The sequence below is a fragment of the Onychostoma macrolepis genome, chromosome 14, assembly GCF_012432095.1.
Source record: "Onychostoma macrolepis isolate SWU-2019 chromosome 14, ASM1243209v1, whole genome shotgun sequence".
In the NCBI taxonomy this organism is placed as follows: Eukaryota; Metazoa; Chordata; class Actinopteri; order Cypriniformes; family Cyprinidae; genus Onychostoma; species Onychostoma macrolepis.
The window spans coordinates 21,365,323-21,487,218 of NC_081168.1; the positions used below are offsets into that span (position 1 = coordinate 21,365,323).

The following is a 121,896-nucleotide window of genomic DNA, read 5'->3' on the forward strand; positions in this document are numbered from 1 at the left end:
TAGTTCTGGAAGGGGCTATATACGTCTTTCTGCATTGCATATATACAGCAATAAACAGCTGGCAGACGCAACATAACAGAGCGAGAGAACTGTTGTTTAGCCATACATATGGGAAGTCAAATGCACTGAAAGTGGGACGAAACAGCGTGATGTTACAGAGCTCGCACCGCGCTGACCTGTCATCAGCGTGGATCAATGGACCGAGCCACACAACCGTGCTACCGAACGAATCTCTCACTATGAACGGCACAAACTAATCTCACAAGTGCGGTGCTGATCAGTTAAAAATACTTAAAGTACGCACACAAACACGGTTAAAACTTTAAGCACTATAACATGACATTCACAAAGGAGTTTTGGAGTGATACATGCATTTAGGTAGATTTTGAGGCGCATTACCATGAAAAATTAAAGTAATCCACAGCGTCCTCAGCAGCTCAGATGCTGGGAGAAAATTAAGACTCTTATGTTCAGTCTTATATCCAAAAACAAAGCATCGGGACGAGACATTGTTGACGTACAGCTGCTCGAACGCAGAGAAAATGGAGGACAGCCTACAACTGCTGAGGACAGAAACTATAGCAATGCAGGGCTGTCAATCAACCCCAATGGCCCGGCCCTCCGAAATATGACGTCACACTGCGGTGAGAATCAAAATGGCAGGCTTAGTGAGAATAACTTGGTTTAAAGGGGATTAAAAAATGAGGAATGGGTGGATTTTTATTATTGTAGGGTGGTTGTGTTCACACACTGCCAACACACATTTATGTCCAAACACCATGTAAAAGTGGATTTTGTATAATAGGTGCCCTTTAAATGAGCCTTGGCCCACAGGACACGATGGCGCTTCTGGACCATGTTCACATATGGCTTCCTTTTTGCATGATAGAGCTTTAGTTGGCATCTGCAGATGGCACGGCGGATTGTGTTTACCGACAGTGGTTTCTGGAAGTATTCCTGGGCCCATTTAGTAATGTCAATGACAGAATCATGCCGATGAGTGATGCAGTGTCGTCTGTGGGCCCGAAGACCACAGGCATCCAACAAAGGTCTTCGGCCTTGACCCTTACGCACAGGGATTTCTCCAGTTTCTCTGAATCTTTTGATGATGTTGTAGTGGACAACACATTCCAGGGCCCAGTTCATGGCAGGGCCCCTCTCTGACCACTATAGTGGACAAAGGTTTGCTACATTTTAATTGGATCTTGGTGGACTAACATAGCAAACTCTCCAACGCCATCAGATAAAGATGACAGGACAACAGCCAGACACATCTTAGAGGGCAAGAAGAAGACCTTTGGAACAAAGCACGGGGAGGACAGGACTTCTCATTGGTCAAAATGCAGTTTCTGCCCTTCACCCACCAACAGACTGATTCCTAAGGTGTTGGCCTGTGACCACCATAAAAATTACTTAGGACCTCTGAATGCAGCAGCAGTGGGTGAAACAAAAAGAGATCACAAAGTTCTATACAAATCCATTTATAACTATGTTCTCAAACCTTAAACTGATGCAAACTACAACACACACATCTTATGCTTTTTCAGAGAAATAAGTATTATCAGTGACAGTGATGTGAAGTGCAACATCAGCTGTTGATGGACAAATGAATGCATGCATGGCAGTTTAGTCTTCTTCCATTATGTTTGGACTTAATGTGTTCGTAACGTTGCCAAAAGGTATTATGGTTGTGGTTTGGTAAGTGAATGATGCATTGGTAAAACTTTAGTGACACTTTTCTAAATGTGTGTTTGGACTATGCAAATAAGTTCCACAGGAGGAAAGAAGGGTGGACCACACCGGGAAGGCAGCAACAGAAACAACACCGGAGTTTCTAAGTCTCTGGCATGTCCAGAGAGACACTAACAGAAACATCTCCGTTCTGAGTCTGAGCCCTGCAAGGGTGAGACAACAGCAGATCAGCCTCCGTTCTGAGTCAGAGTCCTGTCAAGGAAAGGACTGCAACAGATCACCAATGTTCTGAGCCTCGGGCCCGTGAAGGAAGAGGCAATAACATATACCAAGTCCTGAGTCTCCAGCTTCAAGGCAGCCACAGATATGACCACGTTCTGAGCCTTCAGCCTGTGAGGAAAGAGATAATCTACGTTCAGACTTCAGAGTCTTCGTCCAGCAAGACAACATCACATGCAGCACGTCCTGAGTCTCCATAGAGAGACAAAGCAGATCGACCAAATTCTGGGTCTCTAGCCCAGAGAGGCAGAAGACACACAGACATTTGCTTCGGCGAGCAAACCTTCTTTCCAAGGTACCTTTGCTTGCATGTTCCAGGCTAAGGACCTTCTGCACCTACTCCTGGGCCACATCTGCGTGTTCCAGATTATAGGATCCTTTGGTGCTCCAGGAGATCAGCATCCTCCAACGCTTTGTGTTCAAGGCTGTCAAAATGGATTCCTGCTCCTTTCCCCACTGCATTGTTACCAGCACAACCAGTGGATGAAGTCACCGCCACCGCCACCGGACTGCTCACTCAACCACAGAGAATGTAACTATCACCTATCCAAACCTCTTCCAGAGACCTTGGCATTGTTGTGTATCAGTATATGATTTTTCTAATTGATATTAGATGTCATATAGCTGATTGCAGTTTATAGCAAATCTCTCATGTATTTGTTTAATGCATAATAAGGTTCTTCACCTTATTTCTTTCAGAGTAGCAATAGTTTATCTTTCCAGATAACGTAGCTCTGACATAGCAACACCCAACATAATCACTTGCATTTTATGCATCTTATGCACTTTATTCCTTTTCCATTCATGGTATTCATTTAGTAGTTGTTGATTACTCTTGTCTATCTTTGTTAATAAAATGTAGTTTATTACACTTGTAGTATTCCACAATCTTTTTACGCACTCTTTCACAGATTGTAGCACCTCTGCTCATCTTTACTTCTGAGACACTCTGCCTCTCTAAGACATTCCTTTTATAGCTAATCATGTTACAGACCTGATGTCAATTAACTTAAATTAGTTGCTAGATGTTCTCCCAGCTGAATCTTTTCAAAATGTCTTGCTTTTTCAGCCCTTTTCTGCACCCGTGCCAACTTTTTTTTAGACCTGTAGCAGGCATCAAATTTGAAATGAGCTCATTTAGTAGATAAGAGTGTAAAATGTCTCAGTTTAAACATTTATGTTCTCTATGTTCTATTGTGAATAAAACATTGGCTCATGTGATTTGAAGGTTACACTTTAAATATCTTGCATTTAAAGGCCGTTTATTATTCAAAGATCATACAGTAATCATCAACAGTGACACTAAAACTGTCACGGTTCACGGGAATCAGGAACAAGGAGACGGGGAATGCACAAAACGAGAGTCTTTAATCCAAATAACACACACACAGGCAGGGAAGACATTCAAGGACCAAAAAACACTAACTGAAAGGACAGGCTTTTAAACTCAGGATAACGAGGGAACTAAGGAGGCACACCTGGAATCAAATTAACAATTAGACTGGGAGACAGAAACTGGGGCACACGGAACACATGGGGAGCAAAACACAACAAAACAGTCCAGGGGCGTGACATTACTCCCCCCTCCCGAACACCGTGGAACAACAGAGGGGGGACGGTGGGAACAATGGCGGAGGCTCAGGTGGAGGACGGACAACCGGGAGGGGGCCGGCAGACAGAGACCAGGGAGGCGACGAAGGAGGGTGGAGCCAGGAAAGTTCAGACATATTCAAAATTGGGCAAACACATTAGTTGAGACTAGACGGACAGACAGTTCACAATCAGCCACCAAGGCTGGTTCAGAGCAGGACAAAACTTCATAAATGACCTCCGTAGCTGTGACAGAACAGGCAAAGAGTTCACAGACAGCTTCCATAGCCGTGACAGGACAAACAGGGAGTTTACAGACGGCCTCCATACGTGACTGGACAGGCAGAGAGTTCACAGACAACCTCCATAGCCGTGACAGGACAGGCAGAGAGTTCACAGACGGCTTCCATAGCCGTGACAGGACAGGCAGAGGGTTCAAAGATGGCTTCCATAGCCATAACGGGACAAGACAAGAGTTCATAAGTGGGCGCCACTACCGTGACCAGAGCTGAAGTGAACGGCGCCGCCTCAGGAGGTTCTGCAGCCTCAGCCGCCACCTCTGGAGGACCTGGAACGGGCACCGCAATCTCTGGAGTTTCGGCGGTAGTGGAAGCAGCCCAAACACATAAAGCAATCCCCTATACGGGAAATGCTGCAGACAGGGGAATCTGTTCAAGAAATAGATGGCTAAAGTGAGTAGGTTTGGGGATACCAGCTGAGCGTGCAGACACCAGCGGTGCATCCCTTACACGGGATACCAGACTGGGATACCAAAGGACTGACCTCGAAGATCTGGGTGCAACAGACGTGACTTGACTCTGGAAGATCAGCTGAAACATGACAACACTCTGGAAGATCAGCTGCGACGTGACAAGACTCTGGAAGAACAGCTGAGACGTGACGAGACTCTGGAAGATCAGCTGAAACATGACGACACTCTGGAAGATCAGCTGTGATGTGACAAGACTGGAAGAACAGCTGAGACGTGACGAGACTCTGGAAGATCAGCTGATTCATGGCATGATTCTGGACATGACTCCGAACGAACAGATGCAACTTGGCTTGACTCATGAAGAGCAGATGTGACTTGACTCAGGAAGAGCAGCTGGGGGGGGGGTGTATATAGTTGCCACTCGTAGTACACTTGAACCATCTTTCATACACTAGAACACTCAAGTGTACTACAAGTGGTAACAATTTATTTATTTTTTTAATACAGAGATAGTATGTTAAACATGCATTTTAGTTCATATTCATGGTGTCTCAAAATAGCACATTTGAGTACACTTAGATGATCTTAAGTTTATCTTAAAAAGTACTAAGGAATAATTATTTGTATATCAAGTACAAAATTAGAGCACGAAAATAGAGCACTTTAAGTACATTATGTAAGTGCACTTCACCTGGGATATGTCATGCCATAGCGTCATTAAACTAACATCTAACAATGGACAAAAGTGTTATGTTGTTGTTGTTGTCGTTTTCAATCTCTGACTCCATAAAGGCTGCTGTGCAATTTGTCCCCTGACTAAGCATATAAAGAATTTATGGGAAGCATTTAAATAATCATGAATGCACTTAAAGAATGCAGAATTGAATTGTTAATCGTTAATCGAATCACATCGCATTTAATTGTGAATCGTCTTGAATCGAATCATTCTGAATTTGCAAAAATCACTCTTGAATTGAATCAATATCCTATGAATTGTGAATCAAATTGATTTGCTGTTTACCCAAAGATTCATAGCCTTTGCCTGAGTCCCAATGTGCATACTATCCATCCTAAATTCTATGTGATATTAGTAATTTTCAATACTATTTAGGGCAGATAAGGTGGATAGTATGCACACAGGGACGCAGGGCAAGTCAGCCGTTAAGCGAGTGAACACCAGTCTATTGTTCAGTTGCTGTACAAGTAGGATGATTGGTCGATGTGGTATTTGTCCCGCCCCTCCTCCATTGATTGGACGGCTGGCTAAAAAGTGACAATGACAAGTGCTGCATTCTACCCAAAGCTAAACAGTTTATCAACTCTCAGCTACAAAAAAAACAAAATAATAAAAAAAAATAAAACTCCAGAGCATTGTAAAATATTATAATGGAATTGCATCAAAATTCAGTGTCATCAGTTTGCCAAAAAGAACACAGAACGTTTTACGCACCATTTACACATGGTAGGGAGCAGGTGTATATTTCTTTCATAACAAATAACATTTTGAAAATACAAACATCTTCATGAATCCGAAAATTTACGTCAGAACAGCTTTACGAACGATTTACACAAAAATTTGTTCTGCTCGTGTTTCATGAATGAGGCCCATTGAACTGAACTGATGAGCTGAATAATGACACTATTGTCTTATTACAGCAGTATTTGAATTTCTCATATTTTATATATTTGGTCTCATATTTGATCATGTGTGCATCCTTGATTCTCTAATTTTCATGTTTATTATTGTGAAACTGCTATGAAACAATCTGTATTGAAAAAAAGGTCAAAAAATATTATTTATTTATTCTTTTATATACTCTATTATTTATTTATTACTCATATTTACCTCTAAAGAGTGCATAGTACCTTAAAAGTACACATCGGTACCTAAATGCTACAATTTAGTACCTTTTGAATACCACCCCATTGACAACTTTTATGACAACTTTTTTTTTTTATTATTATTAAATCACTATATATGTTGACAGCATCCAGTAGGAACAATAGCATCAAACTTTAAAGTATGAATAATAATAATGATAGTGATGTTTGCTACAACAAGTACTAATAATGAATAAGTTGCTTAAGGACAGCAGATGGACTTACTTCTATATTTTGTGTCCATAGAGGTCATCCTGTGAGCGTTTGGGGAAGGTAGCAGACTGATTCATTGGCTCTGGTTTGTCCTCTCTGCTCTTTGCGGCCTGTTCGGGGATCATGGGAGAGTTATGATGTCACCTCCAGCACAGTTTAATGGGGGGTCTCAGGGGCGTCGCCACCAAATTGAGCTGTCAGACTGTCGCCCTCCTCAAAAGAACAACCTCAGGAAATCCGTGAGGGAGGGGGAGCAGATTCAAACTTCAAAATTCATAATAATCATAATTATGAGATAGTGTCACACACCTGCACAGTGGTGGGGAGAATTCTGACTACGACCTTTTCTTGTGAACCTGAGCACTTAGTAAAGAACTGGTAAACCTGATTCAGTCTGTCAGAGTATTCCATTCTGTTTCTCAAAAATATTAGTAATGATTTAAATATTTGATTATGCATTTGGTTCTGAGCATAAAGACGGCAGCCAAAACACCCGGATCACTTTGAAATGAAAGAGATAATATTTTTCTGTAGTCAGACTTTGAAGATATTAAACACAAACTAATTCTTTCCTTCTTGGCAAACAAATGAGTATTACGCCATCCCAGTGTCCCTCAACTCTACATCAAATGAGTTTTTCATGAGCAGTACATTTCAAATTCTAGCAAATGTTTTAAACATACAAAACCCAATGTTTGAAACTCTGATAATGGCCTGTTACAAATTTGAGAATGAATAGACTTATAGGTGAATCTCATAAACCTGTCAAACATTTTCTCAGAAGCATAATAAGCCTAAGGAGATCACAGAAACCAATGACACCATAGAGAAATGAAGCCTAGGACATAATTAAGCACAAAATCAAAAGAAAGAAACAAGAAATGTTATTTTGATTAAGAAAATGAAGCCTTTTTAAGGAATATTACAATTTCTTGCATCATGACATTATTTTTATGCAATTATATTATTGCAATTAATTTATGCAATAATAAATTACACTGCCCAAATGTCATGACCTTATTTCCATAGTCATAATTGCAATTAAAAATATAAAATAAATGTTTATTAATGTTTTGCAATTCATAATTATTGTAATAAAATATAACAAATGCATAAGAAAATAAATAAATAAATAAATATATTTTTTTAAATTTATTTATTTTTCTAGTAATTACATTTGAAAATCACTGCCTAAAATGACTGCATTTTAGTAATGGACATTTAATGCGAATCACCATTGAGGTGATTTTTGACTATATATTGTCTTTATTGTAGCACACAGTAGAGAACCAACAGTAAAGGGAGACAGAGGGGGAACTGGACTGGGACATGACAGAACTCAAACTTATATGTCAGGTTTAACGCACTACTATCCATGCCACAGCTCCGGCCTGGCCATTTTTCAAGAGATTCACCTTAATATGTCAGCATTTCTTTCAATTTTACCACGCTAAATGTTTTACAGACTGCAATAACTGCATCACCATGAAGTGAATCTGTGTCTTAAAATGACACACATCCATCATAGTTCAATATCAGAGAAATGAGGTTCCCTCTGGTGAAATATTCCGACCTGCACTGTTTGAGGATTTTCCAGTGGCAACCTAAATTGCACAGTTTAATTTTACCGCCTTGTGTCTATGTAAAGATATGAAAGGCCCCCTGGTGCAGTGTGAAGTTCAATTTTAGCTGCGCACGTAAGCGGAGCCGCGCAGAGACATCTGAGACAGACACCGTTTTACTGAGTATATAGGTCATTTAGCACGGGAACTAATGTTCGTGGGGAACCTCCATCCCTTCAAGGTGCTCTTGAACCCTTAACATGCCTCTAAACCATCTCTTAGATGATGGGAATTAGCTATGCAGTGTTGCTGTTTTATTTATCGTTTGCATTCTGGTCATTTTATGGGTAAATAAGCTGCAAAAGTGAATTCCAAGGGAATGTTCTCAATCTTGGGATTTCTCAAGATGCATCGAAGACCTCTAGTCAAAAAATGCCAACTTTAGAAAAACAACATCTTCTCTGCTTCATTGTGGTTTCCATGGATACAATCAATGGTCTGAGGTAAAAAAATAAAAAATGTGGAGCATGAGATCTCTTCGTTTTTTTTTTTTCCTTTTCTCTCCTCAGTCCTGCCCAGTCTTTATGGCAGATGATGAGATGGGGCGGCAGTGAAAGCCCCTCTGACGCAGACTGGAGATCGTTACCCAGGTTCCCCAGCGGTGCTGGTAGCCTACTTTGCGCAATACAGGTCAATGCGAGTCGTTCTCTCTGTGGTGAAGCAATACGCCCTCACATTCAGGGTTTTATAACTCACACAGAGCACACTTCTACTGTACTGCCCTTACTGATCACTAAACGTTTAGTATATATACATGCAAGCAGCCAGGGTGAATCTTTGCTTATCGCTCTGACACTAATGACACTAAACATCCTACAGCTAAACTAATGAACTGCATTACTCAATGTAAGAATTGTTCATTCCAATTATTAATGAATTCAACTATTTAATGAACATCTGTGACTTTCATCATCTTTACAGAAGCAATAAACCACCCGAGGCCTTGCATTACTGTAATTTTAGGTACGTGCTTCATGTGTAAAAACACCATTTACTTTTGGTGAAATCATAGTAATGCAACATCTCTCATTGGTTTATTGCTTTATTTCCATCTGGACGTTGTAAAGGGGTGAGTGGGGTAAGAAGAGCTAGTTTTAACTTACATTGTTTTGCTCCAGGCGAGGAGGAGAAAGGAGACTGAGGTAAAACTAATTCACCTAATTATATTTCAGAATGTCTCCTATCAAATTAAATGATAAGGATCTAAATGACAGGTCCAAAGAAATGTGACTTCTCAAAATAGTCCAGCGCCTCAACTTGCCCCGAAGCATCTGGCTCACTTGCCAACACAATTCTGTAACAAAACGAATATAATCAGTATCAGAAAGTTTTATTTATAATGTATATAATATTTAAATAATGAAAAATATATAGGCTACTTTAAAGCTGCAGTCCGTAAGTTTCGCCTCTTTGTCGCCATCTCTGTTTGAAAACCTGGAATTGCAAGCTGCTTGTGGAATTATCTCCCTTGCATGGGGTTGTGCTCTGGCGTGGCTCCAGCGCGGATGAATTTAATGTTTTGAGGTGAATGTGTTGCTGTCAGTCACCGCGCCGGTGTGGATATTTACTGTACTTCACAATCACAGATTTTAGCCTACGTCTTGGAATATATGACCCAAATAAGAATTTTCACCGCATATTGTAAGTAACAAGTCTGCCACATTTGTTCTGACCAACTGAGGAAAAAGGCATTACAATAATTCGCGCTACCAATGGTGATTTAATCTAACGATCAGTTAGCTCATATCACAAACTGTGCAAATCATTATTATCGTTATACTTTATTCTCAGATTATTAATGTTAACAACATCAGCATTGCGTGACAATGATTATAGTGTGTATTAGCGTGTAGATTTCAATTTCTGTACAGTCTTGTCATACCATTCGAATTTCACATTCAAAAATTATTTTAACCCAAAAAGCTAATTATGCTCCCTTCGAACTGGTTTTCTTTAAATACAAATATTGTGTAATCACAGACTGTAATCAGAAGCACATTTAAAACTGGAATATAATTTAATTTCATTCACATGTGTTTCATAAACACATAATACTTTCTGGATTACAATCCGCCATCAAAAAGATATATTTAATTATTCTAGCTGCTGTGAGAAAAGGCTATAAACGATCCACCACCTGCAGGATCCTCACATGCGATAGCCTAGTAGCCAGGACAACTTCTTTATGTTTACAGACGTGATGTAATGACGCAGTGCCATGCTCGAATTTCCCGCGAAAACCTACCTATACCACTCAAATTAGAAAACATTATTATAAGCTAACCCTTGCTAAAGGCAGGCGATAGTTTTGAACACTGGCTGGTTATGTACTTGCTCAAATATTGAATTTGGATCATTTTTAACCAAAAAAATAAAATAAAAGTTAAGGACTGCAGCTTTAAATTAAATATAATATATATAAAAATGAAATATAATATTATGTATGTATAGGTCTATGTCCTATAAAATGGCATAAATGTATTTTTTCCTTGTACAACAGTTGCTTACTTGCAGATAGTTCCTAAATAAACTTGAGCAAATATTGTCCCATACACACACACACACACACACACACACACATACATATACATATATATATATATATATATATATATATATATATAGTTATCAAGAATGCTTAAATTGACCAAAAGTTATAATAATGACATTTATACGATAACATTGTATTTCCAATAAATTATGTTGCTTAACTTCCTATTCTACAAATAATAAAAAAAAAAAAGGTATCACAGTTTCTACAAAATATGAATCAACACTAGTGTTTTCAACATTGATAATAATATGAAATGCTTCTTGTGCAGCAAATCAGCATATTAAATGATTTCTGAAGGGTCATGTGACACTGAAAACTGGATGATGATGAAAATTCATCTTTGAACACAGGAATAAATTGCATTTTAAGATATATTCAACTAGAAAACAGCTATGTTAAGGTATAATAATATTTCACAATGTCACTGTTTTTACTGTATTTTTAGAGCTTTGGTGAGCACAAGATACTCGTTTCAAAATTATTTTAAAAAAGTTCTAATGATTTCAAACTTTTTAATGGTAGCGTATATTCACTGTCACTGTCAGAAAATAATAATGTTTGTGAGATTAAATTATATAGCCATTTTTTAGCCAGGCTTAACAACTGAATTACATCATCCTATCCCTTTAAACACACGGCCTCTATCCAAAACCCGACCCTAAAAAAAGACAAATAAATGACAAGAATGTGTCAGCCAACCTGATGTCAACAACGTGCTAAATGATTAACAGACTGTAAGCGTTGATTGGCTAAAAAAGGATGTGCTGTTCCTATATGCTTTTTTAGCTGTTTACAGAGCCAGCGACAGGTGTGATTTCTCAAGACACCTATTTCAGTGATATCTGTCATGTAGTTCGGACATTTTATACTCGGTATCTCAAAAAATCACTTATAGCATCTTAAAATGATTTAAATTGAATGGCCTTCTATTTTTGGTCAAATCAGTCTCTCTCTGTCTTCTTGTCTAAGCTGGACAATGATCCTTGCAAACACACTCTATTCTCTGGCCACATGCTCTTTTGACCCTGAGCGAAAGCTAAATTTCTTTATAGACTATCCATAATATTATATAAGTCCAGGTTTTATTAAGAACCAAGAATCTCCTTCAGTCGTAATTCTGTGCGGTTATGAGTGCCATTTATGAAAAAATATTTTAGAACCATCAACCACCCACTTGCTCTGTTCAACTCCATTAGCCACATCCTCAATATGCTGCTGCTGAAGTCTCATAGATCTGCGTTCCCATGCTAGCACGCTCACGGCATACATTTTAAAGGAATAGTGCACTCAAAAATGAACATTCTGCCAGCTTTTACTCACTGTCATGTTGTTTCAGATCTTTATGATGTTATTGTTTCTGTGGAAAATGAAGGGAGGATTTTTGAACAATCTTCATGTGGCTCTTTTCCAGATAATGAAAGTTCTTGGATATTTTGTGTTCTACAGAGGGAAAAAAAGACAGTTTTAGGGTCTGTTCATACCAAGGAGGATAACTGTAACTATAACATTTTAAAGGGGTCATCGGATGTAAAATTCACTTTTCAAGTTGTTTGAACATAAATATGTGTTGGAAGTGTGTGTAGACATCCATCCTATAATTATAAAAATCCACCCAGTGTTTTATTTTTTATTTTTTCAATCCCTATTTTAAAATCCCCTTTCTCAAATCAGGCTGTTCTGCGAGCCCTGTCAGAATGACATAGTTCCCACAATAGTTGATTGACAAGGCCATTTTACCTTAGACCCGCCCTGAGTGAGCTGAGAGATGTCTGCCATTGTGTCTACTCTAGTACAGGGGAAGACAAGATGTCTCCGATTAAGCGATTGAGGTGCTTTGTTGTTGGATGTAATAATGAATATAGCAGTCGTCATTTACTCTTGACATCTGAGCCGCTGAAGACACAGAGGATTAACGCTACTTTCGATTTGAAGTGAATGCGCCCATGCCCATGTTCGCGCGAATCATTTGTGATCCAGCTTCATCTACAGAAGTAGTGAGTATAAGGGTTTTTTAATGAATCTTTGCAAGTCGCCTTTCCTAATAACGTGCTAGTTAGCCAGTTTCACGGCTAAAGTGAACAGTACTGCTCGTCACCCCACAGAAGAGAGGGGCGGGGTCAGCATAGCTCATTAGCATTTAAAGCAACATGGCCTAAAAATCGGCTTGCTGAAAACAGAGCTGATTTTGACAGGGGAAAAAAATGTGTTTTTTACACTACCATTGAGAAATTTTAACCAAAGTATGTTATAGACCAGTGCTTCCCAAACCTATCCTGGAGGGTGTGTTAGATAAGGGAGACTGACAAAAGGTGCAGGGCAGGGGGGCAGCCAATGTGCTGCAGAGTTTAGCTCCAACCCTGATTAAACTCACCTATGTGTGATTTTCTTATGATCCTGAAGACGTTGATTGGCATGCTCAGGTGTGTTTGATTAGAGTTAGAGCTAAAATCCGCAGGAAAGTGGATCTCGTGGGCCAGATTTGAGGATCCCTGCCCTAAAGAATCATATCAAATTGCGCATCCAATGACCCCTTTAATAATTATTCTTCTTTAATATGGAGGCATTTTCCTGCCACAGGAAAGAAAAAATAATAATTATCTCGCAGTACAGACTTTTTTCCCAAAAACTTTTGAGTTTGTATTTCACAATTCTGTCTTGTTCTTGTAATTCTGTCCCTTATGAAAATTAACCATAGTTTATTATAAGTGCGTGATGCAGTTATGTAGTTTCCCCCTGTTTTCACTAGTTGTTAAGCCTGTTTCTGCCATGAAATAAATGGGGGAAAAAAAAAAAAAGTTTTGAAAACCGAAAATTCTGACTTTTTTACCTGAAAAATCTGATTTTAAATCTTGCAATTCTTATTTAAAAAATCAAGATTCTGAGTTTACATATTGCAATTGTTTTTTTGTTTTGGTTTGCTTGTTTTTTTCACCACAGATTTAAAAATAAATAAATTACAAAAATATTTGTCACGGCTCTGTTGGTTTCTGTTAGTTTTTAATTTTGCACTTTTTCCCCGTTTATTATTTCATCATTATGTTCAAGTGTGTGTTGTTAGTGTCCTTGTTTGCTTGTGTATATAAGTTGCTCTCTCATTATTTTCCAGTCATATACATCGATTGTGTGGATGTGTTGCTGTTCTCTCTCTTTGTGGGTTATTGCCCTTTGGATGTATTAAAGATTACCTTCTACCTTTATTTTTGTGCACTCGTGTGTTGTACAGCAGCAGCTCGTGACAGTTTTATCTTTTAATTATCAGTTTATATCTCAGTTTTGACACCCTTACGAAAATTAACCATAGTTTTATTGTGGTAAAAGTGTAGTAACCATGTTTATTTGTTTGTTTGTTTTTTGGTGTATTGATTACCATTTGTATAACCACAGTTTTACTACCAATACCATGGTTAAATTAGGGATAGTGTAGCAAACCCATGGTTAATTGTGGTTAACTGTGAGATGTTTTTGAAATAAAGTCACAATTACCTTTTTTATTTTTCTATTCTGTGGCAGAAACAAGCCTCCGTATTAAAGTCAAGTGGATTCTGATTAGCTGCTGATTTTTCATAGAATGAGAATGATTATTAAAATTTTATAGTTACAATTATCCTCCTTGCTATGAACAGACCTTACAACCTTATATATATATATATATATATACAGTGGGTACGGAAAGTATTCAGACCCCCTTAACTTTTTCACTCTTAGTTATATTGCAGCCATTTGCTAAAATCATTTAAGTTCATTTTTTTTTTTTCTCATTAATGTACACACAGCACCCCATATTGACAGAAAAACACAGAATTGTTGACATTTTTGCAGATTTATAAAAATAAAAAATAAAAAAACTGAAATATCACATGGTCCTAAGTATTCAGACCCTTTGCTCAGTATTTAGTAGAAGCACCCTTTTGATCTAATACAGCCATGAGTCTTTTTGGGAAAGATGCAACAAGTTTTTCACACCTGGATTTAGGGATCCACTGCCATTCCTCCTTGCAGATCCTCTCCAGTTATGTCAGGTTGAATGGTAAATGTTGGTGGACAGCCATGTTTAGGTCTCTCCAGAGATGCTCAATTGGGTTTAAGTCAGGGCTCTGGCTGGGCCATTCAAGAACAGTCACGGAGTTGTTGTGAAGCCACTCCTTCGTTATTTTAGCTGTGTACTTAGGGTCATTGTCTTGTTGGAAGGTAAACCTTCGGCCCAGTCTGAGGTCCTGAGCACTCTGGAGAAGGTTTTCGTCCAGGATATCCCTGTACTTGGCCGCATTCATCTTTCCCTCGATTGCAACCAGTCGTCCTGTCCCTGCAGCTGAAAAACACCCCCACAGCATGATGCTGCCACCACCATGCTTCACTGTTGGGACAGTATTGGACAGGTGATGAGCAGTGCCTGGTTTTCTCCACACATACCGCTTAGAATTAAGGCCAAAAAGTTCTATCTTGGTCTCATCAGACCAGAGAATCTTATTCAGGTGTTTTTTAGCAAACTCCATGCGGGCTTTCATGTGTCTTGCACTGAGGAGAGGCTTCCGTCGGGCCACTCTGCCATAAAGCCCCGACTGGTGGAGGGCTGCAGTGATGGTTGACTTTCTACAACTTTCTCCCATCTCCCGACTGCATCTCTGGAGCTCAGCCACAGTGATCTTTGGGTTCTTCTTTACCTCTCTCACCAAGGCTCTTCTCCCCCGATAGCTCGGTTTGGCTGGACGGCCAGCTCTAGGAAGGGTTCTGATAGTCCCTTCCATTTAAGGATTATGGAGGCCACTGTGCTCTTAGGAACCTTAAGTGCAGCAGAAATTTTTTTGTAACCTTGGCCAGATCTGTGCCTTGCCACAATTCTGTCTCTGAGCTCTTCAGGCAGTTCCTTTGACCTCATGATTCTCATTTGCTCTGACATGCACTGTGAGCTGTAAGGTCTTATATAGACAGGTGTGTGGCTTTCCTAATCAAGTCCAATCAGTATAATCAAACACAGCTGGATTCAAATGAAGGTGTAGAACCATCTCAAGGATGATCAGAAGAAATGGACAGCACCTGAGTTAAATATATGAGTGTCACAGCAAAGGGTCTGAATACTTAGGACCATGTGATATTTCAGTTTTTCTTTTTTAATAAATCTGCAAAAATGTCAACAATTCTGTGTTTTTCTGTCAATATGGGGTGCTGTGTGTACATTAATGAGGGAAAAAAAATGAACTTAAATGATTTTAGCAAATGGCTGCAATATAACAAAGAGTGAAAAATTGAAGGGGGTCTGAATACTTTCCGTACCCACTATATATATATATATATATATATAAATATATATATTATTCAGATTCTGAGTTTAAATATTGCAGTTTTGTTTTTTCTACCACAGAATAAAAAAAAAAACTTTTTACCTTATAATTATCAGTTTATATCTCACATGTTTTGACACCCCTTATGAAAATTGCATATGTTTATTGTAGTAAAAGGTTCAAAACCACGTTTTTTTTTTTTTTTTTTTTTTACATATTGATTGCCGTTTGTATAGCCACAGTTTAACTACAAATACCATGTTTAAACTATGGTTAGTGTAACAAAGCCGTGGTTAATTTTTGGTAAACTAAAGTAAAGCTGTTTTTTTTTTTGTTTTTTTTTAAATGATAAAACAGAATGTTATCCTCAGCTGGTGTGGATGCTAATATAGTTATAATTATGATTATCCTTATAGTAATTTTTTTTTTTTTTTTTTTTTAACAACATGAGGCTGAGTAAATGACAGAACATTAATTTCTGATGTGCTTTTCCTTTAAAGAAACGTTTTAAACATCTAGAGTTAATCCTGTTTAAAGCAGTGCATGGGCTCACGGTCTGTCAGATGTTTTTTTTTTTTTTCCCCATTTCATTTATGTTCACCTGTGAGCTCACCTGAGGATCTCAGCTTAGTCTGAGTGACATCCGATAAACTTACAAATTTACATTAGTTGTATTCCTCAGCGGTTGTCATTCTCATGGCCCAATGTCATGCTGTCAGGCAACTGTTAGCTGGCAAAACTGTGTTGCTCACACGTTTATGGGAGTGTGGTGTAAAGGAATATTTGCAGTAAAATAAATGGACTTTAAAAGTCTAAATAAAGTCTTGTTAATCACCTGTACACACTCATCATATGTCTAGCTCTCATCTGATGGTAAAAGAGCGTTTAATTTAGTACAGCTCATTAGCAATGCACAACAGACAACCCTCAAATGCCTCCTTCCTACACACGGCTCTCGCATTGTCTTTTTTTTCTTTTTTAATTGGTGCTAAGTGAAATCTCAGTTGACATGCATTGTGTTTTCAGAATCCTGTCAGAGAAATTAAGCACTTTCTTTTCCATTTGCAGAAAGACAGATTGGCCCAAAGATTTCATGATGGAAACGGGCCCTGAGATTTTAAAATGTGTTAGGAAACCTCTTCCTGTCAGCTGATGGCATGATGCTTATGAACAGATGGAGCTATCAACAAAACCAACAAAAATATGTATGTGCAATTAATTTGGGGTACAATATTGTTTTAAATGAGGTTTGCCATTCAAATGTGATAACTAGAATACTTCATTTGGACATTTTCTTAGGATTTTGCCTATGCAAAATTGACCTACATGATGCCAGGTTGTTCTGGCTAGTTGCTAGGTGATCCAAGTGAAAAGAAACAACCTCACATGATTTTCTGGTAGACTGGAAAGGTAAATTATTAGGGCTGCACGATATTTTGCATGCGATAGTCATGCGCATCTAGTCAGTAAAGCCGGTTCCGTGATTAGCGCTAAATCTCCATCACCTGTTTTCAAATGGAGCAGCATTTAATACACAGAGCCGTAGTTCACTGACAAACTACGCAATTCGCGCTCAGAATCGCAGATGAATCGCCTGCGATATTGAACGTGATGTTGCGTAGCTTGTCAGTGAACTACGGCTCTGTGTATTAAATGCCGCTCCATTTGAAAACAGGTGATGGAGATTTAGCGCTAATCACGGAACCGGCTTTACTGACTGACTATCGCATGCAATATAGCATGCAGCCCTAATGTCTTGTGAAGTGAATGTTTCTAAGAAACAAATCCGTCATTAAGAAGTTTTTTTTTTTTTTTTAAATCGTTGCTTAAGGCTAATATATGAGTCCTCTATCCATAATTTCACTTTTTCCAATGAAAAAGTAATCTGAATTTGGAGAGAAATATCCACAGATCAGGCAGTGTTTACAAGCGAAAATAGTCCAAAACAGATCTAAACAAATATGTCTGTGGATTTTGAGAGGACAACAGGGGATGGACTTTTTACAGAGGAAGCGTTATTATTATTATGTATTGGTATTTTGCTCAGAAGCGATGATTTAAAGTTAAAACGCCTTAATGATGGATTTTTTTCTTACAAACATGCAGATTTTCCACTTCACAAGATATTAATTGATGGACTGGAGTCTTGTGGATCGCTTGTGCATGTTTTTATCAGCTGTTTCTAGTACATTTTCCAAAAAAAAAAAAAAAGTGTATATATATATATTGATCTTTAAGTTTTATTGCGTTAGGTGTTTTCCAATCTCTAGCCCCAAGAATAGTACATGTTCATCATATTCTTCTAACACTGTATCTAAAAACGCACATCAGTCATCAGAAATATGTGTAAATCTGTAAGGAAATGTACGCTGTGTATTCATAGAGTCGAGAGCCAGCTCTCTGCGGCAGTTATCAGAGCAATTGTCCTCCTGTCCAAGTCTCCAGCAGCGCCTTCAGGCATCTGGCCGTGTCGTCCCCGTGTCCTCAAAAATACCCTTCTACAGCACCAGATGTTTCTACACGCGTCGCCGTCCAATCGGAATGCGAGATTTTCCCTCCTTGAATCGAGTCCACCAGGTGGCATTGGCAGATATTTGAGTGCGCTCACCACATTACGTAAGTCTCCTCATTTTCTCAAACAGGTTCTAAAAAAGTAATTTCCATGTCAATAGAGAGTCATTACTACTGATGCTTTAAATAACACAAATTATTTATTGATATGCTCATGCATATACGAGTATTTTTAAGGAAAAATAAGAAGATTCATCATAAATGCATCTACTGTCTCTCTCTCTCTTGCATAGCGAGTACAGTGCGGTAGGCAGAAACAGAGAGAGACAGATATATGCCACCACCCACACATGCATGTATGACCCTGTGCATCTCACAGCAGCGAGTCGGCCCCCACATCCGTGCACACACCAGCGATTTTAACATCCAAGGGGTCAGAGTCGCTCCCAGAAACACATGCATGGGCTGGCGGAGGGAGTCACGCTGCTGTTTATCACATGGATGGAGGGCCGCTCCACAATCACGGAGATCAAAGTGGGAAAAAAAGGGTTCATGCTCACAAAAACATGGCTATATGTAGGTTGGGAGAGGAGAAAAAAACTCTTGTGTGCCGTATTTAGCACACTGCCTGTTGATGAGGTCTTTAAAGAGTCTTGTATAGTGCGCTGTCAGTTGTGTTTAGAGAGCGCTGCTGCGTAGCTCTGCCTGGGATTATAACAAATCTGTCATGAATTTTAGATGCTACTAAACGCAGGGATTCAGCAGCCCAAGAGACGGCAGTTGGCTGTGAATTGTCATTAGCGGCTCCCTCCGAGGCTGCGAGTGGTGAAGCCGTACTGGCATTGAATGTTCTCTGGTGAGAATACTCACTTCCCCCTGCTGATCTGGGTCCATATGGATATCTAGAGTTTCAGATGTCTGTTTCAGGATCACTTCTGTTCTAGATAAGGCAAAACTGACCCTAGATTAGCCCTCAGCGGATTTAGAGATGTGATGCAATTTACCCTAAAGAAAAAAAAGAAAATTAGATATGCATAAGTACATTTCCATATTTTATAAACAAAATGTGAGTAGTGTTTACCTGTCAGGATGTCACTATGCAGTTGCTAAGAGGTTCTGAGTTGTTGCTAAGATGATATACAGTAGTTGATTGCCAGCAGGGTTATAACTATAACTAAAATGAAACTAAATTTAAAACTAAACTTAAAAAAAAAAACTTTTCAACTCTAGTTGCCAAAGCAACAGTTCTCATTTTAATTTAGTTTAACTTGATGTACTAAAATAGCTAAGAAAAAAAAATTGATTAAAAAAATAATAATAATAAAAATGACAAATTACACAACAAAATTACTAAAACTTTTAACTAAAATTTAAATGAAAAAAAGGAAATATGAAAAAAAAAAAAAAACGTTACACTAAATTATACTAAAAGAACACTGATTGCTAGGTCAGGATCATTTTTTTTTTCTAAAACTACTAAAACAACAAACTACTTTTGTTAACTGAGATAAAGATGAAAAATAAAATAAAATTTTAGATGAAAATTAGAAATGTTCCTTGGCAACTGCAATATGTTTAAATTAAACCACTAAAATTACTATCTAAACTGAAACTGAACAAAAACTAAAACTGAATTTAAAATAGTTACACATAAATACAAAATAGTAAGAAATAGCACATAATACAAAACTACAACAAAAACAAAATAATAATAGAAAAATAAAAACATAATAATATATAAATAATAGCATAAGGTCCTTTATTTAATACAAATCAATGTTTTTTTTGTTTGTTTGTTTGTTTTTCTTGTTGTTGTTTTCCCATTTCATCGTCATCAAGCCACATAATTGATGTATTGTTCATGTCTACACAAACATTGCAGGATGAGTTATGCTTAAGAAAAATCTCTAACAGAAAGAAAGAATAATTGTAATACTGATTCTTGCCTCAGCAACACCACTAAAAAGCAAGCAAAAAGAACTTGTTGTAAACCAGTAAAATCTTTCTGTGAGCAGATGCTCTAATGGGCCTATTAACACAGAACAGGCCTGTAAGGATTCCTGGAGTTTCTTCTCAATAACTTTAATTTGGTTTTTACTTTCACTTTTTCTCTCTCTCTCTCTCTATGCAGAGGGTCGAGAAAAAGCTTTGAGAAAATCCTTGTGAGGGTGTCTTCATTTATAGATAGAAAGCTCAGATATATTTATTGATCTCCCAGGAGAAACGTAGTAATTATTGGCGGATTAGCTGAGAGTCTGGAGATTTGGAAGTCTGTTCTCTTAGAAACCTCATGGTCATTCCAGTTACTCCTTTTATCGCATCAAGAGACAAAGCAACTTTTATGAGCATTTTTTAAACAAATGCTAGATCAATAACTCATTAGCTGGGTCATTTAGTTACAACTGCTATAGTTTAACACTATTGGATAAAGACACGGTCAGTATTGATAAAAGAATCAGTACGTCACCTGGTCAAAGTGTAAATGAACCGGTGTGTGTGTGTTCACATTGATTCTGCTATCATTATCCGCATGTACTGTTCTGTCTCATTGAATGTGTCCTATATATTGTTATAGTGGTCAAAATTATTACAATTACAGTGTAATCTCATCCTCTTACAAAGCTTCTTATAAGCATCTCCAGTTAGAAAATCACGACATAATGTGTGCCATTGTACAAGCTTGACTTACTTTCCAAAGCCCTTTAGCTGACAATCTGAGCATAAGACACTTCTATTTAATTTTATTTTCCATAATGCTCACATCGTCTGCTCATTGGGTCTTGGCTGTCTGATTGTCCTTCTGCCTTACTGTCTAGAGACTAAGAGTAAGATTCATAGTAGTGCAGGATATCAACAATCTGGTCTCAAAAATGGTTATCCTCCAGTCTTGTTTCTTCATTGGATCAGATTTGGAGAATTTTTTTAGCATTGCATCACTTGCTCACCAATGGATCCAATGCAGTGAATGGGTGCTGTCAGAATGAGAGTCCAAACCGCTGATAAAAACATTACAATAATCCACAAGTAATTCGACTCTACTCCACCAATTTATCTCTTGGAAGCAAAAAGCTGTGTGTTTAAAAAAACCGAATTCACCAGTAATTTGTTTTGCTTCTGGCCAAAATATTAGTCCATAATCCATATTAACGCTTCCTCCAGTAAACGTTTTTCACCTATTGTCCAGTTTTAGACTGTTTTAGCTTGTTTGCTTGATTCAGATGAGATGAGTTTTTCACTGGAGAAAATACTATTATGGATTATGGTCTCGTATTTTAGCTGGTAGCAGCAGTATGAAGTTAAAAAAATGTATTGATGAATTTCTATTTACAAATATGCAGCTTTTCACTTCACAAGATTTTAATTGATGTTGTTTGGATTACTTGTGGATTATTGTGATGTTTTTATCAGTTGTTTGGACTCTCATTCTGATGGGACCCATTCACTGCAGAGGATTAGTGAGCAAGTGACGTAATGCTAAATTTATCCAAGTCTGTTCCAGTAAAAAAAAAAAAAAAAAGAAATTCATATTGGTTGAAATATTGCTTTAAACTATGATTACAAAGTGTTTTAAATAATGTGCTCTGAAGAATCATTCACAATAAAACCAGGAATGGGTCATTTGGATTTCATGTCGACTTGAATCGTGGTGCACTTAGCTATACAAATTCTGCAAAAAGATCCAGACTCCACCTGTACTGGGTGTTTGGTCTCCAACCTTCAAATTTATGCCAGTGCCAGTCCACAGTATCCCACCTGACTGACTGTACTTCCAACCCGTGCCAGATCCTGGTCATGCAACCTGTCTCTCCAGCTCAAATCCCGATCATTCCAACTACTCACTGCAGCCCGCCTGATGCCTCGCGATGCCACGGCCACTACCCCACAGTCCCTGCAACCACAAATGCACTGCATATTCGGATAAACACACATTATATATTTGTAATAAAACATCCCCATTAGGCTGTCAGATATGAATGCTCATTTTTACGTAGATCAAATCCCATAGGAAAGAATTACAAATCTTAATATAAAATAATGTCTTGTTTCTCCTACACTCTAAACCCGGATTTTGTTTTAAATAAACGTTTTTAGCTGTCTTTAATTATTCTTTCTTGTTTTTGTAAAACACGTAGCCATTACTAAATATAATTAGTTATTTGAAGTAATCAGACGAAATATTGCATGCAATAATAATGTTTAGTAGAGATAGCTTAATGTGTTAAGTTTCTCTAAGGGGGAGGAGCCCCATTCGAACACGTCTGCGTGAGCGCGCGATGTTTGAAGAGACCTGAGAGAGACCGGTTGATGGTGCACGCGATGGATTTGGAAAACATCATGAAACGGTGAGTGTGTAAATTAGCTTCTTTCTCTTTCTGGGAAAATTGATTATCCAAAAGACCGGTCCGATGACAGCGTTACTGTAGTTAAAGCTAAAGTAGTCTTATAGGCCTAACTTACTGATCGACGGTTTTTCCCCTGTCGGTTCACAGAAGCTATAATGCTAATATTAAAATCCGTGTTTCTTTTGGTTCACAGTCAAGATAAGTTCAGCAAGTGTGTTTTTGCATGTTCGGTTTAGCTGTAATGTTAGCATTTCATTACCCTTAGCTTCAGTCGTTTAATATCAGCAGGTGTGCATAAATTAGCTTTTTGTTAATGTTAGTTTGTCTCTTAGATATATTTCGTAACTATTAACGTTATTTATAATAACTGCAACTGAGTTGTTGAGCTTAAAGTGATGTGCATATGCTAAACATTTATTCTGAAAGTTACAGTTAGTCTTGAAATGTAACACTTTTTTCTCTGTTTTAGGTGTTCATGGGGTTCTACAGGATTGTGGGCAAGAATCTCAAGCAATCATCTAATTGAGATATTTCAGTCTAAAGAGGGAATGTTGGGCAGCTGTTGACAGCTTTCACAACAAATCAAGGTTAGTCCATATCCATTATAGACTTGCATTGTTTTTCACAGCTTAAGTAATGAAAATGTATCAAACGTTTACAATATTGGTTGTATAATATAATAATTGTGCCTGACTGGTTCTGCTTTCTTGTGATTATTTCTTTCATTTTACAGGGTTCGTACGGTCATGAAAAACCTGGAAAAGTCATGGAATTTTAAAACGGCAATTTCCAGGCCTGGAAAAGTTTTGGAAAAATAAATAAACCCAGAAAGTTTTGTAAAAGTCATGGAAATCTGTTTCATAAATCTTTGTATAACAGAATTGTGTTTAATCAGGTGCTGAATTTCAGCGCGGGATCGCGCAGATATCACATTACTCATTCCTGCAGCTTCCGCTTTTCAAATGAGGGAAATTTCTGCAAACATTCCTTCAATATAGCTTGTAGGGTAGATGCGTAAATTAATCCACACAGATCAAATCAATCACTTGATAACCGTGTGAGTGATTCAGCTGTACCGCGTCTTTCTCTTAAAGCAGCTTCTCATCTGCGCATCTCGAGCAGCACGCTGCGATAAAAGACTTTCGCTCGCGTCTCGGTGCAGTTGACAGAATTGTCACTTGCCTAATCGGGTCATTGTTGCATCGTCACAAAAATGTATTATTTGCACGTATTTTTAAGCCATTCGGTACCCAGATAGCAAAAATAATTTGGGCCAGATCTGGTCCAGACCCATCTGACGTTCTCGACCAGATCCGCATAACGGACTTGGGCCGGTGTCTTTTGGCACAACGGGCCAAAACCGGCATGGATCCGTTTTTTCCGGATCTGGACCAGAACTGGGCCAGCTCCAGACCAGATGCGGATTCCTTTATGGTGATTTGGCCCAAATGTGGGCAGGATCTGGTCCAGTACCATGCCGGATCTGGGCCAGCTCATTTTGTGTATTATTTATATTTATATATATATATATAGACCTTCATACACACACACACACAAATAAGTTGTATACATATCTATAATTCAAACACAATTTGTTTATTTGTACAGTGCTTTTCACAATACATATTCCAATGCAGCTTTACAGAAAATGCATTTAAAAAGAGTATTGCATTTAAAAGTTACAAATAAAAAGAGTAATGTCCATATGCCACAGTATTTGTACAGTTCCCAGATAATACAAATCATACAAGTAGATAATGACTATTTAAGTAGAAATGATAAATACCTTTAAAAGCAATGATTACAAGCATCTTACCCAGACAGCAAGGAGTGTCAGCCCAGATCCGCCCACAACTGGCCCGCATGGATTTCACACGGGCCAGATGTGGGCTGGATCTGGTCCGACACTCCTTGCTGTCTGGATACATAATACATAATTAAATATCTTTCTTTTTCCCTTAAGGTATAATATCAAGGTCTTAGACAACAAAAAGTTTAAAGAACTGATTTAGATGTACAGACAATTACTGTCCTGAACACTAAAACAATATTCATATTAAAACAATTGAATTACTACACAAAACATCTTTTACTACACTACATCTTTTCTTTTGATAATTTTTGCATCAAAAACAAAATTAAAGTTAATTTAAAACTACCCCAAGTAGTACAAGTCTCTACTTCTAGTGCTTACTGTACATAATATTCACTAAGCTTAAAACAGTGCTACACAATGAGAATGAGGAGAATCTGAATAATTACCACAGGGAAATTTTATATCACAGGGAAAGGTCTTACAAATGTGTGTCACCGTTGTGTGCTTGAGTTGGTTCTAGTTGTTCGAGTCTTCTGCAATGCCGTTTTTGAGGTAAATGTGAGCCCTCCATCTGACTCCACAGCTTAAAGACAGTTCCCCCCTTTTCGTTGTCTCTAAAAAAAAAAAAAAAAAGATTAAATATCTTTTTAATATTAATATATTTTGGATGTCAAGTGGATGATTCAGTATTAAGAATCATCCACTTGATTCTTAACACTGTGTTGTTCCCTGAATGATCCACAGCTGTGTGTTTTTGTTTAGTGATAGTGGTTCATGAGTCCCCTGTTTGTTCTGAACAGTTAAACTGTCTGCTGTTCTTCAGAAAAATCCTTCAGCTCCCACAAATGCTGTGCTTTTCCAACATTTTTGTGTATTTGAACACTTTCCAGCAGTGAAAGTGTGAAAAGATGGATCTCAAAATCATACAGAGGACAACTGAGGGACTCATATGCAACTATTACAGAAGGTTTAAACGCTCACTGATGCTCCAGAAGAAAAAAATAATGCATTAAGGGGGTGAAAACTTTTTGAATTTGAAGATCATGGCAAATTGAACCATTGTGGGAAACATGTAACCCAGACAGCAACATAGTGTTGGCCCAGATCCGGCCCACATCTGGCCCACGTGAAATCAATGCGGGCCGGATCTGGGCCGACACTGCTTGCTGTCTGGGAAGTATCTTCTGTAGCTTCTGAAGGGCAGTACTAAATGAAAAAAATATTTAGGCAAAATAAGAAAAATGTACACCTTCATTCCGTTTAAAAGTTTTCACCCCCTTAATGTATCGTGTTTCCTTCTGGAGCATCAGTAAGCATTTTTCACTTCCAGTTCTTTTCCACATCATCAATGTTATCCATGGTTAGCATTTTTTAATTTTCCTGTAATCGAGTAATTTTGTCCTGCTTTGTGTGTAACAAAGATAATGTTCATTCTGCTTACTGCCCATAGGTGTGAAGTATAATAACTGATATAACAGAAGAAAAGCAAGGAGAACCTGTGCCACCTGTTTTATATATTAAAAAATACACAACTAATTGCATATTACACAGATATGTTATGAATGCATTTGTTTCATTTAGTATTACAAAGCAAGGAAGGCAATGTTTAAGCCTTACACATAAGAGTCACAGTTTATTAACATGCTCCACTGTGGAAATTAGTGCATGGGACATCAGTGTCATACACACTTCCTTTAATCACCGACTTGAGATGAAAAAGGGTTTGTACCCAAATGACACACAGACTATAGCATTGCTAGAGGACTATGACTGTTATAACAGGTATATTGTTCAGGATGAGTGTGAAGTTATTTGAAGGAGCATTTCTCCAGAAAGCTGCAAGCCTCAATCGGCCCCAACAAACAGTATGTTTTGAACAGCACAAGTTGTAACATTATCAGGCACTCATTATTATCAATACTCAATTATAAATTGTGGCATTCAAATAGCTTGAATAACAAACTCCACTGAAAACTAAAAAAAACAAACAAACAAAAAAAATGGACTCACCTTACTATTCGACAGTCCCGGCTCTCAGGTGGAACCTGAAATTGAAACAGATCGTTATATAGTGTTGCTGGACAATTTCTCAGTTCATTTACCCAATTAACATGGAGCATACCGTTAACAGAAATAAAAGCGTATTTTGGCAAAGATTTTATAAATAAAAACCATACCAAACAATATAATGTAATACATGTATATCTCCTCAGTGCCCCTCTGTTTCTATCATTCAGTGTGCTTGAAAGCGTTCTGCCTGCTTATTCAAGGGGACTGGGCTCGTCAAAAGTTTGGACACATTACTGTTTTTAATGTTCTTGAAACAAGTCTCTTATGCTCATCAAGCCAGCATTTATTTGATCAAAAATACAGAAAAAAAAAATATTGTGAAGTATTAAAAATAATGAAATGAAATAAAATGGTTTTCTATTTTAATACACTTCAAAATATAATTTATTTCTGTGATCAAAGCTGAATTTTCAGCATCATTACTCGTCTTCAGTGCCACATGATCCTTCAGAAATCATTATAATATACTAATTTGATACTCCGTTGTTATCAATGTTGGAAACAGTTGTGCTGCTTAATTTTTTGGGAATCTGTGATAGTTTTTTCAGGATTTATTGATGATTTATGATTTATTAAAAAGAAAAGCATTTATTTATTCAGCTTTGCCATCACAGAAATAAATTATATTTTAATTACAATTTTAAAAGTAATTATCAGTTAAAATGTTTTTTTATGAATATATTGTAAAACGTAATTTATTCATGTGATCAAAGCTGTATTTTCAGCATCATTACTTGTCTTCAGTGTCACATGATCCTTCAGAAATCATTCTAATATTATTATTTGCTGCTCAAGAAACATTTCTGATTATTATCAGTTGAAAACAGTTATGCTCCTTAATATATGCAGAAACCATGATATACAACCATTCACATGTTTGGTGTGTGTTATTTAATAGAAATGACTGTTTTATTTAGCAAATAGGCATTAAATTGATAAAAGTAAAACATTTATAATGAAGCAAAAATATATATTTCAAATAAATGATGTTCTTTTGAACTGTCTATTCATCAAAGAATCATAAAAATGTTTCCAGAAAATGTTAAGCAGCAAGAACTTTTTTTTTTTTTTTACATCTAATAAGAATCATTACTGATAACTGAGCACCAATATAAATCCAGCACTAAATCAGCATGTTAGAATGATTTCTGAACGATCGTGCACTGAAGACTGCAGTAATGATGCTGAAAATTCACAGGAATAAATTACATTTTAAAATATATTCAAATGATATTTCACAATATTACTTTTTTAATTTTATTTTTGATCAAATAAATGCATGCAGCCTTGAGGGTTAGCACTTAAACATTAACACTGCTAGCCCACCATGACAGGCAGCAATCTTAAACATTAAATTTTAATGGAAGCAGTCAAAATTACTATAGTTTAAATTAAGTAATTAAGTTAAAATTCGTTAATTACGTATAATTACAGACCTCTGGGCCGTTTTCTTCATGTTAGCAAGTCCTCTGATAACATAGGCCTAAAGTGTTCGCCGGTCCAACACCGATCTAAGGAGCAATAAAAACACCAAACCTTTAAGTTATCGTGTACACAACATAATAAGAAATTAATTTGTTAGTAGAACAGTGTGATAACACGGTGTGACATACCTCGGTGAAGTTTTAACAGCGTACAGTCCATCTGCCTCGATCTTCTTGATGTCTTCTTCTTCTATTAAGGTTTATTGGCGGTTGGCAAACAACTTTTTGGTGCATTACCGCCACCATCTGGTGTGAGTGTGGACCAGAATGTTGTGTGTAAGCATTGTTTAAAAAAAACTATATCCTTCCACTTAAATTGGTTTCTCTAAGATATTGAAACAGTATATTACAACAATTTTTTTTACTCTTTCCGCAAAATGCTAATCAAGCCAGCATTTATTTGATCAAAAATACAGAAAAAAATTGTAATATTTAGAAGTATTACAATTTAAAATAATGGTTTTCTATTTTAATTTACTTCAAAATACAATTTATTGCTTTGATCTAAGCAAATATCTTTGATGTCTTCTGTTCTGAACACGCGCTCATTTCGGACGCGGCCCGGATCTGCTCTGCGACAGTAGTTCCCGCTCACTGAAACCGGACCCGGGCTGGATCCGTGTTACAGCACTGAAACGGATGTGACTGTAATACGGATTTGCCGGTTTGAAAACGGATCCGGCAACTGCTGTCTGAGTACTTGCGCACTCGGGCGGTTTCCTGTGCGCTCAGTCACATCCAAAGCGCGCGCGCGCGCATGTGTGTGTATAAAGCCGCCTTTGCGAGTACAAAATTGAGTTTGATACCAAACAAGCGCAGTAGAGCTCTGCACGGGCCTCAAATACAAGTCCTAGCCCGGCCCTTGTCCGACAAACTATCAGAATTACTGGCCCGAGTCCGACTGGAGCCTCTCTCTCTCTCTGTCTGTCTCTCTCTCTCTCTTTCCCATTACACAGCTGCTGTTGCAGCCATTAAAAATAGTTCAGTTTTTAATGGAAAAGTGGTTCAATTTCTTTTGGTTCTTTAAGTTAATTTAGAAATATGTTTGGAACATTTTTTGTTTGTTAAATTCAAGTTTTCGTTTTTTAAAGTAATGACCAAGCAGCCAGCAGTAGACACTACAGTGTCAACCATAGCCTGTTTTGATCAATTTAGCATTCTCAAATCATCATGACTTGCCTAAAATAAAATCTATAGATATAAAACACTTCAAGCATATCCCAATGTTAGTTTAAACGTTTTAACTAAATGTGCGCTTTTAGGTGCATATCCAAGCGTTTGTGTGGAGAATAGAAGCTAAAGTGCGCTTTGCAGGACATGGAGCGCGATAATTTTTTTTTCTTGATAGTGGAAACAACTTAAAATATGCTGCCATTTTTGCTCATAAACGTACAAGTAATACATCATTCGGAACTGTAAAGGGTCTACTTTTATTTGTGTGCACTTACAATATCAACAAAATATTGTTTTGTAAAATAAAGAAAACATAGCCTACAGGATGCGCTTTCTGCCGTCTCGGCCTTGAGCAGGAGCGCTTCACAATGATGAACCGAAACTAAGCAAACTTACCTCACAAATATGATAAATATATTTAGAAATCTTTAAATTACTAGGCTAGTTAAAATCGAAATAATTCAAATTGAAAACAAAAAATAAGGACATGGCGAGTCAGGATCTTCAACTTCATCCTTGCAACACTGACTCCGAAAACTCGAGTCTATAGACCCTTTTTGCGCCGATGTCACGATTACGTCACCGCGCTAGCTGGAGGCAAAACAAAGGGAAAACTGGAGGAGGCCCTTTCAAACCAGCGCAGATTCGGCTACATAAGGAGCTTAAAATATCATCTTGTTGTGATGTTGGATGCAAGAATCGATGTAGTACAGGCTCCAATTTGAAATTTTAACGCATGCCTGCTGCCACAGACAAAAAACCGATGACAGCTGTGTTTAAACGAGATAAAACGAGGGGACTGGACAGAAACAATCGTCAAAAATGCTCGCGTTTGCAGCACACACTTCTTATTAGAAAAGGTTAAATAAAGTATTGTCTTTTGTTGTTATGGATTATGGTTTGTGTTACATGTCTAAAGATGTCTTATGCATCTCACAACTATGAAATAATGTCTGTGTGTAAAACAACAAACTGACAATGTATATGCTTAATCATCTGTAATTGTTGTGATTAATAGTGGCTGGACTTTCTAAGAACTTAGTAAGAAAGAATAATCAAATACAGAAAGTTCAAAATTAATTTCTGGAATTTTTATTTCTAGAAAATATTCACATCTTCCTTTAAATGTACTGTATGTAAAGTATTGTAAATTTAACTTGCATAATTAACAGGATGTATACTTTAAAATAACTATTTGGCCATGGTGCATACATCTTCAAATAATATAGCCTATCCATGACATTGAATGTTTAACTTTTTGTATTTTGGCCCAGTTCACTCTCACCTAACGTTAGCTGTAAAAATAGCCCGCTGAAGTTGAAATATATGTACATCTTCATGACTAGATAGACACAGGTGAGTTTCTCTTGACTACTCGTTAGGTTTGTCTAACGAGTCACTCAATCGGAGGTAACGTTAATCCTGTCAGCTCGTCCATCCATGAGGTCGGCCAATCTGACTTTGTCCGTTAAAGTTAACTTATATAAATAACAATCATGGTCCTGTACAGTGAGTGACCTTACATATGCAGGTAAAATCGGATTTTCTCCAGCCATTGTTAAAAAAACAAGGTAAACAAACTTCATAGCGTTAGTGAAGCGGTCTGCCTCCAGCTAAGCCCCGCCCACAGAAAAACGTCACATTGTTTACAGAAAAAGGGTCTATTAATTAATCATTTAAATATCTCCTTACTATTTCCCCCCGACACATTCATGGTAATTGCGTGTGTTTGACCGCGGAACTCGTCCAGCTGCTCGTCCATTAGAACAGATTTTTATTCTTATTGTAAAATAATGGAATATTAGGTCATGAATATTGTCTCAAAAGTCATGGAAATTTATTGATAAAAATGTGTACGAACCCTGATTTTATTAATCGATTCATTTTACTTCCCAACAGACTAAAGAGCCAGCTGATACTAGGTTTCTCCCTTTTGCCCTTTGCGACAACCCTACAGATGTCTATGCTTTGTAAGTAACCACTGTTTTCTCTCAGAATATCTAACAGGACATAAAACACAATAATTTCACCATTAATTGATAGTTCCTGTGTTTTATGAAACCTCTGAGAATAAAACATAAACTATTAACTTAATACAATAGCCCTTTTAACCTCTTTGGGTGATCTGTTTGTTTAAAGGGTTAGTTCATCCAATATTTGCTCAACCTCAAGTTGTTACAAACCCTTTAGAATTCATTTTAGAAATACCAATTTTAAGGATAATTGTAATTAAAGTAATATTTAAACTTTAAACAAGATTTTTAGCTGAAACTGTGGTCCTTGGTAATTGATATAAAGCAATCAATGGAAATCGTCATTTCTGATAGTTAAAAAACATACAAGTTTTTTTCTTTTCTTTTCTTTTTACTCCAAGTGATGGTAGCCATTGACTTTCATTAAATGAATTACCAAGAATCAGAGTTACAGCTAAAAATCTTTAATGTTCTACTGAAGAAAAACTGGATGGCCTGAGGGTGTGTAAATTAACAGCAGATTTGAATTTTTCCGTGAACTTTTTTTTTTTTTTAGTCTATGTTACCAAAATTTAAATAATCATTTTGAGGAGAGAGAATGAAAATTTTTTTGGTGGACTATTCATTTAATTAACTCCAGCAGTTGTAACAAGTTGCTTTAACGTTATTTATGGTTATATAATGAGAAATATCATGATTGTGCTCTTTCGTTGTTAGGACTCTGATGACGATTACTCATTCCACCACCTGGACATTGGAATCATCCTCATTGAGCATGAAGGTGATGTGCTCTCATCCTCTCTCCGTCTCAATCCAGCCTCATTGAAGATCATCATTGAAGGAGATTTTGTGATGGACAGTATTGAAGACTTGTCAAAAGCTGTTCATTCTGTATGGACTTGCGTACTGCATCTCAACTACCCTAAATCTGTGAAGAACACATTCCAGATCATCCAACAGGTACTTCTCATGTTGGGCCACAGTGAACTAAAACCCAGGTTGCAAACTCTGAAAAATTGTCCTACAATGTTAGGAAATGCAAGAAGCTTCCATGAGAAGTCACTTGTGTTCTGCCGTACGAGACATTAAAGTGTATTCTGTTTCTGCATATTAGTGCTGTTAGAGCTCCGTTAATGTGTGTTCACACGATACTTCAGCCAAGTTTAAAGTTACAGAGACTTGCCTCAGTTTTAAATTAAGCCCAGTTGTTAATGCACATCCAGGCATTCACAAGGGATATAGCATATATTCTTGAATACTGTGTTCATGTTTCTTCTACAAAATAGTTACAATTGTTAACAAGCTGTTCCAAAGCTTATTTTTACTTGTCTTGTGGCTGACAAGTTTTATGTATTGTTGTATGTACCATTTCTTTGGTGAACAATAAAAAAAAAAAAAAAAAAAAACATTGGTGCATTGAAATCTGTTTTTCTTTTTTTCCAATTTATATGAAACTAAATGTTTAATACAATAAATCTCAAAATCTATGTCTAATTACATGACATTACATAAATGTGTCATTACTTAAAAACATTTGTTAATGTTATTTGCTAATATATGTTTTTGTAGTTGTAACTTGAAATAGCTATTTTATACAACCTATACTCCAAATAATAATAATTGATGTGAACTAATGATTTTGAGTAAAGACTACTAATGTAAACCTGATTTGTCTACTGCATGAACTTAAGGTTCTATGTTAATACAACTGAACCGGTTTAGTTTCACCCTGTGTAAAAACTAAAATGGTTTCGTGCAACGGGTTTCCTCGCGAATTTCTAGTAAAGTCAACTAATCCGGGTTAAGAGTGTAGGCAACAATGAGATTTTTTTCCTGCATGAGAAAAGGAGCCAATTTAACTCCCAGAGATCTCAGCCATGTTTTCTCAACAACGTGAGATTTGCCAAGACTCCAAATGTGCAATCAAAAGTCAAGAGATCTTGATATGAACTCATCAAATTCTTCAAAGACCAAATGTTTAATGTGAAGCTTTCCACAAATAATTGGCTGTCGAAAGAATTTTCTTTCAATAACAGATAGTAAATTTCACAACCAATTATAAAGAAACAGGAAGTAACACACTGAATTAAATGTTAATTTTGAAGTATTTTCATGTAAAACATACTTCAATAAAACTTCACATGAACATTCATCTTAAAGACCTTACAATTTTTAGGATAAACATCTGAGATAATGTCGATACTTAAATAAAATATTCCTGAAAACAGCATGAGTCTCCTGAGCTATGAAAGAGCAGCCTCTGAGCAAAAGCATGTTCCTCTGTGACAAAAAACAATAACTGAACAATCTCTTCAGTGGTTTGAAAGGTTTGAAGTCTGTGAGTCAGGAAAGACTGAGGTGGTGTATATATATAAAAATAATAAAAATTATAATAATAATAAAAATACTATGTAAAAAACAACAATGGTAAATAACTTTGGGGGCAACAAATTTGAGAATCTGAGAAAATTAATTGAATGTATTCACTCTCGGAGACCCCGACATAAGTAGCACAACATTTTTCATGCAAGACATTTGCAGCATGTTATTAAATTCAAAAGTTGTTTATAATCTGCTCTCATAAGATTTAACAGTCATATAGTATCAATCTGCCAAAAAAGAGCCTTCTCATCTCCCAAACAAAACAAGGGTTAACGGAAGCACTTTGATCTTTAACAAACTATCCTCAGACTTCACGGAAATATAAGCTATACAGTATTTACAATATTGAAACATAAATTATAAATAAAGTGTAGTAAATAAAATATAAATAAAGTTCATCAATATTAAATCAGCAGAGATGCAAAGAGAGCAAATACTTACCTCACTGGATTGACAACGATAATACATTTCTGCTTGTTATTTTGGGCTTCTATTGTAAGACCCTCCAAAATACGCACAGAAAATAGTGACAGGAGGTTAAACCAACACAAGTGACTCATGGACGTCAAACTGATCAGGTTATTTTTAGAGGGCATCACGTTTTTGACGGCTTTAACCTCATGTGACTGTGAGCTGAAATAATAGGATAATGATATTAGATAATAATAATAACAGAAAACAATAAGAGCTCATTTAATATTTGACCTTCTGCAAATTGCATAGTGCCTTACCGTGAAACTGAGTGCTGAAAATGGATTTAAGTTGGAAACGTTTAATAACACACTGCGAGAAGATTAATTGCCATTGAAGCTTATTATGCCAAGAACCGCTCAATTTCCTCTGAGCTCGGACACAAATGAAACACACAAAAGAAGCTGTTCTTAGTCACCTTGACATATTAAATGTCCGCACTGACAAGGACTCAATCAAATGGTCGTGTCCTGGGGCTATGAGAGCTTTGTGCTGTATGTCACAGAGTTTCAGCTTTGTACTGCGCTGAGGTGATCTGGTGAATGATATAAAAAAGCCAATGTCATAAAATGACATAATAATAAAAACGAATATTTAATTATTATAATAAAATCATGTAATTTAAAAATTTTAAAATGGTATATATTATATAAAACATTATGTATACACACACACACAAGTATATTTATATTATATAATTATAAAACATTAAATTATTAAATATTTAGAATATTTGTTTCTTTTTTCTTTGATTTCTATAAAGATTGTAAGTTCACATAAGCAGTAAGTTCATAAGCAGACATTCACAGTCCCATATGTGGTTTTAATACCGATTTAAAAATAGCACCCTATTTCATTAGGTTTCATGTAAATCTGTCCCACTTGAAGTGTGTTCAAACCCTGGAGACCAGGAGAAACAGGATACTGGAGCCGATCCCTCTCTCTTCATGGAATCAAGCATTCTTCCTCTTTTTTATTTCTATTTTATGCCTGATTTGCTGTCGTAAGCTATGACTCACCATCAAGCATATGAAATTTGAGTCCGCTGCCAATGTATCACTGTAAAATGCCTTCATTTGGTTTATAGCTGAGCGTGGTTGTAGATGTAAGGTCAGATTGACAGACTGCTAACATGTCCGTATACCATTCCAGACAGGTTTGGGGATGGTAAAAAGGTCATGTCACCAGATTTTCCTTGCTGTTTTGAAATAAAAAAATATATTGCCGTAAAATTTAGAAAATGCTTCCATTCATCAAGGTTATGATGATATACAGTACACTGGGCCCAACAAAAAACTTCCAATTGGAAAAGCCGTTATTCATTTTCTGTACATGCAATAATGTTAGCAAATCATATTAGAGGTTATTTGCTTATATTTATAGGTGCAGAAGAGAAAAACTAAGAGAAAACGTGAAAAACGGTAACGTAAAGCATTCTGCCTGTCAGTCATTTCTGCTCATTCACAGCAGGCGGTCCATATATGAAAAGCCATATATATTTAAAAAATGCATCAATCTGTCAACAACTATTTAGACAACCAACAAATAGAGAGACATAAGAAAATAGAGACCAGAAAGCCATGGGACCAAAAAAGAAGAAAGACAAGAGTGAGCACTAGAAACTTTTCATCGTTGGAGAGAGATGAGAATTTCAAAGTGCTTGAAATCAATTGCTGAGCTTGCTTTGCTTTTGCTTGACAGGCTGTAGAATATATGTCTAATTAGGTGGCAGATGTTCTACAACACTTAACATTACTTACTACACTTTATGCAAGCACAAAAGCATTATTTCCTATGATTAAATCACAGCAGCCAGCCTACAAAATGAAGTTTATATTAGAGATTAAATTTAGAGTATGTCGCCTTCAACGTCAAGTTCATGGGTTTGATTTCCAGAAAATGCATGAACTGATTAAAAAAATGCAATGTACTGTAAGTCGCTTTGGATAAATGCATTTGCCAAATGCAAAATGTAAATGGTTACCTGGAAGATTTCTAAATTTGATCCAGCAAAGGCGTCAGTAGGCGGTAACCAGGTTGTGTGCAAGGAGGCCTGGAGAAAGCCATCCGTTTGCATTTCCGTTTATCTCAATCGCAGCTGTTTGGCTGCCACAGGACATCTACTGAAACATAATGAAATATTAGTGATTTACAGTATGTTGATTGCAGCCAGTGTAGTTACAGTATCTACCAGCAGGGGCTAATGGGTTCATGATTATTGCATTACTTGCCATTTTTTTGTAAATATTTGCGAAATTTACTAGCAATTTCCTTAGTTGGAGGGACATTTGCATACAAATTATAAAAAGTTCTTTCCAATATCGCTATGACACATTTCAGAGTGTGAGCTGCTGTTGTATGTAGTTTTTGTCTGGAATTAAGATTTTAAAAAGCATTACTTATTTGCAATTCTGCTGCAATGTGTCCAGTTTATTACATTCAGTTTCACTCAAGTCATCCATGAGTGAATACTATTACTAATAACTTAATTAAATGCATGGTTGTTATATAAACATCTAATTTATTGATTTAATTAAACCATGATTAAACCAAGTTGTAGTAACTTAATGAAATTGTCTTGATAACTTAGGAAATTGGGCAGTGGATTTCCAGTTTCCAGCATGCTTTGCATAGGAATGAATAAGGAGAGTAAATGTTGAAATTATGTGTTATTTCATGGCCTATTGGTGACATTTAACAGACTTTCTTTTTCTGTTTCTGTTTCTGTTTCTCGTAACTGCGTGAAAAAAGTCTGAATTGTAACATAAAAACTCACAATTACCTTTTTTATCCCTGGTGGAAACAAGCTTTCATAGTTTTTAGGTTGCACAATAAATAGGGTACTTAAACAAATACATGACACTGCTAATGTTTTAAACCATGAGAGATTTAGAGGTTAAGTTCAGCTGCTGCAGTCTCAATCACAGCCACACACACACCTGCTCTCTTAACTGAGGTGTTTACCTCATCTGACCCTGTATCATATCGTTCATCTTTGCCGTTGTCTCCCTTGTCGCCCATCCCCATTTAGCTGGGATGCGGCCTGGACGTCCTTAACACACAATGACTGCGTTACGCTGCCTCTGGGACTGAAAGGGGCATGTGTCGCCCCGGCCGAATCCATTGTTCACACGTAAAACACACACACTCACACGCACTGAAGGTGTCCTTTGCCCCACACTGCCGGTTGGTAATTATCAGTGCTCATCTGGTCCTGCTGGCCGGACAGCCGGTCAGAGAGTGAGACGGACAGAGATAGACAGACAGACAAAGAGAATAAGAGTGAGACAGACAGAGAGAAAGAGATACATGGTCTAATCTCAGATTGCAGGGTCTCAGTCATGTCATGTCAAAACAAACACGATTAAAGTTAAACAGTGTTTACAATTTGCAACCCATTTTACTTTTGTCATGTAACATAATGTGAAATGTAAAGCGGTGATGTTGATTTTATATGCGAGGAATTGACAGAATCAAGAAACGTGGAGGCTTCATATTAGTTTAAAGCCACAACTACAGTATATACGAGTTTGTTTTAACATTGTTTTCTCCATCCGTGCAGCCTATAGGAGAGACATTATCTGAAAAGGAAAGTTACTTGAGGAAGAGAAAGTTTAATTAAGTGCTTTAAGTGTTTGTTTGTGTGGGAGTTATATTATATTATATTGTACAAATTATATTATTTGTAGTTTTATATTTATAGTCCGTTTTACCACTATAGAAGTTTATCCAACAATGACAACTTCTGCTTCTGAGAACCCCAATAATATGAAAAGGGTCCATAAAGCCTTAACCTAAACAATCCCTAAAGTCTCTACAAACAAACAGATTTTATTTTTATTCAAGCTTTTTTTTCTCAGAGGCAGATGACAATTTGTTATCAGCAATACCAATCCTTTCCGTTCCTCCGTGGTGGGAAAAGCTGCAAGCTTCCAACTGATCAACTGAGACCATCATGACCTTCAAGCGAAAAATAAGGAAACAACTGAAAACAAACCTCTTTGGCAAGCACTTATGAAAAATTGCTTGTGCTGTTCCTGATTTGTAAGTCACTTTGGATAAAAGCATTTGCTAAAGGACTAAAAGTAAATTCATATCATGTTTATGTGGATATCTTTGATGCAAATTTTCTCTGATAAATTTTGTTGATGATTCCTGTCATTTTCCTTTGAATGTTGTAATTTTGGGGGGGGTAGTAGAAGTTGATGAAAATTCATGTTATGCTTTATGTGAATGTTTTTGACACAAATTAGAAGAAATTGGCAATGATTTGCTGCATTGCTCTTGCTGTGAATAGGCTTTTAGTGTGTAACCACACTAGCCTGTTACTAACCCCATGGGCAAAAAAAAAAAAAACAATCCTGCATTTTCTTCTCTGCCATAAGCCTACTGAACTAAAGCATTCAAGATAAAAACACTGTCATCATTTATTAAATCAAATACACAGCGAGTCAGGAAGTCCAAAGACCCTCCATTTCAGCTCTTAATGACTGAGATACTTTTGCCTTTTCCTTTGTAATTATCAAATGAAAGTTGTTCCTGTTCTTTCAAGGAGTTTCTAAGCAAAAAAAAAAGGAAAGCAGCAGCTAGTGGAAACGACAAGAAAATAACAATTAAATGTGTCTGTGTTAAAGGTGGGGTAAGTGATTTCTGGTAGCCAATGTTGATATTTGAAATCACCAAAACAAACACGCCCCTACCCCAAAAGGGTCTCAACCTGTTTTTATACATGGTCTCAACCCTATTTCGATAGCTCCGCCCCACACATAAGTAAGTTACGCAACCCAAGCAATGATTAGTTCTGTGAAACAAAGCTAAACCAACACTGTAAAAAAAAATCCTGTAAAAAAACGGCAAAAAGTCTGGCAGCAGAGTTTCCAGACGGATTCCGTTAAATTACAGAAAATATACATTTCACAAAAATACATGCAAAAACTGTAAAAATACAGAATAGACTTTACAGTCAAAATTAATTAAATTACAGTATATTACTGTTGATAATATGTTTTTAAACTATGGAAAAACTGACAAATTATGTCAAATTACAAAGAAAAACAACCGACTTTCAGTTTTATCTCTGTAAATTTGGGGTTTTAATTAGTTATTTTATAAAACTGCTCTGTCCATCTACAGTAATTTACTTTTAAATTAAAGTTTTTCCATGTACAATAACTAAGAAATATCTTTAAAACTTGCAATATGCACAAAAAAAGTTTGTATATTTACAGGATTAATCCTTCCTTTTACATAAGCAATCTCACAATTTCAACCAATCTGTTAATTAAAAGGTATTTAGCAGTTATTTTATGAAATGGCTGTGTACCTACAATCATTTTCTGTTAAAATAAAATAAAAATTAGCTACAATAACTAAGAAATATTGTATAAAAATGTAGTAAGTATAGAATACAAAGACAAATGTCTCTAGATATACATTTTAATTGTTCATTTTCCATAAGTATTATAGTTTAAAATGTTTGTTGGACAGAGAAACAAGCATAGTACTTAGAAATACATAAAAATAGCAACATTACCAGCCAATTTCTGTAAAATTAATCTATTCTGTACTTATGCATAATTTTAAAGGAACCTGCACATTTACGTCAAGTTACACGAAGAATAAAATGATAGGAAATACATACTTAATACATCATTTAGAACATTCAAAAATACCTACATTAAAAGGAAATTGCTGTATACCTTTATACATTTACAATTACATTTTATCCAACGCAACATACAAAGTCCCTTTTTTTTTTTTACAAACAGAAAGAGTTAGTATTAATGGGTCAAGTGTTCATGAAAAGATGCATTTTTAGCCATTTCTTGAAAATGGGTGGAGTTAGGCAGTTTACGTCAACAGCAGGGAACAGTCAAAGTAAAGGTCCATGAAAGTGATTTTGTGTCTATGGGATGGCACCACAAGGCGTGATTCACTTGCAGAACGCAAGCTTCTGGAGGACACAGGTCTGAAGTAATGAGTTTATGTATAGGGGTGCAGAGCCAGTGGTTGTTCTGCAGACAAACATCAGTGCCTTCAATTTGATGCAAGCGGAAATTGGCAGCCAGTGCAAACTGATGAAGAGAGGTGTGACGTGTGCTCTATTCGGCTAGTTAAATATCACTCTTGCTGCAGCATTCTGGATCAGCTGCAGAGGTCTGAGTACATGCTGGAAGGCCTGCCAAGAGAACATTACAACAGTCCAGTCTGGATAGAACAAAAGCTTGGACAAGGAGTTGTGTAGCATGCTCCAAAAGGAAGGGCCTGATCTTCCTAATGTTGTACAAGGTATATCCACAGGATCAGGCAGTGCAATGTGGTTGGTGAAGTTTATACGTGTTGGGTTGGCTGCAAACATGAGCAGTTTGACATGGTTGAGTTGAAGGTCATTCATCATCCAGCAAGAAATGTCCATCCAGCAGGCTGACATGCAAGCAGCAACCGTCGGAACATCCAGCTGGAATGAAAAGTAAAGATGCGTGTCATTAGGATAGCAATACTGTTGTCAAAAGTAGACTTTGGTATCAAGTCAGTGAAATACTGGGATGCCAGGGGAAATGCTGGTATCGTCACATTTTTAAAATTTCAGTACCGACTTGGCACCAAAGTTAGTACTTTTGACAACACTAGATAGCAGTGATATAAAAAGCCATATTACTGAATGACAGACCCATAGTCATGTCATGTACATGGAGAGGAGAAGTGTTCCAAGCACTGAGCCCTGAGGTACCCCAGAAGCTAGATGTTACGAATTGGACACCTCACCCCTCCACAACACCCTGAAGGACCTACCTGTGAGGGAAGACTTGAACAACTGGAGGGTAGTTCCTTAGACACCCTTACATGTTTTCATGATTTCTAGAAACCAGAACTTGTCCAAGCACCTTGGTTTAACTAAAAACTTTTGCTTCCGTTTAAAATGACAATGACTGTTGGCATAGTGCCAGAGATTTCACACATTACATAATGTAGATTTCTTTAAAAGTGCTTCTCCTCATACAATAAAATTCACAGACATCTTTTCATGTAGCTGTTTTACACTGATTTTGGTTTTAAATGGTCCTTGGTTTGTTTATTCACCCCTTACCACATAGGAACTGAAAATTATACACAAACAAGAACCGCTTGCACATCCCCCCCAAAAAAACTGCTGCATGAAAAGAAAATAAAGAATATGTTGCATTATCATATGGCATGAGAACACTTGTCCATGCTGATTTCAGGTAAAAATAAATAAATAAAATAAGTTAAAAGTTCACTGTTTCACACCTGGATTGCCATGCTCATCTGCTCTAGCTCTCCAGTCTTTCCACCCGATCTGAAACCACAATTTAAAAAATTAATAATAATAATAATAATAATAAATATTCAAATACTTTGTATTACATTCACACATTGCAGTATATGTTCCACTGAGACAATGGTCTGGAAGCTGAGAAGTAAAGGCTAACAGTGATGTCTTGGTCTGCCATGTGGTAGCTAAATCTATATAAACATTTAGAGAAATGTATATTATTTACTTTGACTTAGCTGCATCACATTACTACATAGGGGCGTAACTGTCCATTCATCTGGATAGGTGCAGTTTTTATAATTAACGATCCAATATGTAATGACAATTCAACATCAGACATTAGCCACGTTCAGCGTTTCAAAATGTCCCGCCATTAAATAGTTTCAAAACTTGGCGGTAAGTTACTGCCATATGAGCAAAGAATTCATGCACTTGAACGGACTTTAATATGAATAACAATTTTACAAAAGCTTGTTTTGAGGTCAACGGATCTTTCTTGCATTAAAACAAATTTGAAAGACGCGTGCTGCACATTAAGTATTTATTTGTAGTATAAAGACTTAATTTTCTCACACAGCTCCTAATGGATAGCCTGAAATTCAAATCATCCGCGCGCCCTTCCGTTACTGTCGAGAGCAGCTCTGCAGCTTGCATTGTGGGCGGGACTAAACGGAAAAGTTTTGGCGGCCGATTTGAAACTGCGTCATCACTTGTGCGCACACACCATAGACTGTAAAAAATCTTTATTTGAGTAGGCAACATTATACTACTGCTTAGAATATTCCATAATTTATTGAATATATATATATATTTGAATATAGTGTAAATGATTTCAAGTAAATAGGCAAGGGTACACTGTAACCTCACTGTTCATTTTTAATGCATGATTTATAATAAAGAATGCCCATAGATGCTGCTGCAATACTATACTTTTTGGCATGAAACTTAAAAAAATCAAATGTTTCAAGCATCAAAATAAAATTCTGTCGAAATAATTGGACAGTACACAGTGACTGACTGTTGATTTGTGGGTATACCTTTTGTTCCTATTTTTACAGGAAAAATCTGTAAAGATTATGTAAAATTACACATTACTCTGTAAAAATACAGAAAATGTCTTTTTAAAAGTGAAAAATTGTTGTAATACCAAAATACAAGCAGTTATCTGTAAATATAATGGTAGAACTTTAAAATACAGCAAATATCTGTAAAATAACAGGTATTATATTGTATAATGGAAAAACAGGAAAATTCTGTAAAATAATACAGACCATTAACTGTAAAATTACATTTATTTTTAACAGTGAATGTTACTCACATATCGAGAAAAAACAAAGCAACCTCGGCGTCCGATCACAGGCCTTCTGCTCCATGAGTTCTCTCCAGCACTGGAAAGCTGATCCGATATTTACACGGGTCCTACTTCTTGCCTTATCGTAACGCTGTGTCAAATCCCTGACAGTAAACTGCTGTCGCTTTCTATTTATGACATATTGACACAAATTTCAAATGATATTCAACGGTCACTTTGTCGTGTCCAGTGTATGAATATGTATGAATTTGTGCATATCATAGAGTTTTCTGAAGCTTTACATACTTGGCCCCAAATTAATTAATTTATACCGAAATTCTGGAATTAAATGATTAGGTATACATTTGATTAGATTTCCTCATGTAATTTGCATAAACTGAAACAAAACAGCAAAGGCTAGACTGTAATTCTTGCAATTTAATCATTTTATTCTAAATAAACTATAAGAATTATATTAAACTGTAAAAATAAACTGTCAAGGTTGTAAATAAACAAAGATTACAGGAGTATGTGTTATTGTTGTACGTGTTAATGTATTATTTGTGATTTCTTTCAAATTAATAAAATTATTTTGTGAACTTCACTAGCAATTTTTAAATTAAAAAAGTGAGGTTTCTAATAAAATTGCCAGTCAAATGACTAATAAAAGTATCTCAACATAGTCAAATTTGACCAGAATTTGACCTTATTTTCATGTTAATTTACAACAAATGTGGTTTTAGTGCACAGAGGCAGCATAAATGAACTTACAAAAAAATCACAATTATGTGGATCTACAGTATGTTCAACATGCTTGGAAAAGACATGAACTGATTGTCATGACAACGGCAAAGTTTATGATGCAGAGCGAGAAGGGTAGACTCACTAGAATGATATATTAATTTGGTCGTAACTACCATATTCTATCCACAAAAACATTGATAAAACAGTCATTTATTGGTTATATGCTCAAACAATGACACCCCCAAAATCCCACTTTTGATGCATGCATGTGTGTTTATGAAGTGAAAGCAATATGAGGTGACGTCAGTGTAAACAATCTCTCCTAACATACATCAAACCCAATTCAGGCTCCATTAGAATAAACTGTTTTGCAGTTTCAGAGCCATTATCAGAGCAGGAGGCATCATCACATCTGTTTGGCAGGTTGTTTTTGCAGGACTGTCCCCAATCGTACTCAATTCTCTTTTAATTTGGGAACGAATAGAAAGCAAACAGCTTTCTCTTCTTGATGTATGTTTTTATGGCTGTGTACGCCCTGCGGGTACAGCATGAAACAAGTGAGCATTTCAAACAAGCAACATTCATTGAAATCATTTCAGCTTGTCCAGCTCAGTGAAACAATGAATCAATTGCTCACTTCAGCGTTTTTGTTTGGGATGGGGTGAGAGTCTGGTGACAATAAGCTTTGAATGGACACAAATTGGCACTCTAAACTGAGGTTTTATGTGAACACATACTGAATATTCATGCAAATAGAGATGATAATTGAGAGTCACAGACCTGGGCATCTTGTACTGTAGTATATCACTGTAAAAAAAAAAAAACACTGTAAAATTTACGGTAAAAAAACTGGCAGCTGTGGTTGCCAGAATTTTACAGAAAAAAATAACAACATTTTTGGGTTTACGAATATAACTTAAATTTACAATTAAAAAGCGTATTTCATTAACTGATATAATGTTAATATACCAACCTATTGAAGTTCTGAAATCTGTTTTGTACCTTTTGTAATACACTGAACACCATCATGGTGACACACATGAAACTGAAATATGCAATAAACATTAATTTAACAACATTAGATGTAACATGCAACCCTAATAAATATAACTGATAAGAAAAAAACTAAGAAACATAGTTATTTCAAAGAAACAACATCAAATTTGAAATACAATGCAGGGAATTCTGGGAATGTCAATTTACGTTTTTTTCACTGTAAATTATAAATTCTTTTTCACTTACAAAATGATATTTTACTGTAAAATTACATGAAATGTCTATTATAGTTTGTTACTCTATCTATATACAGTACCATGAAAACTTGATATGGGAACTTACCGTTAACCATTTAACAGGTTTTTACTGTAGTATTTTCACCGGTTTTTTTTTACCATTAAAATCATGATAATTTTTTACAGTATTACAGGCCTGCACAATTAACACAAATAACACAATAAAATAGATTATGCTTCCCATCCCTTTTTTACTTGGGGGCTCGGGATCAAGGTCCCCCTGAGAAAATGGCATTTAAGCATTTATAATAATAATTTTGGGAGCATTAATTTTTCATTTAGTTGCCTTTAAACATGTAATTAACTTTCAAAAATGTAAAATACTTTGAAGTACCATGGTAAAGTGGTGGTATCTGAAGATAATACCATGTTACTTTGACCTATACCCTGTTATGTCCAAAAAACACGGTAAAGCCATGGTACTTTTTACTGTAAGTTTATGAGTCTACTCTTAGTGTTTTGATAGTCTTAGTTGGAAAACGTGTTTACCTTTAGTCAACAGGCTCCATGTGCATGCAGATGTTTAACTCAATAAGGCCTTCTTCATCGATGTGCGCTCTATTTCCAGGTTTTGTTTCAATGAACAAAATCCAGTTTTTTTTTCTCTTTGAATTAAAATACGGCAATTTACTGTCGTATGGAGTGGGAAACCACTCCAAATGATTCAGCCAGTGACTGAGATGTCCGAATGACTGGGAATGAATACAGAACCGATTCAGAACGCTTTATTGAAAAGAATCGGCTCAAAGGAATGATTCATTTTGATAGTGCTGATTCAAAAAAATACAAACGGGTGGGATCGCTGAACTGTTGTTCTCAGGTCAGTATGTACGGTAATCTTAGTCGTCAGAGAAGGATGTTGCATTGGGGTTCGTGGCAGAATCGCGAGAGGCACAGTTTGTTGGACACAATATAGGCCTACTTTAATGTATAATTCACTTGGTAAATCGCTGCCCCAAAGATGGCACCCAATGATATAGCGGTACAAACGTTAGGTGGTACTACGTCACAGAAGGGACTCATTTAAACAGCTTGCTATTTATAAACAAAGGTCAGTGTCAGTGACATTCAACCGCCATTTTATACAATGAACACCGGTCAGTACAATGAACCGGATAGACATCTTGTATGCTTTTTAAACTATTTATTAGTTAATTTTAGGTGTTTCGTGTTCAGTAAAGTTTTAAAGATTTACTTAATAAAAATAATAATCATGAAGGCATATTACATTTATTTTAATGTATTGTATATAATATTCCAAGTTTCACAGTTATCCACAGGACTTACACAAAAGTCTCCATTTGCTCTCAGTTCAATCTAATTGCTTATTTTGTTTGAACTTATTAGTTCTCTCTTTTTTTATAGGTTTCGTGTGTGTGTGTGTATCTGGCCTTTTTGGAAATTTGAGCGGCTGGTTGGGAACGTGGCCATCCATGAATCCATCTCCGGAGAGCTCCCTGGGAGAACTGATGCTTATTTCTGGAGCTCCTATTTATACTACAGGATCCTGAATGAAGAGGAGCTGGTAAAGGGGACCAGCGTCCTGACCGGAGAGATTGTCAATGTGAGATGGTCGAGGGTCTATTTTCAAAGAGATGCCCACAAGACAGTGTAAACTAACTGCTGCAGAGTCTGTTCCTCTAAATATTAATAATAAGTCGATAATTTAAAGATAAGAAAATATAAGAAAAAGGAATTAAAAAAAATTAAATACTTCCTACACAATACACTTGACAGATTTTACAAGCTTTCTCCTTATATTTTTCCCTCACTTTGTTTTGTTTTTTTAGATATGGTACCACACTTATACACTGTAAAAAGTGATAAGTTGACTTAACTTAAAAAAAATTGAGGAAACCCGTTGCCTTAAAATTATTAAGTAAATAATAATCAAAAAATGTAAAAAAGTTAAGCGAACTTGATAATTCACTTAACTTATTTTTTTAATTATCGTTTACTTACAAATTTTAAGGCAATGGGTTTCCTCAATTTTTTTAAGTTAAGTCAACTTATCATTTTTTACAGTGTATAGGCTATTAAAACATTCCTTGTAGTATCATGTACAGTAAATGCTATGGTACATAAATATGGTATTTATGTACTTCTTTCAGTGACAAAAAAAACAAAACAAAACATGGAAATGGTATCAGTTGTGTGGTCCAAAATGAACTGATGTAAATACGTAAATCATGGAAATACCATGGTATATGATTATGTTAATCAATCAATACTATGGTATACGTAATACTATACCATCCGATAAGATCATAGTACTTTTATAAGGGATGGAAATATTTTTTCTGTGTGATTCATGGTTGCAGTGGTACAATATTATGTGCTGTTGTTAACTAACGCAGGTTCTTGTTTGCTACTGCAGGCTCATTTGAAAGCCTACTGCTTCCTCTCTGTGAATGTGTTCTGCTTCAGTCCCCTGCGGGTGAACTTCCTAATCGCTCGCTTTTTGTAATGAGAGAATTGGTCAGTGGGCTGCACAGTGCTGTAAATGAACACTTATTCCTCCCTCAGAAACTACAGAGATTTTCCACAGTCGCAGATCGCAGGAAGAACCAGGTGTTGAGATCTCAGCAGGTGTGAGGACAAAGCCACCTGATGCAGAAAGGTGTTTATTTTGTCAGTTTGACTTCAGCTTTTAAAATGGTTATGGATAAATATTTAAATTTATAATTTTTTCTTTAATTTTTGTTCTTATTTGTCTTTGTTTCCTATTCCTGTCAGTGTTTTGAATTAATTTGCCTTATATTATTTTCATATAAGGCATATGCAGTGAGCTTTAAACTTCACTTGAAAAAAATATCCTATTTTGCATTTATGTATTTTTCCATTAAAAATTATCAGCATAACAATTGATGAACACTTAATTATTGAAACGGAAGATTTTCCTTTTGCCCCCCTTTTGCTTTAATGACAGCAGCACTCGAGCTGATGTAAGCAAAGCTTGAAGATCATGTTTTCCAGCATGATTTGAGAATGTTTTAAAGATCCTCTTGTGCTTTTTTCCCAGCATTAAATGTGATTTGCAGTTCCAGATTTTCAGTGTGAACCCTTGAACCTCACTTTATGATATTTAGTTTTCATTATTCATAAACTCAACATTTGTATGTCAGCTACTGTGCTTGTGCACACCATTTTTAAAAAGCACTTTTTATTATACATTTACAATCCCTTACTATCATGTTTTACAATATATGACACTTTGTTTCCATAGGGACACTGATGAATGAGTGTTGATTTCCGAGCCTCTTGATAATGTAGTTACTAACACGTTTCCTATTTTCATTTCCCCCTTTTCCCACAGAGACTGAAGCATCTTTTTAGCGGCGCAGAGAGGAGCAACATTGCACTTCCTCATACATCATGTGTGTCAACACTCAAATCTACTGCATTGAAAATTGCCCCACAAATCAGCAAGCAATAAAGGAAACAGAGCGTTGAAAAAACACATTTTTACAATTACGTGCAGCTGTTTGTGGATCTGCGTATTGAGCACAAAACTATTTAAGTTTGAATTTCTAATAGAGAAAAGAAAAAGCAAATCTACAGTTACTCAAATTGTTCAGATAAATCCAAACCGACACTGGAAGCTGTTTTAAATATGTTGTAGAAGCTGTTTTAAATATGTCTGTTAACTTTAGCGCAGGTTATCCCATCGCATGTCTGGCCTGGCGACTATACAATGGATTTTCATTTGCTGTGTGATCCAGTGATTTACAGTACGCACAGTGGGTTTGACCTTAATACAAACATCTGGCCTCTGTGGATATTATATCAGGTGAGAGAGTTACCACACACACACACAAGCACATGCATTAAAGTGTACATTTAGATGTGTGTTATAGCATTCAAGGAATATTACAAATTCTGTCATCATTATGTCATTCCAAACCCATGTGACTTTCTTTTTTCCATGGAACACAAGCAAGAAAATAATGTACTTATCTGACTTTTCCATGCAATTACAGTGAACAGAGGCTTGCAAAAAAGAATGCAAAAGCAAGTATCATTAATGTAGGCAGTATGACTCGTGTGCTCTATTTCAAGTCCTCTGAAGTCTTACAATAGCTTTGCACGTGGATCAGAAATTAATGTTATTTTATGAAAATCTTTCTCCAGTAAGCTGTTAAAGGAATAGTTCACACAAAAAATGAAAACTGGATGAAAATTTACATACTTACTGTTTCTTCATTGGAACAGATTTTGAGAAATGTAGCATTACATCACTTGCTCACCAATGGATCCTCTGCAGTGAATGGGTGCCGTCCGAATGATACTCCAAACAATGGATAAAAACATCACAATAAACCACAAGTAATCCGCACGACTCTAGTCCATCAATTAATGCCTTGTGAAGTGAAAAGCTGTTCTTATTTTTATTGGCTGTTTGGAATCTCATTCTGACGGCACCCATTCACTGCAAAGGATGCATTTGTGAGCAAGTGATATAATGCTAAATTTCTCCAAAGAACTCATCTACATCTTGGATGGCCTGAAGGCGAGTACGTTTTCAGATTTTTTTTTTAAGTAAATTATTCTTGTTATTGTTAACTGAAACAAAAACTGTCAGCTGAAATAAAGCTGAAATATAAATATTACTAACTGTAATAAAATAAATTTAAGATAAAGTACTAAACTAACTAAAACTAAAATAAAACTAAAGCTAAATAAAAATGTTTAAAAGCAAGAACTAATAAAAATGACAAAATAACTTAAATAACTGAAAATAAATTAATATTCAAAACACTGTTATAACAGTATGTGAACAAATTATTCAGACCAATTCTGTAAAATGGTTAACCAATAGCCAAACAGGCATTTCTGCAAACTGGTCTGTCTCTGTTATGATATGGAACATCCCCTCACAGTCTAATCAAATCCCGCCCTACATTTTTTCTCATTGAATATTCGGTTTCACTCAGAATACTGTCACATTTCAGATATAAAATGGGTCGCAAATACTATTTCAATATAAGGTGTGTTTAATCCAGAACATTCATTTTATATTGACTGAACTGTGTAATACAGTAATAAAGTCTGTTACAGTCTGGTCCGACACCACATACTCAGCACAGAATCTCCTGTTATTTTTATTTTATTTTTTTTGCTCATAACTCAAATCACAAATTCTTTTTGCTCTTTTCTGTATATCCCGTGCGTCAGGACAGAGCAAATTCTACAGACAGCTGAATTTCGAGACGTAGTGTAAGAGGGGGGAAATAAGCTGGATATAATCCCAGTGCAGTGAAGTCTCTGGATCTGGTCAGAGTTGAGCTGTTACTCTGGATTTAGACTGACTGATGTGCACAGGGCGCTCAACGCAGCGAGTGATCTTGCGTATGTTGCAGGGGCTGTGTAGGTGGCAGGTATTTATTGCTTTAACATGGGCGGCAATGAGGCGTCGACGAACACTGGCCATTTACACACCGCGAACACTCTCGCCCCAGGCCAGAGAAAGAGAGATGGGGAGGTGGAAGAACGCAAGGCTGAGATGATGCTGCTGGATGAAAGGGCAATAGATATAAGTCTGGGGTTTACGCTTGTGTACAGTAGGGATTCTTTCTGTCTTTTTTTTTTTCTTGTTTTCATCACTCTATCTCCCTCTGCTTTTGTGTATTCATACACAGAGTCTGAATATTGCAGCAGAAGACAGCGGGAAGCAGCCTCCTGTTGATTTGGGGTTATCGAGTTAAGTTCTGATGTTTGACAGTAGCTTCATCACTACCGCTTTAATGTGCCCACAGGGATGTACAGGTGCCAAGTGGGTCCATTTCTAGCATTGTCCTGAGGCAGTTGATCAGAGTTAATTTTTTAAACTGTAAAAAACGAAGCAATGCAACTCTAGACCAGAATTTGTCCTCTTTGACTTTTTGTTTGACACGCTCTCCTCTTCTTTTTTTAAACAGAATTAAATATTTAGTCTTGCAGGCTTTGCAGTTCTGTAGCAAATCATCCAGTAATCTCCACACACTCCTGCAGCACAATACCGCAGCTCTACGGCTTGATTTCCGAGCAACTCTTTTTAATTAGGTGACATATTTAAGCACCCCTCCCCCCAGTTTTATATCCATGTCTTCCATGTCGTTTTTCTCTCACTACCCCTCAAAAAACGCGCTGCGCTCTTTTCCTGAGGTTCCTGTGAGGAGAATCAACACCCCTAATGAGTTTCATCACTGTAATTGATGCTGTAGGGTTGCTTTTACAACCATATAGACCACTTAGATCCCCAGGGTTCACAGTCTAAGATCTATCTGGGTCTGAAACCACTTCAAGCACGCACAGAACCATCTAATCTGTGAAATTACACACACTGGGCATGAGACACTGTACAGGAGAAAATGTAAACTTAGGCAAGTATGTATAAGTAGGCACAGAAAGATGGGTCTTTATTTATTTATTTATTTTTTTATTTTGTATTGCTATTAGGACTGCTGAAGGTAATGTATGATTTAATTAGATTATTTAATGCCTTTTAAATATACATATTTATACGCTATCATTCAAAAGTTTGGGGTCAGTAAGATTTTTTAGTTTTTTTAGTTTTAGGCTTCATCAAAAATAAAGTAAAAATTGTAATATAGTGAAATATTATTACAATATTACATAACTCTTTTCTATATAAATATATAATTTATTCCTGTGAAGCAAAGCTGCATTTTAAGAATCATTACTACAGACCTCAGTGTCACATGATCCTTCAGAAATCAAATATTGATTTGACGTTCAAGAAACATTTCTTATTATCAATGTTTTCTATTAATTACTTGATAAATATAAAGTTCAAACATTATAAATTTCTTCACTAACACTATATATATATGTATATATACATACACACACAGGTGCATCTCAATAAATTAGAATGTCGTGGAAAAGTTCATTTATTTCAGGAATTCAACTCAAATTGTGAAACTCGTGTATTAAATAAATTCAATGCACACAGACTGAAGTAGTTTAAGTCTTTGGTTATTTTAATTGTGATGATTTTGGCTCACATTTAACAAAAACCCACCAATTCACTATCTCAACAAATTAAAATATGGTGACATGCCAATCAGCTAATCAACTCAAAACACCTGCAAAGGTTTCCTGAGCCTTCAAAATGGTCTCTCAGTTTGGTTCACTAGGCTACACAATCATGGGGAAGACTGCTGATCTGACAGTTATCCAGAAGACAATCATTGACACCCTTCACAAGGAGGGTAAGCCACAAACATTCATTGCCAAAGACGCTGGCTGTTCACAGAGTGCTGTATCCAAGCATGTTAACAGAAATTTGAGTGGAAGGAAAAAGATCCGCAGCCTTATGAGGATTGTCAAGCAAAATCGATTCAAGAATTTGGGTGAACTTCACAAGGAATGGACTGAGGCTGGGGTCAAGGCATCAAGAGCCACCACACACAGACGTGTCAAGGAATTTGGCTACAGTTGTCGTATTCCTCTTGTTAAGCCACTCCTGAACCACAGACGACGTCAGAGGCGTCTTACCTGGGCTAAGGAGAAGAAGAACTGGACTGTTGCTCAGTGGTCCAAAGTCCTCTTTTCAGATGAGAGCAAGTTTTGTATTTCATTTGTAAACCAAGGTCCTAGAGTCTGAAGGAAGGGTGGAGAAGCTCATAGTCAAAGTTGCTTGAAGTCCAGTGTTAAGTTTCCACAGTCTGTGATGATTTGGGGTGCAATGTCATCTGCTGGTGTTGGTCCATTGTGTTTTTTGAAAACCAAAGTCACTGCACCCGTTTACCAAGAAATTTTGAAGCACTTCATGCTTCCTTCTGCTGACCAGCTTTTTAAAGATGCTGATTTCATTTTCCAGCAGGATTTGGCACCTGCCCACACTGCCAAAAGCACCAAAAGTTGGTTAAATGACCATGGTGTTGGTGTGCTTGACTGGCCAGCAAACTCACCAGACCTGAACCCCATAGAGAATCTATGGGGTATTGTCAAGAGGAAAATGAGAAACAAGAGACCAAAAAATGCAGATGAGCTGAAGGCCACTGTCAAAGAAACCTGGGCTTCCATACCACCTCAGCAGTGCCACAAACTGATCACCTCCATGCCACGCCGAATTGAGGCAGTAATTAAAGCAAAAGGAGCCCCTACCAAGTATTGAGTACATATACAGTAAATGAACATACTTTCCAGAAGGCCAACAATTCACTAAAAATGTTTTTTTTTTTATTGGTCTTATGAAGTATTCTAATTTGTTGAGATAGTGAATTGGTGGGTTTTTGTTAAATGTGAGCCAAAATCATCGCAATTAAAAGAACCGAAGACTTAAACTACTTCAGTCTGTGTGAATTGAATTTATTTAATACACAAGTTTCACAATTTGAGTTGAATTCCTGAAATAAATGAACTTTTCCACGACATTCTAATTTATTGAGATGCACCTGTATATACATATATAAACATATGTGTATGTTCTTATTCTTTTTGAACATTTTTCATACAATGAATGCAAACTATTTTAATTTTGCAATAAATAATTTAATTTTGCACTAATTTTATGTTTTAAAACTGAAAGTCTAAGACAACCATAAAACAATAAAATAAAATAAAAAATAAATAAATAAAAAATGATAAAAGAAAATGGTAAAAATCTCCCAAGACAGCTTTAATTTGATTTAATTAAATTTTTATATTATCTTCAAATATACTGTCCTATTATGTTCTAAAAAGTGGCAGATGTTAAAACATCAATATTTAAATGTGGAAATAATCATCTCCATTTAAAATGTGAAATGAGTAAAAATTAACTGCAAAGAATCATATTCCTTTGATTAGTTATTTTACTCTATTAACAGCCCTAATTGTTATATAGGCAGAAGTTAGTAAGACTTTTGTGTTTTTCATGTGTCTCTCTCTGAAGGTTACTAATATCTATCATGCTTCATTTCAGGTGGGCGGTATTTTTGATGCCCTTCAGTGTGTGGATATGTCTCTTCCTTAATTGTTCCCTGTGTGGCCATCTCTTTCCCTCCCTTTTTTAGAAATGAAAAAATACTTTTTTCCATTCCTTCATCCTCATGGAAAATTTTTCTCTGTTGGCTCCAGCATCACTTCCTCAGCGTTCACTGTGGCGACACCACCCCCCGCCAACAGCAGCAGATGTAGCCCCAGCACTTTTCTGGGGCTTTTGCTGAGCCGAGAAAACGGCACTGAACCCGATGGAGCAACATCACCCGTCAGAAAAACCCTCAAAACAACATACAGGACAATGTCTGGGTTTTTTTTTTTTTTTGATGGTCTCTGAGAATTGTTTTACAGGTTTCAGCTGAGCATATTGTCCTGCTGCTCGATCTTTGCCTGAGGCCAGATCACAGATTGTTGATGCAGTGTGTCCGCAATCTCACCTTTGAGATGTTATGGAGAAATTCATAATACAACAGTGGCTCTCAGCGGGTTTCACTTCAGGACCCAGATGTGGAAACCAACACAGCCCCAAAAAAGTAGACAAAAATGCCCTTAAAGTCAATTGACAATTGATGATTTTGGTTCCTAAATGTGTCTTGAATTTTAATGGTTTAATGCGCTTGGCAGCCAGTAATTCACTACACAAAAGAGATTGTGCTCGACACAAACCATGTTTGTCCTTGCTGCGATCTATTTTTAATACGGTCTGGGTTGTATTTTTGTACCTTGTGAAGTTTTATTCATGGATTTCAAGGATAAGGGCATGTCACACAACCTGTCCATGTTGGCATCTGTCTAGTTTGGCTGCTTCTAACTCTCAGATCAATCTGTGCCAAAATACTGTAGAATTTGATTGGACATGCAGCCGTTGACGTCAACAACAAAACATATGGGAAGAATTTTCTCCTGCCTTTAAAACTTGATAGGCTGGCTTTTTATAAGATTAGACTGGTTAGCATGGCCTTACTAGCCCCTGCTGTTAGATACCATAAATGTACCATCTGGCAAGATCAGCATTTTCCATTGATGGTCATTCAAATAGCCATGTATTCTCTTCCAAGCGACAAATGTTTGATTATAGTAGATGCTTCACCAGAGCCTGGATTGTTTTTGGAGGCTCTTAAAAGCGTGAAATGGATTTATATATCTCACTGACTGCTGTTTTTGATAGCATAGAAGAGTTTCCTGTTAAGATCTTGGTGTTCTTATGGTGCCATCAGTCAATCCATGTTGTCATGGTGTCATTTTGCTCTGTCTCCAGATTAAATAATCTTGTTTATGCCCCAGATGATAGCTGAAAAAAAAAAAAAAAAAACCTGGTGACCTGAAGACCCATGAACAGATGACATGTATTTCCAACTCCATTGAGATGAATGGACATGGACAGCTTTATCCAGGTATCTAATATGCACCTAATGTGCACGATTACACCATTCTGCATCATATTTGCTGAATGAAATCCAGTGCTTGTTTCATACTAATTTTGGGCTGCTGATTCCAAAAATAGTGCCTGTTTTGCTCGAGCATGTCACACTTTCTCACAAAATATCATGCTTTTGATGCGGCGACCATTTGTAACCATTGTATTATCCCTTAATCAACAGAAAAACTGCCACAAAAACATGATTTTTATCTTCCTCTGAGCCAGATTACAACTATTTGTTTAATTCCCAGCCAATTTTCACATGTTTGATTGTAGATTGTATAATAAATAAGCTTTCCATTGATGTATGGTTTGTTATGATAGGACAATATTTGGCCGAGATACAACTATTTGAATATCTGGATTCTGAGGAATCTTTTGATATATTTATGGTAGAAAATTTACAAAATATCTTCATGGAACATGATCTTTACTTACTATCCTAATGATTTTTGGCATGAAAGAAAAATCGATAATTTGACCCATTCAATGTATTTTTGGCTATTGCTACAAATATACCCATGATAGACTACTTATGACTGGTTTTGTGGTCCAGGGTCACATATATAATTTGAAAAATCCTCATTCTTATTTTGAACAGAATCTACATGATGGGAAGTTTTTATTCCTATTTTTAAACTCAGCATCATCAAATTAGGTAATATTTTTCCAAATCAGCAGAATCAAGATGCAGCGCTGTGTTATGAGGTTGCATTTTATGATTTACCGTTAGCACAGTTTTTTCCCTGTTCTAAACGACTTTATCATTACAGAGCAGCGGCCTGTTTTTGGGTCACAACCCACCAGTTGAGAACCTCTGCAATAAAACACGTTAAAACACAAAGTGGCTGCAGAAAGCATCTGCCAACAGCCAGAGCGCAAAACACCATGGATCTTACAAAACGAGCTGGACAAACCGATAACACGGTGACGGACGCCATGCCATGAGAAGGGAGGTTGCGATAGGATATCTGAAACGCGAGCAGGACAGCTGTGAAGCTGTGAAACGCTGGAGCGTGGCTGTTGGAGATTGCGTAGTGTGGGAGAACGATTGTGGGCAGCGGATGGGCTTTTTTCAGTGCAATAATACAGGGATTTGTCAGGAGCAATGGTGATCACAAGAAAATGTGGCATGTTTTGTGTGTGTGTGCGTCTGCTTGCGTATGTTTGCTCATGTCAAGTGCTTTTCTGTGGATAGGATTTGATTACCAGACAGTTTGAGTCACAGTTCTGAGTCATTAGTTTCATTTGCCAGTCCTTCCATAAGAGCTCGGAAAACATGCAGTAAAAGGGCCCTCTCCTCTCTCGGCCTCTCTCTTTTTTTCCCTGCTCTCGTTTCTCTCTGCCCCTCTATCCTCGCTCTCTCTGGCGCTCTCTATGCTCTCACACTCGCTAACACCTCTATGCGCCGTTCCCTAAATGTTCCCCCAATGTTCCTGAGTGTTAATGCACATCAGTTAACAGTGTATCTGCCTGCTAAAATTGAAGCAAATCAAACCACTTGACACAAGACGTGATGTCAACTGTGGAAAAAAAGTGGAAAATTCTATAATATTCTCACCGTTTATTTATAGCAGCACACCATCTGAGTTCCGCTTTTTTTTTAAATTTCTCTCAGATTCAGTATTCAGCAATATATATACACTGTAAAAGATGATGCACTGTTAACTTAGTACAATTACGTTCATCTTACTTATTTGCTTCTGCTCTGTTGACATTACTCAGTTTGATCGAGTTTTTATTACATTCTGTTACTTAAAGCATTGCAATTAAGTTCAATAAACTTAATTTCTTTGTGTTCAATGAAAAGGTCGAACTTGTGGCTCCTTTGTGCATGTGTTATAGACAGAGGTGCACATTAGTTTTTCAGCCTGGTTCTCATAAGAGAACGTGGAGTTTTGTTTTATTTCTCACACTGCACATAGTGTGACCCATTAAATAAATAAATAAAATTAGTGCTGGAAAACGATTAATCGCGATTAATCGCATTCAAAATAAAAGTTTTGTTTACATAATATATGTGCGTATACTGTGTGTATTTATTTTGTATACACAGTATATAAATACAAACACATGCATGTATATATTTAAGAAAAATGTTTATATATTAAATATATTTATATATAATATAAGAATATAAATATATAAATGTATATACATGTAAATATTTTCAAAATATATGTGTGTGTATTTATGTGTACATAATAAATATACACAGTACACATACATTATGTAAACAAAAACTTATTTTGATGCGATTAATCGTTGACAGCACTGATATATATATATATATATATATATATATATATATATATATATATATATATATATATATATATATATATATATATATATATATATATATATATATATATATATATATATATAAACACACACTGAGAAAAATGATTTTGTGGTGAAGTAAATACTACATAAAAACAAATGTAATTTCTACATTAAATAATTTCAGGCAATAATTAAAAAAAATAAAGTAAATTCTATATTATTACTCAATTTAAGCTTGTAGAAATTAAAGTTTGACCTTATAAGTATATTTTACTTAGAAGTTTTTATGTTTACAAGGGTTCTTCAAGTTATGATCCCGTTTTTCCCATCATGCACTGGGGCATGAATAATTAAAAAGGTAAACTTTTTCACTGTTTTCGAGTTGTATTTACACTATTTTATGGTTGCTTTTGTTGTTAGGTTTAGTATCTTACTGTTTTGTGATATCTGGAGTTCATTTTCTACTCAGAAATGACCCATTCATACTCAAACACTATCCACTGATTGTTGCCGTCATTGTGTATGGTGTACCAGGTATTGAGGTCTCTGTGTTCATTTGAGTAATAATTAAGTTGAGTGGACATATTATTTTAAAATGATAACAAGCTGTCTACTTGCTTACTTACATGTTTGTAAATGAATCACATGTGTTAATAGCATGCTTTCTTCCCAGTGCTACATTGTTCAAGTAAATTTTATAAACTGTAAAATGTAGCAGTGCAGTAAGCAGACCAATAGTTGAAGATCTAAAATAAGTTAAAATGTTATTTTGGTTCAACTCAATTAATTATATTTTTAATATAAATAAGTTTAAATGTTAAGGCAACTTGAAATTACTTAGTAGATTATATCATGTTGCATGTTTTAAGTAAAGAATGTTGAGTGAACTCAAATATTTAAGTTCATATAACAAAGATTATCTTGTTTATTTTAAGTAAAATTGTTCCAAGTTGGGTTTACTTAAAAAGTGTGATGCAAAAATGGTGCATATATATTTTAAGTAAATCTAACACATCAGTTTTACCAGTGCAGTTTCAAGCCCAAAAAACACGTAAAATGAATCAAAATGAATCTGTGAATTGTATTTTACCTGTTAATCTAAATTAACTAAACGAATGAACTGAATCACTAAAATCAGTGCTTTATTAGTGCTTGTTGACTAAAAAAAAAAAAATTGCACAATTCTATGTGACATAAATATCATTAATACAGTTTTTTATTTTTTGTATTTTTTTTTTCATTACACCACTAATTGTTGGGAAAAGTTGCATGGTACGTGAAAAACTGTGTTATGAAAAGTGCTTAGCTACTGCTCTGCTGCTGACAAAATGTAGTTAAGTTAGTAGTTGCACTGTATGTACTAGTAGATTAACTTCTTCAGCAAAGGTAGCCTATAACATGTTTGATCCTATTTCAGCACAATTATGCACTTTAACTTATTTTTAAGGGCAAAGTGTGTCATTTCTCTCCATCTAGTCCCACCAAATGGAATTGCATAAATAACTGTTTTCAAACAGGTTTCCTGAACACTCCCCCTCTCTGTCGTTTGTTGACCTTTTTCACATTTAAATATTAGTCATTGTAATTTCAGTTTCATGATGTGGGAAAATAGGACGTGATTTATTTTTATTATTTTTCCCTAAGCATGCACCCTTGGTTACATCAGCAGAACAGAAAAATCATTTTAAAAGTGGAGAAAGCTTTTATGTTTTAATGAAGGTTTACAAAAACATTTATAATACGTTCAGAACAATGTGCACTGATGAACAATGCAAAAATTTCAGTTACCTAGACAGAAGGTATTTGGCTGATTTACTGTTTGATTTTCTGTTGTGCACAGGCTCTTTGCTTCATGCTAAAGCGAATAGAATAGGTTGTGCTGCCTTATTTTAAATCAAAATTAGGACAAGCCTCCAAAGCCTCATCCTCTTCAAATTATAATCACCATAGGAGAAAAAAAAGCATTCTGACATGAAACTATAAAGTGTAGCGCATTTAAACATTTCTCTCTAATTAATAATAAAGATGACAACTTTGCAAACTCCAAGCTGGTTTCTTCACTCAGAAGCACATGGATGGCTAATAGAATTATTTGTTCTTCATTATTTTACCACATATTCATAATGTGATGTAACACCAGAGTGCCACCTCTAGCTCATTATGTTTATTATAAGCTTTTCTCGCACGCGAACAACCTGTGAATAAGGCCGGTGAATACGCCACCAGCTGCCCACAGATCATACGCTATAAAGCACAGCGAGAGTGCTGATTGAGGATAAGGTTTTGCTTTTTATAGCCAACTAAATACAACACGGCAGCTGATCCTAGATCAGCTGTGATAGTGACAGACTGGAGTTATTATTCATGTGCAGTGTGTGTCAGCTTGTGCTGATAAGGATCACTGGGTATGATTGCTGTCAAGAACAATTGGACAAGAGTTAATTAGCTTTTCTTTTCACGGTTACCATCGAGTGTGGGACCAGGAGGGAAACCAAGCATGTTCTTCGCAGGACAGCACGCACGCACGCGCACACACGCACGCACGCATACTACATCGAAGACTTTGTCCCGTCCCAGGTGTACAGGAGCTGCGTGTGGTTTGTCCTACTTCCTGTACAGTGTGACTGTACCTTGTGCGCGAGCATGTGTGTAACGTTGCGACAAACAACTGACCTATTTCAATATGCTGTAATATTAACAAGCCCGGGTAAGTTTGATATTTTCCGAGAGAGCAGGAGCTGTTAATCTTGCAATGCAAGCGGGTTTAATTATAATCCAAGAACGGCAGAATTCAAATTTGCACCTTTTAGTTGCTAAGATCAATTAACACCCGTCCCCCAAAGTCAAAGTTTACCACGGGCAAGATCGGACATGATAATTGTTGCGTAAAGTGAGTTCATGCGCAATGCCGCCACTACATCGCCAAAGTGATCTCGCACAAACGTTCGCAGGCAGACTTCTCTTAAGTGCGCTCGTGAGTGTATTGCGCGTCGGACTCACGTCCCAGTTTTGGCACTGAGGCGAGTGTGTAGGAACCCAGCGCGTCCTCCTCTCTCTCCTCTAACCTCCTCACAGCGAGACGCACGATTCCACAGGATGCTTCACCATATGCTTCTCTTAACCACTGAGTTTGGGGTTTGGATGTAGGCGATCCATCGGGCGCAGAGCGAGTTCTGGATTTGGATGCTTCGCTGGCACGGCTTTGCGGGTGATGGTGAAGCGCGTCTTGCGCGCTGCCGCACGTTTCCTCGATCTTTCCTCGGGACGTTTGGCGAAGGGAAATGTGAAGAAGGCTTAAAGAATGGCATGTAAACATGGTTTCTGCCAAGAAGGAGATGGTGACTGCGATGTACCCCACTTCTATTTCCACTCTCCTCTACTTTCTGTGTGTGGCGGCTTGGTGAGTTCCAACTGGATGTGAGCGTTACGCATGGCATCTTTACGCCTCGAGGTTACAAACGACAAACCCGGGCGTTTTTGAACTGTTTGTGCAGTTGATTGATACGAAAAATAGGCGTTTATTTCATGTGTGCGCAATGTTAAAATGCTTCAGTTTGCTCTGTGTTGTTTTTAGCATAAAGAGAATATCTGGACAGATCAGAAAGGATGAGAAATTATACCCGGAAAATTTCACACGAATTCTGGACCGACTTCTGGATGGATACGACAACAGACTCCGACCTGGATTTGGGGGTACGTGCCAAAATCATCCCAACATTTGGCCAAAAATAAAGCGCACGTTGTTTTTAAAGCTTCTCGCGCAGTGCGAGCACTCCAAATGTTGTGTTTTTACGCAGGTCGCATGCTGTTTACCAAGTGTTGTTTGTTTGGTGAGGGTTGGTGTCCTCTGAGGGGAGATGGAGGTGTATGCCAACTCCAAATGTCCTTTTGCTGCCCACTTTCTTTCTCTGCACTTCATGTATCTGTTAGATCGGTGCCGTTTGGTTGTTTAAGCGAGTTTGGTTATGTAACCGCGCCGAGAAAGCCGCTTAATGCATATATTAAGTAGGAAGAGTACAGATGTTCGCTTTGTGTGAGTAAACCGCTCACATTCCCCACGCTCTCCTATCTTTTAACAGCGCGCATCAGCGTTTTAACCTGTTTTGCGAAGCCAAATGGTTTGCTGCTGTATAATTGGTGGTCAGCAGCGACTAATTTTATTGTAGCACTAGTTTTGAATGCTCATAGAACTTGATACTTCAGAATTAACCCCTTGGTGTGTGCTTGAAAGATTTAAAAATAGATATTAAACTTCGCGTGTGTATTTATTAAAATCGAACTATTTATACCGTCATTAAAAGAATTTGCTTCAGAGATCATTAGTTAGTGTGCATGCAAACTGTTAGAAATGGAATTAAACATCTACACATGAGTTAGTGATGTACTAATCATTATATAATATTGATTAATGACTTATTGATGAAAGTTATAAAGAAACACATCAAGACTTGCTGCACACCTTACAGTTTCCGCTCTCCCCTTTTCTTCATTTCATTTTTTTTTTTTTTTTTTTTTAGGCAAGAAATAAATAATCAAATCAAAGCTTGTGGATCTCTATGCGTAATGCCAGGATGTGATTGGAGCTCAGGGAATGAAGCTCTGGTTTTTTATGTAACTTTAGTGAAGAGGCAGAGAGCACATCTCTCCAAACAGAGCAGCACACCCACCTTCACATGACAAGAGCTCTCGAGCGGAGCTGGATCAGGCTGGAGGGGCTTGATCAGCTCTCAGCTAGATGGTGTGGGTTCACAGTTCTAGTAGGATCGCATGAGTTGCCCTTGCCAAAGAATGCAGTGCTTCAGAGATGATAGATATCAAGGCTTGTGCACTGGCCTTCTTGTTGTCGTCGTCTGATTGTTTTGCCATGAGGACTTAGGTTTGAAGAAATGCACTTTTCAAAATATGCTGCATTATGTAATTGTTCACCCAAAAATGAAAATTCACTCTAATGTTGTTTCAAACCTGTTATTCTTTCTGTGGAACATAAAATAGCAAATGTATGGTGCATGTGACAAAAAAGCACCATAGAAGTAATCCATACGAATTAGTAATCCACTATAAGTCTTCTGAAATCAGTGGCTCAGGAGAACATTTTTTTTTTTTTTTTTCTTGTAAATGACAAACTAAATTTTGAGTATCTGTTTCTCATACATGCTGTATAATGGCTTCAGATGGCTTGGAACATAGAGCATGAGTCATTTTATGATATTAAAAGGGTTTTTTGGTACTTTCTAGAGCTTGACTAATGACAATACTGAAATAATGGAGTAGGATTTACTTTGAAACAATTTTCTCAGAAATGTTTCTCATGATTTTCAGGAATTGCTAGTAATTATTGCAAATAATTACAAAGAAACAGCAAGTACCACTGAAACAAATGTGAAATTTTGACATAGAAAGACTGAAATAGTATTTTCTTGTAAAATGTACTCCAATAATCTTTATTTACAACTTCAAAAAAAAAAAAAAAAAACACTGTTTTTATATTGAAAAAGGCTGTGTGAACTGAAGAAATAATGCATGCTTTGGAATTACATTTTTGAGATAAGAAAAATTGCTCAGTGGTTGCTCTTTTAGGTTGAGAGACTGAGTGAAGTTCTGTTATTTTTCATTTAAATTTCAAATCTAAATAAATAACAATATAAATAAATGAGACGATTGTCATGCAGTAAGAGTTTAGAGCTATAAATTGAATGTGAACAGCAGCTTGGTATTCAAAGAATTTGATGAGAAATGTTTGAGTTCATATTGAGACCTTTGACTTTTGATTGCATACTTTGATCTTTTGGCAAATCTGTGCAGTTTGAGGCACCGTTGAGATATCTTTTGAATCTCTAGAGGAGATGCATCTGAAAGCAGGAGACCTGAGAAACCTCCATTTACTCTGTTTAATCTAATTTGTATAGAAGAAAGGTTTGAGATATTAAAAAGATCTCATTTTTTGATTTTTGTGTGCAGTGGACTGAGTTTGTGAGATTGTTCCCGTCTTTCATATTTCTGTAGGATTCATGGTTGTCAACTGTGAGAGATGCTCAGAGTGTCTGTTTAATGACAGATAATCCATTTTCTTGTGTTTGACTGAAGGCACTTTTCTCTCAAGTGATTTACTCAAGCATCTATCAGAGAGCCTCTAGAACATTAGGAGTTCAACCCTCACAAGTTCAACCAATGAGATGGTTTGGTGATTAATCATGTGATTTAGAGTGACTGAGTCTGTTTTCAGTGACACTTTTGGTCTTTGTTTATTTTATTTTTTTCATTTTTCCCTCCACAAGAATTTGGTAAAAGTAGATAAATAAAAGATAAATGGCTTCAGTCAGAGAAAAGTGAAATCCAAATTGTGCCCATTGTCTTTCCTAATACACAATCATGGTCATATTATGAAGTATTTGACAGTGTGTGTTTTTAAGAAAAAATCTGCATAATCTGCCTTTCCTTTTGGTTGACATCACATCCGAGATGTAGATGAGTTTGTGTCTTCTTCAGAACACATTTGGAGAAATTTAGCATTGTATCGCTTCCTCACGAATGGATCCTCTGCAGTCAATGGGTGCCGTCAGAATGAGAGTCCAAACTAGTGCTGTCAAACAATTAATCGTGATTAATCGCATCCAAAATAAACGTTTTTGTTTACATAATATATGTATGTGTACTTTGTATATGTATTATGTATATATAAATACACACACATGCATGTATATACTTGTATATATTAAACATATTTATTTATAATATAAATTATATGAATATAAAAATATACATGTAAATACATGTAAATATTTTCAAAATATATACAGTATGTGTGTGTATTTATATATACATAATAAATATACACAGTGCACACACATATACAACGCAAACAAAAACTTTTATTTTGGATGTGATTAATTGTGATTAATCATTTGACAGCACTAGCCTAAACAGTAATCTACACGATGAGTCTATCAAGTGAAAGTGAAAATCTGCATGTTTTGTAGGAAACAAACCCATCATTACAATGTTTTTAACTTCAAGCTGTTGCTTGCGGCTAAAATACGAGTCCTCTACACATAAAATAGCTTTATCGAGTGAAAAAGTCATCTTGTCTGAATCTAAAGAGAAAGATGCACAGATTAAGCACTGTTTACAATTTTGTAAACAGTGATACAACATTAATATTACATGTGATAATGATTACTGTGATGTTTTTATTAGCTGTTTGGACTCTCATTCTGACGGCACCCATTCACTGCAGAGGATCCATTGGTGAGCAAGTGATATAATGCTAAATTTCTCCAAATCTGTTCTGAAGAAACAAACGTACCTACATTTTGGGTGGCCTGAGGGTGAAATTTCAACAAATTTTCATTTTTGGGTGAACTATTCCTTTGATTTTAACCAACAGCCAAATAACTGTTTATGTGTTTTTTTAGACTACTTTAATACTGTAGGTAATGCAGCTTTTCTAAAATCTTAAGAGTGGTTATCTAATGCTGCGTAATATTGTCACAAAGTTACACAATATTAGCAAATAATTACAAATTTTCCACTCCACTGTGACTCACGGATTCCTGAAATAAATTCCTGATTGATCAAGTCCTGTCCAATATTTTTTATATGGAAGTCGAATGAGTCAAGAACGTGGATTCATGTTGACTTTGACAGCAAAAAAAAAAAAAAAGCAAAAGCAAAGGCAATCCTGTGTTTATCCATTTATTTAATTCGTAATACCTGGTTTGAGTCTCATTCATTGATCACATCAGTTCTGTGCATTTATTTCAGATCTATTTCTAGTCATAAGAGGTTTTAATGTGATTCTGATTCCTGTGTCTGACCAGGTCCAGTGACGGAAGTGAAGACCGATATTTATGTCACAAGTTTTGGCCCAGTTTCCGACGTAGAGATGGTGAGCTATCTGAGATGTTTATGATTATGTGTGAAAAGGTTGGATTTGTGTGTGTACATGTGTGCACGAGCAGCTGTTATATAAGGTGTCATATCCGTCCACTGAGATACGATTAAAATAAATAATTCAGCCAGCTTGCCATTTAGATCAATGCACGGTGCAGTTGTCTGCTTAGTCAGAGTGAATCAAGTAAGAAATTCAAAAAAAAGAAGAAAAAAAAGTGATTGAGTCAACAATTTCAGCAGGTTTTTTCTCCTGAGAACAATACGATGTTCAGCACCTCGCACAAGAGCACAACAGCTTTAAATGTGACCAAACTTACAGTGTTTAGCTCAGATTGTGCAGGCTGTAGTAAAAAATAATCAGAAAATGGCATTCTTAATGCATTCAACTTCCATAAAGTCAGATATTTCCAGGTGTGAAACTGAATATTCAGCTGGTTTTCTGCAGTACACTAAAAAGAAATGTAGAAACACTTTTAACTCAGACATTGTTACAAATAATTACAAAGAAAGGGCGAGTAAAACATTTAATTAAATGAAATGGTATTTTCTTGTAAAAAAGTTTTGTTTACAACTTAGAAAAATATATTTTTTACAGCAGATTTGATTGGCTCTTGAAAAAACACAACAATATTATTGGTTACTGTTATTTTTCCCTGCCCACACAACCTTGATTACATCAGAAGAAAAGAAAAGGTTGTTTCAGATGTGTAGAAAGTTTGATCTTTGCTGCAAGATTATGAAAATAAATGTTATTTAGCAGAATAAATTCAACTGATTAATGGTGTAGAATACTATAACAGAAATTTGTTTTAAGAGTTCCAGGGGAATGTTTTACAAGTAAATACAAGGATGCCTTTAAAAAGTAATTATACTTCATTTTGATTTTATGTTTTAAGAGTTACAGGGGATTTTTATACAAGGAAATTCTTCTTGGAGGAATTTGATTGAAAATGCTAGAGTTCGTGACATGCATACTTTGTTTTTTGGTGAATCTGCACAGTTTAAGACATTTTTTAAAAAAGTAAATAGGGTTCATTTATGTTGTTTTTAAGGAGTTAAGGGTTACATTTTTTACAAGAAATTTCTTTCTTGAAAGAATTTGATGAGAAATCCTTGAGTTCATATCAAGATTAAAAAGTAAATAGGGTTTTGATGTTAAGTTGTTTTTAAGGGTTACAGGGGAATTTGGCAGGAGCAGTTTGTCAGCGTAGGAGAAGTGTTTGTTTAAATGCCTAGACAGATTTTTTTGCAAGATTATGGTGTATTTTTTGTGTTTTTGATTTGAGAAGTTGCTTTTTACAGAACCACTCTAATGAAGTGTTCCGTCAGGAGTAAGTCAGATTGATTTGTGTGCAATTTTGACTGCTCTCTATCTGTGTTTATTTAAATTATTTCCTAGGAGTACACCATGGACGTGTTCTTCCGCCAGACGTGGGTGGATAGGCGGTTGAAGTATGATGGTCCAGTGGAGATCCTCCGGCTAAATAACCTGATGGTGACCAAAGTCTGGACCCCCGACACGTTCTTCAGGAACGGCAAAAGATCTGTGGCTCACAACATGACGGCACCCAACAGACTCTTCCGAATCATGAAGAACGGCACCATCCTGTACACTATGAGGTACAGCACACATCCGTCCAGTCCTGAGTCCGATTTCTGCTGAAAAAAACTTTGGCAGGCTGTGTTTGCTCGTGGGTGACCATCGTTTTGCCAAGTAGGATATGTTCCTGGATCATCTTTTGTTGGTCCTGCAACAACATTTGTGTTCAGTGGAAAATGACAGGTTGATATGAATGTTGTTGAAGCCTCAAACGCCGCCCTAAGGCTAACACTACAATACTAGAATGCTGATAGAAATTTATGTTGATCCAGGAACATGTCCTACTTGGTGTAAAGTACTTTGAAGACATTGGTGGACATCACATCTGTGTTTTTTTGACAGGTTGACAATAATTGCAGAATGTCCAATGAGACTCGTCAATTTCCCCATGGATGGCCACTCCTGCCCTCTGAAGTTCGGCAGCTGTGAGGATTACACTTTATATATGTTGATTTTTTCATCTCACAGAACACTAAAGCATGCTTTGAGCCAGTATTTCAGAGTAAAGGAACATGGCAGTTTAAATGACGTGTTTGGAGTGAGGAGAAGAGCATTACTTACGAAGCGTTTCTTGAAGAGCACAGAAATAATCCCTTCTTTAAAAATGGATTTTTCTCTCTCTTCCCTGTCAGAGGACTAAACAATTCAAACGAGAAACAGAATTGATTATTTAAGGGTAGAGACCCTACAAATTCAGAATTGCAGTTCATCTATATGCTAGTATGCTCCTAAAAGCTGACCAAATTCACTTCTTGCATACAAATTTAAAATTCACAGGCTTTCTCTATCAGAAAAAGGCCAAACTATTAATGACTTGTTTGTATTTCATTGCATTTGTTTTTGTCCAATCAAATGCAAATGTCACTTCAGCTGATAACACACAAAAAACACACATTGGAAAGGTGGCTGATTCAGAATAACCTACTACCATAATGCACTTACTGTTTCTGCCATGCCTTTATATTGCAGAAATAGTGAGGGTAGTATGCTAGTATGCTATTCTAAAGTGACAAAAGTGTTTGTCAAAACATGGCTATATTCAGAACAGCACACTGCACATACTATTTACTGCTGCATATATATATATATATATATATATATATATATATATATATATATATATATATATATATGTATATATATATACAGTATATACACTACTGAATCCTTGAGATGTTTAATGTTTTTGAAAGAAGTCTCTTATGCTCACCAAGGCTGCATTTATTTGACCAAATACAGTAAAACTGTAATTATTGTTATAATTTAAAATAACTGTTTTGTATTTTAATATATTTTAGAATATAATTTATTTCTGTGATGCAACGCTGAATTTTCAGCATCATTACTCCAGTCTTCAGTGTCACGTGATCCTTCAGAAATCATTTTAATATGCTGATTTGCTTCTCAAGAAACATTTTTTTTATTATTAGCAATTTTGAAAAGAGTTCAAAAGAACAGCATTTATTTGAAACATTATAAATATCCTCACTGTCACTTTTGGCCAATTGAATGTGTCTGAATAAATGTATTAGTTTTTTACCAATCCCAAACTTTTGAACGATAGTGTATAGAGTAAGTGGCATATTCAGTTTATGTGTGGAATAGCTAAATTGTTTACTATATTTGCCAAAATTTGTAGTGTTCAGCAGAGCATACTGCATGTGATATTGCATCCCACAATGCAATGTGCTCAACTTGACCATTCGAGTAATGTTACAAGTTAAAAATATTTTTTATTTAACAAACAAATAAATAAATAGATGTGTTTATTAAATTTAAATAGCAGGCAGTATTCAATGTACACTGCGTAGTATGCAGTAAACAGTAGGCTAATATTGCATTCTTAACATAGGATCTTTGAGAATTTATGGTAAAAAAAAATATTTCAACATAACACAATATTGTTGCCCTGGCTGCTAGTTTAAACACTGAATAGTTCTTCATCTAGAATGACTTTTTCATAGTTGGCTAAGCAAATGTAAACTCTTGACGTTCATTCTTTTCTTTGGGAGAGAGAGAAAAAAAAATGCATATATAAATATATACACAGTATATAAGCTACAAGTTTAATTTTAAGAGCAAATACCTTAGAAGTCTGAAAAAACAGCTCTTCTCCACAAGGAGAAATTACTTTTTCCTCCGAGTGTGTAAATACAGAGTTGGTTCATATTCTAAAAACTGAACAAAGAATCTCTATATCAGCAGGACTGTTCACGACAGTCGGTCAGCAAAAATGAAAACGAAAACGTGAAAAAAAAAAGTTCAGGAACAGAAAGAGAAATCTGAAAAGAAGGCGTAATCTCAAATGGGAATATGTGGCAGGTGGGTAGGGCTCTTTTATGGAGACTGCTGGAAGATCTGGAGATAAAATCAGTCCAGAGAGCTCCTGCTGGCGCATTGTGACATTGTGATGGAGGACGATCTCGATGTTTTGGTTTTTTAGTGGTGGCTGCGCTAATGTGCTGACGGATATCTCGCTCTCTCTTCTTTGTCTTATACATCTTCCTGTCCTTTCTTTGGGCCGGAGGGGAAGCATGTAGACAGAGAGCTGTTCGTCCCCTGTAGAGCCGAGAAGGTCACCACAGCTTTCCCTCCTGCCCCGGGACAGCGCAGACCTATAACAGATCTTGTTTTTATTTTACACTCTTTCCTTTGCACTCTTTACAGTTTTCTGCTCCTCTCTCATGTCATGACATTCTCTTTCTTCTGTATTCATGTATTAGTGATGTTTGCTTGGGTCACAATCACTCAGGGGGTTAGTGATTTGAACGATACTAAATCTTACTGCGTAATTCATTCAGCACTGTATAAGGCTGCACGATTAATTGAAATAAAAGTGCAGAATTATTATGAAATCACAAAGGCTGCAATTTAATTAAATAAATATTGTGTTGCATGTTTCAGAGTGAAGCGCAGCACTGTGTTCAATTACACTCGCAGCTTATATTCAGGTGTTTTCAGTGTTGTAGTTCGCACTAAATGTTGCACCACTTGAATGCTTATACGTAATGTACATTGATGTACATTTATGAACGCAACTATACGCCATCTATCTTCCTAATCTTGTAATAAGAAGCACTTATCCACCTTATTTTTAATGGAAGAGTGGTGCAGCTGTTTGTAACTTTAATGTGCAAGGCTTTCTGTGTCATCCACTTCCAGTTATTTTTAGCCTTACAAAACAGCTTGTTATGCTGCTTGATATTGCAAACTGGTCTTTATCATACTAGTTTAATGTGTTGTCACAATTATAAACACACTGGTTTGTAGCGTAAACAGTTTTGCTGTTTACTGCGCTTCCTTACTTCCTTTCTTCTGCATTCTTACTTTCCACCACAATAAAAACTCATTGGTATAATATTTGAAAATGAAGGGATTAAGATACCCATAAATATTGTAATTTCACAGTTGTAATGTAATTTAAAATATCTATTATTATTATTATTATCAATTATATCATTTTTCATAAGTACTCAATTTATCATTTTAAAATGAAATATTACAATAGTTATAGGCCCTAGTTATATTGTTTAATATTTGAATTTAGTAATAAAATATAATAATAAACCAAATAATAATTATATTTTTACAGTAAATTATTATTATTTATTGTCATATTAAAATACAATTACAATTTTTTTTTACTAAATTGCACAATCCTGCAAACAAGCACAACAAACCTGAAACATTTTAAATTAAATCTGATTGCATAAATTCATTTTGAAATGACTGGATTCTGTCTGCACAATTTTGCTGAGCATTTTAGAAACCACCAGTATTATTTTATTAACATTGATAAAATGTATATATATTTTTTAAACTTAATTTGATATTTTATATGGAATTTTGTTGCTTTTTTTTTTTTATTAGCTTTTTTATATGGATTTACTGGGTTATGTTTTAGTTATTTTGGTACTTTAAGTTAAACTAAACATGAACGAGAAATGTTGCCCTGGCAACTAGCTGAAATAAAAGTTGTTGTTGTTTTACAGTTGATTTTATTTCAGTTAATGTTTATAGTATTAAGTATTAACAAATGGCTTTATTTTAGGTAATCCTGGAACCCACTTAGCAATGGCCTGGCAACCAGAAACCAAACATAAGCGTCGTGACAGAAAGTTTTGTGCTGACAAGTTTGAGTCTTCAGAAAATAGTCTGTAATTATACTCATGTTTTACTGATCTATCTCTCTCTCCCGCATGGGTTCGTTCAATTCCCCTCGAAAGATTCTGTCATGCCCAGCGTGACTTTGGATCAAAACTCGCTTAGTCCCTCTGTCCCCTCTCTCTTCTCTCTTGCGCGCTCTCTTTCTATTTTCATGGGGTTGTTGGTGGGTGTCTTGGAAGCCCTTCCTCTGCTCTATTTCCCAGTGTGTGGGGGTTCAGAAACAGAAATGGAGAAAGAGACAGCGAGGAGGAGAGAAAAAAAAAGAGAATTAAGGAAGATAGAGATGATGATGATGACGATCTCAAAGGAGGACAGGAGCGCAGGGAACGTGTCAATGGACTACTGGATGTGCAGTCAATCTCTACTCCGAGAGCGTGAGCCGTTTGATGTATGGATTTCTCCTCCATAAATGAAATCTGTCTGATTCCGAGCAGGAGAACATCTCAGCGGATCTGATTTCTGTGTCAGGATGATTGTTCTTCTTGGCTCAGATTTGAGATTGGCACGCACAGTGGAGGAAGTGGGCAGCAGTGAGGAAAGATCAGTGTCTTAGCGGCGACCGTTCGACCCTGAGCTCGCGGACTAATACGCACAGTTCCATGCGTAGGCATACCCAGAGGAAGATTTATTGCTCAAAGATTGCTCTTTCATAGCTCAGGAGACATAACGAAGTTCTCAGATATGTTTAATTGAAGTATTAACTCCTTTATTTCCTTTGGTGAAATAAAAATAGAAAAATCGAAACAGTTGTTGACATGGAAGAAGTATAATTAGATCATAAATGTTGGACTTTGGTCTTCTGATTGCCAAATTGCATCAATTCTTGGAAAGAAAAATCACAAATGGGAACTTTTTTATATTTTATTTGTTCCTTCCTCAATATTTTGTCTTGTTTTAGTACAGCTATCTAAATCTATCTAAATTCAATCTTGTTTTCTGAAAAATGCATCAAAATTAAGAAGGTTTATGCTTAAAACAAGACAAAAATCTGTCAATAAGGTCCTTTCTTACCCCAATGCCAGATAATTGTTCTTGTTTTAAACATAAACTATCTTAATTGTAAATGCATTGTCATTTAAGAACGTTTAGAAATTTGTTCAGAAAAACAAGACAAAATACTGAGTTAGAATAAAAATGTTTGCAGTGTAAAAATGAAATGAAGTTCTAATCTCACGTCTAACTACAGAACAACAATCTCACCGATATCTCAAACTGTGCTCAGATTTGCCAAAGCTACCAAAATCTGTGATCATAAATCTCAATGCAAACAAATATTTTCCTCTGACCTCTAGTTTCCAGCAATATTCCAGCAATTGCCTCATTTGTTTCCATTTTACCTAAGGCTTTTTTTTCTCTGGAGGAAAATATGAGCATCAGTAGACTGCAGCAGAAGTGTCCATTTACTCTCTGTTTAATCTCATTAGTCTTTTTCATTTCCACTGGGATACACACAATGCCACAGATACGGTCTGATTGTTAGTGTTATGCACACATATATCCTATATGTCATGGAAGGTGTTGTTATGACGGCCCTGTTTTTTTGTGTCAGATGCCTACCCAATGACTGAGATGATCTACACCTGGACTAAAGGCCCTCAACATTCTGTGGAGGTCCCACCTGAGTCATCCAGCCTAGTACAGTACGACCTGATCGGACAGACTGTGTCAAGTGAGACTGTAAAGTCCATTACAGGTACAGACATAACACACTCTCACCGTGACACCAACATTTTTGCTTCAAATATCTTGAAATATACAGAATGCAACTGTTCGCATGTTTGGGGTCTGTAAGGTTTTTGAAAGAATCCTCTTATGCTCTCCAAGGCTGCATTTATTTGATAAAAAATATAGTAAAAACAGTAATACTATTGTGAAATATTATGACAATTTAAAATAACTGTTTTCTATTTTAATATATTTTAAACTGGAATTATTCCTGTGATGAAAACCTGAATTTTCAGCATCATTTGCAGTGTATTAATATTCCTCAGGACATTTTGTCAATTGCTTGGTTTCTATGTATTTCTATGGGCCATCCTACTGTAAATCACTAGTCCAAAATACTGCTCTCCGTAAATCATATATTAAAAAAATAAAAATAAAAAATAATAAATTCTGACTGATTGTTATTGTCACAGTAGAGAGCACTTTCAGTACAACAATAGTCTTAAAGGGATAGTTGACCCAAAATTTAAATTTTGTCATTAATTACTCACCCTCATGTCGTTCCAAACCCTTAAGACCTTCAATCATCTTCAGAACACAAATTAAGATATTTTTGATGAAATTCAAGAGCTTTCTGACTCTGCATAGACAGCAATGTAACTGAAATGTTCCCAGGCCCAGAAAGGTACTAAGTAAGGATATCGTTAAAATAGTCCATGTGACATAAGTGGTTCAACCGTAATCTTACGAGGATATGACAATATTTTTGTGCACAAAGAAAACAAAAATAACAACTTTATTCAACAATTCTTCTCCTCCGTCTCACTGTCCTCTGCCATTATCAAGAGTACCACGACGCACGCGTAGCTTCGTTAAATTACGTTTGATCCATTGATGTCACATTGACTATTTTAACGGTAACACTTTACAATAAGGTTCATTAGTTAACTACATTAGTTAACATGAACTAATAATGAACTGCACGTATACAGCGTTTATTAATCTTTGTTAATGTTAATTTCAACATTTAATAATACATTATTAAAATCTTGTTAACATTAGGTAATGCACTGTGAACTAACATGAACTAACAATGAACATCTGTATTTTTATTAACTAACGTTAGCGAAGATTAGTAAATACAGTAACAAATGTATTGCTCATGGTTAGTTCATGTTAGTTAATACATTAACTAATGTTTAATTAATGAACCTTATTGTAAAGTGTTACCATTTTAACAATGTCCCTACTGCATTTTTGGGCCTAGGAACATTTCAGTTGTGATGCTGTCTGTGCAGGGTCTAAAGATCTCAGATTTCATCAAAAATATCTTAATTTGTGTTCCAAAGATGAACGGAGGTCTTACGGGTTTGGAACGACATGAGAGTGAGTAAATAATGACAGAATTTAAATTTTTGGGTGAACTATCCCTTTAACAGTCATTATATGTGAAACAACATAGTATTGAATTGACACAGAAAACCTAAACTTACCTAAAACTCAAGAACTGCTGTTTCTTTCTGGGAATGCAAATCTAGTATTGTTTATACTGTTTACTCTAAAGAAAGAATTAAATTTTAAACATCAAGCTGCCACAGAATTTATTCCTTAACAGTTTATCCTGCCAAATACCACAAGCCGACCGGCTCTTTAGGCTATGCTACAGTTAAGTCCATTTTATCAGTGTGCACGTGTTCAGAGACACCTGGTCTGTGTCCGAGTCACCTGATCAAAGCATATGGAGAATATCTGATAGCGATGTAAGATAGATTAAAAGAAAATACTTTTTACTCAAAGCTTAAAGGTAAAGGTCAGCGTGAGTGCTTGCAGATCGGCTTGGTTTTTTAGAGAACTCAGTTAAACAGAAAGGGGGAAAAACAATGGCATTTGCTTATTTATTACGTCTTTTTGATCAAAATTGCATAAGAGATTTGGAGCATTCAGTGTGTGTTTTGATTACTGGAGCGCTGTTTCCCTATACGGCTGTGAGCCTCATTCTGTTAAAATAAGATGAATCTGCCAGCGCAGCTTAACAGCCAGAAAACTTTGCTGTTCAGCCAAAATAAGTCTGCCGTTGTGACAGACTGTCATTCTGACCTTGTTCCTTTGTGTGTCCGCTTTTGGGCTAATAAGGCACTTCCTGTTTCTCTTTCTCTGCTCTTTCAGGTGAATATGTGGTAATGACGGTCTACTTCCACTTGAAACGGAAAATGGGCTACTTCATGATTCAGACGTACATCCCCTGCATCATGACTGTAATCCTTTCTCAAGTGTCTTTCTGGATAAATAAGGAATCCGTGCCCGCCAGAACTGTCTTTGGTACGTGTTACTCTCAAATCTTCTGCACCGTTTCCCCCTCTGAGCCGCCAACACCATTTTCATGCAAATATGGAGAAAAGAGCTGCTTCCTCCTGTCATATCTTCCTCCCTCCCTCTATCCATTTCTCTTTATTTATGCTTCTCTTCCTTTTTTCTTTTTGTTTTATTTCGCTGTGCGTAACCCTGGGTTAATGTCTTTTTTAACCCCGGGTAAAGGCCACTTTTGAAAGTGGGTTAGCATCAGTTTTTACCCAGATTGCATTGCTAAAGATATTCTGTGTGGTGCGTGAAATGCAACAATAAATTGTTTAGCAAATGACAGCCTGCCTTAAAGCTGGCATCATTAAATATTCATGCACTTTGTACAACTTTGTACAGTCACAGAAACGTTAACACTTTCACACAGCGGTAAAACATTTTAGATATTTGCTTTCTTTTTTTTCTTTTTGCATTTTTCTGTAGTATGATCTTATGACAACTAAAGCAGATTTACATGCTCACATTCGCAAGTCAATAGGTGCACTATTGTTCAAAAGTTCAGGGTCAGACTGTTTTTGAACTTACTTTTCATTAGAGAATCCTGCAAAAAAATTTATATATCATAGTTCACAAAAAAAAATTAAACAGCACAACTGTTTTCAACACTGATAATAATAAGAAATGTTTCTTGAGCTGCAAATGTGCATATTAGAATGGTTTCTGAAGGAAATTCAGCTTTGCATCACAGGAATAAATTACATTTAAAAAAATATTCAAATAGAAAACAGTTATTTTAATTTGTAATGATATTTGACACTATTACTGTTTTTACTGTATTTGTAATCAAATAAATGCAGCCTTGGTGAGCATAAGAGACTTTTTTTAAAACTTAGAATAAGTGTGAAACAAGATAACCAAGTGTGTGTGTGTGTGTGTGTGTGTGTGTGTGTGTGTGTTGCAGCATCAAATGAACACAAAATGTAAGCAAGAGTATGCCTATAATATTTTAAAACTGAGTTACACGTTTCATAAAAAAGGTTTTCTCTAATTCAGTGAAAGATGTTGAATCACATTTTCAAAAGATGGTTTCAGTCACTGCAAAAATACTCATTATTTTTGTCTTGTTTTCCAGTACAAATATCTAAACATTCTTAAATGAAGATAAAAATGAAATGTTGTTTTCTGAACAATTTATCAAAATTAAGTGATGTATGCTTAAACAAGAAAAAAATATCTGTCGGGTCAGAAAAATAATCTTGTTTTCCCTTTGAATTAAGTCTGTTTTTCTTACCCCACTGCTAAACAGCTGTGGGAAACAGCTATTTTCTCTTGTTTTAAACATAAACTCACTTAATTTGCGGGCATTTTTCAGAAAACAAGTCTTAAAATTTTGCTTCTCAAGTAAATATACCTTGATTAAAGAAGGTTTAGATCGATGTTTGCACTGGAAACCAACTCTAACTAATAAGTAAGAAAATTATTGTTGTAGTAATTGTTTGTTTAATCATTAGTTCAGCTATAGTATTTATGTAAATGTAAATCCAACAGAATTTGCATACTGTTTATTTATTTATTCATTAGAAACAAGCTTGTCACATTCACAATACACACAGGAATGCCTTATTTTGTGAGCAGCCAAAAGCACAACACAAAAAGAAAAGGCCATTCTCGTGTGTGGTGCATGTTTGGAGTTTTACACTAATAGTCTCTTTTTTGTGTGTCCTGTTCATTTCCATATTCAGACATTGTAGTACCATGTGCCTGATCAGTGCTGAACACCCTTATGTGCTGTGACCTTATCTGTCGGCTGCAAACACGACAAAACACTTCTACATCCACAGACACTCGTACACGCTCGTGCACACTTGTGCACGCACCTCCTGTTTCCTTCCACACTTCACCTGGGGCACTAGAGATGCTGAGAATAGCACGCTCTCATTCTCCACTGGAAAAGTGTAACAATGACCCACCTTCAGATGGCTACTAACAGAGCGGTGCGCTTGGACCCAGGCCAGAGGAGCGGATTTTCATGTCCTAGATGGAAGTGTGCTTAGTGAAGGGGTTTCTGGGTAATGACAGAGTGGGTTTTTGATGGCCGGTGCATGTTCAGAATGGACTCAGCAGGAGACCACAATGATCTGTTGTTTATCTGTTCTGGGATGGCTTCCATATTTCGTTTTCTCTACACATGGCTCTAGTGTATTTTGGAAGGATGCTGGCTTCCAAATGGCTCCGTTACTGATTTTTTTACTACTTTTGTCAGCACAGTGTAGTTTGAAATTAGTTTGGGAGTGTTTAATAAAAGGACTTGCTTTGTTTTTTGTTTTTGTCTACCCAGACTGTTTAAGATATAAAAATGGGTCAGGATCAGAAATAGTCAAAGTTATGATGTCAGAACCGTGAGTACATTAGCATATGAAGACCAATATTTGCATATCCATACCATACACTGCAAACCAAACAAACAAACAAAAAACTCTAACAGTATTTTGGTCTTGTTATTCAGTAAAAATATGTAAACATTATTAAATCAAGATGCATTTACTTGGAAACGTAAATTGCCTGAGACATTGTTTTCTGAAGGGAAAAAAATTATTAATTCACTTAATCAAAATTAAGTATTTATGCTTAAAACAACACCAAATATCTGCAAGTGGGGTACAAAAAGTCATCTTGTTTGCCCTTTGAATTAAGTTTTTTGTTGTTGTTGTTGTTGTTGTTGTTTTCTTACCCCATTTTATTTGTTTTAAGCTTAACAAAGGACTTAAAGGGACAGTTCAACCCAAAAAAATACCTCATGATTTACTCACCCTCAAGACATAGGTATATATGACTTTCTTCTTCAAGACGTACAATACATTCGAAGTTATATTTAAAAATGTCCTGGCTCTTCCAAGCTTTCTAATGGCAGTGATTGTGAAGCCCAAAAAAGTGTATCTATCCATCATAAAAAGTACTCCACGCGGCTCCGGGGTTAATAAAGGCCTTCTGAAGCAAATCGATTCATTTGTGTGTGAAAAATATCCATATTTATCTCTTTTTAATCCGTAATCTCTAGCTTCTGCAATCTGTTGTACGCAGATTTTAATATAAACCAGTCTCGGTTTGGTTCTCGTGAGACTAGCATATTCTCACCGGAGCTTATGCTCAACCCATTCTCACTCCCAAGGCGTCAAAAACTGAAGCATGGTCAAACTCCTTTCGCGTCACTATGAAGACGCCAAAGGTGCCCCTAGGCGTCATTATATGACAAAATAGGATCTCCATTGCTTTCAGTTACTTGCTTTATGCGTCAGGTCAAGACGCTTATGGAAAATGACAACACGTTATCCTCCGTTGTTTTCAGTTGTTTGTCTTAGTTTAATGGTTTGCATGCATTTGTAAAAAAATTATAAATCATTTTATATACATTTATACTTTTATTGGAGCACCTAACCCCACCCCTACCCTAAACCTACCCACTTCTGAACAACATAAAACACGTAACAGGCAAATATAAGTGCAGTCACAGGTATTTATTGCAAAAACTGACCATAAACAAGCAGTATAAAAGCATTACAAACAAGTCATGTTGCATTCCAAGTCTTCTGAAGCCATACGAAGTCTTTGTGAGAAGAAGAGAGCAAAACAAGGTTTTAATCGCTGAAAATGATCCCGCTCTTGTTAACGCTCGCATCTCATTCAAAAGATACTCCAGTCCCGTAGCATGACGCAATTGGTCACGAGACACAGAAGAGCCAATAGCCTGTCAGAACAGCATGACGCAATCGGTCACGAGACACACAAGAACCAATAGTATTTCACAACCAAGGCTGACGTAAGGCTTCTTCTGGCGGCATTTTTTGAATTCGCTCACAGACTGCAGCACACAGGCTGAGCTTAACGGCGGACGGAGACGGCAATCGCGTTTATTCCTCTCACAAATCAAATGTTTTGCATCGGAAGACTTGGAATATTCATATTTTTTAAATATATTATGACGGTAGTTGTATCTGCCTGTTATATCTTGTGTTTTATTGACAAATGGTAGGTTTAGGAGCAGGGGTTGGGTTATGTGCTCACAAATGTGTAAATATTGTAATATAAATAAAACTGTTGTGGCTGTTTACATTGAAATCACACCCCAACATATATGCAATAATGGCAATGTTATTACCCAATATATAATTTAATTATGACGATAAAATTCCCATTTTGGCGTCGGCATATTGACGCTAAGGGTTTCCTGTTTAAAGCAACGGAGGACCCTGCAAGTCGAAAAATGACGCTAAGGGGTACCTTGAGCATCAAAAAGCGATGCCAAGTGGTCCTGACCAAGCTTCAATATGTGACGAGTTGGGTGTGAGAATGGGTTGTTATGCTACACCTTCATCCACTTGGGACGCCACTCTCTCGTCAACGTGAGTACGACAGTTAGCGGAAGTTAGAGATTACAGTTTATAAAGTTTTAAATATGGATATTTTTCGTACACAAATGCATCAGCTCGCTTCAGAAGGTCTTTATTAACCTCTAGGAGCCATGTGGAGCACTTTTTATGATGGATGGATGCACTTTTTTTGGACTTCAAAATCTTAACACCCATTCACTGCCATTATAAAGCATGGAAGAACCAGGATATTTTTTAAATATTATTACGATTGTATTCCTCTGAAAGAAGAAAGTCATATACAACTAGGATGGCTTGAGGGTGAGTAAATAATGGGGTTATTTTCATATTTGGGTGAACTATACTTTTAATATCTTAAGTCATTACACACCTCAAATTAATATATATATACATATATCTTGCTTTAAGAATGTTTAGATATTTGTACTAGAAAAAAAAAAAGACAAAAATACTGAAGAATTTTTTTAATTTTATTATTTATTTATTTATTTGCAGTGTATACAGTACCTAATGTACATAATTGACATAGAGGGCAAGTACATTTCATCTTAAAGCTACAGTGGTACGTTTAATTTGAAGAAAAAGGGTCATGTAAATGCAATTTTTTCAAACAATGAAAAAACTTTTTTCTTGCCAAAAAGGGGATACATTTTATATATATATATATATATATATATATATATATATATATATATATATATATATATATATAATATGGCAGAGTTCACCATTAAATGTAAATGCTGTCATTATTTACTCATAATTTACTACCTTCAAGTTGTTCCAAACTCATTTGACTTTCATTCTTCTGTGGAAAACAAATTAAATTTAACAATATAATGAAAACATATATTGTATGGTGAAAAGGTGCTGTCAGTCTCATAAAATGACAAAAACACTATAAAAGTAGTCATTAAGGGAGCTTTTTGTGTGAAACAGATCAAATTTTAAATGGTAATGGGCTGAAAATCTTGCCATCTGCAGTAGCTCTCAAATCTCACTTGTGCATTTGTATATTTATACATGGTGATCAGTTTCTAAACCCGAGAACCAATGTCGTTTGGTTTCATGAACTTCAAACCTGTCATGGTGCATGCCAAGTTCACAGAATACCATAGGAAAACAAAAAACAAAAAAACAGGTTGACATAAGGGTTAGTAAATATTGACAGAATTGTCTTTTACTTTAAATTTGTCTCTCTCTCTTAGTTTTTAGCTTTGTGACCCCTTCTGTTTGTTCCATTATCGGTCTTTGCTCATTTCGGTGACAGGGCTCTCTCATTCTTCTCAGCCAGTCACACAAGAGCACTAAAGCAAAGCTCTCACAGTACTGTGGATTCGGCAGTGCAAAACACATCCAGCACCCCTGGCTAAATGTAGCCTGTGATGTACCTATTGATCGCTCCAGATCGGTCTGCACGTGGGCGTTTGTGAGTGCGCTGTGATCGTGTGAAGTTTTCCAGAGAGTGTGGATTATTCTCCAGAGCTGTGAGCTCATCTTATATGCAGTTTTACCATGGGTTTGATTTGGTTTGAACCCGAGTTGGATGCAAATCCCTCGGCCTGCCCCCGCAGGTCTGAGAGCCACTGTGAGCACTAGCGGCACCTGTTTACCGCTGTAGCTAGGTAACTCAGGTGGAGATGTTAACTTCACTGTTTTATTCATGGTTTTGTCCTTTTGCTGTTACTAACATGAATTAACATACATGGAACAACACTTGTGTTTGTCTACCGCAGGTGTGAGGAAAGAGACGCAAAGAAATATTAGGAAAATTAAGCCTATTTTAGGTTGTTATTATTTCTCAGTATTTATGAAAATGAAACATATTCCCAACAAATTTATACTAGTAATATAAACTTTTTTTTTTCACTTTGTAATTTAAATATATATAGTTTATTTAAATACAAGAAAAATACAAGAAAAATAAACACTTCCCCAAATATTTATACTAAATCTAATGTTTATTCATTTATTATAATGTATTTTATTTTACATATATTTAATTTAAATAATACATGACATACTATATTAAATTATTTAATATATAAAACCAGTTTTTGGACCATTAGGTTGTTTTTATTTTTCAATATTTTTAAGACAATTAAACACTCTCCCCACAAATTCTCATTATTGTAGGCTAATGAATACTTTTTCCCCTAGGTGATTTTCATTGCTACTGTTATAGTAGTGTTGTATTTTTACTGTTTTAGAATATAAAAAGTACTGTAATGCAGTGTTTTCAAGAAAATCTGCATAAAAGCAGTAGAACAAATATTACCATCATGTATAATTTCTTTACACATTACAGTAATGAGAATGAGATTTTGTTTGCATTACGCTAATGAGAATGGAGGGCAAATATGCTTAATTGTCATGAAAATAATGCTAATGCAAACAATATAAATGGTCATAAAAAGTAGGTTTTATTTTAAGCAAATACATCTTTTTATTATTATTTAGATTTTGAGTTGAAATCTGGCCCAGACACATTCTTGACAGGTTTCATTTCTAGTGGACACAAAACAGCTGTCACGCCGACCAACAACCAACAAATTAATAGTGTGAAAGCGCCTTTTTATGTCCATGTTTATTTCTAACATCTTGCAAACTCAAGAATACAGAGAGAATATGTAGGAGAGCGTGTTTGTCTTGTGTGCGGGGTTGGCTTGATGTGCGAGAGGTTTGTGTGTGTTTTCTTATGTTTTATTAGCGTGTGCGTGTGGGTGTATGTGTGAGTCGAGAGAGATTCTGTGTGTGTGTGTGTGTGTGGGAGGAGAAGGGATACTGGCTGCCTCCGTGATTGTGTGTATTTGTGTGTTAGTGTATGTGTGTGACTCACGTCTGGCATGCTCACTGCTCTGTGGCAGGGTTTAGTTTCACCGCTTCCAACTCAAGACATTCAGGTTAAGAATGAATTCCTGACTCCCCCTGGTGGTTCAAAGTGTTACTGCTGGAGAAATCTACCTTGCTTTGCATCTGACCTGTAACATTTATGTCAGGCCCACAGGATGACTAAATAAACCAAATAAACCTAGAAAATGGACCAAAAAATGAATGCTTGGAGAAGTTCTTAAAGCTGAACTTTGCGTGGTGTATCATTAGGTGCAGAGTGCAACACTGTTTTTTCTGTTAAAAATGCAAATGTGAATAATAAAATTCAAATTAAAAGGAGGAAAATGCTTCACCAATGCACCAGTGCACGTTATTCCAAGCAAAATGCCAAAACACCTGCTGAAATGACTCTTCCTTTTGACTGACATCAAAAATGGTTTCACAACCCATTTAATTCTTGATGGATAAAATCAAGACATCTGCTACCTTTTTATCTCGTTCACTCTTAAATAAAGCTTTCAAAGGGGGATTTTCGCAGCAATGTCATAGAAGAACCATTTTTTGGTTCCCCAAAGAACCTTCGGGTCATAATATATATATATATATATATATATATTTAATTTTTTTTTTTTTTTTTTTTTTTTATGTGAAGCAGGGGCATAGCGTTTGGGTATGCAGGGTATTCAGGTGCATATGGGCCCAGGCAGACTGGGTGCCTGCCGAAGCGGAGCTTTCAATTAAAACAAGGGAACGGATTCTTAATTCGTGGTCATGATAAATATCTGCATGGCATGTGCAGCGCTCTGTAAATCTTGCGTGCATTCATTATATTGCTGATGTAGAACGGCGTCTTCGTTTTTTGGGGGTTTTTTTTAACTATGTTCAAGCGCTGAATTGTCGAATAAAACAATAAAATAATGATAATTAATAAAAACTGTTTGAGGTTGGTAGCTAGCTGAAAAGACTGTATCACAACAGTATCACATCTAGCTTCAGCGACATCTGCACCATTTTAATTCTCTTTCTTTCATTTTGATTCCCTTTTGTTACTGTGGCTTCAGCGGAGCGCTCATTTTCAAAACTTAAGCTAATAAAAAAGTATGTGCAGACCACCATTGCGCAGAACAAACTATCAAAACTATAGCCTTTTTTTTTTCATTGAGAATACACAAAGCCTAAATTTAAACACCAAGGACATTGTGGATGAATTTGCCGAAAGAAAGGCCCGGAGAATGCAAATAAAATGAGTGAGTAGTTTTGTTCATTTGTTTGTTTTTGGGCTGCTGTGCTGAGTTTGTGTTTGCTTGCAGTAAAAATACTGCCATTGTTTTAGTGTCACGTTGAAAAATAAATACATTAATAAGATTAACGTCATGATATTTTTAGAATAAAGTAAAAATTACCATAATAAAATCATGTTGTATTATTGATTAAAATTATTGATTCACATGCCGCTTGAACTGAGGTGAATGCAGTTCAATGCAGTGTAAAAGCACATTTATTGTTTGTATTTTATCATAAAATTGACAGAATTTATAGGCTGAGACTTTTTGTTATAATAAAAGTAGCAAAGAACAAAGCTTATTGCTGTTATTGGGTGGCTGGCCTGCTACAAATAATGAATGGACTTCAAAATGCTCAATGTTATTTCCAAGCATTTATACTGTAAATAAAACATCTTGAGAATACCCATGTAACGTTATTTACCTCAGAAAAATCTTGGAGCTCACAACGTTTGGGGGGGCCAGTACAAGTTTTTTGCACATGGGCTCTGGGCTGACTTGCTACGCCATTGATGTGAAGAACATTTTAACAAACTAAAGAACCTTGTTCTAATGTACTGTTTACCTTTTAAGTGGAAGATCACTTCTATAGAGTGGCTTTCTTCGAATTATTGTTTCATTGTGCCTTAATGTGTCTTAATAACCTATTGCTTCTGTTAGCCTAATGTTATGGACTTTTGTGGCAAACTGATGGGGCGCTAATAGTTTTGCTCATCAAAATTTCCTTGATGTTAAACTCTCAGCAAATTACACTCTTGTGAGGTGGTCAGTTTAAAGCACTCTCGAGGGAATAAAGAGAATAAGAACATAATCACTAATGGACACTTATGGACGATTGGAGTGATACTCAAAGAGTTTGTTTACATTTATGATTTTCAGTCAGAGGTGAAGCATTTTTACCTGGTTATAAGCAATAAAGATTTTGAAACACACATTACGTACTATCATTTAGTAGAAATTACCATTAAAAAGCAGTATGCTCATCATAGGCCACCTTAATCATCAAAAGCACATCAAATAAAGTGGTTCACAGGTCATGTGAATACATACATTCATAATTTTTTTTCATAATACACAACCATAAACACACACTAGTAACTTTGTTGTTACTTATCATTGTCATTCATATTTTTAATGTGCGTTTCTCACAGGAATCACCACTGTTCTCACGATGACGACCCTCAGCATCAGCGCTCGTCACTCTCTGCCCAAGGTCTCGTACGCCACTGCCATGGATTGGTTTATCGCTGTGTGTTTCGCGTTCGTCTTCTCTGCTCTAATCGAGTTTGCGGCTGTGAACTACTTCACCAACGTTCAGGCAGAGAGAGCCAAGAGAAAACAGGCCGCTGCCGCCGCAGCCACTGCCAAGAGCTCCACACCGTCAGGCAAAGCTAAAGACACAGAGGAGGTTCTACAGGTGAGATGATGTTACACACATTACAGAGACTACATATACATCATAAAACACATAGCTCTGGCTTTAAAATTTGATGCGATGAGCTGTTACGATATACAGCAATTCAATTATTAATGCACCACATTGCACAGTTCTCATGCTGCCTTCAAGTACTCTTGAGAGGTTCCTACTTACTTACAAGCTCCAAATACATTTTCAGTGGAAAAAGTGGACAAATTGTAAAATTTTATTTATTTTTTTCTTTTCACTTACCAAGCCTTCAATGCTGCCTTCAAGTCCTTTGGAGACATTCCTACTTATCGGTAATTCAGTAGAAAAAGCAGATTTTTCGGCAAATTTCTTTAAAAATAAATGAATAAATATCTTTTCACTTACCAACAAAAGCAGAAAGGTTTTTCAGGGTTGGTGCAACAAAATGTGCATTAGATTTGCAATTGATTTTTATTATTCAGCCATATATAAGACTGATGGAAGTGTAGTTTGCTCACCCAAGTCTGTCAGTGTATTACGGCCTATACATGTTTAGTATTGTATGGCAAGATTAATCACTATTTTTATCAGCAGCACACAAAATGAATTGTATTTGTTAAAATAAATATGAAAAAAAAAAATCTATATTTTTTCATTTTGAATAAAGAAAATGAAATCTATTTCATAAGCCATTAATGTTTTTGTTTGCCTTACTGACATGACAATTAAGCACAATTTTCTAAGTTCTAAATTATCATTAACGTAATGCATAATGTAATGCAACTTTTTGTGTCTTTTTTTTTTTTTGGTAATATTATTCTCAGTGGTGATTTCAACAATATTTTTTTATTATTATTACATAACGTTTTACAGTAATTACAGTGATGCACAATAGTAATTAGTTATTTAAATAAAATCTATTTTATTTAAATGTATTTTGTTTTTAAATCCACATAAATTAAAGGCAGTATATCAAATATAACACGGTTTATAAATACTTCAAACTTTAAATAATGTATCATTCTTTTTTTACACATTACGTTAATGGCAATTTGTGGGAAAATGTCATAAAAATATTGTCACAGCTCAAACAGTGTTAATAGTATTTAAATAGGCTTGAATTTCTTAATGCAAAATGTGATTACATATTTATATTTTCTTCTGATTTGGGGATGAATTCTGAACTGGACCTGTGCATGACAGGCTTTCATGAGATTCAGCCAAAAAAGGGCCCCTGGTTTTATCTTATAATTGCAATTAACTTTTATTTATAACTTTTATTCAGTTAGCTTTATTTGTATAGATTAAAAAAAAAAGTATGATGTGTAAAAGCAATATGCAAAAAAAAGACACCAAGTTAAGTCATTTGTTTTTGTATTTTTGAGTAAGATGACCGTTCATAGCTAGAGTTTCATCATGGGAGTTTTGCAGCAGAAATGTCACAAATCGTATGTTAGTTTAATTACAGCTGATGGGACAGCACATTGACAGTGTGCATGTGAGCTGTGGATTTGGTCTTTTGCTGGGACATCATGCGTAAGCTGAGATGGCGGATTAGAAGTGGCACATGCTGACAGCTGTGAGACAGCTGTGAGACTTAGTGAGAGTGTGTCTGTCAGACTGTTGATGTGATGTATTGCGGGTCTGGTTTTATTTTTTTTTTATGTCGTTTATTTCTACAGGCTGTTAAAGATGTTAATGTCCCTTATCTAATGGTGGCTCTCTGTAAGTCTTTCAAATCACCAATATTTCTCATCCCCCTTTTCTCCCTCTCTGTCTTCTGCTCATCATAACACACATTTCTATTTGCCGAGTAGAAGGATGGGGATCTTTACGGTGAAAGTCTCAGCAGATGCAGGTTAACGGAGCTCGTATGACTCAGTCAGTGAGCACAGCGCAGCAGGAACTACTGTACGTTCGACTTCATACACGTTACAAATAATCCAGCCTGGGAATTCACAACATTTTTCAGTGCTCACATCCCAAATGTTCAGTGCTGCTAGAGTTTTATTAACTACTACACTAACAGTTAAAAGTGTGAAACGTGTCTGATAGTTTCTTATGCTCACCAAGGCTGCATTTATTTAATCAATATTGTGAAATATCATTACACTTTGAGTTAAATGTTTTCTATTTGAATATATTTTAAAATGCAATTTATTCTTGTGATGGAAGCAGAATTATTCCAGTCTTCAGTGTCACATGATCCTTCAGAAATCATTCTTGCTGATTTGCTGCTCATAAGACATTTTTATTATTATTATTATCAATATTAAAAACAGTTGTGCTGCTTATTTATTTATTTATTTTATTTTATTTTTGGGAATCATGATATACTACCATCCAAAAATCTGGGGTCAATAAGACTAAAAATTAATTAATTATTTTAATTATTCAGCAAGTATACATTAAATTGCTCAAATGTGACAGTAAAGACATTTTAAAATATGAAAAAGATTCATATTTCAAATAAATTCGGTTCTTTTGAACTTGCTATTCATGAAAGATTCCTGACAAGAAGGAATTACAGTTTTCGTAAAAACATGGAGCGGAACTGTTTTGATCATTTTATTGATAATAAGAGCCAATATTAGTAATTGATCACCAATGATAATTAATATCAATTGAACTCCAAATTACCATATTCGAATGATTTCTGAAGGATCATGTGACACTGAAAACTGAAAATTCAGCTTTGCCACCAGGGGAATCAATTAGATTTTAAAATATATTCAAATAGAAAACTGCTATAATAATGTTTTACAATATTACTGCTTTCACTTGATTTTTGATCCAAGAAATACAGCCTTGGTGAGAATAAGAGCCTCCTTTAAAAAAAAAAATAAATAAATAAAAATATATAAATACTTTAATTTATATATATATATATATATATATATATATATATATATATATATATATATATATATATTCCAAACTTTTAACTGTTATGTAAGTTTTAAAGTAAGTTTCCATTCTAATCAAATTTCCTCTTGGGTTTTTATATGCTTGATCTGAACCCATTAAGGAACATTAAGAGAAAATCCCAATATGGAGCAATTTAAGTCTGTGTACGTACACGCTGACCACAGCACGGCCACGGATTAATGAGCCGCCGTTAATAGGTTTTTCTGTTCCAGAATAAAGAACGGAAGGGAAAATGTTATTTTCCTTGAGAGAGAAAAAAACAAGTATAGTATACAAACTATTAGGGAAATGACTTGAACTCAGCATTATGGGTTTGATCCCAGCAATCCTTTTCAATCCCTGTGTCCGAGTACTACATCTGCTGAGATTTGAACTTTGCAACACTTTGTTATCCCATGTGGCCATCAGAGCTGAGTATCTAGTTGTAAAATTTAGAGGATTGTGAACCAGGAGGTTATTTTTAAGTGTAAGTGGCTGTAGATACCAGGGAAGTTGTTTAGTTAAAAAGGTAGTTAAATGAAGTTAAAAAGGAAGTTCTTGTTTAACAACACCACAGATTTTGCTCTGAGAAAGTGTCATCGTTTCTTGTGGGTCTGAAGTGTATTTATATTGCATTCATTCACACCTACAGAATGTATATCAACAAACAAGAAGATCTTCATCAGATGTAGTATATAGAATGTAGGTATAGGAATTTGGACACAGTTTACATCTCTCAGAGCTGTGCATTAAGTTTCTTTCTGTCTCTCCTCACAGCTTGCGCTAACATATTTTCCACACACGACGAGACATCAATTACACTTTGCCAACTGTTCGTTTCTCAGAGGAAATGGTGAAAAATATCAGGGTGAAACTGGGCTATCAGGTCCAGTGAGAAAAAGAAAGATCTCTCTTCACTATAATCCCAGTGTATGTGTTTATCTTGTGTACAGAACAGCACTCAGTAGTATATAAAAACACACATTCACCTCTGCATTTTCTATTCACATTTTATATGCTAACTTTGGGTGAGAATCCGTAGAATTCTGTGGAATATGCAGTATTTAATTTAGGACTGAATTAAATAAATTAAAAAAATAAATTATAAAATAATAAATAAAAATAAATAATTTGCATGTTATGTGATTTAATTATGATTTATGTGATACTTTTGAGTTTGTCTTTATTGTACAAAACTATATATATATAGAAGGTCACTAACGTATTTGAACTGTCAATGCTGTTATGAAAAACCCATAAAAATGCACTTTCAACTATGAATTCCCATCAGCCCCTGCTGTAAAATCTCCTCCCTTGATATCGTTGGGATCTGTTACACTTGTGCACACACTCACACACACACACACACACACATGCACACACACACGCACACACACTGAGTGGACTCATCTCTCTTGTCCTTGTTTATATGAAAAAAGCTGTTTATAGAATAGCTCCACCCTCCTCCTCCTCCATACACCCACAAACAGCAAACCATCTGATCATGAAAGCTCCTTACAGCCGTGAACGTTACTGCAAGCGTGACGTCTGTTCAGTTGTACATTACAGACACATGCTCGCTGCATGGTGCACTTCATTCGGTTCCTAATATCTTACATAAAATGTTTTCGATCATGCATATTGTGTATAGAAATATTATTTATGTAAATAAATAAAGTGTTATTATTTTGGCTGCAATAAAATTGCTTCTTCAAATGGGTTATGGATTTGCTTTGACCGGTTTTATTCAGAAGCTGTAGCTCTTACGAGTCTTCTCATTAAAAGCGCAAGTTTGGCAGCTCAGATGTGGCAATGCAATAGTGTCATCAACACATTTAGAAAAGATTATTAAACCAAAATTGGGTTTTATATTGCTTCATATTACAGAAGACAAAGTTTTTGTTGTAGCACTGCTTGCTTTATTGGTTTAAAACTACTAATTGGATGCTAATTTTAAAGGAATAGTTTAAAACTAAATTAACTTTTTTTTTTTTAAATGTACTCACCCTCAGGCCATCCAATATGTATATGAGTTTCTTTCTTCATCAGAACAGATTTGAAGAAATTTAGCATTACATCAATTGCTCATCAATGGATCCTTTGCAGTGAATGGGTGCCGTCAGAATGAGAGTTTAAACAGCTGATAAAAGCATCCCAGTAATCCACACGACTCCCTACTGTCTTGTGAAGTGAAAAGCTGCGTGTTTGTAAGAAACAAATCCATCATTAAGACGTTTTTAACTTCAAACCATCCATTATATTGTTTTCTCCACTGAAAAAGTCATTGCGTCTGAATCAGGAGAGAAATATGCACAGATCACTCACCATTTACAAGCAAAAACAGTTCTAAACACTGGATGGATTTTGATGTGAGAGGACAACAGGGGATGGACTTAATTACTGGCGGAAGCATTATTATGGATTATGGACTCATATTTTGGCCAGAAGTGGCAGTTTAAAGTTAAAACACTTTAATGATTAATAATTGTTTATGACAAACATGCAGCTCTTCACATCACAAGGCAATAACTGATGGACTGGAGTGGTGTGGATTCCTTGTGGATTATTGTGGTGTTTTTATCAGCTGTTTGGACTCTCATTCTGACGGCACCCATTCACTGCAGAGGATCCATTGGTGAGCAAATCTGTTCAATGAAGAAACAAACTCCTATACAAATTGGATGGACTGAGATTTTTTTATTTTCGGCAAATTTTCATTTTTGGGATATATTCCCAATATTCCTTTTAGTATATACTGTAAATGATAAAACCGTGCTTCTTCAATATTTTTTGGTTTTAAATTGCTACTTAAACAGCATTAGCTGAAAACATCTGTTGTGCATTTTACTTATATTTTTCCCCCTTTTACCCGACAGCAAAACTCGGACACCAATGGAAACTTACGAAAACGCATCAACTCCAACGTTCAGGCTCAACCAGACTCCAAGAAAACCCAAAGAACCGAAACATCTAGCAAGAGCGGGGCAGCTGCATCCAAACCGACCTTGACCAGCCAATCATCTTCCACCTCAGAGGGTACCAGCAGTTTCTCCAGTCAATCACGTCTGAGCCCCAGTTCTGCCAGCCAATCAAATGCAGCCACTTCATCCTCTGCCTCAAAGACAACACCACCGGCCCCGCCCTCTACACCAACAGTTCCCGAGAAACCGTCGCCCAGCGCACCAACAGGCTCCGCCCCTCTTCACCATCTCCTCGGGCCTAAATTAGAGAATATTAAAAAGAAGGAAGTCAAGGCTGCACCTCAACCTGCCGCTCCTCCAACCGGAGGAGCCAGCAAGATCGACGAATACGCACGTATTTTATTCCCAGTGTCCTTTGGGGCGTTCAACATGGTGTACTGGGTGGTTTACTTATCCAAAGACACCATGGAGGCAAAGGGAGGCTAACAAGAACAGGATTGGTTGTTTGTACCCTTTTTTCTACAACTCAAATGAAATAAAGAGCCCTCTTAAGGATTACGTCAACAAGCAATTCCAAGAAATGAAATTATATTACAGCAGACAAAACTGCACAAGCGCACAGAAGAGATTAACTGGGTGAAATAATATTAAAACTTTTTTTGTTGGTAATCAAAAGGGCCGTACACAAGATTAAGCATGTGGATATATTACAATAAGTCAAAATAATTCAATTAAAAAACAATCCAAGCAATCTCACAGGAATGAATCATAGATTTATCTGTTGTCTGTTTGAATAGCCATATTTCCAGTCTGTCCTATTTATCACCGGACACACTGAAGAAGGAACAATGCCACTGAACAGAAAAACCAATACCAGGGTCGTTTAGTCTATTTTTATATAGAGACACTTCAGGAAAATATCCTTCATTCGGAGAACGGAATTTTCAGAAACCTGAGAGATCTTAACTGACCTTGCGGATGTCTGCCAAGAAGACGTATTTCTGACATATTTCTTTCAGTTGTGATGAAATCTATTTTAAACCACATCATGGTGTATGTAAACAATCAGGCATGAATGGTATCTATCCTGTGTTCTCTCGCCGAGAGAAAATGTTGGAACGGAGCGCGTCCTGATCGGTGAAAAACACATATGCATGTCTTTTATTTTTTAAAGAGACTATAAGAATTTTTGTTGTTACAAATTAAGTCGTTAAAGCACAAATGATAATTTTCTCTCTTTGTTTTTGAATTTGAATGGCTTGTTTTTAGTTTAGTTCAATTTGGGTTTCGTTTTCATTATTGCAGTATTTATTTTTTTTTGTCTTATAGCTGATATGTTCTCTGCTATAAAGAAGGAAGTGTGACACAGGGAAGGAGTTTTACCATACAAAGCATGCAGCATGTGGCGATGGACCCCCTGGAGCCTGGTGCCGTGGCAACCGCACAGGGGCCAGATGGTTCTGGAGTCATTTAGAACAGTAAGAGGGTTAAACAGACTGATGTTGTCATACAAGAGCCAGAGGACAATGAAAACCTCCACCGATCCACATAGGGCTGTTTTTGTATGTGTAAATTGGATATAAACAGTGATTGGTTCAGGTCTTCATTATCCACCAGTCGTGGATAAAAAAATCAGTGTTAAAGGCATAGATCACTCAAAAATGGTTCCATGGAACAAGAAAAGAAAATTTTTAGTAGAACGTCTGATGTTTAAGTCCAAAAATGACAACAACAAAAAAAGCACCATAGAAGTTGTCCAAATGACTTAATAAACTCATGTGATAGCTTTGTGTGAGTTGTTTTGTGCCATTTTTAAAAAGATGTGAATGCGTCATCAACAAATAATTTAAATGTTGGCTTTTTTATCACACAGAGCTATTGTATGCTTTTAGGAGACTGGATACATAGCATACTGTATGAAAATAGTCATATGGACTATTTTTATGGTGTTTTTTTGTGCTTTTTGAGCTTGACAGCCCTTAAAACTAAAAGTGCCAAAAAAGGGTGTTTCTCAGCGATGCCACAGAAGAACCATATTTGCTTCCCCAAAGAACCAGTAAATTTTCTTAGTGTGACAAATCTTTTAATAGTCTAAATTGTTGCACTATAAAGGCCCTTTGGTGCATTGGAAAGGTTCCTTGGATGTTAAATATTCTTCATAGAAGCATAGATCCCAAAAAAATAACCTTTATTATTTAGGATGGTCACTTTTTTTGACTGAAAAGATGACAAAAAAATCTCCTTTGGTGTTCCACAGAAGAAAGTAAGTCATACGGGTTTGGAACAGCATGAAGGCGAGTTCATTTTTGGGTGAACTGTCCCTTTAAAGTTTGATTTATTTGACTCCTGGTGTTTGCTGTTTAGTATGGTGTGCTGAAGACCGCTGAAATGATTCTGTGATATTTGGGGTGATCTTAGCAGACAGCTTTTCAATGGATCCATTCCATCATTCTGTTAAAATACGACATAAAACATAGCATATATGGCAAAATTTGTTTGATTTAATTGAATCTATACAATTAATTAAACGGTTGTTTGATTACTTAGAACACATGTGCATGTGTATTATTAGACCTGTGCTTGACTGGATGGATGTGCTGGTATTTCTGTGTGCGAGTTAATATGGAGATACAGACAGTCTCACCGATTAGACTCGAATCTTAACAATCACTCCACGTTAACAAAGCAGCTTTATCTAATGAATTATTAACTTTACTCTCCCTCTACAATGTTGTCTCCAACATTAATGTATAAGAAGGCTTTTAAATTTACTGGTCGAAGAGAGAAAAAAAAAATAATAATTTTAATAAGCATAATATTTACTACTTATTGCTCATTATATACTGTATATTGCCTATTTTATTTAAAATAGTACAGCTTGTTTTCTCTTGGATTTCTAAGTGCAATATGCAGTATACATACACTACTAGAGAAAAGTTTGGAATAATTACATGTTTTATGTTATAATGAATTTTACACAAGAATATTAAGAAGCAAAAACGGTATTTAGCATTATTAATAATAAAATAATAATAAAAGAAAATGTTTCTTGAGCAACAAATCAGCATATTAGAATGATGGTTAAAGGATCCTGTGATACTGAAGACTGGAGTAATGATGCTGAAAATTCAGCTTTGAATCACATAAATAAATTACATGTTAAAATATATTCAAATAGAAAACTGTTATTTTAAATTGTAATATTATTTCACAAAATTATTGTTTTGCAACCTAGGTAAACATAAAACATCTTTCAAAAACATTAAGAAAATGTAATGCATTAAAATTTTGGGCTGGTAGTGTATATTTGTTTTGTTTTGTTTTGTTTTGTTTTGTTTTGTTTTGTTTTGTTTTGTTTTGTTTTGTTTTGTTTTGTTTTGTTTTGTTTTGTTTTGTTTTGTTTTGTTTTGTTTTGTTTTGTTTTGTTTTGTTTTGTTTTGTTTTGTTTTGTTTTGTTTTGTTTTGTTTCAAAGAGCTCAATTTCATTGTCATACAACATGAGGGACTGGGAAAGTCTGTGTGCTTAATAATTAATATTTGAAAGATGCTGATCTAATGCTTTAAGAAATAAGACAGAAAATGAATAATGCATGTTCTCTATATATTGCATGGTTAAGAGACATCTCAGAATTTGGCCTAAATATGGTTATTTTGCTTTTTCAGTCCATTTTTGTGCCAATATTGTCACCAAGTGGAATTGCAAAAATAATTATTATCTTCAAACAAATTTTCATAACACTCAAATCTCACAACATTGGTTGATCCAGTGTGGCTGCATCGGGCTGGTTGTATTTGTGGATGACTTTGCTGACTTTGTTCTTTCGGCACACTAGTAGTTTCATAGTAAGTTTCATTGTGGGATACAGATGGATACTGCACATTTTTAAATATAGTAGGCCAATTGACTTTCCCCAGGAGTTTGATTGACAGGTGATCTGACCAATCATAAGAGAATCTGCCATTATGTCTGACAAACAAACCACAGGAGAGTAGATTAACATTGATGGACTTGAACTTGAAAAATGGTGTGAACTGACGTCTTGAAACAAGATACCTTCTGATGTTCATTCATGTTTATTACATGTTATAACTAGTAAAGATGAAGAGATTATTGGTTCACTTGCCGCTTGAACTACAGAGGCACTACAGTGATCTGTCACGACACATTAAAGAGCCACCAAAAAGTATTGCTTGAATTTCTTACAAAATGCCAAAATTTGAAAGCTGAGACTTTGTTTCATACCAAAAGAAACCTGCTCGGTCTTGTCTGTCTGCATATTGTCAGTTTTCTCTTTGCTCTGTGATGTATTTTTCACTGCGTGAGAACATGATGTGTAGCGTGAGAGTGCCATGGCTTGTCGGACATAGCGACAGTAACGAAGGGGGCCGGGTCTTTCCAAAGGGTCAATTGGGTTCGGAGTTGAAAATTTGCATACTGTGCACAGTATACTGCATACTGCTTTCGATTTCTGTGTTAATGTGACGCTCTGTGTGTGTGTGTGTGTGTGTGCGCATGTGTGAGAGAGAGAGAGAGAGAGGGAGAGAGGGGGGGTCAAGCTATCAGCAGCGTGATGGAGTGATCAAAATGTCTGGCTTCCCCGGGAACTCAGCCTAGTGTGAAATTGACTTTGTACCTTCATCCTCCATCACTCACACACTCACACACACACACACACACACACGCACACACCTTGTTAACCTGCCACTTTAAAGCTCCTGTATATTGTTCTCTCTCTGACAATATTACCAATTCAGAATGATGAATATGTGTTTATGTACATTTATACTCACAAACATGAGTCCATGCATGTGTATCTCAGTCCAATTACCAGCTGTATAAAATAAGAGCAAACTTGAGCAGCAGTTTTACATTTAAAGCATATTTAGGCTTAAATTTAAGGTGTATTTGAATTACATGTCAAATTTCCATCCATTTGGATTAAGCGGTTTTAACATAAACTAATAAACTTAGAGTAATGCATATTTGTCAGTTTTACCATAAATGATACAGGTAAGATTTCTTTAATTGTACTAATAAACTGAATGTGTTTTAATAACCAGGTTTGTATATTTATCATAAGTAAATCCAATTTGTTTAAATCACATACATTTAAACTAATTGGATATCGCTTGTTCCACAGTTAGCCATATTTTAACGATAGTCATTCTTTTTAACCAAATAAATGTGATTGTTTTCACAATGAAGAGATTTATGCTTATTCTAAATGATTCGAATAAATGCATTTTTTATAATATGATTATTTAAAATCAGATAGATGCAAATAAATGTCCTGATTTTCTGAGTTCAGAAATCTTGCCTGTTTCTTACCCGTTTCATTTATGTTTGACTGACAAATATGTCACATTATGCTTATTAGTTTGTTTATGCTAAAACTGTGATCCTAATGGGTGGAAATTGTATATGCAAATCAAATACATAAAATATCGAAATTAGGTTGAAATATTTTGTGAGTGTGGGTCTGTATTTAGGTTAGTGCTGTAAGGGTTGAGTGTGTGTAGAAATGGGAGAAGTGAATGACTGTTAACTTCCCACTTTGTGTCCCCACGGGCCGTTTGCCTGAATACATCTCCTCCGGCACACCACAGCTTATCGTTCAAACACAGAAGACTCTTTTGCTCCAGTGAGGCATTGCTTTATTAGACATGTTACGTGAGAAGCCCAGAGACCAGAAATGTCCTGGCCCGTACTGAGCACACTAATACCCTTAAGAAAAACCTAAGAGTTTCAAAGATAAAGTTCATCTGAGGTATAACAAAGAACATTTGTCTTAAAAAAAAAAAAAAAAAAACACTTTCACTGTAGATGGTTCATGAGTTGCTACATAGTCATTTGGAGATTGAAACAAGCCAGGAAAAAAAAAAAAAAACTTTCAGGTCACATTCACCTCAATATCACAGAGGAAAAAATAAGAAATTAAATTTTGCATCAAAAAAAAAAATACAAAAAATAAATAAATAAAGCCTGTTTTTTTAAAGACCTTCAATATTTTTGCAGTTAGACATTATTCTCACTGCTATAATTGTGACAAATTGCTTTTTTTCCTTTTTTGTACGTCACTTTGGATAAAAGAGTCTACTGAATGTGTAAATGTAATATATCCTGATGTTTCATTCATTTCAGTCATTCTTTCTTTTTTCTTTTTTTTTTTTGTTATTTATTGTTTGGTAATTCCTAATATGGTGATTCTTATTATATTGTTATTTTGTTTTATTATTATTCTTTTTAAGTCAGCAAAGACCGTACAAATAAATATGATGTATGAATAGTTAAATATTAAATATATTATTATTATTTAATACAATTTGAATATTTTTATTTATTATTTTTATTTTTGGAAATCACACAAAAATCATGATGACTACATTTCTTTCTTTTGATTTTATGAAATATGACACAGACATGTTCTTGATTGGCTTTGTGAGAGTCACCCAGACAGCGAAAAGTTTTTTGAGGAACTTAGAAGGTTCTTCTTCGAATGTTCTTCTATGGCATCAGACTGCACCCTTACTGGTTCTAAGTGGATGCTTTATTTTAGGAGTAAATCCAGTGAACACAGATCAGCGTGCGCCACGTGCATCTAGAAAGGAAACTTCAGCAGGCTTACTTTTTTAATTCACTTTCTTTGTCTTTCTTTAATCTGCAAAACCATTGTGATCAGTCATTTTCAAATTATTGCTTATCACAATGAAAAATTGGTTTTATAAGACTTTTTGAACACAGAAAGTGAAGAAGTCATTTGTATTGTTACTCAAAAGCCTCCACGGAGTGGATGAGAGTGTCTCGGGGGCCAGTAGCTGTCTAAACTGATAAACTAGAGTACATCATGTATTGCTGGAGACAGAAAGAAAGAGAGATTGTGTTTATCATGCCCTACAGAGTTTATCATGTTGGCGGTGATAAGAACAAATATCCATAATCTTCCTCTGGATGGAGCCCAAAAAGAAGAGAGATGTAACACAAAGAGAGGGAAGAAAACATGGACTAACAGCTATTGAGTGGGAAATGGATTTTGTTTGGATTCATTTGTCAAGCTCCGACCTGGAGGAATTTTTTTTTTTTTTTTAAATCACACTGCTTCCTCTGTAAATAACTCATATAAGTAACTGAATGTCTGTTTATAAAAATGACGAAAATATACAATCAGTGTTTTGTAGTATATATTATTATTATTATTCTTTACTTACTGCCCTATGCAAGAAAACTACTTCAGAACTGATGAACAGGTGCCTGTGATCTCGCAGTGATGAGGTCATCGCTCACGGTCCAATGAGGAAAGAGAAAAAATAAACATACATCTGTCATGTATAAACAAAACGTCCTTGTGTCTTAAGATGATCCTTATTTCTATATTTTTAATTTCAAGATGTGAGCTTGTGTGCTGAGATTTATTCTCTAAAGACTGTGTTGGTGTAGAAATTATCACTCAAAAATTGCTATTAAATGTCACAATGACTGTTTTTCTCAATTGCTTTGGTTCAATTCTCGAATGAGAGTTTTTCCCTCAAAACAATAAGTTCAGATGTCTAAACAGTTAATTTCTTGTTTACATCAGATTTGAATTTCTTATTGATTTAGGCAAATTGCATGTGTTTTGGCAAGTGTGCAAATAATTAAGTACAATTGTTTACAGTTTGCACAATAACTAAATGCGCACGGCTTGTTGATCAAAACTGATAAGTTGATTCTCAGTGAAATTGTCAAACTCTTCACAACTTCTAAACATTCTTTTATTGTTTGAGCCATCACATGATCACAAAATGATCCAAATCAGTTATCAAAATCTGCCAGATATGTGTTTATGTTCCATAAATATCTGACATGGAATGGTTGTAATGCTCGCTAAGTTGGCAGATGGCTTGCCACTGAGGTTGCAAAGGGGCGGAAAATTTCCTGAAACTTTACAGGAATTTTGGGAAGGTTTTTGGGGAAGCAGACTCTTGCGAATTAACCAAGTTTACACAATCATTACTATTGTTGAACAAGGAGGAACGTCACAACCCTAAACAGCAGCAGCTACAGCAGTGCTGTATAAATACATTTATCTGTAGAAATGTGGTACATGTAAACTGAAAATCCTCATCTCATTGTGGAAGAGCATTAGAAGATAAGTAAGAATGTATGGTGGCGGTGTAAGGGGAAGATAATAGAGTTTTTAAAAATGAACAAGCAATGGGGAGTTTTTAGTTGACGTAACACATTTCTACAAAATAAATGTACTGTAAAAAATAAAATTTTATTTTTGTGTACTACAGCATTGACTTTTCTCAGCACATTTACTGTTAAAATATGTATCTAAAATGCTCAGTGTGACAAACAGACAAAACTGACATTCTTGTATAGCATACAAAGAGGTCTGTCAACAAAACAAAATTGAAATAAAACTGCATATAACAAATATGAAATATAATAGCATATAACAACATTAAATTTGCATATAACATGAAATCAAATGACATTTTCATATGACAAATATTTCTATGGTGAAAAACCATCTAAACATTTTGAGCAGTGTGGCTCACACGATGACAAAAGCACTTTTTATTCACTATATTAAGTCACTGAAAAATAGCATGAATTAAATGTTTTAGACGAGTTACTACACTTTGCAGACATGCAGTAGGGTTCTGGCGTTTCAGCGAACAGTTGAGACACTTGCAATTACAGTTTAGAAAATGTTAAGGCTTCGAAAAATGTGCCAAAGCAACTGAGAAACACTGTAATTACAAAGAAACAGCAAGTAACACGTTAAATTAAACATGAACTTTAGAAGTAAGAAGACACTTGAATAACTATTATTTTTTTTTATTTTTTTTTTGGTAAAATTTACTCCAATAATCTTTGTCTATTTACCTTTGAAAAATCTTTATTTATTTTTTTTTTTTTTTTTTTTTTAAAGTTTGCAAAATCACAAGTTATATCTCTTTTTGACTAAACATGTAATATGGATGTGCACATTTTTGTAGCTTGCATGGAAATGATAATGGTGTACTTTGAGTACTGTTTTCAAAAGTTTTTAGGTCACCAAAACACTGTTGATCAATGGGCAATGCGCATTAAAATAAAGTTTTCTGTATAGTTATTTTGCCCAACAGAGACCCCAGTATCTCATGTGTCTCAAAGATATCTCAACAACATCTAAAACTTTCATAATTCAGAGATTTGATCTCAAGCATCTCATCGAATTCATCTGAGACCAAATTATCTGAGCTGGTATCCACACATAGCCTACTCTTAATGTACGTCAACAATTGCCTCATTTGAGTCTATTTTTATACCTCCAAAGAAATTTTAGAAGAAACATCTTCTAACTTCACAGAAACTTAATTGAGAACTCCATTAAGCCTCCTGAGATATGATAGAACGACCTCTGAGCAACAAAATGTGCCTCTGGAGAGTTATGACAAGAAAAGAAGACAAGGATTTGACAAATTAGAGTTCATGTTGAGAGGTGAACCATTTTATCTGATAAAACCAGACTGACGCACACGTTCATGGCATCAAGCTTTCGACAAAAGCGCGCTTCACCTCCATAAAGAGACATTAATCAAACAATCAGCATCTATCATAATTCCTGAAGAAGAATTATCACATTAAAAATATTCTCAGGCAAATCTGGCCTCTTTATTACAGTCAGCCTCCCTCCAAAAATAACCGCTGCTGCCATGGCAACAGCTGCTTCAAAGTAATAACAGTAAATAGCTTTTATTGTGACTGTTTTGAATGGGCAGTTTGCGGGAGGCAATTTTAAGCCAAGCAATTATACTCTGATAATAAGATTTGGCCTCAGATTTGGCCAGCAGAGGACTGGACACATACACATATGCACTGCAGGCGCTTTCTTGTGTTTATTGTCGTTTTTCTCTCTCTCTCGCTTTCTGTGGCTCAGTGTAATTTCTTTAATAATGAATTGAATGTGACAGCATCTCAGCATCAGCGCTAGTGAATGAGATACACCTCAGTGTGGTTAAATGAGTACTTGTGACTATACTGAACAATCACCATCATTTCTTCTGTTTAATGAGTTTATTGTCTTGGAGAATAAGAGTTTGATGTTGAACCTGACCGATCAGAGCCCATATTCATGAAAATTCTTAATGCAAAGAGTTGCTTCTAGTGACAAAATTCTAAGAAAATTCTTGGAAAAGTGGGCATTTCCCCTTAAAATGAAAGAGAAGATCCTAGTAAAGATATCTATCTATATAGTGCTTAACAAATTTATTAGACCACCACCCAATGCAGGGTTTGTGCCACAGCTGCCCTAAACTAAAAGTATTGATTTTTTTTCTATATTTGTAATGGTTAATCCACCAGTATGTGTAAGTTCTTCAATCGCAGTTCTAATGCTAAAACATGAAAAATGAATTATATATATTAAATTAATTAGATTAAGTTGCATTTTAAAATACTCGGAATCAGACTACAGTTACTTCTTTATTGATTACATGCTTGCATATTATTCATACTATAGCAATAATTGATTTATATTTCATAAAATCATAATTTGTATTTGAATTATCACTCAGTGGGTTATTTTACCATGTATTGCTCTGTCTTTGAAAGTTTTTTGTCTTTCAAACACAATTAAATGCACAAATCATGTTATTTCTTATTTACTTGTAATGCAGACATTCCTAAACTTTTTTGTCATCTGAACCTCTTTCGCCTATTATATTTATTTGAAGCATCCCCTGAGATTTACAAATAAATGTGTTAATTATGATGAGTGTTTTATATTCATATAATGAGTTTCCATTTTAATAATAAGTGTTTTATTTTGATTGATGTTATTTTAAAATTATTTATTTTAATTTTAAATTTGTATGATTTAATTAATTATAGGCTTTTCACAAACCCCAGTTTGGGAAACCTAGATGTAATGTAATGATTAATGCACTTCATGTTGTTAGCTAAAACAAACGGAATATATTTTCTTACTCTTTATTTTTTATATCAATATGGTACAAGATTATCCTATTTAAATCAATGTGATAGACAAGTTAAGTCAAAAGTATTCTAAAAGTAATCAAAAAGTAGTCAGATTATATTACTTAAAATGTGTAATGCAATGGATTACGTTACTGCTGTAACTACCATTTTTGTCAAGTAATTTGGAATCAGTAATGGACTACATTTGTAAGTAATCTACACAGCTCTGTATGTATGTATAAACCAAACCCTAACCCTAACCATATAGTAAGTACATGTAGCTTATTAATATTACTCAGTACTTAAATGTATAATTACACAGTAACAAGAACACCTTATAATAAAGTGTAACAACTTTACATGTAAGCATTCATAATGGTTCTGAAATTAATATTAGTTCTGTATGCACTGTAAATAATACTGCCTTTTTTACTAGGTGAAACAATAGGACTTATTTAAATGAAAAACATTTCAAACAGTAACACATGGTACAATATGACCTTTTTATATTAGTCACATGACCTCATGATTAATTCGGTGAGTTGAGGTTTAGGTGCCATCTTGAAAAAGAAGAAAGTTTTGCTGCTTGATATTGAAAATTGGTAAAACTTTTTATAGTTAAAAGTTTAAAAATGTTACTGTTTACTGCACGTTATTATTTTTCTCGTTATTTCCCTATAGCGGCTAATGAATCGGAAGTCTTGCCCATATGCATACAGACAATTTGCATACTGTTCAAACTAATATACAAACTGAAGTAGTAAACAAGTATGCTAGCACAATGTTCCTTGCGAGTGTTTTACTGAACAATCATTTTTATTTCTTCTGTTTTGTGAGTGTTTTATTTTGGAGGGTTTGAGTTAGATGTTTCACACTGCAGTTCAGTTAACACATACAACTAAGCACTGCAACAACATTAGTTCAGGAAAAATTGAGAAATCATAATGCACTCTTTAAGACAATAGAAGACAAGATAATAAAAAAATAAATTAAAATAAAATTTAAAAAATAATAATAATAATGTCCTATTTGGGTATTTCTGGCCACATAAGAAAAAAAAAAGATATATGTTTGTTTGTTTTTTTGTTTTTTTTGATAAATCATAATTATGACATATAGTCTTAATTACAATTACAATTTATTTTCATCATAATTGTGAATTTATAATTGAATTTCTGTCATAATTTCAGTTTTTATCTCATCAATCTGACTTTTTATATCATAACTATGATTTAGTATCTCATAATTTTGACTTTTTATCTCTTAAATCTTACTTTTCATTTTATAATTTAGACTAACGTCATAGATTTCATTTAAATCTTATCTCATTATTACTTATTTCATAAAAGTCATAACTTAATATCTTATAATTTTGACTTGTAATATCAAGATTACGACCCTTTATATCATCATTTAGACGTATGTCATAGTTATCATTTAAACCTTATCTCATTATGACTTTTTAATCTCATAATCATGATTTTTTTAAATCTAATTTCTGACTTATCGTATCATCATTTTGAGTTTTTCCTCATACATATTTCTAAGTATATCCTAATTTCAACTTTTTTCCTCATGATTTTATCAAGTAAATAATTATTAGCTAAAGTTTCCCAGTTCATCCTGCAGGTACACCTGAAAGCATGTTTTCACACACAGGCCATGACAGCAATCCGGCTGTACATTTAGATGTTAAAGGGTTCTTGGGATACAGCTGTGAAAGTTATTTTTGTGCTATAAATGCTCTTGGTTCAGGCATCTGAGGGAGAGGAGAGTGGTGGGCGTTTGCCTCTGTTAGATCATATGCTGAGCTGTCAAGAGTAGGCGCAGGTTGGCTGCACTTCAGATTGTGTCTGAATCTCAACTCACTTGCGGTAATTATGCTCTATGCGGGAAATGTTTACCGTGGCTTCTTGCACAAGTGCATGAATAACGCACACACACACACACACACACGTTCAAGCACATGTTCTTATATTCTGCCCCCTCATACACACACATTCTTGTGGATTTTAGGATAACCCCACACACACACACAGTCAACTACCCACACACAGAAGACAGCTCATATATCTCCTTTCTACTCATTTCGTTGAATTGCATCTCCATGGCAACACTTGTGCATTTGCATAAAACCACATTAATTTATAATATAATGCATATTTCAATAAGATCTATAATACAGCAGAAGATGTGTCAGAAATCATGATTTTCTAATGTTTTACAGTATGTGAGCGTGTTTGTTTCTGACGGTCTGTTGCTATCATGTGATGCAAAGTGTAGCAAAGCTTGATAAACTCTGACAGTCACAGTGAGTCCGTAGTAACTGTTTCCCTGGAAACCACTCTGAAGTGAATTAGCAATTAAAAGTGCTGAGAAACCCCCATCGGTGAATAGGACCTGCATATTGTGTGTGTGGATGGACTTGGCTTTTATTAGCAAACAATGAGGAATTGTTCTGTGATTCTGACCAATGAACCACCATTGTTGTAGATGCAGGAATGATTTTATGTTTTCCATGCTTTTCTTTGCTTTACCAGGTTGTTCTGTATGTCATATGATTATTACGTGTCAAAAAACAATTCGGTGTATGGATCTATTTTTATTTTATTTTTTTGTAAGGATCTAAGTTTTAATCAGAAATATTTCATAATTACTTACAAAGACACATCAAGTAACACACTGAACAAAAAGTGAAAGTTTGACTTTTTTTTTTTTTAAATTGTAAAGATTATGGGAATATGTTTTACAAGAAAATTACAGAATTTATTTTTTACTTCAAAATTTATATTTCTCAAAATTGTTGTTTCTTTGTAATTGTTTTTGAATTTTCGTTTTCTCTTTTTTTTCAGTTAGTTGGCTAGCTAGTTTGTTAAATTTGAACTAAGTGGTTTTTATTTTTGTTGTTGTTGTTTTTAAGTTGTAAATAAAGATTAAGGGAGTATTTTTTTCAAAAAAAATTATCAAATTTACTACCAATTTCTGAATGAACATTATACACCAAATTTTCAGTGCAGAATTTTTTTTTTTTTTTTTACTTCAATAATCTTATTTACAACTTATATTTGTTTAGTTAGTTAGTTGTTAGCTACATTTGGTTTAATTTAGTGTCCACCAGGCAAAAATAATAATTCTGGTTGCTTCAAAAAAAAAAAAAAAAAAAAAGAGTATTTATGAGTTTATGATACTTAAACTTCATATATGGAAATATTACAGAAGTGATCACTGAAGCCTATCAGAGCACTGATTTTTAAGACGCTTGTTGTATTATGTAAGGGAAGTTATTTTAGTTTTATTGACTGCAACATTATTTTTATTTGTTCCGCTTAAGTACAGTTTGAACTCAGTGCTGAATTATCACTTGTTTAAAAAGTGTCCCTAAACCTAAAATAAATTAAAACAAAATAAAAAAACAATAATAACAAAAAAAGCAAAATAAAATAAAAAAAACAATAATAACAAAAAAACAAAATAAAAAAAACAAAACAAAATAAAATAAAAACAAAATCAAACAATAAAATAAAAAACATAAGGGCATATGTCGCAAAAGGTCAGCTATATCACTTTGAACTAGAAACCAACATACAAAACCACTGCTAGAGAAACACTTCAGGAGTTTCGAAGTCGCCATTGGATTGGTTGAATTATACAGGATTTCCGGAAGATATGTGTGTGTAGCATTCTTTAACGTTCCGCCTGGAAACAAAGATGACGTGATGCCAAACCCCCTCACGAAAGAATGAAGCCGTCAAGTTTACACGAGACTACTGAGATGCAGTCCGTGTGACAACTATCCCCAGTCTCCTGCCCTTCTGTTTTTCTCCAGTGACTAGCCAAGATTCCCTGCTCCATTTTATCACTACCTTTTATTCCTCCTTTATGCAATGCATTAAAATGACAAAGTACACATGTATCTTGAATGAACACAGTCCATTATTTCTAATGATGATTTATAGCTTTTGTTAAGTACTTGGGTCTGAGCAGAAGGGTCGTTGTGGTTATTTGATGATGGTATAGTTTATCTAACGTTAGTTTAATGGGAGATTATGCATGAGTGATTATTTCTTTCTCTCCCCTCCTCCTACACTCTCGGAGTGATGCTGTTACCCGGGCAACAGAGCTGGAAACAGCAGCATCAGTAGCAGAGATCAGCTGATTGCCATGCTGTTCACATGAGCATGTGATGAGAGACAGACACACTGTATCCTTCACATTTGTCCTGATGCTCTGAAGGGTGTATGATGGTGTGATTCTTTTGTAATGCAAAGCTTTCTGTCTGTATTACATGTGAGTTTGTTCTTGAGTGTTTAATATATTGAAGCAGCTGAAGTCCATTCTGTAGTCCATCAGCCTCCGGGGAACCAAATGAAGTGGCTCTCCATGAATATATATGTGGCAGAACATGTCAGAACATCACTGAAAACAAAGCAACTGGCTGAAGAAACATGAGTACTGTTCATGCAGAGGTCACCACAGTGTCACTGGTGGGGGTTGCTAGGGTGTTCCTGGTGATTGTTAGGCTATTCTGATTGGTTGCTTGGTGTTTTGGGTTTTTAGATTGCTGCTAAGGTGTTCATGGTGGTTGCTAGGGTATTCTGGCTGGTTACTAGGGTTAGGGTGTTTTGGGTGGTTATTAAATTGTTGTTATGTGTTCAGGGTGGTTTCTAGGGTGTACTTGCCAGTTGCTCGGGGGTTGTTAGGGTATTTTAAATGGTTGTTCGATTGTTGAGAGGGTGATTGCAACAGGATTGCAACAGGGTGATTCTGGTTGGTTGCAATGGTGGTTGTTAAGGTGTTTGGGGTGGTTGTTAGGGTGTTCCTGCTGGTTGCTAGGTGGATATTACTGTGTTTTGGGTGGTTGTTATACTGTTGCATTGTTATAGGGTTTTCAGGGTGGTTGCTGGGGTGTTCTGGTTGGTTGCTAGGTTGTCATTAGGGTATTTTGGGTGTTTGTTACTAAGGAGTTCTGGCTGGTTTCTATGGTGTTGTGGTTAGTTGCTAGGTGGTTGTTTGGATGTTTTTGGTGTTTGTTAGATTGTTTCCAGGATGTTCCGGGTGGTTGATAGGGTGTTCTGGTTGGTTGTAAGGAGGTTATTAGGAGGTTTTGGGTAGACAGGGTGTTCTGGGTGGTTGCTAGGTAGATGTTAGGGTGTTTTTTTAGATTGTTGCAAAGGTGTTCAGAGTGGTTGATAAGGTGTTCTGGCTGGTTGTTAGGTGGATGTTAGGGTGTTTGGGTGTTTATTAAATTGTTGCTAGAATGTCCAGGGTGGTTGCTATGTGGTAGCTTGTTAAGGTATTTTGGGTGGTTGTTAGATTGTTGCTAATGTGTTTTGTCTAGGTTGCTAGGTGGTTGTTAGGGCTTTTGTAGTTGGTAGGGTGTTCTGGCTGGTTTCTAGGTGGATGTTAGGCTGTTTTGGATGGTTGATACAAGTCTATGGGATACACACACACACACACACACACATATATATATATATATATATATATATATATATATATATATATACACACACACCTATTTTACTGTCCATCAGGAGATTGTAAATGATAGTTTAAGCCTGTCTGTTTGTAATATGCACTTTTTGATGAAAGCACTAGAGGTCACTGTTTCCTAATAACTGGTAGCTGCATCAGCGGAGGAGCTTGGTGTGTGATTTAAAGTCATTTGCATGAAGCAGTTCAGTGAATGAAACCAAAATGAGAAATGTGGGCCATTATCTCAGAGGTGACCCTCGCCGCTATACTGCTGTGATCTGCTAAACTGTAACAAAGTATTTATAGTTTCCACGTTATCATTCCAAACAGGTGTGTTAAGTGGTGCAGATGATGATGTAATTTGGTGCAATGTAAAGAGCTGAACGCTTATAATCACAAACGAAGTGTTTGTATTCAGGTGGTGTATGCGCTCAGCAGGGGCCCCTGGCTCTCAGGTGGGGGTTTGGACCTGAAAACATCCCTGTTCTCGTTTACAGCAACAGAAAGCCTGAGTGATGTCAAGCAGCCCGTCTCACTGTGAATTAGGGTAATTGGATAGATTAGAACATTTCATACATAATTGATCATTTCACGTTCAGTGTTTGCTTATGCGGTCTATTGACATTTGTGCAACGGAGTGGGAATATGACACATCTGAGCCAGTAAAGAAAAACAGTAAAATCAAGCAAACATGTCAGGTGTTGCTATACTTCAGGAGATCTGCGTTTATTGGAAGGTTAGAATGTCATGTGTAAATTCTCACATATCAAAATTGTGTATGTATTTATGTGTGTATGAATTAGTTTATTTATTAAAATGTTTAATATGTATTAATAAAACTAATATTTTAGAAAAATGAGATGATATTTTGAATAAAGAAACTGAAACCTTTTTGGACTGTTGTTATTATTATTATTAGGGTGTTCAAAATGGTTGCCATGGTTACTATTATTATTATTATTATTGGGTGCACTATTTATTATTAGCATTTATAATATTATTATTATTATTTTTACTGGTAGTAGTAGTATTTTGCATGAAACTATTTAAATGACAATTAACCACAGTTCCCCACAAAATTACTATTTAACTATAACTATATAAAAACTATCTATTAAAAAAATGCTTATTTGACATGAAAAATTGTCACAATACAAATAATTTTAATCTTAATGGTTCTAAAAAAAAAAGTATTGTTTTGCTTGTTTGTTTTTTGTTGTTTTGCTGTAAAATGTGACCTGGACTCTTCTTGACAGGTTTCTAGAGATTCACCTGATACAAATGCAAGAATAACATCCCCATCTGCTGTGGGTCCATGTTTTATTTATTTGGCTCTTTGCTGCTCATGTCACACAGGGCATCTACTCATATGAAAGAGGGTGTAATTGTGAGATTTAGTGGTCGAGCTAAACTCAGAACTGATGAAGTGGAGCATGAGAACTGATTGAATCGTGACTGACAGCATTTGGAATGAAGGTTCCTGGGGTCGGTACGTCCCGTCCTGAGGGTACAGACAGCCTTCAGGTAAAACACAGACAACACAACACACATTACAGAACCAGGACCGGATAATCAGTGCAGTGGCCCCAAAAGTGTTTTGAATGTCACTGCAACCCAAGTGCAACACTTTTCAAGCCAAACATTTCACAAAGAAAGAAGTTTGGTTGGTTTAAATGGTAGAAATAATAGATATACAGTTAATTCTGAAGACAAAATTGTGACACAAACCTGAAGTCCAGAGGAATGACTGTAGTGTGTGTGTTTATCATGGCTGCTATTGATTAATTGATTGAAGTGAAGGAGCTCTGGGTTAATCCTGGCACCTGAAGACACTATTTATTTTCTCCTGCTTCGATTACTGTCCCTCCGTCCCCTCTTATTGAATAACACATTTAATTGATTGTGTCCTTGCATATGCTAAACGCTTCATATTTTTTATGGGACCAAATTGATTTTTTTCCCATCAGAGTGGCTGCTGGATTAATGTGTTCGGGTTGTGTACAATTAGACTCAATGGTTTTCTAAAAGAGTAATCTGACAAAAATCCTAAATTATTTTCCACATTATAACTAGTTCAAAATGATAAGTAATCAGTTATTTGATCACTTTAGTATAGATTTTTAGTTCAATGAGTGTTTGCCTGGTGTTGCTGTGTTGTCGCTAAAGTGTTGTAAGTGCTATGCGGTTGCTAGGTGGATTCTTGGCCTAAGTCTCTATGATACGTAGACACTTGGCAAATTTTTTGAAATCCATCAGACAAAAATGATAAATCATAAGCTCACATTTGTTATTATTGTTAACTAATACAATGAAAATCACTTCTGTTAATTGAAATAAAATCTGGAATAAAATAAAATACAAATATTATATGAAAAAATATATTAAAAATGTTCCCATGACAATTAAATGCTTACTGAAATAAAATAAGTTTAATTTGTAAGTATAAGTTTAATGACAAAAGCACATAGTATACTAAAAAATTAACCTAAAATTAAAACACAAAATATTTATGTATGTATGTATTTATTTATTTATTTATTTATTTATTGAGCAGATATTAGAATGATTTTTGAAGGATCATGTGACACTAAAGATTGGACTAATGATGCTGAAAACTCAGCTTTGCATCACAGTAATAAATTACATTTTACAACAACAAGCACAGTTATTTTAAATTGTAATAATATTTCACAATATTGCTGTTTTTAATGTATTTTTTATCAAACAAATGCAACCTTAAGATGCATAAGAAACTTATTTCAAAAACATTTAAAAAGTGGTACACTACTAGTAGTAGTTCCCTATCTGTCGGAACGACATTAGGGGATTCACTTGGGAGCTCCAATCACCTCTGACATTAAGAGAAAATTCCAATGAATATTGGCTAGAAGATTTTGCATACCTGAGCCACTCCCCGTGCATACGGGTATAAACAGGCGACAAGTGCATCCACTCTTCAGATTTTTGCTTCGGAGCCGAGTGGACCTGACGAAGTCATGGACGGCCCCTTTTACGGCCAAAAGCCACTCGTCTCCCTCCTCCGTCCTCACTACCCTCGATGGCGGGGAGGCCAGGGGGTACGTAGACGTTCCCCAAGTGGAGAGAGCGGTTGCGGTGCACCTGTGCCCGCAAAACGCCACCATTTGGAGAAGTGCTGGGCGGTATACCGGTTCATACCGAATACCGGTGTTTATTTTTCTTATGATATGAATTTTTAAAATACCGCAGTACCGGTGTTATTTAAATAACGCTCGGAACGCGACACTGTTTGAGAGGGGTCTCTTTTCACTATTGCATTGTGGCGAGGACACGTGTCACTAAGCGTGAAAGTTCTTAAGCTGTAGAACTAGTAGTACGTGATGACACCTTTACAGTCTATGGATGACACAGAAGAACTCATCCACAATATCCACCGCCCGCTGCCATCAGCTCACGCGTCTCACACACACACGAGCGCGACTTTAGCACTATATTTAGCAACTTTCAGACCCTTTTAGCGGCTTTTTTCCATGGAATATACAAACTGACAAACCTAGCGACTTTTTTGGATAAACCTTAGCTATGATTCAGTTGGAAGATGTCGCCAGTGCTGCCCTCGCCTCTCTGTGTCTGTTCTGTGCAGTGAGCGGCAGAGAAGCACCGCATTCAGTTGGCCGTACCACAGCAGATTCGTCAATAAATGAGTACAAAACAGCGTTTCCAAGCACCTGCCGCTAACTGACTGTTTGGAATTATAAATATGAGCATAGTTCATCTGTTAATATTATGCACTTTTTTTTTTTTTTTTTTGTTACTCAGACGCAGGCAGTGCGCTAAGTGAGACAAAAAAGTAATATAGCCAAAACCACCGCATAGCCACTCTTTAGTGTAACGTTAGATGCATGTTGATTTTATCAGACAATGTCGCAATTATAAATGAGAGTGGCTCCTGGTTAACATGTATTAATGGGTCGTGTTTAGTCACTATTTAGTGTGGAAATTTTCTACAATATTCGCTCATCATGACAGTAAAATAGGGCATTCTAAGTCAATCTACTGCAGTTTTTCCTCTCAATCAGTAGACACCCGGTCATGCATGAAAAAAACAAGTACCGTCATATACAGTGAAACCGGTATAATTTTGAAAAATACCGTGATATACATTTTTGGTCATACCACCCAGCACTAATTTGGAGGAATCGTCCGCGTCTCCCGTCCAAAGCCTGTAAGATGACGACTGCTCTTGTGGCCAAAGCTTACAGTGCTGTGGGCCAGGCTGCCTCTGCCCTGCATGCCATGGCTATCCCACAGGTCCACCAAGCCAAGGCACTGAAACAAATGCACAAGGGTAGTTCTGACCCGAGATTGATTCAGGAGCTGTGTTCGGCTAGGACTTCGCCCTCCGGGCGATCAAAGTCACAGCGTGCTCCCTTGGGAAAGTGATGTCCACTCTGGTGGTCCAAGAGTGCCATCTCTGGCTCAATCTGGCAGAGATGAAGGACGTCAACAAAGCATGCTTTCTCGATGCTCCCATCTCCCAGGCTGGGCAGTTCGGCGACACTGTTGAGGGCTTTGCCCAGCAGTTCTTGGCAGTGCAGAACTAGACAGAGGCGATCCAGAACATCTTGCGTGATGCACCACCACCCACCACTACCCCGTGGGCCAGGCCTCAGTCTGCTCATCGCTGTGGGCACGCTCTTGCATCCTCCAGAGCTGCTCCGCCCCGCGCTGAATCGACACCTAGGCCGGATCGTTGAGCCACTCGCGGGAGCGGGCAACCCGGAGATGTGGGAATCTGCTCTTTCTCAGGAGACGGTGAGACAGCGGAGGACAGGAGGAGGGCCGGGTGGAGAATCTTCTGTTTCATTTTGTTTCTGTTCTGCATTGTCACAGAAAGAGCAATTTCCTTTTCCTCCAGGTTCTCAGGTTCGTTGCCTGACAGTGTACAACACTTTGCCTCCTCACTCTCACCCATGACCCTTCTTTCCAGTGGCCAAGAGACTGCGGATGGGTGACGCAATGCCTCTCCACGCATCCCCCCCCGGGGACTTAGGGAGTTCTGCGGGGATGGGTCAGAACGCGATGCCTTCTGTACCATCCAGCTCGACTCCCCTTCACTGCACCACCGCGGGTACGTCGATTGTTCCTTTGGTGCCACTTGTACGGTGTCTGGGGGCATGGCTTATGCTGCCCAGCCCATCTCACTGGCTCATTCGCAAAATTCGACTCGGCTATGCGATTCAGTTCGCCAGGCAACCTCCCAAGTTCAGCGGCGTTCTTGAGACTTCGGTGGCAGTCCGAGACGCACCTGTCTTGCACGAGGAGATTGCTGTCCTCCTGGCAAAGGATGCAATCGAGCCAGTCCCTCCCACCGAGATGAGGCAGGGGTTTTACAGCCCTTACTTCATCGTACACTGGATGGTAATCCTGGATCTTTGAGTCCTGAATCGGGCCCTTCACAAGCTCCCGTTCAAGATGCTGACACAAAAGCGCATTATCAGATGCATCCTACCCCAGGATTAGTTTGCAGCGATCGACCTGAAGGATGCTTACTTTCATGTCTCGGACGCTTACTTTCATGCCTTCCTTGAAAGTGCATGTGGCTGCTATCATAGCACATCACAGTGCAGTGGACGGCCAGTTCCTGGAAAGCACGATCTCATCGTTTGGTTCCTGAGGGGTTCCAGAAGGTTGAATCCTCCTAGGGCACCCCTGGTGCCCTCCTGGAATCTTTCTATCATCCTGGCTGGACTTCAGAGGGGTCCCTTTGAGCCGCTGGATTCAGTCGAGCTGAAGTTCCTGTCTGCTAAGACAGCGCTCCTCCTGACCACGCTCACTTCCATCAAGAGGATCGGGGACCTCCAAGCATTTTCGGTGAGAGAAGAATGCCTTGTGTTCGGGCTGACCTACTCTGACATTTTCCTGAGATCCCAGCCTGGATACGTGCCCTAGGTTCCCACCACACCCTTTCACGATCAGGTGGTGAACCTGCAAGCACTGCCCTCAGAGGAGGCAGATCCAGCCTTGGTGTTGCTGTGTCCTGTAAGAGCGCTGTGCATGTACGTGGACCACACCAAGAGCTTCAGAAGCTCTGAGCAGCTCTTTGTCTGCAATGGAGGTCAGCAGAAAGGGAAGGCTGTCTCCAAGCACAGGTTGGCCCACTGGATAGTGGATGCCATCGCCTTGGCGTACCAATCCCAAGGCGAGCCGTGTCCCCTGGGGGTGAGGACTCACTCCACATTAGGGGTTGCACAGACTAGTCGACTAGTCGACTGGTCGACTTTAATGCTCTGCCGCAACGCTTTTTGATTGAAGTCGACTAGTCATGCTGCGCGAATCATGTGATTTTGACATGAGCATGGCAGCCTTATACACGAGTAACGATCAGGAACCCGGTGGGTCATTTCAGCAAAGCAGCAGTGGCATATCAAGTGTGTGGAAATATTTTTCTAAAGATGAAGCTGGTAAAAATGTAACTTGCAAAATATGCAAGTCCATCCTGAAGTACAACAAAAGTACAAGTGTGATGCACACTCATCTGAAAAGGCATCCACTAACGCTAGGTGAGGAACAACGCAAATCACCTACACAGCAATCAATTAAAAACTTCACCAAATGTCATACTGTGACAGACACAAGACGGAAGCAAATCACCAATTTACTGGTTAATTTCATTGTCAAAAGACATTTGACCATTAGCTGCAGTGCACGGAGAAGGTTTTCGAGAAATACTGCACTTTTTTGAACCTGGCTATGATGCTCCATCTTACAACACATTGTGGAACACAATCAAACACCAGTACGAGACCACATGTAAAAATATCGCAAAAGAGATGAGAGGCCAGACCATGATTCCAGCTGATTCCAGTTCTGCAACCTTTGGCCAAGGCCACCGAAATAATGCGTGGTGAGTTGCATGTAGGACTGTCTTTCATCTTTCCAGTCCTTTTCAACCTGACCAGCACCACTCTGCGCGTCAAAGCATCCGATTTGACAGCTGTACGTGTCTTTAAGAACACGGTTCGACAGCAGTTGGAAACACGGTTCAAACTGGACTCCAGCAATCTGATGCAATCCATCCCCACCGTGGCCTGTATGCTCGATCCCCGGTTCAAACATCTTAATTTCATCCCAGAGAGTCAAAGAGATGCCACCTACAGCCACCTAAATGCCCTGATTCAGTGTGAGGAAGAGCCGCTTGCAGCAGAAGGTAGGTTCACTGAATGAAACTGCCCTTGCATTATTGAATTTAACACTAGAAATTAATTTAAATGATAATTCTTATGTCAGTGTCAACGCTTTACATGAACTTTAAGTGAACTTTCAATCGTCATGCAGGTATCAGCCAGTTAGATCGCCCCATGCAAATACCCTAGAGCAGATGCTAGCCAATTGCGTTCACGCAACACTGGAAAAGTAACATGATTGGCTGTTGTCCTTTGCGAAGCATTGACGCTGAATCAATCTCGGGTCAGAACTACCCTTGTGCATTTGTTTCAGTGCCTTGGCTTGGTGGACCTGTGGGATAGCCATGGCATGCAGGGCAGAGGCAGCCTGGCCCACAGCACTGTAAGCCTTATAGCTTGTGTAAATATCATCCCAGTTGAACTTGGTGAAGATGTACACAGTGAGGGGACAGCTGATAACCAAGATGAGCCAGTAACCCGGAAAAAGGCCCGACTTGAGCAAGATTTTGAGCAGCTTTTTGGGCCGCACTATCATAGCAGGAGGAAAACGGGACACACCACAGCAGCTGAGGAAATACGTGAATATTTCTCAACACCACATATTCCCACCATGGAGAACCCCTTTGGAATGGTGGGCCCGCAACCAGGACAATTTTCCCCGTTTGGCAAAGCTTAGCAAAAGCTACTTGGCTGTTCCAGCTACAAGCACCCCAAGCGAGATAATTTTTTCACTGGCTGGGAATACGATTACCCGACAGTGTACGAGCCTGCATCCAGCACATGTCGATGCCCTCATTTTCTTGCACGCAAACCAGGATAAAAAAGTAAAAGATGTGACTGAGCATGACTCTGACAGTGAGTAGGCTCATAGCCTTTGTCTTTCGTGAGTTATGTTGTTATGAAATCACTTGATATGAATCAGTGTTCTATGTGTTGACGACGTATGCATTACTTTTGCACTAAAACTAATTGTTATTGTTGCATTGTTAGTGAATATTGCAGTGTTCAGTCTGTTGACTGTGCATTTATTTTGCACTAAAATTAGTCAGTGCTAATGTTGCATTGTTTTTGCAACATGTTATGAGCTGTTTGACAGCATTTGTATATTTTTTCCTTACAAATAAATTACAAATTGTGGCATGTTGCAAAACATTTGCATCTTGTGTTTTATTGATGGTTGTTTTATTGATGACATCACTAGCGACTAGTCAAAAAGTCGTTCAGCCCCTACTCCACATGGAATGTTGCCTCCTCCTATGCGTTGGCGCACGGTGCCTCTCTGGCAGACATTTGTAGAGCTGCGTAGGGGCTGGGCGACACTGAACACATTCGCGAGATTTTCTACGCTGAGCGAGTTTCTTCCCGTGTGTTGGGTAACAGGTAATTGGCGGGAAGAACTGGCCGGTGTCACGCGTGTTGCATCATTCCCCCTCACCCGGGGATGCGAGCGCCTTTTTCCTCCTCCAGTAAGTTCCCCGGACGGCGAACCCTGGCAGAGTATCCTCCAGCACCCCCGGCAGTCAGACTGGGCAGAGCAGTCTGACGCCAGGCCCAGTATTGCTGTTAGCTAGCCCGGGGTTCCGGTCAGCCCCTGAACTGGGCTAGGTGTCCATATGGCTTGATTCCCTGCGGGCAATCCCATATGTATATTCTTCCATGATAGGTTCCCCCCTCAGTAATCCCATGTCTTCCCTTTGATAGATCATTCTGTCAGTCTACCCTTTCCTACTTTCGGGTAGGACCTGCCTGAGAGACCATTCCATATGTAGTACTGTCCCAGGCCTGGGTCAGTCTATATTGTGTCTCCACATGATACCTCCCTACAGGTAGGATGTGGCCTCCGTAGCGTCCTTCTATGGAAAGTTTGCTTCCCCATTGTTACTGGCAAGCTGTAACAACAAATAGGAAAGACTTGAAGCAATCTTTCACTGAAGGTCGAAATCCCTTCTGTTAAAAAATTTCTATGGGGAAAGGAACAGCGGCTTGGCTATCACCAGCAGCGTTATTCTCCCCTCTGGTCCCTGTGGGTATCAAGGGCAGCGAATTTGCGCTGGGGCAGTGGGAAGGTTACGACCTTTGCATGGCATTTGTCTGTCATGCGGCTGCTTGTCAACATTTGCAATGCCATACGGTTGTGACGGGGTTCAAGTTGTGGTGCTTTCCATGGACCCCAAATGTCGTCACGACATAACTCATAGTGACCGACAGATAGGTACGTAACCCTCGTTCCCTGATGGAGGGAACGGAGACGTTATGTCCCCATGCCACAACCTCGACCCATCTCTGGCAGCCAGGGACAAGTTCTCGGCTCTTCAGCGTAAAACCTGAAGAGTGGATGCACCTGTCGCCTATTTATACCCGTATGCACGGGGAGTGGCTCAGGTATGGAAAATCCACTAGCCAATATTCATTGGCGTTTTCTCTTAAAGTCAGAGGTGATTGGGTCTCCCAAGTAAATCTGCTAATGTCGTCACAACATAACGTCTCCGTTCCCTCCATCAGGGAACGAGGGTTACGTATTTAACCGAGACGTTACACTACAAGTACTAGTAGTGTAAAAATAAAAGCGAATTTAAAATATGAATAAATTCTATAATAGTATATAAATAATACTAAAATAACACTGGTAGCACAAATTATATATATGCGATGAGTTGCATGCTAAAATGCTTAGGGATTAATGGTTTGCTTGAATCTTTAACCTTTATGAGTAATGGCAATAGTGATGTCCACCTTAGCAAACACAACTAGTAAATCATTAGGGTTAGTGTTAGTTTTCCATTTCATTTTTCTTTTTCTTTTTAACCTCTAAAATTAACTTGCCCGCCTACATGCATATGAGCTCCACATCAAAATGGCAACAACACAAAGAACCTTTTGGCCTATGTTTGCATATGACTTCACCAAAGAAAATCTTTCATCTTATCAGTCCAAAACTGTGCAGGCATTGAAAATCCATGATTTCAAACCGTTACGTGAGACAGAAACCAATAAAAGATTTCATATATTAGTCTTCAGATTTTGCTGATAAGAGGTATTGCTCAGGGAGAGATGGGGAAAATCAGAGAATGCAATTAGGGAAAATTGCATCTGAGCTTGAGGAAGGGAAAACCTTATTTATTAGCCAAGGAGATGATGTTTGGACGCCCACGTTTCTCGCAGGAACCAAGGAGCATGTGTGTTACCATACTTCAGAGGCACGACAAGACGTTTGCATCGAGTCGTGCAGAAAAACAGCTCCTGTGGGATTTAAGCTGAAATATAGAAGCTGGAATTAGATGAAGACATACACCAAACATGCTCTCAAATGGGTTTCAGTAAATCATCTCAAAACAAATCTTATGAGGGCTGTTAAAAGCTGAACAAATGTGTCCATACGGTCATAAAGGAATATCAGATTGAAAACTGACATATGTACTTAGTATTGCCAAGATAGCATGAAGGATTCCACTGGTTTACGACTGCACGTCTCCTGTATTCCTCAGAGTTACTCAGAGGGAAATAGTGAGTTTAAGTATCACTGCTCACTCCAGCAGAAAGGTGTGCAATGCTCAGAGGTCATGCATTTTAAATATATGACAGGATTTTAAAAGATATTGTTCACCCACATGGAACGATCATTTTCAGCTTATAGTTAGAACTTTCCTATAGTGCCAATCATTTTTGAGCTATTTGTTCCATAATACACTACAGTTCAAAAGTTTGGGGTTGGCAAGATTTTTTTTGTTTTGTTTTTGAAAGAAATCTCTTATTCTCACTAAGACTGCATTTATTTGTTAACAGGTAATACAGTAAATTTACAGTAAAATACAATAATATTGTGGAATATTACCACAATTTAAAATAACTGTTTTCTATTTGATTATATTTTAAAATGTAATTTATTGCTGTGAGTCAAAGCTGAATTTTCAGCATCATTACTCCAGTCTTCAGTCTCTCATGAGTCATGATCCTTCCGAAATCATTCTAATTTTGTTTTACTGCTCAAGAAACATTTCTGATTATTAGCAATTAACTATTGTGCTGCTTAGTATTTTTGTGGAAACATACATTTGTGATTTTTTGTTCAAGATTGTTTGATGAATAGAATAGATTTTTAAGACAATATGAGATGAATTTATTGTCCTTTTTTTAAATCAGTTTAATGCATCCTTGATGAATAAAAGCATTTATGTCTTTAAAAACATGTTCATGCAGTTCTTTTCCAGTGAAATCTTAAACTGACAACATGCTGTCAAGCTGCAAAGAAAAGCACCTTGAAAACTTGAACATAGACGTGCACTGTCTTATCGCTTTATGTAGGGGGAAAAAATAGACATTATTCAGTGATAACACCATTGCAACTCTCAAATCTTATTCTCAAATGCACATTCTCAAACTTTGCACACGAAGATATGTGGTCGAGAGACACCACATACACTCCATTAGCTCTTGCATCTTGTAATTAACTTTTAATTGTGTTTTTTTTTTTTTTATCTATTGGAGCTGTTGTCAGTTTATGATTTGAAGAAAAATTTGCTTTCCACAGAAGAAAGAAAGTCATATGGGTTTTGAAGACGTTTAAAAATAAAGACTCCAAAAGGGGGGGGTTTGCAGCAATGCCATTTTTGGTCCCTAAAGTACCTTTCAGTAAACCGTTCTTAAAAGAGAATTTTGTGGAATGTAAATATTTGTGGAACCATCAAGGCCAACAAATTACTTAAATTTTTAAGAGTGTAGCCTACATGAGTGAATAAATGATGATGAATTCTATTTTTTAATTGAGATGTTCCTTTAAGGACACATTTGAATTCATTGATCTCAGACTGGTTGTTAGGCTAATAACTATGTGACTCATTGCACTTTTTATATAATGTGTCTGTGACCGCTACAGCAGAACACCTCCTACCAACCTCGATCATGTTGCAAAGGTAAAGGATCCAAATAAAGCATGTTATTAAGCAGCAGTGTACCTGATAGTCCCACACAACCTCATAAATTCAAATTAAACCCTTCTGTTGTGTTCTAGGCGCCGCTATCTCATCGAAAATGCCCGGAAGAGTGCGGCCCTTGGCATTTCGGTGGTCAGCGAGCGGCTCTGCTGGAGTCTGTCTGGCACTGCGGGTCGGACGCTTGGTGCCAGCCATGACATGTGCATAACCGTGTGAAGCTGAACACCTGAGCACTCGTGCCAGACCTGATGGGCCCCGCGCTCACAAAAGATTGCATTTATTTTCTCAAGTGCAGAGCGGCGCACTCGGTTTCCAGGTGACTGTATATATTTTGAATCGCTGCACCAAAAGAGAGCATTTGACCACCACTTTATCCACGGATGAAGCGGATGTTGTAAATACAAGCCTATTTTCATTTCAGAAGATCACACTTTTGAATTTCTTCCACTGAGGTGGCGAAGCAGAACTGGAGTGTTCTCCTCTAATCGAATTTACTCAAAACGCTGCCCGTTTTGTTCCGCGAAGTCAAACATTAGCGTTCTGCCGGGAAGGCGTTGTGAGGGAAAGGTCCTCAGGTCATGCTTTGTTATGTACAGTCTGAGCACACGCATTTTCCAGGTTAATCACTCACAACCAGGCAAATTCCACCCTACTAACTGCCTTAATTAAATGCCTTCATCACCCATCAGGCCTTATGGGACACTTGATGACTCAAATGGAGACGGTGTGCTTTGTGACACAATAGCGGTGCATTATGAGAGCTGAATGGGAGAAGAAACTGAGAGAAAAGAAGCTAATAAAGGCAACATAGCAGTCACTATACCTTTAAGTTCTTTGTTTTTTTTTTGTTTTTTGTTTTTTTTCAAAATGATGGTCGATTGATGAAAGTTAATCGTTATTTAGCTTTTGTTGTTGTCGTCGTGCGATCTTTAACAGATATCTTGCAGACGTACATATGTGCTAATCTGTTATATGAGGCTCATTTTGGAGCTCATCCGATAAATGGATAAGCTGTTTTAGATTGTCTATAATAGGCCCAATTTTTGCCATTTTCCACATTGACCTAAAAATGCTTCAATGAAAAAACTGCTCATTATAATCTAATTTACCATATACTGTAACAACCTGATAATCATTATCCCTGATAATATTTTAGAAGTCATGTGTTGTGTTTTCTATCAGCTGTTAAACCTGCTAACAGGGAACGTTGTCAGAACTTTGGGTAACCAAACGTTTTCAACATATAGATGACTTAATGGGAACATTAGCAAAACGTTCAGAACGCATTTAGATGGTTTGATCAGCCATTTGATCCAATCAGTTAAACGGGTTTGCAAAAAGCTCTGAAATTGTTTGTGATTCAGTTTGATTCGTTTGGACAGTTCACTCACTCACTGAATTGTTTCCTGTGGTTGCTTACATCAAAATAGTAGCAGGATACTTTTTAACACAGAAAACACATAGAGCACTAGATGAGGTGGATATTTACAGTTCATTTTAGGAAACAAAATGTCTTCTATCATTTGTCAGCAATATAGCAGATGTGTAGTGCACATTCAGCTTGTGTACGACTATATGCTATACTGCAGGTAAAAACAATTTATACGCTAATCTGATATGCATAAAGGTATCCGAAATTATGAAAATGATGAAAAGCTAGAAATGACCCTGCTGCCGTAAAAACAGTATGCAATATGCATGAATATATGAAACATTAGCATGCTGCATTTTGGGCACATTATGTTAGTACCGGTACTTGCATGTTTATTTTATCATCTTAACCATAATAAAAATGGTTATTTGGCCTTTCTGATCCAATTTTTTGTGAAAATGTCTTTAACTCTCTGGTGAGGAAAAAAAAAAAAGAGTCAAGAAAACAATATCACAAATTTTGGCTGACATTTCCAGTGTGATGATGATTACTTCTGGTTCATTCATCAAACTGGAAATGTAAGGTCAAACTCAATGCATTGCATAGTGGGACACATGCACATTTTGGCACATGCAGTAGATCACCTGGGCATTTCATGCATATGGAAAATTTGCATATTAAGCATAGTATACACTGCAGAAACAGTAGTATTCTATTCAGAACAATCGCAAATGTCACCAAGAGCAGCAAAAAGCTTCTTTTTGAAGGTCAGAATGATATTGTAAGGAATGGACTCCACAAAATAATTGGCATATTGAAGAATAATTAAATTTAACATTTAAGATTGGCTGAAAGCAAACCCATGCCTTTGACATAGCATCACCTGAAACACTTAGAAACGCTGTTTTCAAAGCAACACTGTGTTGCATCAAAAGCTGTTCCTCTTATACTGTGTAGAATGTGTTTTTGCATTGGCAAACATGCTTTGGCATTTAGCATTACACTCTCATCTGTCTTCTTGGGGCCGCAGGCCGACACGGCTGGCTTTTTGCTTTAAATATTTAAGCAGAATCTGGAGGGGACATGGGAGCGATTACAAATTTATCTTCTGGACCTGATCAATAGCTAATACAGGTTTCTAAATAAAATGCTTTTAAGAAAAGTTACATACTTGGCCGTTTAGTGCCGGCAGACAGACACAATTAGACCACAATACAGCCATTTGCAATTAAATTAGTGAATATCTGGACTGGCATATAGTAAGATTTCTTCATTCGGTGCTATAGACGATGCTGGGAAAAGTTATTGGCTGTCTCCTATTTTTATATTAGCAATGCGGGATCTCATTGTGTCTGTTGGGATTATT

At 36.4% G+C, this 121,896-nt stretch overlaps 1 protein-coding gene and 3 long non-coding RNA genes across 6 annotated transcripts; 2 read left to right on the forward strand and 2 right to left on the reverse strand.

The window, feature by feature from the left end:
• Positions 1–17,593: 17,593 nt before the first annotated feature.
• LOC131553531 (uncharacterized) lies at positions 17,594–22,219 on the reverse strand. The gene is made up of 3 exons (XR_009274203.1): positions 22,087–22,219; positions 18,894–19,338; positions 17,594–18,467 (listed from the first exon to the last, which is right to left on the reverse strand). It is a non-coding gene; the product is annotated as an uncharacterized LOC131553531 (long non-coding RNA).
• Positions 22,220–22,567: 348 nt separating this feature from the next.
• On the forward strand, positions 22,568–33,229 carry LOC131553532 (uncharacterized). 2 transcript variants are annotated; one of them, XR_009274204.1, is made up of 3 exons: positions 22,568–22,676; positions 23,146–23,263; positions 31,119–33,229. It is a non-coding gene; the product is annotated as an uncharacterized LOC131553532 (long non-coding RNA). The 2 variants fall into 2 exon arrangements; XR_009274205.1 differs by lacking the exon at positions 31,119–33,229 and adding an exon at positions 23,410–23,519.
• On the reverse strand, positions 24,627–28,406 carry LOC131553530 (uncharacterized). Of its 2 annotated transcripts, XR_009274202.1 has the most exons (4): positions 28,176–28,406; positions 27,999–28,073; positions 26,503–26,537; positions 24,627–25,106 (listed from the first exon to the last, which is right to left on the reverse strand). It is a non-coding gene; the product is annotated as an uncharacterized LOC131553530 (long non-coding RNA). The 2 variants fall into 2 exon arrangements; XR_009274201.1 differs by having other exon boundaries at positions 24,628–25,106; positions 27,999–28,379.
• Positions 33,230–60,264: 27,035 nt separating the features above from the next.
• Positions 60,265–98,125, forward strand: gabra4 (gamma-aminobutyric acid type A receptor subunit alpha4). The gene is made up of 9 exons (XM_058798255.1): positions 60,265–60,700; positions 60,875–60,993; positions 65,118–65,185; positions 66,590–66,810; positions 67,133–67,215; positions 72,507–72,650; positions 74,789–74,941; positions 84,575–84,840; positions 90,594–98,125. The coding sequence occupies exons 1-9, from the start codon at positions 60,615–60,617 to the stop codon at positions 91,122–91,124; spliced, it is 1,671 nt and encodes a 556-aa protein (XP_058654238.1). The 5' UTR covers positions 60,265–60,614; the 3' UTR covers positions 91,125–98,125.
• Positions 98,126–121,896: the final 23,771 nt, after the last annotated feature.

Coding starts and splice junctions, on each gene's coding strand:
- gabra4 (XM_058798255.1), top strand. CDS start 60,615: ATGGTTTCTGCCAAGAAGGAGATGGTGACTGCGATGTACCCCACTTCT. Junction 74,942..84,574: donor GCCCGCCAGAACTGTCTTTG/GTACGTGTTACT, acceptor CGTTTCTCACAG/GAATCACCACTGTTCTCACG. Junction 84,841..90,593: donor ACACAGAGGAGGTTCTACAG/GTGAGATGATGT, acceptor TTTACCCGACAG/CAAAACTCGGACACCAATGG.